Raw genomic sequence first — 116,088 nt, 5'->3', positions numbered from 1 at the left:
CTGGATGCAGGGATCGGAGTGCACGGGGAGGACTTCTGAGTTGCAGAGAATTCGCTTGCAAATTGCCTCTCGGGATAGGTCCGATGTGTCCTCCGCTGGCGCCCGGGCCTGGGATGTGGGGATCCCGCGTCCAGGGGTCCCGGGAGGCAGGACGAGGGGTCCGGGCGCCCACGCCCTGCTGCCTGCCCCGCGCCCGGCCCGGGCAGCTGCCGCTAGAGGGTCCGGCCCCGCGCCCGCGCCCGCGCCACGCCCTGCGCCTGGGCCCGGGCTCCGCCCGCGCTGGCGGCGAGCGGTCCGGGCGGCGGCGGCGGGAGGAGGAGCAGGAAAAGCGGCCGGGGGAGGAGGCGGAGGCGGCGGAGGCGGAGGCGGCGGCGGCGGGCGGGGCCGGGCCAGTTTAAAGCCCATCGAGGGGGTGGGGAGGCCGTGAGGAGGCTGGCAGGACCGAGCGGCGCGCCGGCAGCAGGCGCAGCGCTCGGAGGCCGCGGACACCCGCGCGGAGCAAAGTTTGCGCGCAGCCCCTCGGGGCCCCGGGACGCCCCGCGCGCTTCGCCCGCTTGAGCCGGGACGAGGGTCGCCGGCAGCCACGCGGAGACAGCCGGGAGCGGAGCCGCGCAGGTACGAAGTTGGGCGGGGAGCGCGGCCGCAAGTTACTTTGTGGTCGGCGCGGCGGGGCCGGGCGGGCGGGCGGTCCCCGCGCCGTCATTGTCTGCGCGCTGCCGCCGGGCTGGGGACGCCGGGCGCCGCGGGGGCGCGGCGGGCGGAAGGGCGTCGCCTGCGGGCCGGGGGCTGCGGCGCCTGGGGCTCGGCCGGCGGCGCGCGGAGGCGGGGAGCGGGCTGCGGGCGCGGGCGCGGCGAACGGGCCGGGCTGTGCGCGCGGGTGTCGGACCCCGGGGGTCGGTGGAGTCGGCGGCGCCTCCGGGAACCATCCCGTCGGACGCCGGCCACTCGGGGTGGAAGCCAGGGCCGGGCTGGGTGGGGGCCGCGCCGTCAGGGCTCAGGCCAAGCTCCCGGGCCGCCCCGAGGATGGGCGCCCGCGCTCTTGCAACCCCTGGTGCGCCCGCGCCCGCGCGGCCATGCACTCCTCAACCCAGAGCAGCCCGGCCTCGCTATATAGATACACACATATATTTTTTGGGTTCCGTTAGTGACCCCGTTACCCGCCGCTGGGGCCTAACCAGACTGGAGGGCTCGCGGATTAGCCGCCCGCCAGCCGTGGAAACGTGATAAGAGCCGTGCGGTTTGCAGAAGGAAATTTCTGATGCAACTCTCCGCCTTCCCCGATTGCCTCTCCAAACGCCCGCCTGGAGAAGGCCCTGCAGCGTGTGCCTTATGGAAATTAGGGTATTCTCTACTTTTTATTATGTTCCCCTCCTCTCGGGGTTGGAAGAAAAGCCAACTTTTGGTCGTTTGCCTTGACGGGAAGGTTGGGGACTGTTGGGAGCCACAGGTGACCGGGACGCGGTCCTGGATCCCTGCGGCCCGTGCACTGGAAAGAGTGCTTTCTTGCAAACACTGTGCCCAGTTTCATTCAAGAGATGCAAAGAAAAGACCCAAACAAGTAGCGCCCGTGAGTAAATACGCGTCGTTGCACAACTTTTCTGGGTGCCGCTGTTTACAAGGCCAGGCCCGGAACACTTTGTTTCTGAAAACGCTGAATCAGCCGTTTGGAGCCCCCGGCCTCAGACGCGGCGCCCCACTCCACACCGCGCTGGGCCCCGCTCAGAACACATGTGAGCGCGGCCCCAGCGCTGACCGCGGCTCCCTGCACAAAGCTGGCGACTCCTCCCGGGAGCTCCCTTGCAGCCCCCTCCCTCCCTTTCTCTTGGGAAGGAAAAATAAGTAGAGCCTAGGTTTCTGTGGCAGGAAAAAAAAAATTCTGATTTATGGGCACAGGGGAAGTGTCTTTTCGGGGAGGATTTTATCTGGTCAAAGCCCTGAAACCCAACGTATTTCCAGGAATGATCTGGATGGTTGGGTTTTTGTTGATTTTTTTTTTTCTTTTCGGTTCCAGATCAGAACTCTAGGATGGCTACACATAAGATTTGAGTTTTATTGGGAATACTTGAAAGAGGAGGGCCGCACAGGCCAAGCTCCAGATTACAGGGAGTCTGAGGGCAGCCTGGGTCACCCGCCTGGCCAGCGCGCCCATGTAACCGAGAAGCGCGGCCACCGGTGCTCCCGGGGCACGGCCGCGCGCCAGGCACGTCCGGAGCCCCGTCGAGTTGCACCCCCCGCAGCCCCCAGACCCCCATTTTACAGGCGCGGACACCGAGGCTCAGGAGGTTACATCGGCACGCCCCGGGTCCCATGGCCCGCGTGCAGTGGGGCCGTCACCAAAACCTCAACTCCGGATGAGTTTTCTTTTTAGTTCTGTGCCTTTTCTGCTTCTGCCCAAGTCCCTGGGCCTCAGAGAGAGCGGAGGCTCGAGGGCGGCCCCTGCCAGACCCGCACCCGGAGAACCAGGGGGCTCTAGGGCCCTCCCGGGGGGCTCCCGGCCTGCCCGCGCTCTGCCGTGACAGCCCGAGCCATCATCAATATTTTCCTTTGTCCACCCGCTGTTTACACTTAAACACACGTTTATTTTGGAAGGAGACGTCGACGTCCACAGAGTCGTGACTCTGATACGCTCGCCGTGTTTATTGTCACCACAGCCGTGTTTTAATAAAAGCCGTGCGCACCCCCGAAGTCTCCTGTTGCCTGTGGTCCGTGGTCTGTGTTGTCTGGGGGGCAGCGCCGGGGCTGGGCCAAATGCCTTCTGTGTGCAGACCGGGACCCTGGGGCTGGAGAGGCTCCCGCCCGGTGCTCGGCCAGGGCCGTGCATGGCGGTGGGCGCCAGGATCGGAACCCAGGGCAGCCCTGGCTCGGGGACAGGGACCGTGTGTGTGTGTGGACGGTCGGCCTCCCCAGGGAGAGGGAACAAAGTCAGAGCCCGAGAGCCAGTCCAGAGGTATTGAGACGGACGGTCCAGCTGCTTCGAGACCTCACGGCGTCTAGAGACCAGATTCCTGCTTGAACAGACGTCCAGTTGTCCTGGAGCTGGAGAGGTGTGGGGGTGGCGTACCCCATGAGACCCCGTGCTTTAAAGGCCGTGTCATGAGAAGACCACAAGTCCTCGGGATTCTGCGCGACCCCTCACTGCAGCAGAAGAGACACCGGCGTGAGACGGGGGTGTGCGAGCGAGCCCCCAGAACTCAGCGCTGGCGCAGGGACTTCTGTCCTGTGTCCTGGGGAGGTGGCCTGCCTGTCTGCAGCTTGTGGGAGACAAACCCTGTGTCCGTCTCACCACCCTGAAATTGCATGGGCTCGCGAGGAGAAGATATTTGCTTTGCTTTTCATCTGAGGCACCCATCTTATGTCCAAAATGTAAATAAAACTCTTCCTGCTGGCGGAGATTTTTTTCTTTAAACTTGTCCCTTTTTTTTTTCCCACTTACCCTTTTTTTCCGCTAACCCTAACCCTCAGAAGTACGGGCGAGCATGGGAGAGACGAAGACAAGTCAAGCCACGTGGTAGGTGCGGCTCGACAAACAGGGGCTCTGGGGGGCCCGGGGGCCTTCCCCAGGGTCGGGGCCGATGGGCGTGTGACCGAGCTCATCCATTCCGGCCCTGGCTGGTGTGTGATTTGTGTTCGTGTTTCAGCTGCACATTTCTGGGGCGCCGTCTCTGTCCCCTGCCTTCTCCTGAGGGGCTGCCGCCCCCCTGCCCGCCCGCCCGCCCGCCCGGGCTCAGAGCTGCTTCTGAGCTGCTCTCTGAGCCTCGGGCTTTTCTGTCCGCGCTCCCAGTGACCCTGGGGCCTGTTAACCCGGAGGAGAGGCAAGCGGGCGAAGCTTAAAGCCACCAGCTGCTGGCAAGGCTGACGTCCCTCCTTGAGTAATGGAAGGGAAGACGCCATGGCTGTCCTTGGAGACGGCGACAAGAGCAGCCATGTGCCGGGGGCAACAGAAGTCATCTCAGAGGTGGGACCGAGTGTGTGACTCCCTGCTCTGGGCTGGAAAGGACCGGCCGGGTGTCAGAGGAGCCCCGCTGTCCTCTGCGCTGCCCTGCCCACACGTGCAGATGGGGTGTCGGGTGGAGACGCCTTCCTTGCCCCCGAAGTCGGGGTCTGGCTGTGGGGTTCCCGCCTGGGACCCGTGGGGTGGGTGACGGCGGCTCGTCCCGACTGGATGCCACCGGGAAGAGAGAATGTCCTTCCTATATGTTCAGCCGCCAAGTTTCTTGTGGGTTTGGGGGAGGGGTCCCTGGAGAGTCAAGATCCTGAATCTGAGGCTCTTCTTTGGGTCGGGGATTGGGTGATTCAGCACCCACAGCGGGAGTGGGGTCCAGGGGGAATGTACTCCCCCTCTTGGCCCAGGACAGTGGCCAGCGCTGACCAGTGCACACGCACACTGCCTTGGAGGGACTCTGCTCTCTGCCATGTGCTAGCTCCAGGGGCCCGAGCGAGCCAGCTCAGCTCGTCAGGAAAGGGGGAGTCACGGGTTAAAGTGGGTCGGGAAGGTGAGATGCTCTTGGAGTTGTGTGCACCACACCCCCCGGGGCTCCCCCCCAACCCCCCCGCACCGTGCGTGGCTCCTCGAGAGAGCGGGGAGACGCCGCTCCTGGCACGTTCAGCCCTGGCTTTGAGCTGCTCGAGTGCCCTGCTTTCTATTAATCTGCCAGGTCCGCCAGAAAGAGAACTCCGCTTTCAGTATTTTTGTCTCCTGGTGCTCTGCTCGGGTCAGCCACACAAAGCCTCTCGGGCTGAGGGTCTGAGCAGCCCCCCTGCCCCCCCCCCGCCCCGCCATGCCTGTGAGTTCTTTCCCTGCCTGCAGGCAGCAGACAGCCGGAGCGCCCTGCAGGCGGGGGCTGCAGGAGCAGAGGTGGGTGGTGGGATGTCCGCCTCCCCTGGCTGTGCACCCATCCGGGCCAGCCGGCGGTGAAGAACAAGTGTCAAAAGTTGGTCCCTTGAGACCAGGAGCCAGCAATGCTCAGGCTCAGGCTCAGCCAGGCTGCAGCACGGGCTGCGCAGAGGCTGGGGCCTCCCTGTCGGTGGTGGGGCTGGGGGTTTTGTCTCTAGGACCCCGAGGTCGGCTGGTGTCTGAGTGTCCGGAGACCTTGTTCTAGCTGGGCCTGAGGTGCGTGGGCACTGCTGGTCCCAGCCGGTGGGCCGTGCCCCTGGTGGGGGAGGGGGACTGTGGGAAGTGCTTCTGCACACAGGTGGGCAGCCCGGCAGCCCTCTGAAGTCCTGACCGGGTTCTTGTGCCAGGTCAACAGGCCTGGGCACCAGCAGGTACAACCTCACCTGGGGACGCGGCTCACGACGCAGTCGGCACAGAAAGAGCCTGGCGCGTGCCCGGCTCCTCCCGCGGAATTTCTCTGTAAGTAGAACGCATGGTGGACCGCGGCCATCGGGCCCCCTCTGTGAGCTGTCCTGCGTGTCACTTCCGGAATCCCATGGGGGCCGCCGAAGGCCGAGACCCCCAAGGGTTGCCTGAGACCCCTTCTCCCTCATCCGGTCAGGTGGCTATCCACAGCAAGGGCCTCCGGGGCCACTGGCCGCCAGCTGCCGGGTTCCTCTCGCGGTGCCCTTGGAGCGCAGGGACCCTGCGCACCCTGGCTTCTCCGACGAGCCGGGCCTCTGGTTTATGATTTGTTTTTTTAACTTTCATCCCCGAGAGTGTCTGGGCAGTGGTTTCTTCCAGCCCTTTGTGAGTGGAGCACGAGCACTCTCTTCAGTATAAACATTTTATAACACCGCGTATCTAATAGGAGCAATAATTTCAGGGTTCCCTGCCCCAGGAAACCCGCAGTGACCAACAGCCACTAGGAACCAAGGAGCTTTGAAATTCAAAAGCTCCAGCAGTTGCCTCAGGCGTGGAGGGCGTGTCCCCTGGCCCAGGGACCACGCCCCTCCCCGAACCTGGGCGCCTGCTGGGAAGGGCTGCTCCCACCCGGGGGAGGGGGTGCTGGCCGGCCTCCAGGGTCTTCTAGGTGTTCTGTGTGGCCAGCACAGGGGGCGGATGTGTGGCCTGAGAGTCTCCTCCTTGCTCTTTCTAGAATGCCCTTCTCTCTTCCAAAGAACTGGGTGGATCTCATGGAACACCCTCCCGCTGTTTCTAGAGAAATGGGACTGAGGCCTGGGCCAGCATCTCCTGGAGGTGATGGCACCTTGGCGGGGGGGACAGGCAGGCAGAGCCCCTGGCCCTGTAGCCGGCTGTCCCTTCAGGGGGGCCCCATCTCCTGCTGGCCCCGGGGGAGCCTCGCCAGACACGTCCTGTCCATGGGAAGGGTCCCCCAGTGGTGTAACTCTCCACTCCCAGCACAGGCTGTTTTTACATTTGGTTTGATTTTTTTTCCCTGAGTGACATCTGTGCGTGAAGAGTCCAATCGTTCCCCAGAAGTGAGCAGGCTTATCAGTTGGGTTTTCCTGCCTTTGCCTTCATATTTCTAAGCAGATGTCTGCGTATTGAATTGCAGCTCCTCCCCACCTGTTCCCTCCCCCACCCCCACCCTCCCAGCCCCCAGCTCCCTGCTGGGGAGGTCCTGTGTGCACTCTACACTTGAACTTCCCTCTCCGCCTCATCTCTTCTGGTGGCTCAGGCTCGGGCGGCACAGACCGCGGCCCCCGGAACGCCGCTCCTGGCCGGGCCCTGGACTTGCCTGGGGTATCTCTGTCCGTCTCGCAGGACATTTTGTTTTCTCCGGGAGTTGCTCTGGCATCTGCTTTGTGGTTTACGTACTTATCGCTCCCCGCCCCCACTCCAAACTGACACGGTTGTGCAAATGTCCTTTCACACACACCCTCGGTGTGGGGCCAGTTTTATCTCCGGGGAGCGATCTCTCGCCGGGGCCTGGTTGCCCCCAGACTCCATCCTGGCCACCCGGCACCCTCCCTGCCCATCATCCCGGGGAGCTGCCCTGTGCTCTGCTCTCGGACCCCTCCCTCCTGGTTTCTTTCCAGCATGTGAGGGTGTGCATTCCATCGTGACTTCCAAAAAAGAGGTGCGTGCAGATTTTTTGGAGACCTCGCATGTCTGCAAATGTCCCTGGTCTCCGTTCACAGCTCAGAGTTTGTCCAAGAGCGCACGTCTCACTGGCCACAGGTTTCCCTCGGAAACTCGAAGGCTGTGGTTCCCTTGGGGCAGCCCACGGTGGGGAGGGCAGCACATCGGATTCTTGGTTTGTCGTATGAACATTTCCCCCCGTCGCTGTTGGCTTGTTTTCCCCCCTTTTCCACGTCCGGAAGCTGGTAGGCTCTTCTCTTTGTGTCTTTGTCTGGGAATCTCTCGAAGATGAGGAGGCTTGCTGAGGCCCTCGTCCACCCTGCCGGCACGCCCAGGGCCCCTTCAGACTGGGAGCACAGAGACCCTGGGGGTGGGACCGATTTTTGAGTTAATTCCTTCATTTCCTTTCTTCCACGTACTTGTTCTCTCTCAGGAGAACGGCTGTTCTTCGCCGATCCTCGGCCTGGACGGCGTCTCCAGCTCCCGTCGTGTCTCTGTGGTGGCGTTCGGGGTTGGGGAGCAAAGCAACTTGACCCTCTGACTTTTCCAGCAGATCTTTCTATCTTCATTTTTCATTCCTAAGGACCTCTTTGTTTCTTTTGGTCTCTTTAAACTGACTTTATTTCTTCAGAACGGCTTTACATTCCCTACAAAACACTGAGTGGAAAAGAGAGAGATTTCCTATCTGCCCGCCCACCCCCCCCACCCCCCCACCCCCCCCCCAGGGGCTCCACCGCCCCCTCCCCCGCACCACCCCCACCCGACTGGGACTCGGGTCGTAGGCAGTGCACCTACCATGACGAAACATCACCCACAATGATTATCCCTATTTTAATGGTGTAATATTCCCGTTTCATAGATGCACTGTTTATTTTTTTTTAATCTCTTTTTGGAGATACTGGTTTCTGTTTTAGTGTTTTTTCTGCAGTTTCCTCTCTCCAGTTTTTCCAGCATTTATTCATTTTTAACATTTTTTCTGTGCGCCTGTGTCCGGCTGACCCAGAAAGCAGAACCTCGGGCAGGCAGGAACTCCTGCGAGTGTTTATTTGAGTGTGCAGGCCTGGGGGAGCGGGGGGAGGGGAGGCAGGGCAGGCCCTCGGCCCGGGGCCGGGCCTTCTGGATCCCTTCCTGGCCTCTTCCTGTGTCTTCCCTCTCGCTCTCCCACATCCTGAACCGGCCGCTGGGAGCCCGGAGCCCTGGGATTCCTCCAGCGCCCCGTGGCAGAGGGGGCCCTCCCGGCCGGCAAGCCCCTCTTCTTACCCTGGAGGCTGCGGGAGGCCGAGAGGGAGGCTGGGTTCTCCCCCACCGACAGCGGGCTCTGGGACCTGAGGCACGTCCCTCTGTCTGCACTTGGACTTCTCCTCGGCTCCCAGGGGTGGACGCCGTGCCTTGGGTCCCTCTTGCAGCCTCTCTGTGGCCAGGAGCAGGCCAGGCTCGTGGTGACCCGCCCCACAAACCGAGGGAGGCTTGCTGCCCTTCGTTTTGGGGTGGACACTTGGCTCATGGCTGCTCTCAGAGCCTGCCTCCAGTCTGCTTGCATCTGATGGAAACTAAGTATTAAAAGAACATGGGCCTGGTCTCCCAGAGCCCCTCCTCCTCAGGGTGAGTACCTGCTATTGCTTCGCCCTCCTGGTGTGGCCGGTTAGGGGGCCTGCCCCAGGGGGCCTGGCTGCTGGTCCTCGGGGCGCCCGCAGGCAGCTTCCGTGTGCCTTTGAACACGGCCCCCCACTCCCTTCGCGCCTCTCAACGTGAGGCGGGGTCTGAGTTTCCGCATTCACCGCCCCCCTGGGCGCTTACTGTCCTTGCTGCCATCGACAACTTCCAGCCCTTCCTGCCGTGCCCCCCATGGGGAGGGGTGTCGCCTCTGTGCACCCATCCTGTCACCTGTGCAAGTCACCCAACACCTCCAGCCTTCTGTTTTCCTTCATGCGCTGCAGGGTTGTGCATCTGTGCACGCACGCACTCGCGCGTGTGTGTATGTATATGTATAGGTTGTGACTAGCAGGTAGCAGAGATCCCATATGCCGCGTCTACTTTTCTTGCTGACTGTCATTTTAAATGGCTCTTTTTTGCCCGTGATGTCCAATGGCTTTCTGCCTGTGGCTCTGAGACCCAGTCTCTACCTTGCTGTTCTCGCTCTCACATTTTTGGGGAGGGATGTCGGACAAAGACGACCCTGGACAACCAGAACTGGCTGGCTTTGGGGTCCCACGGTCCTCTGAGGCAGGTAGGGAGAGGGATGGAGCCCTGAACCGTGTCTGACTGGTCTGGTGGGCCTGAGATTTCCCCCTGGTGCAGCGTTCTGTATGGCTTCACAGGTGGGTGGGGGGAACTCTGGGGTTCTGTGAGTGGCCGGTGTGTGTGTCCTTGCCCATCAGGGTGGAGGGGGCTTTTAGCGGAAGACAGGACAATGGAGGGTGCAGGAGGTTCTTTGGATTTCCACGAGAACCAGGGATCTGGGGTCAGAACAATGGAGGGGCCCTCTGGGGCCTTGGAACACGACCCATCACACCAGGCTTGGCCCTGGGATTCCAAAAGTGCCTCCCCCTTGAATTGGAGAAGTGTGGCCCCAGGGCAGGGAAGCTGGGGCCCTGCTGTAGCGGGGTGTTGGGGGTGTGTCCCATTGGGCGTATTTGGGAGGCAGGGCGGTATCCCAGCCTTGCTAGATGGAGTCCCCGCTTCTCCATGTTGGAATATACTAGGCTGTGTCACGGGGGCCACGGACTCGAGGACCAAGTGTCACGAGCCAGGCTCCGGGGTCCATCCAGGCGGAGCTGTGCGTCAGCGTATCAGCTGAGCGGTCTCCCACGCTACAGGCGCTGCACTGTACTCTGGGCCGCCTGCGCCAGTGCCCAGCTGCGTGCGCGCAGCGACCCCGTGCGGCAAGTCCCTCGCAGATCCACCAGCCAATCCGTTCGCGGTGTGTGGCTCCGCTGTCCAATCCTGCACGCCAGTCTGCGGACCAGCGCGCAGTCTCCCACGCTGTGCGCTATGCACTGCGCAGCCTGTGCCGCTTGAGCCGCGCGCGCGCGGCTGCGTGCGCGCAGCGACCCCGTGCGAGCGGCAAGTCCCGGAAGCGCAGCAAGGGCCGGCACTGAAGCTGGCGCAGCTGCCGCCATGTCCGCGATGTCCCCGCTTCTGCGCAACGGCCAGCGGACCAGCTGAGCGGTCGCCCATGCCGTGCACTGTGCACTGCGCCGCCTGTGCCCGCACCCAGCTGCGGGCGGCAAGTCCATGCAGCAAGGGCTGGGCACCCTTGTAGATGCATCCGCCTACCTGTCCGCGGCGTGGGTCTGTTGTCCGCTTTTGCCTACTGGCCGGTGGACCAGCTGAGCTGACTTCCACACTGCGCACCGTGCGCTGCGCTGTCGGTGCCTGTGCTCTGCTGTGTGCGCATGCGCCTAGCGATCGTGTGCGCGCGGCAAGTCCTGGGAACGCGGCAGGTGCCGGCACCGACATGGGTGCAGTAGCCGACGCATCCGCTGTGTGGCTCTGTTGACCGCTTCTACGCGCCGGCGGCGGACCAGCTGAGCTGTCTACCACAATGCGCACTGCGCCGCCTGTGAACGCGCCGGGCCCGGTGCGCGCAGCGGCGCCATGCGCGCGGCAAGTCTTGTGCGGCAGAACTTGCGGGGCACCCTCGCAAGTTCATCCACTGACCTGTCCGCGGCATTCTTTTATTGTCCATTTCTGCGCGCTAGTCCGCAGACCGGCTAAGAGGTCTCGTATGCTGCGCGCTGTGCACTGTGCCGCCGGTGCTCGCGCCCGGCCGCGTGCGCGCAGCGGCCGCGTGCGCGCAGCAGCCGCATGCGCGCAGCGACTCCCTGCGTGCAGCAAGCCCTGCGCAGCAGGTGCCAGGCACCGACGGGAGTGCAGCGGCGGAGCCATCCGCGGTGTGGCTCTGTTGTCCAATACTACACGCCGGTTGGCGGACCGGCTGAGCGGTTTCCCACGCTGCGCACTGTGCACTGCGCCGCCTGTGCCCGCGCCCGGCTGCGTGCGCGCAGCGACCCCGTGCGGCAAGTCCCGCGCAGCGGGTGCATTGGCCGACCCGTCCTCGGTGTGGCTCTGTTGTCTGCTTCTGCACCTCGGCCTGAGGACCAGCCCCAGCAGTCAGCCGCGCTGTCCCCGCCGCCTGCCGCCTGTGTGGTCCAACGGCTCCGAACGCTACGCGTTCTGGGAAGCACCGCTCCCAGCCCGGCCTTGGCCGCCCGCGGAGTCCAGGGTCCCGTAGCCTCTGTGGATGGTAGCTGTCGCACGTGTTGTGTAACCCTTTCTAATCTTAATTGTTTAATATGGAACAAGTAACGACTGCACCCAGATAAACCCGCCGCTATCTCTTAGCCAAGTGGCAGGCAGTGGTGTGGGAGTAGCTGGAGAAATGGACCCTTCTGTCTGCCAAAGACAAATACCAAGGCCTGCCTGGACTTCTTTTAAACCTTGATTACGTACATGGTCTGGTAGAAAAGCCTGGGGTACACCCATCTGGTCACATTGCCTCTTGCTCCACAAATCCGCCTCCGCCATCGCCATCAAGGGACCGCGCCAGAGGGCCGAGGTGAAGAGAGAAGATGTGGGGAGAACTCCCATTTCTGACGGCGTTGGACTCCCTGCTCCCCACAGGGGCGGGGCTGTCTCACCCCGGCTCTGCAGAAAAAACAGTCAGATCACCTGTGTCACACGTTGATTGTCCCTTTGATCAACTGCCATCTGTGCGTTGATGGCGGGAGCCCCTGCCAGGGAGTGAATGGAGGTCCGCGAGGCGCTTGCCTGCGCACGGGTAGGGGCCGAGCGCGGAAGCTGCCGTCTGCACTGCCCAATGGCGTCACTCCTCTCCCGGTGAGGGCCCGGGGGCCTGGGCCCCTCGTTCTCTGTAAGTATGAGGGCCGCGATGACCGCGGGGATTTTGGCGGGCGACGCCCCACAGTGCTGGGCCTCAGAGGATGGTCACGAGTGGCGGCGGGACCAGGCACTGCCTTTGTCTCGTGCCTGTCCATGCCCTTTGCCTTCTGTGGGGTGTGCTGGGGTGTCCCCGTGTGCGGTGGGAGCCGGCGGCCCACGGGCTCTGGGTTGGGTGACAGTGAGGGGGGAGGGGGGCAGGGGAGGGGACTTCGGGGTTTGCCTCTGCTCTGGGGCTCCCGTGCACAAAGGTGGGGGCAGCCCACCCGCTGCAGAAGCAGGTTGCGTTGAATGGGGTGCGCTGAGGGTGGGTGCCGGTTGCTTTCCTCGTCCCTGTGCCAGGGAGGCAAGGACAGTGGGCACCCTCTCGTAGGCAGAGGATGCTGCGCCCCAGCTCCCGAAGAGCACAGCGGGGGGGACTAACGGGAACCTCACTGCTGACTCACAGGCGTTCGAGGAGTGTCAGGGCGGGCGGGTGCGTGACTCGTCGCGTGTCCTCGGGCTCTCCGTCCCTCGTCCCCACCCAGAGCTGGGGCTCTGAATGCCCGGAGAACACTGGATCTTTTGAGTCTCGGAACTTGGCGACATTTCACAACCCGTCGACGCTCAGCCCTCGAGGTCCGGCAGAAGCCAGGCCGCCTCTCGGGGCGTGGGCTGCGATTTTGTGCGACCGTCTCAGGCCCTGCTCGAGGGCTCGCCCAGGGGCACGCTGCTTCCCGGACAGGCGGGTTGCACCCCGGTGACGCCCAGGTGGAGGAATGTTGGGGGGAGCGGGCAGCCAGGCGCAGTCAAGGTGTGAACCCTGACTCACCTGTGGCGATCGCCTGCCTCCCGTCACGTCCCGGGCCCCGTCGCCGCCTGGGGAGCTCACGGTCCGGGGTCGGCCCTGGAGCCCCACGTCTTCGTGAAGCACCCAGAGACTCCTGCGGGCTCAGAGCTCGGGGAGTGTCGCTTTGCTGTGTTGTCACCCGAGCTCAGGGGCTCTGTCCTGGGCCTGGCCACCACTGGGCCCCTGGCGCTAGGGCCAGAACGTTGGCATCTCCCACCTGCCCGCGCTGTTGCCCAACTGGGAGGCTGAGGACAGCTCAAGGTGCGGCCTGCGGGGGGCCAGAGCCCCAGGGCCCGGAGGGTACGGCCTGTCTTCTTCATCAGACTTCAGAGGGAAGGTGGCTCGGTCCCGGGGCTCACCCAGCGCCTCCCGGGGCGGGACGCCGACAAGCTCGCCCGGCACTTGGCACGGCCACACATCACATCCAAAACTGGTGCGAGAGGCCGGGTTCGGCCGTACTTCGTGGGTGAGCTCTAGATGCCCGCCCCAGCTCGAGGCCTCCGTGTGTCCACGGTGCCTTGGAGTCCCTGACCGTGACCTCCCTCCGTTCTGGGACGGTCAGGGGAGTTCTGGGGGCTCACTTGGCCCTTTGCCTTGGCCGCCCGGCCTAAGGGTTTTGAGAAGGCCCCCGGGTGGCTTGTAACCAGGACCTGTTCAGTCATCCACTCAACGGGTGTGTGAGGACGCACCTTGTCTGCAGTGCCCCCCCCCCCCGCCCCGCTCGGTCTGAGAACAGTGACACCTGTGGAGGAAGGGGCAGCGAGCAGGCGGATGGCGTGGGCAGACAATTAAGAAGCGATATAAAGGTATCTTTCACTTGCTTCCCTGGAGGGTGCTGGCAAGTCTCAGCGCTGACACCAGTGAACTGTTAACAGGACTGAAAACAGGACTTAAACCTCCATACCAGCGTGTCACCTCCCGGAGGGCTTGGGAAAATGCAGGCTCCGCTCCCGGGGGCGCAGGGCGGGGCCGGAGCCTCTCCGCATTTCTGGTTCTCCCCTCCCGGGGCTGTTCCCACTGCGGGGTGGGGGGGGGGGAGGGCCACACGTCCCGTCCGGAGCTCTTCATGCATTTCCTCCCCTTCCAGCCTCAGTTGCTTTGTCTTTACAAGTCCCTGGAAAGGACACTTTTCTGTCAGGCTCTCTTGTTACCAATGCTGTTACTTAATCTAGGAACTCTTCCAGGCATTTTTCAGCGACTGGCCCTGCATTGTTACAAGTGGCATTCTTAAGTGTGTCCAGACTTTACTGCAGTTATAAACATGGGCATGTCCCGCCTGGACGTTGTCTTGGGTTCCCGTGGTCTTGATTCAGTGGTTTCTCTTTTGTTTACGATACGAGAACACTTAGGAAGGCCTGACCGCTTCTGACTCTTGAAAGATCTGGGATGGATCCCACCCTCATTTTAGGGGGGTGGGGGGTGTGTCTCCATTGAACCCCACTTCTCTGGAGGCCCTGCTGAGCACCTGCACCTCCCAGCATCCCCGGCGAGAACCCCACTCGGTGCACTCGAGGGCCCCAAGCCGTGGAGACGTGAGTCCACTGTCCCCAGGAGTCCGCCAGCTGGGACCCTGCATGTGTTGTCAGTGTGAGCTGTGATTTAGGTGGGGCTGGGCTGTCCCTCCCTCCCTGTGCTGGACGGGGCACCCCAGCAGCTTGAGTCTCCACAGTGCCTCTCCCTTGTTAGACCTTTGAGGGCACCCTGCTGCCAGAGTCCTTCCTGGGGTCACAGGTAATGGGCTGTTGGGGAGTTGGTGGCCTTGCCCCCCCTAGTTACTCAGCACCTGTGCGGATGGACCCCTCGGGGCTTGGACCCTTTCCCTGGCCCTCCTCTCTGCAGCGTCTCCCGGGCATGGGGTGATACAAGACAACTGAGGGCTTCCCTTTGGATAGTAGGTGCCGCAGGGCTCCTGTCTATGGCCTGGCGTGCTTGGAAACGTCAGGGCAGGTAACGTTCGTTTCTTACCTTACATTTTTTCTTATCAATTAATTTTTAGAGAGAGAGAGAGAAGCAGGGGGAGGGAGTGAAAAAGAGACATCGATCTGTTGTTCCACTGACTGATGCGCTCATTGGGTGACTCGCATGGGCGCTGACATGGGGTTGAACCCACAGCCGTGGTGTATCGGGACGACGCTGTCACCAGCTGCTCTGCCCGGCCGGGGCTGATGAGGTTCGTTTCTTACGGCAGAACTTTCAGAAAATTTAGGGGGACACTCCCCGCGGAAGACACATGACGGCAGTTCCAGATTTGGGGGCACAGCGCCCCTCTCTGTGCTGATTATGGGTGTCATAAGGCTCATCTTCCATGGAGTCCTCTCCTTTTTCCCAAAGCAGCTTTATTGAGCTGTCATCCACAAATCACACGGTTTCCCCGGCTGCAGGGCGCCGCTCGGTTGCAGTGACTGCATTACGGATGTGCAGTTAGTGTGTGCGTGTAGGTAGGCGGGCAAACACAGCACCCACCGTGTCCAGTCAGCAGAGTCACAGAGAGACAGGGCCGCCCCCTCTTGTAGAAGGACTCGTGAGGTCAGAAAGGAGACCCTCCCCATCGTTAGCGCTCTCTCTCCATCACCCCCACCCCCAGCCCTAACGACCCCTCCCCCACTTGCCGTCTCTCCACCGAGGCCCCTGTCCGGGGCGTTTCTGTGACGAGGGCTGTGTGACCTGTGGCTCAGTGCCTGGCTTCTTCCACTCGGCGTGAGGGTTGCGAGTTTCTCCACGGGTGGCCCGTGTCGGCACGCCCTTCACGTTCATGGCCGAACCACGTCACGCTTCTTCCCCTAGAGGCACACGCCACCTTTCGTCTGTCCGTGCAGCTGTCTGACCGTCTGGGTTGTGTGCACTGTTCCACTAGCGGGAAGAGTGCTTCCACGCGCGTTGGTCTGAGTGCCCACTGTCCGTGTGTGGGGGTGTACCCCGACCGGGGAGGGGAATCGGGGGTCGTGGGGCGAGTCCCTGCGAGCATTCGGAGGGACCTCCTCGCTGCGCTCCACGGAGGCTGCAACGCTGTGCGTTCTGCTCAGCAACGCACAGGGATCCCAGTTTCTCCACATCCTGGGGACCTCGTGATTTTGTAAAGTCATAGCCGCCCTAGTAGGTGTGAAGCAGTATCTCATCGTGGTTTTGATTTGCCTTTTGTTGATGAGTTGTGGGAGTTTTTTCCCACGTTGTGGATGTTAATCCCCTATCAGATATATGGGATCCGCAACTCCTTTGTCCCTTCCTGTGGGTTATCTTGTCACTCTCTCGTCCTGTGATAAACGTTTTTCTAAATTTCGGTGCAGTTTAATTTATCTATTTTGTTCTTCTGTTTCCCTTCCCTTGGTGCCATACCCGAGACGTCACTGCCACATGCAGTGCCATGAAGATTTCCATTTTCTTCTAGGAGTTCTGTGGCTTCCGCTCTTGCATGGAGATCTTTGATCCATTTCGAGGTCATTTTTATGGGGTAAATGAAGGGTTTGTGTCATTCTTCTGGGTGTGGATGTGGGGTTTTCCCGGAATCACTTGTTGAAAGACAGCCTACCGTTGGCTGGTCTGGGCGCCCTTGTGGAAGGTGACCCCCCCGCCCACCGGCGTGTGAGGGTTTCATTCACGGGGCTCCCCTTTCTGTCCAGTCGGTCTGTGTGTCCGTCCTCACACCAGAATCACGCTCTTGGTTTCTGGAGCTCTGTGGTGAGTTTCGAAATCAGGAAGTGTGAGCCCTCCAACTTTGGGTTTCTTTCTCAGTGTTGTTTTGGCAGTTCAGGGTCCCTTGGGAATCCATATGAATTTTAGATAGCTTTTCAGATTTCTGCCAAAACACATTGGTGGGATTTTGTGAGGGACTGCATTCAACTGTCGATGGTTTGGACTTAACCATGTGAAGCCTTCCAGTCCGTGCACATGGGATGCCTTTTCTCAGCTCGGTCTTCTCTCTGGTCCGGCGGGTGTGTCCACAGCCCTCGCCGAACTCGTCTTTCACGGCTCGCTCACATCTTCTTCTATTTCATTATTCCCGATGCTCCTGCAGATGGAACTGCTGTGTAATTGTATTTTCAGACTGTGCACCGTGAGGGTGGAGAAACGCAGCCGATCTTCACACGCTGGCTTTGTCCTCTGTAACTCGGAGGGATTTATCTGTTACCGCTAATAGTTGTGTGTGTGCATGTGTGTGTGTGTGTGTGTGTGTGTGTGTGTTCAGAGCCTTTAGAGTTCTCTGTGTGTCAACACTGTGTTCTCTGGGAGCAGAGATAATTTTCGTTTTAGCTTTCCAATGTAGGTACCTTTTCTCCCCCACCATGCCTGAGTGTTATGCCTGAAGACCCCTGACGGTGTTGCCTAGACGTGGAGAGAGCGGGCGACCTTGGCTTGTTTGCGGCCCGAGGGGGAGAGCTGTCACTGCTCAGCCTTTAAGTGCACTGTCGTCTGAGGGGTTTCCGTGTGCGGGACAGTCTACCCTGGTTGGGAGTGTTCTCCCGTTGCGGTCTGAACGTCTCGCCCCAGGCTGCCCGTGTCAGAATGCTGGAGGAGGGGGCCTCTGGGGGTGTCTAGGTTGTGAGGGTTCGGCCGCCCCCACTGGGATTCGTGTCCTCGTAAAGGACGCCTCGAGGAGCTCTCGGGCTCCTCCTGCCAGGGGAGGACATGGGGCAGAGTCTGTGGCCCGGACGAGACCTGTCACCGGCGCCGGCGGCGGCCCCGCTCTGGGACTCCCACCTCCAGACCCGTGAGTGGTGATGGTCCGTTGCGTGCCAGCCCCTCGGTCTGCGTGTTGCTAGGGCAGCGAGAGTGGGCCAGGGCGCCGTGCGGGCTGTGCGTGAGTGGCCGTGTCGTGAAAGGGCGTTGAATTTTGCCCAGTGCCCTTCCTCGACCGAGCGAGTTTTCCTCCTCGCTCTACCGACGCGTGGACCACCCTGGCCGATGTGCGCGTGTCGAGCCGTCCTTGCATTCCACCAACACATCCCACTCGGTCAGGCTGGACTCTCACACACACTCGCCGCTCGGCCTGGCCCGCTCGCGTGCCCGCGAGAGGCCTTCACAGCAGGGTCCATCAAGGAGGTCGGTCTACGGCTGTCTTTCCTCGCGGTGACTTCGGCTTTCGTGTCCGGGTGACGCACGCGTCCTAGAGTGCTTTAGGGAGGGCTCCTCCTTCCAGAAGAGCTTGGGGGGAGGTGGTTGGGTGGAGTCCTTCAGCGAGGCCCCCTCGCTCAGGGCTTTTCTGTGTCCGGAGGCTCTCGGTGACTAAAGGAATGTCCTACCGGGTGCAGACCAGTCCGGACCTCCGGTTTCCCCGTGATGTCACGCTGCTACAGGGTGCGCTGTAGGCGCTTCTCGACTCCGCTCAGGTGGCCCATGTGTTGACGCACGGTTGCTCACAAGTCCCCCTTGTGATTCCTTTTATTTCTGGGAGTTCCGTGGTGGCATCCTTCCTTTCATTTCTAATCTGAATAATTTAACTGGCTCAGTCATTTCAGTTTGTTCTTTTTGTGGCCCTGTGTGGTGTAAATTTAGGAGGTTACTCGCATCGTTTTTAAGGGAAACATTTGTAGCCATAAAATTTCTTTTCTGACTCCACTTTTTGAGGCATCCCATAAGTTTTGGTATTTTTTTGTGTGTTTATTTGTCTCAAGATATTTTAAAATTACTCTTGTGAATTTTTTTTCTTGGACCCATTTGGGGTTTTTGTTTCTGGTTTTTTTTTTTTTTTGACCCATTGGTTTTTAAAGAGTCTATTAATTTCTACACAGTTTTGAACCTTCCTGTTTTACTTTTGTTGTGGATTTTTAGTTTTAGTCTATTGTGGTTGGAAAGATGCTTTTTATGACTTCAATACTGTTAAATTTGTTAAGACTTTTTTTGTGGCCTAGTGTATGGTTTATCCTTGAGGATCTTCCATATGCATTTGGAAAAAGTGTGTATTTCGCTGTGACTGAGTGGAGTGTTCTGGATATGTCTGTGGCCGGGGCAACCCCAGCCCTCGGTGGCCCTGCCGATGGCCAGGCTGCCTGTTGTCCCCATCTCTGGAAGTGGGATGTTAAAGCCTCCCACTGTTCCTGGAGAACGGCCCGTTCCTCCCTTCAGTCCTGCCAGTATTTGCCTCATATCTTTCGGGGCTCTGGCTTTTGGTGCATGTATGTTTGTAACTGTTACATATTTTGCACGAGTTAACCCTTTCTCGATACACGATGTCCTCCTTTGTCATTGCGACAGCGCGCACAGAACGTGTAAGGCGGCTGATGCTGGTACAGCCACCTCGCTGTTTGTGTTACTGGCAGCACGAAGTGTCTTTTCACTTGTGATCCAGTTGTGTCTTTCAGACTGAAGGGAGTCAAGGCTTGGAGGCAGCGTTTGTTGGACTGTGTGGTTTTATTCTCCATGCCTCCAATCTCTGCCTCTCGATGGGAGGGTTTAATCATTAGTATTTAGTTACTGCTCAGTCGGTGCCTCTGCCATTTTGCTGGTGTGTGTGTGTGTGTGTGAGAGAGAGAGAGATATGTATCTTAGAGCTTCTTTGGCCCTTCCTCACCCTAGAATTCTCATCTTACAATGACCCTTCTGCTTTAAGGAGGGCTGCTTGTACTCGGACGTGAGCGTGAACGCAGGATCAATTATGTTCAGCAGAACCTGTTACAAAACCCAGACCCTTGAACCGGTTGCTCGGGGGACCCCCGCCCCCGCAGCCCGGCCAGCGCTCCGGTGGGACGCTGGGGAGGGGTCTCCATCTCCCACACGGCTCCCGAGCCTGCCGGGACATGACGGCGTGCTGCCATTTGAGAAGGAGGAGAGCAGGAATGTGACCGGGGGGCGGCACATTCCTCACTGTCCCCGGGGCCGGGTTTCCCGGGCTGCACTGGGTCCTCAGGACAACCCTGCAAGGGAGGGAGACGAGGAAAGGGGGTCCCCTGAGGGTCAGATTCCGTGTCCGGGGCCGAGTGGGCGTTGGTGGAAGAGTCGGAACTACACCCTCAGGACCCCGGTCACGGGGGCTTTGAGCCCTGGAGGGCCAGAGGAGGTGGGAGGAGGTGGGAGGGCGAGTCCCGTGTTTGCACCAAGAGCCCCCCAGCTGGGATGCGTGGGGGGTGGGGACATGTGTGCTAAGAAAAGGCCTCGCTCAAGGATGTTGCTTCTTTGTTCTCAGGGCTTGTAAATATTAAACACAATTGCGCGTGAACTCGTGCCCCAGCCGTGCCCCAGCCGTGCCCCAGCCGCCCCTCCTGCCCCGGGAGGTACTCAGTGCCCTCTCCCTGGGGAGGTTTTTCAGGAACGACTGCGCGTCCACACAGCCCCGGGGCTCGCGGCTGCGGCCCGGCCTGGAGGCTGTGAAGTCTGGACACGTGGGTGGCGGCACGTTGTCCCGTGTTGCACGGAAACGCCGTCCACCTTGCTTCCAGGCGCGGCGGCCCCCTCCTCGCGTGGAGAGTTGCGGCAAAGGTCTTGGGTTTTGAGTGGGTTTTGGAGGCAGGGGACAGGGATGTGGCATCGTGGCCTGCACCATGTCACCCCGCCTGCATTACTCAAGACGTCTGAGACCGCCGGGGTTGCTCCTGGCGTGAAGGGGCCACCCTCTCAGCGAGGCCGTTGCTGCCCTGGCAGGTCCTCGGGCACCCAGGGGCCCTCGGAGTGTATGTGACTCTTCCAGCAGTCTCTCGGGGTGGGCCTGGGCTTTCTGAAGGCGAGAACCACAGTGCAGTACGCTGCCCTCCCCCCCGCCGGGCTGAGTCTGGGGGGGACGCAGTAGGTATTACCAAGGTCCTTGCCCCAGTTAGGAGAGTAAATCTCACGTTCTCAGGTCAGAAATAGATCCTCTTTCCCCGTTAAGCGTGTGCTGGGGCCTGGGCGTGGTAATCCCGTGGCCGCCGCGGGCTGGGGAGACACAGCCGCCCTCTGTCCCCCACAGCCCGCTCCGCGCGGGCTGTGGGTTCCGGCCGGCCACGGCACCAAACGGTTAACACCGAGGCCGGCACACAGCCGGATCTGCGTCCAGGGAGGAGGCGGCCTGCGTTTTCTCCAGGGTGGGGGCGGGGCGCCGGGCCCGGACGCTGACGTGTGTGCGCTGAGTTCAGGCCCCTGGCTCCGCGCGGGGGGGAGGGCGGCCAAGCGGCCACGCCCTGGTGTCTGTGGGGGTCAGGAGCCCCCGGGGGCCCGCAGGCCGGAGCTGGGCTCTGCTGCAGAACTGGAAAGACTGGCCCTGTGACATTTCCTTCTGACTCTCCCTCGGGGTGGCTCATTCTGGAGGCAGGAAAGAATGTTCTACGCGACAGAGACGTGCCTCCTGCCAGGAGCAGGCGGGACGCGCCTCCGGGCAGCGCGGCCGAGCCGCCCTCTGAGGTCACGGCCCCCGGCCGGTCCCCTGCCCAGAGCCACCCTCGGACGGAACGCCCACCCCAGGGGTCCTGGCCGGGGACATCTGTTTACACGGCCACATCTCCGGTGAAAAGTTCTGAAACAGGATTAGGAAAATATTTTCTGGCCGGAGAAGTCTCCTCACTTTCTCTGCAGAGCTGCGTGGGCGGCCACGTCAGGGGCCCGGGCGAGGGGGCTGGGGGCTGGGTCCCACGGGAGGGGCTGCGAGCCGTCTCCCACCGTGTGCCCCCCCCGGCACCCCCCAGAAAGTCAGAGTGACTGGAGGTCCTCGCGCCACTTGAGTCCCTGTGGCCACGCGTGTCTCCCTCGCGCCTTCAGCGTGAAGACAGGCGTTTCAGGGGGACTCACGTCTCCATAGGGAGAACGTTAATAAACGCGTTCTGTATACGCACAAGTGGCATCTTCTAAGGGGAAAAGCACCAACTGCTTTTCACGTCTACAGCAGCGGATGAGAGGGGGGAAAGGCCGCGGCGTATGGGTGCCGGGGCGGTGGCTTTGACCTCCGCCCCGTCGCCGCCTGCGGGACCCCCCACCCCGGGGGAGGGCTCCGGACGGGCGCAGGCCCCGGGCCACCTGTACTTCTGACCCCGTGGCTGTGAGTCGGCGGGGGGGTCCCCGCAGCCCCCTCTCTGGTTCGATCACCTGATGGAGTTTACAGGATCAGGAAGACGCCCTACTTACGTTTACTGGTTTATAACAAAGGACACCACTCGGGAGCAGCCGCAGCAGGGCAGAGCAGCGTAGGATAGGGGTGGGGGGGACACGGGGCACCCCCTCTCAGCGTCCCCCACAGGGTCCCCCAGCTGGGAAGCTCCGCACACACTCTCCTGTGGGGAGTTTATGGAGGTGTTGTGGCCTGGCACGGCCGACCCAGCTGTGGGTGACAAACTGGGCCGCCAGGCCCCTCCCCTCTCTGGGCAGGCTGAGGGTTCCAGCTCCATCACCTCGCCCTCGCCCTTCCGGGGGCCGACCCCCAGCCACCTGCACAAGAGACAGGCCCCCCCCCCGGAAACTCTCAGAGGTTTAGGGGCTGTGCCCCCAAACAGGGGTAGAGACCAGGCCCATGTTGTCGCGTGTCATAGGGGAAAGCACGGGAAGCCACAGGGCATGCTTGTCCAGGGGAATGTCCAGGGGACTGCAGAGGGAAGGGCAGAGTAAGGGACACGGGGGACCCGTCATCTGCATTTGCAAAGAGAAGCCCTCTCCCTAGCTGATGCCGCAGGCTGCTTCTGTCAAAATGAGAGGTTCCGGAGGTTTCTCCTCGGGCCCCCACTCGAACCTCCCTGCCCCTGGAGCCCCGACCCCGTCGGTGGGAGGATGGCTCCGGCCTTTGGAGACAGCGGAGCAGAGGAAACCTGCGTCGGAGAGGGTGCGGGCTGGCGTCAGCCGTCTTTGCAGGAGGCCCCTGGCGGTCAGTCCGCTGCGACCGTACTGGTGGCTCCTGGCCGGGGGAGGGGCACTGCGTGACGCGGCGCCGAGCGTGCGTCTCCGTGTCCGGGGGCAGCTGCCGTGGGAGCCGGCGTCGCAGGGGAGGCCCCGGGCCGCCGGCCGAGGCTCCCGCCGAGCGGGGGACAGTTGGGCCGGCAGGTCCTTTGCTCAGGATGCTGCTGCCTGAGGCAGGGGAAGCAAGGATGAGATTCTCTTTCAAGTACAAAGTCCCGAAACTGTATGTGTGTGCGGGGGGCTGGTATTGGACCTCCAGGCACACCCCGGGGGTGAGGGCAGGCCGGCTTTGAGGACGGGCGGTTCGCAGAGTGGCCGCGGCCCTCAGCGCGAGCGAGCCCGCGTCCCCCAGACTCAGCGCCGGGGGCGGGGCGGGGGGGAGCGGTGCCCGCCGCTGGCCATGCCTGCCCGAACACTGAGAGTGTGTGTTTTCTCCACAGCACCAATGTCTTCACTGACTTGGCTCTTTATCCTTTTTTTTTTTTTTTTTTTTAGCTTAGGGAAGGACGAAAAAGCCAAAGACGTGAAAATGGAGGGGCGAAGTCCTTCCCGAGTTTCTAGAAACAGTCTGCCCAGAACAGCGGCCGTCCTGCGGCTGGGCTCATGTGACCTGCTGGAGCGCTTAATGGCCCCATTGTGTGAGGGACACGGCAGCGATTCCTCTGGAATTCCTAGAAAGGGCGGGAGAGGCAGGATTTGGGCAGCGAGGGGACTTGGAGCCCGGGTTCTGGGGTGGGGGCGGGAAGGCAGGGGACGCGCCCAGGCCCACTGGTCTGTCACGGGGGCGGGGGGTGGGGGGAGGGCCTCTTCCTGGGAGACAGACTCCAGAGTCACGTCGTTGGGTCGTTGGTGGCTGGTGTCCCTTGTTGTCCCCCTTCTGACCCCAAGACTGCAGAGAGCGAGCCCCCTCTCTCGGTCTGCGCTCCCTCCCGGGGACACTCCCTGCCAGCCCGCGTCCGGCCGGGTCTTCTGGGCCTCTCTGTGCGTGGAGCTGGTGACGGGCACACGCATGTGTCACCTTCCCCCTTTTAACACCGGCGTGTGTGCGCCCTCCCCTTCTCAGCGCCTCTCCTCCGGCGACATCTTTCCTGGGCCCCCCCCCGCCCCCCGCCAGTCCGTGAGCAGCACTTTGGGACCCGAGTCCCTCAGCCCTGGCCCCCGGCGGGCAGCCCCACGCCCGGCTTCCCGCTGGGGGAACTGAGGCCCCGGGAGGCGGGCTGCCCCGGCCGCGCCGTCTGGCCCCGCCGGCCGAGCATCCTGGTCCTGAAAGTGGGGATTTGTTGAATGTCTAAATAGTCACTGTTATTACTCTAAATATTTAGTGTGAGAAAGCTAAACAGAAGGAAAACTTTATGTTAACTCAGGAATTTTGGGAAGATATCAAAGATACTAAACAGAAATCAAGAGGCCCTTTCTGAAATATTTTGGAAGTATGTTAAGACATTTATTTTTCTTTGCCCGAGTTCATATATTCTTTCACATTTCCAGTCGGTGTCGCGTCTGGTGGGAGGCTGCGGGCAGGGCCGAGAGGGGCTCCCTGCTCTGTAGGTGCGGCAGGCAGACCCCGCCGGGCAGGGAGCCGGGGGCCTGGGGGCGGGGGGCGTGCGCCGGGGGTCCCGGGGGTCCCGGGGGCGCTCGGGGGCCTGGCTGCGGGTGCTGGGCAGGCTGCCGTCAGCGAGGCCGCGAGGCGTGCGTGCCAGCGGCCTCTGCCACGTCGGCGCTGGGCCCTGCGGATGCCGGGGAGGCCCCCGTCCCTGTCACTCCTCACCGCCCCCGGGCCGGCGGTCATATGGTCTTCATTTTGTTCACTGCAGAGCCGGCGCTCGCCCGCCTGCAGCTGGACAGAAATGGTGGACGTGGCGACCAGCCCCCCAGGCGGCTGCGGGCCCTCTTCCTGTAACTCGAGATGCGTGTTCTTGCCCGTATCACAGGAAGCAAACCTCCCCAGCGTGCGCCGTAAATTTTCTGGGTGGAGGAGGCCGCCCGGGGGCTGTGGTGCGCGAGTGCAGGGAGAGACCCTCTTCCCCGGGGGGTGCGGGGGCTGGGGGGGGCAGAGACCTCGGGCTGTGCGGGTCGGGCCGTGGGTGCCACAGGCATACACACCGACCCTGTGACCACGGCTCCCATCCCAGCGTCCAGCCCCTTGTCATTCCAGAGACCCCCGGACTTGTGTGACCACCCGCCCCCCACCCTTAAAGAAAAAAACCAGCTCGGGGTCAAAGCAGCCACCAGAACTCAGAGGTGCGCCTCTCACCCCCGTCGTGGTTGTGACACAGTTCAGACTCGCACCCCTGTGCGAGGCAGACGGCCGGCACCGTGGGTAGGACGCCTCCGCGGCGGCGGAGGGGGGGGCCAGGCTGTCGCGGCATCCCGCGTCCCCCGTGACCTCTCTGCATACTGAAGACCGGCGTGCCCTCTGAGCAGCCGAGGCGTGACCGCCCGCGGGCAGCCGGCGTGCTGAGCACCTGACCGTGGGAGAGCCCGGACGGCCCAGTTAATGGCGACGGGCGTTCGTTGAACATTGACTCGGGGTGAGACCCCAGTGGTGAGCGCTTCGGCGCCTGTGCCCCTCGTTCAAGGCCCTGGAGGGAGATCCGGCTTTGGGGAGGGGGGACTTGGGGGCTGGGGGCGCCGAGGCGGGGAGCTTGGCGGTCACCCGGTCATTGCGCCCTGAGATGGGGCGGTGGCAGGAGGTCGCCCAGGCCCCCCGCTCCCACGTCCGGTCTCAGCCAGGGTGCCGGGCGGGTGTCTAAGGTCCTCCACGCCGGGCAGAAGCGCGGTGGTCTCACTTCCACCGTGTGCGACCGGGGCGGGTTGGTGTGTGAGGGCTTGGTGGGGGGGTCAGCTTCCCACCCGAGGGCCCCACCCACTCGCCGTCCCCACGGTCACTGCCCGAGGAGCCCTTGCTCCGTGCCGGTTGCCCGCCGGCGGCGCTGGGAGTGTGTTTCTTCAGACACATGGCGCTGAGGGGTGGTCTCACTGCGCTGCAGTCAAATCCTGGGGGGAGGGGGCTTCCTCCGCACGGCCGTGCAGAGACATCAGGGTCGGGGGACAGAAGGGAGGTCACACGGCCCCGGCAGGGCACGTGTGAGTGGCTCTGCCCCTCCCACCCCCACCGGGTGGGTGCGAAGTGCAGAAGGGTCCCTGCAGGGTGGGGTCGGGGGTGGGGTGGGGGGGTTGCCTCCCTGAGCTGGGCTGGAAGCGTGGACTGGAGCGGCGCTCGGCCTTCCCCGCAAGAGGTCTGGACGGCCCCTCCCCACCCGCCCGCCCGCCCGCCCGGGGCTCGTGGGGGGAGGGCCGCAGACGGCGGCCCGGGGGCCCATGGGTCCTCCCCCCGCACGGTAGCCTCAGGCCCTGCTGTCGCTGACGTGGCAACCAGAAACCTCCTTCTGGGACACGCCTTCCCTGTGCTGTTCTTCGAAGTCTCTTCAATTATCTGCCTGAAGGAAGAAAAAAAAAAAAGAAAGAAAACATTCCACGTGTCTGGTGGAAGAATGTTAGTCCTGGGCGTGGAGCATGGCGTGCACAGCCTCACAAGTCCGGGGCCTGCGGTGACCACCTCTGGCTCTCAGTGGGGGGGGCGGGTGAGCATGGTGCCGACCCCCGGAGGGAGCTGCGGGGGGGCCCTGTCCCTGGGACCGGCAAGGGGTCCTCCCGGGGGTCCCCTCGGCCGAGCCAGGCGGTCACCGGACAGCCAGCCCGCAAGCCCCTGGCGGGCGAGGCCTGCGCGGCGCTCACCCGAAGGAAGCGCCTCTCTCGGCAGGGGACCGGCTGTTAAACCGCGATTGCGCCGGGATCAATAAGTGCATGTCACTGCCGGGGAGCGCGACAGGAGACCCTTCATTTCCGTGCGTCTGCGGGGTCTCCCCACCTGTGCCCCGGGTCCTCTCCCTCCCTGCCTCCGCTCCGTGCCCGTTCTCGGGGCCCTCGAAGCCCGGCGACCTCGGAACCAGGCTGAACTCGGGACGGCGCCTGTCTTCCCTCTCCCCGGGGTGGAGAGTCGCCGCGGAGCCCCCGGCCGTGGGCTCCCGGGAGTCAGAGACACTGGTGTCCCGTCTCCCTCTCCGGGCGCCCTCTGCCCTGCGGGCTTCTGGGACAGCGTGCCTCCCTCTTTGTTCTGCGGCGGCTGCTTCCCCGTCCCCTCTCTCGCCGTCCCCCCTCGCGGACTTCTGCCGTCCACTCCACAGCGAGCGCCCTCCCCTTCTTGGCAGGAGTCTTACATTCTCTGGGGCGAGTGCATGTGATTTCTGCCTCACGGGGGGCCCCCGACGGGGTCAGCCGGCCCCGAGAGCCCACGTCGCCTGCGCGCCGCCCTCCCCGGACGGGACCGGAAGGCGAGGAGCGGGCGGCAGAGCTGGGGTCCCCAGTCAGCCTGCGGCACAGCCTCACCCGGGGTGGGGCGGCGATGCCCACGCCACCAGGCCGTCTGCTGTGTTGGGTTCAGAAACGCTGGAGTTTTAGCACCTTGTTCCTCTCTCTTTTTTAGGCATTTTATTTCTTTCTTTGTAGAGAGAGAGGGGAAGGGAGGGAGGAAGAGGGGGAGAGAAACGTCAGTGTGTGGTTGCCTCTGATGCGCCCCCTACTGGGGACCTGGCCCGCGACCCAGGCATGTGCCCTGACTGGGAATCGAACCGGCGACCCTTTGGTTCGCAGGCCGGTGCTCAGTCCACTGAGCCGCACCAGCCGGGGCTAGCGCCTCGTTCCTTGAAGGAAAGAATCTAAAAGTCACTCCTCTGAGACGGGAGAAAGGAGAACAATCCGCACCCCCCTGCTGCCAGGCGCTTCAGGAGGCGGCTCCTCGGCCTCCTCTGGGCCCAGAGAGTGTGCGATTTGGGGGAAGCGCGGTGATGGCAGCTGCTCTGCGCTCCCTGCCGGACACGGACCCGCCCCCCCAAGTCACCGGGGCGCCTGTGCACGGCCTTTCCTCGTCTGAGCCCCCGTGGCCCTGGGTCTTGGAACGGCAGGGCGTCTTCAGCCCCGTGCCGGACACTGGGGCCTGTGTGGCTTCGTCTTCTCAGCAGGCAGTTTCCCTGCAGAGGTGCAGCCGCAGGCTGGGGGGCTGTGGGGCTGTGGGGGCTGTGGGGCTGTGGGGCAGGGGTGCCTGCCTCCTGTCGGCCCCCCTGGCGCCCCCGGGAAAGGGGGAGCGCTGGTGCGGGCTCACATAGCCCGTGTGGGCGGCAGCACAGCTCCTCCTTGGCCCCATTCGGACCTTCCCAGGGCTCTGCTTCCTCGGGGGCCAAGTCGGGGGGGCGAGGGGGGGATGCAGCTGTCCTCTGAGCTCCCTGAGAGCAGGGCGGGGGGAGGGGTGAGGGGCCCCCAGGCACAGCTCCATCCCTTGTGGGGGGGCTCAGCCCCCACTGGACCCCACGGGCCTCCCCCCTAAAGGGGAGTCGGGTGTCTGTGCCCACCAGGTAGGAGACATGGAGTCAGCCCCTGCTGGGTCAGCAGACGCCGGGGCCCCCCCCCCCGCCGGGGGGTCTGAGTGTGGCCGCCTCCCTCTGCCAAGTCGGGGCGGGAGGTGGGGGGACGTCAGCTGCGCCTGCCTGCTGCAGCCAGGATGGCGGGGGTGGGGGGCGGTTTTTCCTATGGTATTTGGCTGAAATCGAGGGGGGAATTGCAGAGATGGATTTTGGTTTAGTTAGACCACCCTTTCCCGGGCCTTTGTTGCTGGGGGAGGGGGAGGGGGCCGGCTTTCTTGCAGCTTTTCTTGTCTGAGCCTGCTGGCGGCTCCTGATTGGAGATCCCTGCAGGGTCCTGGCCAGGACTTATGGGCTGTGATAAGGAATGTCAGAGGCCGGACGGCACTCAGCTCTTTTTTTTTTTTTTTCCTTCCCTTTTCTTTTTTTTCTCTCAAATTTTTGGCTCCATTTATTTCTACATATTTATATAGTTTATGGTTCTGCTGATGTTGTAGGAGACATATTTTTGCATTAGAGTTTCTGAGTTTATTGCTGACGCACAGAAATTTAATTTCTTTTTGACTTTTTTTTTTTATTTTTTTTTCCCCCTACATACCTCTCAGTAATGGCTCTGCCTCCTTCCCTCGGCTCTCGGCTGTAAACAAGCGACCTTTTCTGCCGCCTGTTTGGTGGGGCGCTTTTCACACTCGTGTGTTTTTCTTGCTGATTTTGCCGTGGAAACAGCCCCAGAGCCTAGTGCTGGGTGTTCCTAAGTCCGGGTGTCTGCTCAGCCTCGGGGGGCGGGGCGGGGGGAGACTCCGTGCTAATGAGGCGACCACGTTTACAAGGTCATCTTGAAACCTAAGCGCGTGAAGTAGTGATGGGAGAGCCAGCTGCGAGGAGAGGGACCCTCGGAACCCCGACTTCGTGCTCCCCGGGCCTGCGGTTGGGAAGTCACCGCCTCGCGGTCCGGGGCGCCGTGCTAGGGCGTAACCCAGCTCCCGCGGGCGCGGGGGTCCAGGGTTCTCGCTCTCAGCCCCACCACATCCCTCGCGAGCCTCTTCTCCCCACATGTTGTCTTTTTTTTTTTCTTTTAACAGTTGGAGGTGTAGCCGAGGCACAGTGACATGCACACGTTTAACATGTACAGCTTGATGAGTTCTGAGACAGGCCACTCCCGTGAAACCGTCACCTCAGGTTCACGGCCGTGAGTGCGTCCCCCCCTCTCCCCCCCACCCCCCACCCCCCCGCCGTGGGCGAGTTTGCATCTCCCGTAGCGCCACAGGCGGGAGTCACGCCGCCTGCCCCTTTGACCCGGAGTCCTCGCTCCGACAAGACCCGTGGGGAGGCGCGCGGCGACGGCGTGCCCCTGCGTGGCGCCGAGTCGGCCCCCTGCACGGGCCCATCCCCGTCGGGCCCCCCGCCGATGGCTGGCCGGGTGGTCTCCAGGTTTTCCCTGTTGCAGTGCAGCTGCCGTGGACCGCTTTCTCCACGACATCTTTCCAGTCGGGCAGGAATGCCCTGTCCTGCCTTCTGCCGCGTCCCTCCTTCCTGGGTCCTCCTGCTGCCGCGGAGGTCCGGGTGTCCGGTCCGAGGCCTGCCTGCGGGTCCGCCGGCCGGCTGGGCTCCGGTCTGGGGGGCCCCATCTTCGGGTCAGCAGTGACTTATCTGGGGGCCCTGGGGGTCGGTGCTGGCGGAGGCTGCGGCCCGGGGCAGTTCCTCGCCGCAGACGGTGATTTTCACCCAGCATGCCACAGGAGTGCGTGAAGCCTGCCACACCTGACTACTCACTCACTCAGTCAGGGCCACGGACCTCTGGTCCCTTATGCTGTCAAGCAACAACAACAACAACAAAAATATGCCACCAGACAGCGCAAGAGCCTTCTGGTATGACCGAGTCAGAAGTGTGCCTGTTTTTTTGGTCAGATCGGCCAAAAATACATTTTTGGGGGGTGCTGCGGACTTTTAGTAACAAGTTCATGCACCGGGAGATGACAGAGGTCAAAAGTCGCCTCCCCGAGGGTGGCCGTCTTTGTTCTCCGGCGAACTCGGGCCCAGCACACAGCAGTTCCGCCGCGGCGGGGGCACCCACGTGGGGCGGGGGTGCGGGGACGTCGGGCGCGCTCGTCTGGGCATCTCCCACTGACTGCCGTGGGCCATTCGGAGCTGGGGGTACCCCGCACGCCGGGGCCCTTCTGGTTCCCCGCAATCGGCATCCTGGGCGCCTCCGCTGCACAGGGGACCCCGGAAACAGAGGGTGGATCAGGGTGACAGGGAGGGCTGTAGCTGTGCTCCTGCCTGGGGGGGGGGGACGAGAGGAGAGGCAGCGAGGAGTCCGCCTGCTTGTGTGTGTGTACGCGTGTGCGTGTGTGTGTACGCATGTGCGTGTGTGTGTGTGTTGTGTGTCTTTGGTCCTTTCCCAGCGTCACGGCTCATTTGTCTTTCCCGTTGGGTTTTGCGTGTGAGTGGAAAGAGCAGCACCCACCAAGACGCTGGTGCAGAAGACTTGCCGCCCCTGCACCTCCCTGCCCCCCGGCCCCCCGGCCCCCCCCCCCCGAGGTGGCAGGGGAGCTCCCCCCGCGGAGAGCAGCCCCGGGGCGCCTGTGCTTCTCCACGTGACCCGTAGGCCAGACATTCCAGCCGTCGTCAAGAAATAGATTTTCCTTTTTTTCTCCCCCCGAGCCGGGGCAGTCTGGCGACAGTGTTCCGAAGGAGGAGCAGGCTCCCCAGGCGGTTACAGTTCAGGCTACGCGGAGAGGAGGATTAATTCTTTTTTAGTTACAGTCGCAATTAGGGAAGATGGAGGAATGCAGTCGCAGGCGAGGAGATTTATGGCGAGGGCAGGCTCCGAGCAGTGCCACGTAAGGAATTTCGAGCTCTCGGAGCGGACAGCTGAGGCCCGGGGACAGGGTGGAGGACAGCGGGGGCACGTTCCGCAGGCCTCCTCTCTTTGTCCTGTCCGGGTTATTTTGACCGATTGCGTCATGGAGGAAGGAGCCGCGGTCCGAGGCCCGGAGGGCGCTGCAGGGGTGTGGCGGCTCCTCCGGGCGGGCGAGGATTGCAGTCTGGGTTATCACAGTTCTGAGAACTGCTGGGGGGGGGGGGAGGGGGGAGGTGTGGCCGAGGAGGGCTGCTGTGGCCGGAGTGGGAGCACGTCTAGCTTTTCAGGGAACAAAGCCGTGTGAAATTCCACGTTCCTCTCACACAGTAAAGCACTTTGTGTTAAACATTCACATTTTATGCACAGTTTATTTGCAAACACCTAGAACTTCAGAGTTGGAATGGTTTCTGGCAGCGCCCGTCTGGCCCAGCGTAAAGCCGAGGTGGCTGAGAAAGCGTGTTCTCCGTGAGCACTGCTCCCCACGGCCGCGGTGCCGGCCTTCCCCGAGGTGCCCTGCAGCTTCGTGCCTTTGAGGGGGGACCCCCCCATCCATGGAGCCAGGCTTGCTCTTCCCGAGTCTGTGTGTCCAGAGCAGATGTGGTGACGTTTGTCCCGGCCAGCCTCTGTTCCCAGAGCGCTGGGCCCTACAGTCCCCTTCTCAGCCACGACAGGACATGCTGGTGTCCCTTAAAGCCCAGACCTGCTGTCCTTGCCTCCTGGACCGCAGGGAAGGAGGGGGCGATGCGTGGTGACCCTGGGCTCAGACGAAGAGCCCGTCCCACCTCTGGGGCCTTGGTTTTGTTGTTGTTGAAGTTGTCCTTTTAACATCCTCACCCGAGGATCTGTTCATGGAATTCGGAGAGAGAGGAAAGGGGGAGCCAGACATCCATGGGAGAGAGAAACATCGATGGGTCGCCTCCTGTAACACACCAGGACGGGGGCTCGAACCCACAACCTAATCGGTGCACAGACAATGCTTCCACCAACTGAGCCGCCCACCGCCAGGGCCACTGGGTGCTTCCTCCTGGTTCCCAGCCTCCGGCTCTGCCCGATCGCTGCCTCTGTCCCCAGCTCGGCCCCCACACCTGCCGCCACGCGGCCCTCTCCGCCCGCAGAGCCCTGCTCCTGCCTATGTGTCCCCACTTCACGCGTCGCTGGAGGCAGTTTGCAGTCGGGCGTGCCCCGTCCAGCATCGCCGCCCCATCCTCCCCCAAGGGGCTGCCCCACAGTGCCCACTGGCCAGGGCTCCGGTGCTGGGAGGCCCGTGCTGTCCACACCGCCCATGCCGTCTGGGTTCCTCCTGCCTGGCCCAGACACAGGTGGGCCCCCGTCCCCCCAGAGGCCCTCTGTATCTGGGTGACCCCACGTGGCGGCGGAGCCCTGCAGAAGAGACGGGATCCTATGATCCTGTAACGTTCAGGTGTAGACCATACCCAGACGGGAAAGATCTGAGCTGGAGTAAATGCGGGCTTTGTTGTACAGCAGCTAGCAATTGCCCCGGAAGGCACCAAGCGAGCTGAGAGCTTTCAAATGGATTTCGGGGTATTTCGGGGGAAATGCCGAGGGTGAGCACCCACCGCTGGGTGGGCGTCACGGGCCCCACCCTGCACCGGAGGTGCGCGTCCTGCGCTCACGAGGTCGCCCGCACCCTCGTGGCCGCCCGGGGCTGGCTCTGACATGCGGTGGGACCGGGGCGGGGCCCGGCCCTGGCCTCGGCTGTGGGTCTGAAAGAGGGAGCCCGGGCGCAGAGCAGGAGCCAGTGCCCGGAGCGCTGGCTCCACACGAGGCGTCGGGAGCAGAAGGGACTTCGTAGAACCACAGGTCAGTTTTACGCGAAGCCAAGTGGCTTCATTTTTTTCCCGTCCTCCTTGGAGCCGTCGTCGCAGCGGAGCAGTGGGCGCGGGCCGAGGCGCTTTGCAGCAGGGCTGTGCCCCTTCAGAGTCTCGCGGCCTCCCCTCGTCCTCCTCTCTCTCCCCCGCTGCCCTGTGTCCTCTGCTTCCTTTGTCCCGACCGCCCTGTCTCCCCCTCCCCGCCACCAGAGGCTGGGGGTGGGGGTGGGGGTGAGAACCACTTTCCAGGACGTCGCCGTAATGTCAAGAGGGATGGGGTCCCAGGGAGCCTGTGAGCGGGTGGGGCGGCGCGTCGGGGCCTCGTTCAGGGTGTGGGACCCTCTGGGGGTGCGGGGAGCTGCACCGTGTGCTGGGACAAGACACGGTGGCCGAAGAGGTGGTTGGAGGCCGGACCGATCCGTCCGGGCCAGTGGACGCAGGCGTTCCGCGAGTTGGGATGGAGAAGCCATGGCTGGGGTGGGGGTTGGGAGCGGCTAGGACTTGGGACAGTTTTGGACGCTCGGGTTGAGAGGCCCCGGGGACAGCTGAGCGGCGATGGGCAGGGGGAGCCGGGCAGGTGCTGCAGGAATCCAGGGGGCGGCCGCCATGTGGGCGGGGCCAAAGAGCCCGGGGTTTTCCGCGCCTTGTCCAGTGATGGTGGCACATGAGCTGCCGGGAGGGGGGGGAGGGAGGGAGGGAGGGGGGAGGTGCGAACAGTGGGGGCTGAGGCCCCCAGCACTCAGAGGTCTGGTGTTGCAGAGTCACTGGGCAAGACACCAAGAGGGCTGCCCTGTGAGGGAGGGGAGGAGCAGGGGAGATGGCCTCCTGACGGTCCCTTTAGAACCTTCTGGAGGCCCCTCGCTGCTACATGACAGGCGTGCAGAGACAAAAACACAATGTCCAAGTGAAAGAACAGATCAGAGCTCCAGAAACAATACAACTAAGCGGTGAAGAGACAGCCAACCTGTCAGACACACAGTTCAAAACACTGGTAACCAGGGTGCTCACAGGATGGGTTGAGTGTGGTTGAAAAATAGGAGAAAATGGGAAGGCTATGAAAAGTGAACTAAAGGAAAATGCACAGGGAACCAACAGCGATGGGAGGGAAACAGGGACTCAAACCAACAGTTTGGACCAGAAGGAAGAAATAAACATTCATCTAGAACAGGATGAAGAAACAAGAATTCAAAAAAATGAGAAGAGACTTTGAAACCTCCAGGACAACTTGAAACGTTCCAACATCCGAATCACAGGGGTGCCAGAAGGAGAAGAGGAAGAGCAAGAAATTGAACACTTATTTGAACACATAATGAAGGAGAGCTTCTCCAATCTGGCAAAGGAAGTAGACTTCCAGGAAGTCCAGGAAGCTCAGAGAGTCCCAGAGAAGCTGGACGCAAGGAGGAACACTCCAAGGCACATGGTAGCCCCATTAGCCAAGATGGAAGAGAAGGGAAAAGCCAACCTCCCCTGTGGCGAGGGCAGTGTGCCCTGGGCCCGGGTTCTGGGCCCCTCGCCGAGGCTCACGCCCGTGCTGACCCCTGCCTCTCGCCGCTTCGTGGCCCCCCAGACCCTGGGCTTCTCTCCCGCCCGGCCTCCGTGGGGCCACGAGCTCCGAGAACCGCCACCGCAGCCCCTGTGCCCGACCCACCGAGGCGGCGCCGGTTCTTTGAAGAACTAAGACACAGCGACTGCGCTCACGCACCTTTCTGCACGGGTCATTCCCGCACTTGGCACAGCCGTTAACAGGTCCAGAGGGTCTTCGGCGACGAGTGTGCCGCTGACCCCCCGCCCCCGAGTGCCCCCCGCAGACGCAGGCCTGCTGCTCCGGGTGGTCAGGTCCCCGCCTCCCCTCCCAGCTGCCCACAGCACTTCCCGCCCTCGCCCACGCGCCTCGGAATCCACGCGCCTGCACGGAGGGCCACCCGTGTGCGTGGCCACAGGACGCCTTGTGATCCAGGCAGCCCGAGTCCGGGGCCGTCGGGCTGTCCGCGGGAGTTTGCCCTCGTCAGCAGCCCGGTGGCCTGTGCGCGGGTTCCCCTGGTCACTAGGCCGTGTCACTGCGGAGGACGGTGCAGGGCTTTGGGGACCCGTGTCCCCTCCTCAGAAGCCCCGAAGACTCCAGGTCCCAGCAGCTCCCACACCAGACTTGGGCCCAGTTGGGGGGGGGGGGAGTTGGGGAGGAGCTGCAGACTTCCTGAAGCTTCCATGGAAAAATGAGATGACGCCGCCATCTCCAGTGCTTTAGTATCTGGCCGGAGACCTCGGTCCTGAATCTGGGGCAGGGCGCTCAAATGCAACTTCCTGGGGCTTTTTTCCCAGTTTCTTTTTTTTTTTTTCAGGGGAGAAGGCGCCGCCCGTCGTCCATCGGCTGGGTCTCACGCCTTCAGGTGTGAGGGGAAGGACTCCGGGGTGGGTCTGTTCCGTAAAGCACCCAATCCCAGGCCTGGGTCAGGGGGCGCCCTCCGCTTCACCGGTCACACGGGGGCCATTCCCGAGGATGTCGGCTCAGGCTTGAGGGCGGCGCAGGCACGCCCAGGTGCTCCGGGTCATGTGGGGGGGGCCTCACGGACCCCCCGCGCCAGGGCTCTGAGCGGTGGGGGCGCTGGGCCCTGTGGGTGGCATCCTGGTAACTTTTCCTTTTTTTGACTTTTAATTGACTTAGTCTCTTAATTTTTATGTCTCTCTCCGTCGTGCGGATACACAAAGCTCCACGCCTTGGAAGGCAGCCAGAGGCATTCAGTCATTTGTAATTATTCATAAAACTCGAGAATCCAGGATTATCCTAAGTCATGATACCCGTAGCGGAAACAAAACTTCGGTGAATTAAAAAAATGCAGGTCGGGGACAACGAGTTCCTTTGAAAGGCCTGGAGGTTTAGACGTTCGCGTTAAGTGGCCCCCACTTTCAGTGTAGAGTGAGTTACGCTGGTTTTCCCCCTCCCCCCTCCCTCCCTCACCCCCCGTGTCCCCGGGTCCCCTGCTGGCAGCATGTCCTCACCTGGAAGCCACCCGAGGCCCCCTCCCCTCTGACTCGGGCCGCCTCTGCCGGCTCCACGTGGTTCCCGGTCCCTGAGGTGCTGTGTTGGCCGGGGGACCCTGGATAGGGAGTGCGGCATCTCAGCCCGCGTGCTCACCTGGGGAGTCGGGGCAGGTACCCGCACGGGTCACGGAGCCGCCTGAGGTCCCGTGCACGCACGTGGGCTTCATCTTGTCCCCTGCCCAGAGTCACTCACCCACCATGGAGGGGTCTCCTCACGCCGACTCCAAGCTTGCACCTGGCGAGGGCTGAGCATGGCGCCCACCCCGACCCCTGCGCCTGCTGTCGGGACCGCAGGCCAGTGTCGTTTCCCTGGGGACACGTTGGTTTGTGATGGGATGCTAGGCAGCTCTGCCCGGGGGGCCCCTGGACATTTGTGTTCACTGACCTTGTCCAGGGATGCTTACCTCTGTCACCCCCGCCAGAGCCTTCAGGGACTGGACCAGCAGTCCCTACACCATGTCCCACACGCCCTCCTCCACGTCTGTGCCTTGACCCTGCAGAAGGGGACACCCCGCTCGGACCCGGAGTCCGCATGGTGAGGGCAGCTGGGAGTCAGAGACGCCCGACTGCCGTTGGCCGGACCCAGGGCCCACGGACCGAATCCCGTTCCCGGGGGTCTGCCCCGGTGCTCGGCCCGGGCTCCCCATCGGGCACAGCAGACCGCTGGCCCGCGTGGGGGGCCACGGGCAGGTCCCGCCCACCCGTAGGCTCCTGGCTGTTGGGCAGGGCGGTCACGGTGTGTCCACCTGGATGGTGGAGAGGACCTGGCGCTTCACACCAAGAAGGGAACAGAGTGGACAAGGGGCGGGCCTCCTCGGGCCTTGGCTGGTCACGCTTGAGAAGAATATCGCAGGCAGGGCTCATACTGCGAAGGTCAAGTCAAGGTCACTGTCATGGCCCTCTCACAGGTTCCTAGGCGCTGCCCGTGGGGTCCGGCCAGGGACCACCACTTGGAACCAGGGACTGCGGGGTTCTGCGGGGCGTCCCCTCCTCAGGCCCTCCCCGCCCGGCCTCCAGGACCTGGAGCACCCAAGTCATTCTGCTGCTGTGAATGACAGTGAGGACGCTGGTGTACGCTCTGCGTGTGTGCTCGCACACACTCGGCCGCGCACACGCGCCGGCCCGTGCCTGGCCTCACGGGGACTCGGAAACCCGAGTTTTCCTTCCTGACACAGTCGATGGTGAGAACCTCGGGGTCCGTGGCTCTCTCTGTACCGGAGGAGCACCAGGGGATGAGTGTTACTCCGTTTCGTCTCCAGAATGTTCTGTCTTACGGTTTTATGTTTGTTTGTTTCTTTATTCTGCTTTGAGACTATGATTTTCATAAAAGCTACCATTTTATCGAGCTTACCAAATGGATTCCTTTACCCACGTCCGTAAAATAACTACGTACTTAAAAAGCCATGATCCCGCCCGTCCTTCCCTTTTGGGACAACTTTACGTGTCGGTGCCGTTTTGTGCTGTGTTCGCGACGGTCCGCTCTTCACCGTCCTCCTGGGGTTTCCCTGCGTGTCGTCCCGTGTCTGCTCTCTGACGTGCCTCCGGCCGGATCTCCCGCCTCCGGTCCCGGGAGGGGTGCGTGCCGTTCACGTCGCGTCCCTATTCTTCTGCAGACGGCGCCGAGGCCGCGGCACGGGCTCTCCCGCCGCGGTCTCCCCGGTTCCCTGTTCTCCGCCCTCACGTGCGGGGCGCGCGCCGTCCCAGTGGTCCCGAGACCGTTCTCGCGTTAATTTCCCCTCTGGACCCGCTACTGACACCAGCGCTTGTTTTTAACTTCCGAGCGGCCGGGTGGTTGTGGCCGCCTCTCCCACTTGCATTCCTCATGGCGCGGTGCGCCACGGTCAGCTCTGCGCGGCGCCCGGCGGCACGGCGGCCACCTTCGCCTGCCCGCCCGCCCTGGGGCGCATGGGGTCTGGTGCGTGTCTCCGGGCCCCGGCAGGTGGGGCCCGGGCCCAGGTGCGTGTCTTCAGCTCCTGAGCTCCTTCCGTGAGGTTCTCGGCGGCTCCGTCTTTTCCACCACGCTCACCCCGGAGGTGTCGGCGAACACGCGCCAACGCGCCTCCTCGTGGGCGTCCCCGCCCGCTGCCACACAGAACACGTGCTCTCGCTCTCGGCTGGCCTCCCTCCTCGGTGCTGGGGGCCGAGCGGAGACCCCCGGCCGGCGGCCGGCGGCCGGCAGCGTGCGCAGCTTCTCCGCGGGGGTCTCCGCGTTCCCGTCTCCTTGTTGTCTCTGAGCGTCAGTGTCCCATCGGAGCTGGGCGTCCAGTCCGCTCCGCGAAGGTGCGTTTGTGTGGCTGCTTGGTTACCTGGAGGAGGAAGACCTATGGTGCGTATTTCAGTGCCCCCCACCCCGGATGGCCCTTGTGTCAGTGGGCGGTGCTGCTGAACCACGGCTTTGTATCATCTCTCCGCTTTCGGGGGACGCCGCCGCGCCACCGCTGCCTTCCCACGGTCCTCGGGTTCGCGCCCCCGCTCCGTCCTCAGGCCTGCGCCCGCGCTGTGTCCCTCCCTCCCTTCCTCTTCCTCGCCGTCTCTTTAAAGCGCGGCGACTTGGGTTTGCCCTGGGTGGTGTTGTTTTTAATTGGGGTGTTTTTCAGCATTGTTTTGAAAGGAGGGGAGCCGGACAGCTGACACTTATTGCCGCGTGTCATCGGCCTCGGAGTCCATTGTTCCTGTCTGGAAGCCTCCTTCCTCTGCCCGCGTCCCAGTCCCCTTTGATGGTTAGAGTATTAATTTCTTTTTATCCCCTCATTACGGCTGAGAATGCAAATGCTCTGTTTTCAATTCTACCAGCGGTTGTGTTAATATATCATGAAATTTACTCAATTATGTATTTCCTAATAAAGAACAGGATCTTCTGTCTGTTACGGAAGGTACAGCTTTCTTCGTTTTAAAACCCCGCCGAGATTTATGGTAAGACTTGAAATTTCTCTTTTTGCACTTCAGTGTTTTGATTTTTCATTAAACAGTTTTTTTTTTTTCAGTTCCATTAAAGCCTATGGGTGGGGGCGAAAGCAGGTTTACGGGTCATCTGGGAAGAGACACGCAGGTTGTGATTGTCACAGCAGCTTTGTCTGCGCTAAAGGCCGCCGCGGCGCCACCGTGAACCTGCATGCTCCCGCTGCCCCGTGAGCGACACACCGCACGGTGGGTGTCAGGTGCCCGGCGTACAGACCCCAACAACACGCCACGGAATGGTTACCAGACAGTGAACTTTCACACTGGATTTTGTCCTTCATCCTCATCAGCAGTTGAGACCAGTGAGTCTTCTCAGGTGGCGGGTCCCTCTGGAGTCCCGGCCGGGTGCCCTGGTGGCGGAAGCAGAGGCAGAGGAGCTCCTGGACACGAGGGGGCGGGGGCTGTGTCACGTGGGAGAGGAGGTGGTGCCGTGGTGCTCCGCTGGCGCTGCGCACGCTGCAGGGCTCTCGACGGCAGGCGTGCTGACTGTCGCCTGAGCGCCCCTCGCGTGGCTGGTGGGGGCCGTGTTTGGGGGACACGGCAGGAAGGACGACACAGACGCTCTGGAGAGCGCGAAGCAGGTCTCCTCAGGAAACGTCCTTGTGTTTCCCAGCAGCCGTGAAGGCCCACGTTGGAGCTGTGGCTGAACAAAAACGGAAAGGGTGCACGTAGCACAGCGGGTGCCTTCGAGAACCCTGCAAGGGCCGGTCACCGTCGGCAGACCAGTTGTGTGTTTGCAGGGGTGGGTCAGAGGAGGGGGTGGGCACGGACGCTCGGCTGCGCCCGGGGTGGGTTGGGGGGGACCACTGACCCCCCGCCGAGGAGGGGGTGAGGCGAGGAGAGCAGGGCCCGGAGCGGCCGGAGGGGCGGGTGTGCAGGGCCCAGCCGGTGAGCGGGGAGGCCGGGCGCTAACCACAGACCCACACCTGACCTTATTTGCAGATGTGGGTGGCGACCCGTTGTCACTCCTTGAAACCAAGTTAGTAGGTCACAGAAGCGTGCCTTGATAAGGAGCTGCTAGCACAGCAGAGGGACCGGCAGAGTGGGCCGGCGGGGTCCTCGGGGTGCCCTGAGCCCGTGCCAGCGGTCGGGAGCCAGGAACACCAGGAGGTGAACACCGGGACCCCTGGGTGCCCCGGCTGGCACCGCGGCTCATGTTTCTCAGACCCGAAGCCCTTCGGGGGCGGAGGGGGGGCAGCGTGGGACGGTTTAATCCACCGTGAGCGTAACTCGAGTCGGCTGCAATGTGACAGGTGTAAGAACGGCATCTGCTGCCTGCCCGGGGCCTCCAGAATCTCAGTCAGGAATGCCCCATGTGCTCTGCAGAGAAAGCGCTGGGCGCAACGCCTGTCCCAGGCCGCAGTTGTATCATTTTAGCCTCGCCAGTACAGATTGCCCTGAAAATGGAAACAAATCAATAAACATGAAATGGAAAGAACAAAGGCACGTTCAAGTTCAGCCACTGGATCCAGAAGTATAAATATTGACATTGTGAAGAAAAATGTTGACTCTAGAATCGGCAAACTTTTGACTTTGCTTGAACTAATTTTCTGCCCTCTACTCTAATAAGGGAAAAAGCGCCAACTTTGATGAAAGTTATTAAAATGTTCATCATACATTCAAAACTCAGTTAAAACGGGCAGACTCCAGTCCATTATTTATGACGGCTCCTTGCAAAGGTGGGCTTAGCATTCACCGTGCAAAGCCCACGGGGGACCAAGGCAGCAGGCAGGGCGAACCTGGCCGTGAGCCTGGAGTCGGAGGAAGAGAAGGGACGGCCCTCGTCCGCAGCCCCGCGGTCATCCCGCGGTGCCCGTCCTGACAGCCGTGAAGAAGTGTCCGCCTCCCTCGCTGCTCAGGGAGCTCTTCCTCGGTGTCTGTCCTCGGTCACTGCTGGGCAAACCAGCCGAGAACGTGGCAATGAAACTCTCGGTCGCACGGGCCGTCCCCTCTGCCGTGGCGGGACCCTGGGCAGCGGGGTGTGGTGTTCAGGCGGGGAGGGGCTTTCCGGGGCGTGGGGACGGACCGTGGGTGCACCTTCGTGGGGTGGGGGTGGCCCGACAGCTGGGCCCTGTGGAGTCCCTGAGCCGGGACAAGGCCTGGCTGGTCCCAGACACAAACACGGAAAGGCTGGAAGCTGCTCCCCGTGACGGAAGGAGGGTGACCAGAAAGCCTGACGGCATCGTTTTTAAAGAACGTGAGACTGTGCAAAAGCGATGGCTGGAATGGCCGCTGTACATATCACTGAGCACCCACATCCCTAGACATTCTGCTGGGTCTCGTGGCTGCAGTTCAACAACAGCGGAAGTTGTTACTCCTGCTAAAGGGAGCTCACCGAACAGCCAGCAACTTGACCGTTTCTGTTAGGAGAAAAAGACACAAAATGGGAGATTCGCCACTCTGAAAAGCTCACCGTGGGTGAGTGTGCACGCACACAGCGCCGCGTGACCACCGCCGCTGCCCCGAGTTCCCTGCACCCCACACGGCCCCCTCGCCCCCCGGCTCCCGGCAGCTCCTCCCCCGAGTTCCGTCCCCGGGACTCTGCCCGCGGCGCGGACCTCACGTTAGCGAGAGCACGTCTGTCCTTTGGTGACGGGCTCACACCGCCCCGCACCGTGTCCTTCAGGTCCAGCCGCGTCGCGGCCTGTGTTGGAGTGCCGTGACTTGCGAGGTTTGATAATAATCTCACTGTCTGCCCCTACTCCGTCCTGCTCACCCATGCATCCGCCTGTGGACGCGTGGACCCCTCCACCTCTGGCCGTGGTAAATGGGGCCGTTGCGAGCGGGGAAGTGTGAGTGTCTGCTCGCGCCCCTGCTGTCACGCCCTCGGGGCGCGCACGGACACACGGAGCTGCCGGAACAGATGCCGGCCCACATTGCGTTTTCGGAGGGGCCTCCCGCCGTCCCCCGCCACGGCCGCCCCCTGTGGTGCATTCTCTGCCGCGGTGCGGTGCGGTGCGGTGCGGCGGGCCTCCGGTCTCCCCGGTTCTCGCCGGCACGTGCTTGCGGGGCTGCGTCCTGGGGCCATGGCCGCGTTTCCCCACGACTGGTGGCGTCGAGCACCCGTGTGTGTGTGTGTGTGTGTGTGTGTGTGTGTGTGTGTGTGTGTGTGCGCGCGCGCCCATGCGTGCTCGTGATCTCTGGAGCAATGTCTGGTCGGGTGCTTTGCCCAAGAGTGTGGACTTGGTTGGTGTTCCTGTTGTTGTCGCGTCGCAGGAGTTCTTTACGTATTCCGCGTGTCCGTCCCCTGTCAGACTCGCAGCTCTCCTGCCCCTTCCTGCGGGTAATCTTTTCACACCCTTGATATTTAATTTTGATGACTCCCAGTTTCTCAGCCTGTGTGTGTGTGTGTTTTTTTCTTCTTGCGTGGCTTGTGCGTGTGCTGTAATGTCCTGGAGATCGCTGTGATACCCAGTGTCACGAACTTTTTCCCTCTGTTTTCTTCCAAGGGTTTTAGGGAAACAGGTATGTACAGATATCCAGGGTAATCTTACCAACCCCCCCCGACTGCTGGGTGGCACAGAGGTGGGTAAACCTTTCTAAAACTCACACGGATCCTCCTGGGCCCCCAGGTGGACTTTCGTGGGTAGCACGAGGTAAGAGTCCCGCTGCACCCCCCTGCAGGTGGCTGTCCAGTTCTCCCAGGGCCACGCGTTGAAAGACAGTCCTTTTTCCATTGGCTGGTGCTGGCACCCTGGTTGAAAATCAATACACGTGAGGGTTTATTTCTGGGCCCTCTGTTCTATTCCGGTCGGTATGTCTTCATTACTGTAGCTTTGGAGGACCTTAGGAAATCTTCTGAAGGACCCACACTTCCAGAGGTAGTTCTTTTTTCAAGATTCTCCCTGGCCACGTGGGGACCCATGAGAGGTTCCCTGAATTTCAGAAAGGCTTTGTTTCCGCACCCAGCACCGGTGGGGTTTGGGTCTGTAGGTCAGTCTGAGTAGCAGCATTTTCATCCCAGTACTGAGTACCCCAGCCCACGAACACGGGATTCTTTCCCCATTTCTATCCTCTGGATAGTCTTGTCGTTTTGCACGCTCCAGTTTTCTGCCTCCTTGGTTAATTTTTTTTTCTAATTATTTTATTCACGATGCTATCTTAAATGGAGCTTTAAAAAAATTTCCTTTCCAGATTTTCCGTTAGCGTCTGGAAGCACAGCTGATTTTGGCCCGTTGATTTGTGCCACATAACTCCGCTGAGTGTATTTATTAGCTCTAATTGTGTGTGTTGTAACTTTTAGCGGTTTTTGCAGATAAGATTTTGTCATCTGTGAACAAAGATACATTTAGTTCTTCCTTTCCGATTTGGAGACTTTTTACTACTTTATCTTGCCTCCTTTCTGAGGCTAGAACTTCTGATACTATGTTGCACAGAAGAGGCCAGAGCAGGCTTCCTTGCCTTGTTCCGGATCTTAAGGGAAAAGCTTTCACCTTTCATCTGGGTGTGAGGCTGGCTTTGGGTTTGACACATTTTATTAGAGACCAGAGTTAATCCAGCGCTGTTACCGTATCTGACTTGTCCCCAAGGAAACGACTCAACACGGCTTAGGAGACGTACATTTTCCTGGCCGAGAAGCAATCTCATCTGGCAAACGCTTTCAAAGGTGCTGTTTTGGTAATAAAATTGGCATACTTAAATGATGTTTTTGGGATTCCTAACGCCCGCTCCATTTGAAACTTCAGGGGGAAATAACAGCATGTTTCCATACGTTGAACACGCCCAGGGTTCCGGAGGGCAGGCAGGGCCCCGGAGCGGGGAGAGAGTGGGACGTGGCAGGCGGCGGAGGCCGGGGGGCGGGACAGCGGGCGGTGGGGGCGTGGAGAGGGTCCTTAAGGGACCAGGAGGAGCCGCTCTCCGTGGCAGGAAAAGGGGGGCCAGGAGGACGCTGACCCCTCCCCCAGCCCTCCGAGATGTGGGCGAAGGCACAGCCAGCAGCCCCGGGAAAGCAGGGCTGTGTTCGGAGTGGAAGGTGGAAGGCGTGTTGGGAGACAAGGGGCCGGAAGGTGGTCCGAGCACAGCCCGCAGACCCGCCGTGCTGGGGGGGGAGCGGGGGAGCGGGGGCGGGAGGCCCCGGGGCGGCGTCACGGCGTGGCCCCGGGGCCTCGCGGCCGTCGGTTGGGCGGATCGGCCCGGGCTCTCCAGTGAAGCAGAACCTGGATGTGTTTATATAAAGAGACTTATTGTAAGGAACTGGCTCCTGCGCCCGGGGGCTGGCAAGCCTGAAACCCATCGGCCTGGCCAGCAGCCGGGGCGCTCGGGCAGCGGTGCGCCGCATTCCTCCTTCCCCCAAAACCTCAGTCTCGCTCGGCAGGCCCCGCGCCGGGGCGGCGGAGGAGGCCCCGGGCTGCCGCGGAGGGTAGCGGCCTCCGTTTAAAGGCAGGCGATTGCAGATCTTAACCGCTTCCACGAAATTCCTTCCGAGCAACCCCCAGCTCGGTGTTGGATTACACGGCCGGCTCCAGAGCCTGGACAAGTTGACACATGACACTCACTATCACAGGGGCAAGGTTGACGCGCAGGCCAGAGAAGTTTCAAGGCCCCGGGACTCGCGGGAGGCTGGGGGCGAGTTCCCAGCCAGAGCCCCGTGTGTCCCCCCCCCGCCCCGCCCCCGTGAGGGAGGGCAAGTCAAAGAATCCGGCACTCCCCGCCCTCACTCCACTGCTCACTGGTCTTTCTCAGCCCGGGGGCCCTGCTAGGGTCTTCCTCCTGCAAGCCTGGTGGTGCTTTGCAGGACCGTGCACAGACACAGGCAGAAACCGTCGCTGGTTGCGGGGGGGTGTTTCAGATTCAGGGTGCTGCTGGTCCTTGTAGCTGCGGGGTGTTCGTACTTCGGGTCTGTGTTGGGTTTCTGGAGCCGCCGTAGCAGTGCGGCGGAGTGGTGGGGGGCTCTAAAGCCCTCATGTCCCCACAGTTCCGGGGGCCAGAAATCGGACGTCGAGGTGTGTCCGCAGCCTCTCCAGACTGAGGCCTCTCTCCCGGGCGCGCAGGGGCCACTTTCTCCCCACGTCTCCTCGTGGTCTGCCCCCTGGGTGTGTCTGAGCCCTCATCGCCTGTGCTCTAGGGACCTCATTTTAACCAACACCCTTTGGAGACCCCACCTCCTGACAGAGCCACATTCTGGGTCCTGGGCATGGGGGCTCCCCCGTGTGAGTGTCGGGGTCCGGGGTGGGGGGGGACGGAGCACATGGTCCGGCCCGCAGCCGGGCCTCATCTCGAATTTTCTGCCCTCTGGACGGGTGCAGCCTGTGTCCCCAATTTGATGCCCCACCGGGGTCTTTCACGGCCCCTCCGGGAGGCTTTCATTCCCGAGTCCCACACAGATCCGACCGCAGCGAGTTGGAGGACCTCGGCTTGGCCGCGGCGTCTGCCGGGCGTGGGGCCCCGCTCAGCCCAGCTTCCGGTCCCTCTGGGTCGGGCGCCCGGGCTCCCTCTGCCACTGACCTTTGCTCTCCGTGCCCCGAGCTCTACCGTGACCTCGCCTCGCCACCCGCCGCCGCGTTTCGGCCCACCGCTCCCCGGGCTATTTTCAGGCCCCTGGAACCGCTCCCCGGGATTTAGTGTTCTGCAGCGCGGACGCCGGCTGGCCTGTGCCCAGCGGTCAGCCCGCCGAGTCTCGGCTGTCTCTTCCCCTCCTGCAGTTCTCTCCGGCGCTCCCCCTTTCTTCCCGGGGCCGCCCCTCTGCCTCCGCGGGCCACGACCCACTTCCTAAGTTTCTCCTGGTTTCTTTCTTCCTCGTGACACACGTCTCTGGGAACAACTCTGTCCATGCCCCCCTCCCAGGGGGAGGGCGGGGGGCGGTTTCTGCGCCGCGTGTCCCTGTCCGTTCACCCAGGCAGCTCCTGCTGCCTGTCACTGACCCTGCTCTTCTGAGACACAGCCGCGGAGGTGGGCCGGTGCCCCCGCGCCTGGGCACCAGCCTGTCCCTGGGCACCACAGGGGAGGGGGTGGCCAGGGACAGGCGGCCCGTGGATGTGGTGGCCCCGAACCTGGTGGGGGGCCCTTTGGGAGCTGCTTAGCGATCTCCCTGCTTGAGCAGGGTGGGGCCGGAACCCCCGGCACCGCCCCCGTGAGGCCGCCCCCCTGTGGGCTGGATGCGGAGAGCCCAGCGGTGCTGGGCCGTGCCCTGGCCCTCCTGGAAGGCAGGCCTGGGGCCCGCGCAGCGCGTGTATTCGGCAGGAGCGACACCGAGAAGGAGATGTCACAGCTCAGGGTGGCGGGCGGGCGGGAGCCCACCGGGTGGCACCTCCTTGGGGCCGTCTGCGGGGGCTTCCTGAAGGAGGCACCCCAGGTTCTGTCCCCACGGGTAGCCAGTGACAGCAGCTCTCGGAGCTGGAGCAGCCCCTGCAGGAGCTGAGGCCGAGGCAGGCCGGGGGGTCAGGAATGGAGGCTCGTTCTGGGGCCCTGGGCCGGAGACACACTCTGTCGTTCTCCCCGAACACGGCTGTGGTCCCGGCGGAGAGGAGAATCTGCTCTCTGCGCATCCCTGACGGGGAGGAACGGTGTTCGGGGAGGGGGGAGGAGAGTGGGGTGTTAGCGCAGCCCTCTCCTCGCCCCCCAGACCCCCTCCCGTGCCCCGAAGGGTGGCCAGCAGCAGCGTCCCCGGCCTTCACGGGGAGGGCACGCTGATTTATTTCTGCTGCGGTCCGGGAGGAAGGCCGCGTCTCCGAGACGCTCACCCCGTGGGTCGTCTCTGCGCACCGGTCCCGGGGCCTGGCGCTATGTTGCTGTGTTTCGAGGCAAACGTGCTCCCCTGGAGTCCAGGCCACGCTGCTGGGCCCCACCCCCCAGCCCTCTCCGCCAGCGGCGGGGGGGCCCTGGCTGGAGTCAAGTTCGACGTGTCCACCGACCATTTTGTTTGCATCAGGCGTGTGGCTGGTGTGCCACAGTGAATTAAACAGCATTAAGACGACGGGACTTCTGCTTCCTGCGGCTCGGGGCTCCTGGCGGGAGCGGGGCGGTGGGGTGGCATTTCGTGGACGGGAGGCGACGTGGCTGCAGGGAGCACGTGGGGTCCACGTTGTGGCCGGCTGCTCACCAGGAGCAGCGCTCCGTCCCGGGCCGTGGCCGGCGCAGCCCGCCTGCACGCGGACAGCCCCCGGGGGACTCCCACCCACGGCGCACACTTCTCCGCCCGGCGCGTCTTTGGAAGGAGGCTGAGGCCTTACTTCCCAAGCCTGACACAGTCTTGAGGGTGCCAATGAGCGTCCTGAGACGTGGTCCCGTGGCAGCGGGGTGGGGGGGGGGGTGCCGAGGGCGTGTGAGCTCCTCTCAGGGGGCCGCCGTCATGCTCCCCGACCCCCCGCCCCCCGCGGGCCCTGTGACGAGCACACCGGGTGTCCGGCGGGGTTGCGGTCGGCCACGAGGAAAGCCGGCCCCTCGGCCCACAGCAGGGGAGCAGGGGAGCAGGGCCGGCCCGGCCCGCGGCGGGCGTCTCAGGGCCGAGCGTCGGGCGCGTCCTGTGTGGCGCGGCTTCTCACGGTCCTTCTCTGTTCCAGGTGCGGCCGCGCCGTCGTAGGTGTAAGCGAAGAAGGCAAGGAGGAGCCCATGGCTTTGGCCGGCCGCCCAGGCCCCCGCCCGCACCATCCGTACTCCCAGGTATGGGTGAGCGCGGACCTCCGACCCCGGCCGCACGCGGCGCAGGCGCGTTCGCCACCTTGGCCCCGGTCCCTGGCGAGCCCGCCCGGGGGGGCGGGAGACCCGGCGCGTGGCCTGCGGCCCTCGCTCCGCTCCGGGGCATCTCGTCCTCACGTTCCTCAGACCCCGACCTCCACGCCTGTCCGGTTCTCGCGGCGGCACACGCAGCCTGCCGTGTTCATCACCTGCCGGGCCCTAAAACTCCTCCCGACCCGTTGGGGTGACAGCGGGTATCAGGGTGCTCGAGGGGACACGTGAATGCACCCAAGGGCAAGGTCGTGGGCGAGGAAAGGGCTTCCGAGCCGGTGGTTTATGGCCCAGGTGCCACCTGCTTTTTGTGGGTGGGGTCCTCCTTCCAGAGCGGTGCCCTCCTCCAGCCCGAGAGTACCAGGGTGGGGTTTGGGGGGGCAAGTTCATCTCTGCCCCTTTGCCCTTCCTCGTGGACTGCTGGGCGGGACTGGCCTCTGCATTTCCTTCCCCGCCCCCCGAAGCCCCTGTAGCTTGACTTTTGCAGCGTGGTGCAGCGGGCTGCACGTCACGGGACGGTTGGTGCCTGGGGCTTCCGGCTCGGACTCCTCGGTGTTCGACCGCCGAGAGGTCGCGCCCCCGCCCCCTCGGCCCCCCCCCGGTCCAGAGGGAGCCCCCGTGGAGCCCTGCCCTCTGCCCTGCCCATGCCCCCGCTGCCCCGGGCCCCGGAACCGGAGCTGCCCGTCCCCCCCCCCCGCCCCCGGGCTGGGAGGCGTCCGCGGCGGCCGTGACGAGTGCTCCCTGGATCATCACGGCGGCAGGCAGACGTCTTTGTAATTTATTTGGTCTCAAAGTGAAACAAACCTTCGAAGAAAGGCTGAAGATTAGGAACACTGTTCATTGTAATCACTGCCTTTGACACGCAGCCAGAGCGGGTCTCACGCCAGCAAAGAGGACTAGAACCTTAGCGGACCCGTGACGTGTGCGGGTGACTCACGGGCCAGCGTGGTGGGTGAGCCCTGCCCCGGCTCGGCCCTCTGCCTCCCGCGGGACCGGGCCCCGGTCCTTAAAGGGGCCGGGGTCGTCTCGCCCCGCTGCCTGAGTCCAGCTCCACGCTGCACCCACGGGCCCTGGGTCCAGTCCTCGTGCGGCTACGTGGCTTCTGCCCACGTGCAGGCCCACGTGAGATCCCCCCGCTCCACCCCCCCCCGCCCCCCGCTGGAAAACCTCCCCCGAGGGAGCCGGTCTGAAAGTTGGTAGTGTCTTCTTCAGCGGGTACAGAGCTGGCCTTCAGGGAAGGGTGACGACAGGGGCCGTCTGAGCCCCCTCCCTCCCTCTGGCGTCCGGTTTCCTGCCGGTCCGCACCGAGACAGCAGCAGCACCCGCTCACGCCAGCGGCCTCTTGACGGACGTGTCAGCTGCCCGTCCCTGCCGCCCCAGTTGCTCACGGCTGCTCTTCAGGAGGCGGGCAGCCACGGACACATGGTGGCCGTTCCCAGAGGCCCCCCGCCACCGGGGGAAGTGCTCGGTCATGCCGGTCCATGGCTCCTGAAGACACTGTCTCGCTCTTGTAAAAACCCCGCAGCCGGCCTTGGCAGCGCCTCCCCCTGTTCCTGGAAACTTAGATGACAGCTCCAGAGTTTCTCAGAAAATGGGATGATTTACAGCGAGGTCCAGTCTTGAGCAATCGGCACTTAGAGCAGCGAGATTTGTCTCCAAGTTTTTAGAGAGAAGAATTTCTTCTCCAGATTTCCCCCCCGTACAAACGGTTTTCTGATCCTGGCCGATCTCTAGCAGCTGCGGCTTGGATTGGACATGGGGCCCGGCCTGGGGGCCGCTGCCCTGCGGGGTTTCTCATGGACACAGGAGCACCCGGGTGGGTGTTTGCAGAGACCTCCCACTCTCTGCTTCGGCGACACGGCAGAGACGGCCTTGGGGCGGGGGTGGGCGCTGGGGAGTAGGGGACCAGCCACGTCGTCTTTTACACTGAGAACGGGCCCGTGTGATGGGGTCATTGTCCTGTGGCCTCGGGGGGCCGTGGCCCTCGGTTTCCCCGGGGAGGCACGGGGTCCACAGCGTCCTGTCACATGCGGATTGGGGGACGTGCCCAGCCCGGGGCCCGCCGCTCTGCAGACGCCCAGCCCGAGCTGTCCCCCCCTCCTGTCCCTCAGCCACTGAGTGAACACCACCAGGTGCCAGACGTGGTCTCGGGGCCGGAGGGGCCGCTCTGCGGAGCAGAGAGATTCCTGAGGCTCATGTGTCTCGGGGAGGGAGGCCAGCCTGGGACAACTGGCGGGTGCCGTCACGAGAAGAACGCTCACGGATCCGAAGCCAGGGAAACGGGGCTTCTGCGGGCGAGAGGGGCTGAGTCGGGCCAGGAGGTCCGGAGGCCTCCCCGCGGGAGTGCCCGGGGCCGGGTGGGGCCCGGGCAGGACCGGGCAGGGCTCCGTGCAGGGCCCGGGAGGAGAGGCCCGGCCTGCCCGGCCTGGGAGGAGTTTGGGTTTCAGTCAAGTAGAAATGAGAGATCTTGGGGAGCGGGGGGAGGGGAGTTATAAATAGAGGCCTACAGCCGTTGTCTGCAATTTTAAAATCCGAAAGGCTCAGGACTGAGCGGTTTTTTCCATTGCTCATGTCGGGGCAGAGTCCAACTCCACTGCCCAGAGCTGGCCCTGGTGGGGCGGGAGGCCGGGGCCGCCGGGACCCTGCCTCATCTCCCTGCAGCCCGAGACATTCTGAACCCCCAGCCACAGGGAGCCGCCGGGGTTTTGAAGAAGGGATTAGGCGTGCCTATTACCAGGGCTGTGGTGAAGAAAAGCCACATTCATTATCCCTCAGAAAAATGCAAAAACTGGAAGCCGAGATGAGTTCAGGTCCGAGCGACCCGAACAGAATGCGGAGCTGCCCTTGGGAGAGGAGGCTCTCGCGTGCGCGGTCTCATCCCGGTCCGGGAGACGCCGGCGGGGTTTCCAAACCCTCATTTCAACACTTTATCTTTTCTCATCCCCCCCCCCACCCCGCCGATTTCTGAATTGGAAACACACGTGCTTCTTTCGGACGTGAGGCGTCGTAGAAGCTGCCCTGGGGACCCGGCCCTCCGGGGACGCGGGGTCCAGATGGGGGCGAGGACAGAGCATTCCCACGGAGCGGAGCCTTGTGTCCCCTGTCCCGTCCTGTCGTGGGGTGGGGGGAGGCTCATAAGCTCGGTCCCGGCCCTGGGGCTCCATTTCGGGTCCGGATCCCGGGCCTTCAGGCCAGGGGTCAGCTTCTGCAGGGCAGGAGCTGGCACGGCATCGCCCGTGTGCCCCGTCGGGCCCCCGCCCGCTTTTGTAAATAAAGTTTTATTGGAACGCATCCACGCTCATGCCTCCAGCCTGTGGTTGCTTCGGGGGCCCCCTCAGCACCGTGGAGCAGAGCCGAACCCTCCCCAGCAGAAGTTTCCCCGCTGCTGTTCGCCAGCACCGATGGCTTGAACGCATCCCCTGGGTGGACAGGGGCCGGGGCGACCTCCCCCTGTCCGCTCGTCCCCCCCATGGAGGAGGGGACAGGGCTCCCGGCCCTCGGAGGAGACTGGGCCTGCTGATTGCATGCAGCTGCGGGTTTTGTGTTGGGAGCCCCGACATCTGGATTCCTCCCACTTTTTGGCAGTGTCCGCGGGAGCTGGACGGTGACATCATCCCTCCGAGGCGATTTGGGATCAGTCTGTGGAAATGAATACCATTCCCCAAGTCTCTCCCTGGGACTTCTGTGTGTGTGTGTGTGTGTGTGTGTGTGTGTGTGTGTGTTTTGTTTTCTGTTTTCTGGGGTTTTTCTTTCTTTTTCCAGAGTAGTTCTTTCACTTTTTTAATCCTCACTCGAGGATATGTTTATTAATTTTAGAGAGGGAGGAAGGGGGGAGCGAAAGAGAGAGAGAAAGGTGGGGGGAGAGACATTGATGGATCACCTTCTGCATGCACCCCAACCAGGGCTCGAACCCACACCCTTCTGCTGTGCAGGGAGACGCTCCGAGCAGCTGAGCCACTGGGCCAGGAGTGCCGTCCTCTCGTGTTTGATCTCACACACCCGTCACCTGGCACAGGGACATGCATTGTCACGGGACACGTTTTCTTCAAGAAATCTGTAGGCAGTCGCTCCGCTTGTCCCCCCACGTCAGTGTCCTCCTGCCCTGGTGTCGGGAGGACACCGGCATCGTTGGAGATGGCCCTCGTTTCTATGCGGCTGTTCCCGCCGATGAGACGCCAGCCCCCCGAAACGGTTTTGCGAACGGTTTAGGTCGATGCTTCTGAACGTGGCCACCACTGTTTCACAGAGATAGTTTGCGCGGTGAAGCAGGTGACCTACCCAGTCGGGTAAGGGCTGCTGACGGGCTGCCGGTTCCAGGGAGTTCACATCGTTTCCGCACACAAGGGGGGCGTTCCGGTCTCTGTTCCCCCCCCTGCAGGCCAGGGGGCGGGCTCCCGGACGGACGGACGGAGCGGGCAGCGGCAGCTGTGGACCTCAGGCCCGGGGGCTGCTGCCCGCCTTGCCCTCCGTCTGCGGCGTCCCAGCTCATGGGGCCACCAGGCCTCCCTTGTCCTTTTGTCCGTGGGACCTCCTAGCACTGTCCCCTGTGCCTGGGGTGGGGGGGGGAGGTCACTGGCGAAGGAGGAGGAAAGGCCACGCCGTGGGCCCGGGGCGGACGAGCTTCGGCAGCAGGACGGACGGACTGACTCCCGGGTGTCACGAAACGGCACGTGCTCCTCTGGTTAGTGTGTGTCTGGGCCAATCCGCGGGGCTGAGTGAGGGGGCCCCGAGGGCGGCACTCCCTGAGTCAGACTCGCCGCGGGGAGGGGGCGCCCGGGACACCTGGCACCGGGCCTGCCCCCCCACCCCGCTCTGGGGGAACAGCTGCCGGGGGCTGAGAACCGGGGGCTCCAGCTGGAGGCCTCGCTGTGGGAAAGCATGAAAAATCCTAAGGGGCCTCTGTCCCCTGCACCGTGACCATCCTGTAGACACGCGTGGCTCCCGTACGTGGCTCCCATGCGTGGCTCCCACAAGACAGACTGAAGAGCCACGACAGAGTTTACGGTGTTGTCGGCAGGGGCCCCGGGCTGTGACCCAAACCCGCCTCGGTGGCTCGGGAGGACCCTCTGCCGGCTCTGGCCGCAGGAACGGCGCAGGGAATGAACGCGGTGCCTGGGGTCCCTTCCGGCTGCATCGTGGACCGCCAGGGTGCCCGCGCGAACGACCAGGGCAGAACCGGTTCTGATGTGGGGGACACCGTCCGCCACGACCGCGGGCTCTGCGCGCGAGGCTTCTCTGTCGGGCGACGGAAATGTCCCAAATGCGACCGTGGCGACGGGCGTGCGCACCTGTGACTGCACTGACTGTCTTGGGACCGCACGCTCACAGCAGACGGCATTTGCCGTGCAACTCACATGTCGAGAAAACTCCTTAAAAACCGTGCACGGCCAGCGGCCTTCCCTCACCCCGTGCATGGCCAGCGTGGGTCTCCCTGTGCCCCCCCGCTGTGCGGGGCAGCCGAGCTGTGCAGCGGGGCAGCCGAGCTGTGCGGCACGGCGGCCGAGTGGAGAGGGAGGTGGCCCTGAGCCGCTGTGACTCACCGCCACGCCGTCGGGGCGGAGGGGCTCGGAGCTGGCCGCCTAGAAAGCAGTGCCCGGAGGCCCGTACCTGGGGCCGTCTGAGTCTCGTGGTGCGTCGGGTGCGTGGGCACAGCGAGAGCTCGGCGGCGGCAACAGGCACTTCCCCCTGCCAACGCGACACCATGCCATTTTGGAGGAAAGCGTCTTGACCTCGGCCGGGAGGCGGTGCGGGCACGTCCCCGTCGGAGGCAGCATCCTGTGCCGACGCGGCAGGCACGGAAAGCGCATCGCCGGCTGCTGGGCGGGCGGACCGGCCCGGGGAGCCCGCCCTCTCCCTGCGCGGGTTCTGGGGAGCAGGCGGAGCCCCGGGCGTGACCTGGTTTGGGGTCCGTTGGGTGTGAATCCGTGTTCCCTGCGCTCTTGGGGAGATAGCAGGCGCTGTGACTAACAGGCCGTGTGTCCGGGGCCAAGAAAAGGCTCTCTAGGTCACTGTGGTAACGGTCACGTCCAAGGAGGGCTGACTCTCCAGACCTCGCAACTGGCAGAGTGTGGTGTGCTGACGTCGCAGCCCCCGCCAGCTCGCCTGATGTTTTAGGGGTTCGCGTCGTTGGTTAGTTATCGTGGGGGGGGCGGCGGGTGCCCCGCTGTATGGAGCTGGTCAGGGCTGTCTCCTGCCCCAGGGCCTTGGGGTCCCCATGCCGTAACTAGCTGTGGGGCCCTGGGCCCATCCCCTTCCCCCCTTTTCCTTGTCTGCGAGAGTGGGGGTGACACCAGCGCCCGTGACGAAAGGACGTGAGTGAGAACGCAGCCGTTGCCTTCCCGGCCTGGCCCCTAGGAACCGCGGCGTCTGCCTCCATTGCAGCGCAAACCGTCGCCGCCTGCGTGGTGGGGAGGGGGTCCGCATGGGACTTTCGCCCGGCCAGCTGGCCGTGTCTGTCTGAGGCCCCCGGGGCGAGGCCTGCACACAGCTGGCAGGAGCAGGCGCTGGGCGAACAAGAGCATTTATGGCCGGTGGTCGACGAGCCCCCCCCCTTAGAGAACCTTGGGCAGGCAGAGCCCCTGGCTGAGGTGTGGTCACTGTACTGGGGCTGAGGGGCCGCCGTTTGAGGGCCCCCGGCTGGACCCAAGTAGCGTCGTTCATGGGGCTCGTGTGAGACGACGAACTCGGGCTGTGACTGCATTCCCCACGGGGCCTTCGGGGGCGTCTGCCTGCTCCATGTGGGGTGGGGTGGGGGTCTGGTGGCGTTCCCCCGCATCAGGCTCTGCAGGCCGGGGATTGGGGGGTGCTACGGGTGGGGAGCGGCGGGGTCCTGCAGGGCGGGGTCCCGGGTCATGAGTCTTCCCCCGGCCTTGCGGTGGGGTTGGCCGGGGCAGCTGGAGGGAGGCCGTGGGGTGGGGCCTGGGGGAGCTGCATGATCTGTGTTGGGAAGGCCCCTCCTCGGGCGAGGGCCCCTGGCTGGCCCCCTCCTCCCCACACCACCCTCCTCATGGCTGGCTGGCTGGCCGGTCAGTGGGTGGGTTTTGTATGCCTGGAGCAGTTAAAGCTCACCCACATGACGCCTGCAGCCGGTGGCTTTAGGTGGAGGGTTCACGCAGACAAAGACATTCTGGTCTCTGTGGCTGTGAGTTTTGCGTCTCTTAGCAGAGTTATCGAGGGCGGCAAAGGCTGTCCGTGCCTTCATCCGGGTCCCCGAGAAGCTTGTGCCCAGGGCAGGGCGGAAGGCACAGCCCGACACCCCCCGGAGAGAGGTCCCTCTCAGAGGCGCCCCATCCCGGCCGCCAGTGCTGCCGGCACCTTCTGCTCCCCAAACACCCGGGGGTTTCTGCCCCAGGCAAGCCCTTCCTTCCCTGCCACCGTTTCAGTCCCCCCTCAAGCCCGTTTTCGAAGACGCTGCTCCACTCCAGGGAGGCACGGCGGCGCAGGAAGCTGCCTGAGGCCCCAGGACACGGTGACAGGTGGGGAGCCGGCCCCCAGGGTCTGGCCGGCCCCCGGGTCTGGCCGAGAGCCCTGCGTGCCCATTTGTCACCCAGCAGCTGCCGCACTGACCGCCGCACTCCCCAGCTGCTCTCGGAGTGAGTGTGGCTTCCTTTTTTGGACCGAGAGAAGCTGCCGCCCGGCTCAGCGGGCCTTCTCTGGTCCCCAGCGGGTCCGCCCTGGGCCTCTGGTGCCGCTCAGCTGCCGGTGTGGGCGAGGCGGGGCGGGGCAGGTGCCCTGCCTCCCCCGCATGCAGGGGCCGGCGGGCGGCTGGCCGGGGCCGCGCTGCCCCGCGTCTCGTGGTGGGCTCTGGCAGAGTGGGGGGTGCCGGTGACAGCGGGCCACGGCGTTCCTTCCACTCCGGGCCTTGTCCCCCCTGCACCAGGTCGGGGGTGGAGGAGCACACTGGTCCGCTCGCCCTCCTGCGGCTCCCCGCCCCGAGCTAAAACAGGGCAGCGGGAGGAGGGGGTGCAAGAGCATTTCCCCCCGACAGTCAGAGGGCGCTCCCAAAGGCGGTGGCGTTGGGGCGAGGCCTTGAGGAATGGATGGTGTGCGTGGAGGGTGGGACGGAGAACATTCCAGATGGTGAGGATTCCACAGGCAGAGCACAAGGGACGGGGAAGCACAGGGGCCGTGAGGCGTGGGCTTGGCGTCGGGGACATGGGGCCAGGCAGGCGGCCCCCGGAACATACCTCGTGAGAGGATCACCTGAGGCGAGGGCCCCAGGCCCCACCCTCCCCGTGGCGGGGACCGAGCAGGGCGACAGGCCTGGGGGCCAGCATTTCTAACACACTCTCCCGGGGGAGGCTGGCGCGCCCCTCGCCCCGTGCTGACCACACCCGGACGCCTGCTGTCCTGCAGGCGGGCGCGTGGACCCTGTCACCAGGCTGGGGACGGGGATCTTTCGCCTTCTTCCCTGCTAAGTTCTTCCGGCTGGACTAAAAACCAGACCCACACGAGACAGATCCGCAGGAGCAAGAGGCCGAATCCGTGACGTGTGCGCACGTGGGGGTGCCGTGTTCACACGGGACCCGAGGACACGTGTTCCCAAGGACATGTGTTGGGCTGTCGAGGGTCGTGTTCCCGAACGGGGGACAGCTGTCTGCGGGGGCGCCTTCCACTCGGGGGCACGGGGAGGGCTCCCCCCCGCCGTCTGCCGCACCTGGCCCCCGTCCCACCTGAGTCACCTGTGAGGACGGCTCCCCCCCGCCCCCCGGAGCGGGCCCTCTGTCTGCGTTCTCCCTGGCGGTGGTGGGAACGGTGAAGGTTCGTCTTTGTTCTGTGCTGAGTCTTTTGTTTCTTAGAAGTAACCGGCTCAAAGCAGTCAATATCCCAACAGGCACATCCTGGGGCAGGGAACTCGGTTCCCTGCAAGAGCCCAGAGTCCACACCCCGACCCGCGTCTCAGGTGTAATTTCTAAAACCTCGGGTCCTCACCCCAGCCAGGTGGGTCAGTGGGTTGGGGCGTTGCCCCCTATGCCAGGAGGTTGTGGGTTCGATCCCCAGTCCGGGCGCCCCAGTGGAAGGCAACCAGTGTTTCTCTCCCACGTCGATGTTTCTCTTTCTCTCCCTCTCAAATCCGTGGAAAATATGCTCAGGTGGGGGTCACAACGAAGCACACAAACCACGGGTCCTCTGTCAGTGGAGCGGGGGACTCGGACCCCCCGGCCACCCCGCCGTGGTCGGAGGTCCCGGTGCTGGGCACTGGCCGTGTTCCTGGGACTGCAGGAGGTTTCGGGGAGGGGCGGGAGGGTCAAGAGGGGCCGGGGGCGGGGGGTGCCATGCCTGGGGCCAGAAAGAGGCCCAGAGGATCCAGGCCAGGGACATTCCTGCGAGTCCTGGGGCGTGGCGCACGTAGGAACTTTCTAGAAGCACAGCACTGCTGAGCTGGAGAGGCAGCCCCGGGTCCCGCCCTCTCTGCTGGCGCCCCTTCGCCGAGCCCGCGGAGCCAGAGGACCGGAGTTCTGGCCGAGGCCACCCCCGCGGGCCCCCCGCCCGCCCCCCTCCCGCCCGCAGGGCTTAGAGCCGCTCGCATGAGATCACCGGGCCAGGCCGCCCCTGCCAGAGGCCCCACGTCTTCAGCTGTGCGGAGGGAGGCCCCACCTCGGCCCCGCTGTACTGGGCCCGAGTCCGACCTCGGAAAGCAGGTCTCGAGTCACGTAGGTCCGGGGGCCGGTGCTGAGCCGTGAAGGGACGGTCACGGGGCTTCGGGGCTGTCCCTTCTCCTGAGGCAGGCAGCACCCTGGCAGCCACCTTCGTCCCCTCCCTCCCGTCCCCACCGCCTGCCGAGACCACCGCCCTCCCGGCCCCAAGACCCCAACCCTGAGCCCCGAGCAGGAACCCCCGGCACCACACACCGGCCCTGAGAGCAGGCCTGGCCAGCACGGTCACCGGTCACCAGCTTCCCTCTGGTCCCCGCTGCCGCACCCTGCGCCCGGCCCGGGGCCGGCGGCCCCTAGAGGGTGGGCACGCGCTCGCCCCAGCCTCCCAGGGCCGCCGGGAGTGGTTGTCCTGGTCCAGACTCAGTTTCCCCCAGCTGCCTTGGCGTGAGGCCACTGTGTGATAAATGCCCCCGTTTTTCGAATCGCTGCACTTTTTCTTGGCTTCTCAAGAATTCTTTTTGGAAGCTTCTAGAAAGTGTGTTTCTTTGTTGACCCAGGAATTTCACGGATGAGGGGGTGAGCCGGTTGCCAAGGCGCCGTTGTCAGTGCCGGGGCTTGTCCTGTGACCCCTCAGGTTCCGGGCAGTCCTCCGGGTACAGTGTGGGGGGCCCGGCGGACTTCGGGTACACCACAGAAACGTGTAGGGGGGTCCTGAGCCATACGTGGGGTACACTTACACCCCAAACGTTAGCAGTTGTCTGTCTGAAACTCAGGTTTTACTGGGCCTCCCGTGCTCCTGTCGGGTGAGCGGGGCGGTGCTGCCCAGACAGGGTGGCGGCCTCTAGAGAGTTGCCTGTCTTCTAGAGACGAGTCTCCAGGGGGCCCGGGGTCCTCGTTCCTGGCGAGGAGGGGACTTCTGGGACTCGACAGCTCACCGGGGACCGTCCCCTTTGAAACACGGGGTGGGAAGTTGTGCCCTCTCCGTCGGGACGACCTGACCCCGGCGGAGGACCAAGTGCCGACGCTCGTGTTAGTGGTGGGCGGGGATGGCCCGCTCGCTCCCGAGTGAGCATTCCCAGTGGAAGTCGTGGCAGTCTAGGCAAACTCTGAAACTCCCCTGACGTGTCCGTGGGGGCAGCGAGTGGGGAAGGCGCGTCTGCCGACCACGGACGTGCCGGCCGGCTCTGGGAGGGGCGGGGCGTCGGCCCGGGAGCGGGCGCGCACCTGTGGGGCCGAGGCACCGGGCGAGCAGAAGCGGACGGACACCTGTGCAGGATGTCACGAGCGACAAGCGTGACCTTCCTGGCTGGGCGGAAGGGAAGACGGCGCAGCAAAGGGGCCTGGGTGAGCTGGTCCGCCCCGGGGGGCCGGGGGACCCTCTCTTCCCCACTCTCCGCCAGAGGGACGGCCAGACGGAGGAGAGCGTCCCACCGGAGGCGGTCCCACCGGAGGCGGACCAGAAGTTAGGAGACACTCCGGTGGGTGTCCCGAGTCCCCCCGACGGCGGGGAAGGCAGGGAGCAGGCTGGACGCCACGGCCCCCGAGGAGAAGCCCGGTCAGTTGTCGCTGCACCGGCTTCGACGTCGGGGAGCCAGACGTCACCTTGGATCCAAAGGCAGACGTGGCGGGGGCCGTGTGCTTCGTGCGGAAGAGGCTGGACGTGGCCCCACCCGGCGGGAGCTCGTCCCGGGGGTCCGGGGCGCCGGGGGCGAGGCCCTGCTCTGCGCGCTCCACGTGGCAGACGGACCCTCGCAGGGGTCCCCGCTGCCCTCGGCCGGTCACCCAGGGACCCAGCCCCTGAGCGGGGGTGGGCGGTGGGGGTGGCAGCAGCCCCTCTCAGGGTGGGTGCGCAGGAGCCCCCGTGCCCTCGGGTGCAGGTGCAGCCGGCCTGCCGCGGCCCAGGAGAGCAAAGGCGCAGAGCTAGCCAGCCGGCAAGAAAACGTCCAGCCTCGGCGTGCGAGACCCTCTCGTGAAAACCGCGGGGCGAGGCGAGGAGGAAGTTCTAGAACCGTCCGGCGTCGACCTGCCCCTCGGCTATCAGGACGCGGGCCGTTCTGGGTTGGGGGCCGCGGGGTGAGCGGTGCCGGTTCGGCGGCGTGAGTGCGGACCCTTGGAAACACGCAGGCGACCTTTGGCCTGCTCGTGCAACCTCCGGGGACCCCAAGGCGGTCACCTGAAGGGGGCACAGGGTGGCGGGCACGAAGGTCCCCGGGTGATGGGTGCCCGTGCTCCCCGATGCCTGCACGCGACCAAAGGCGTGCCCTGGGGCAGTTTGGAATCCGAGGAACAGCGACCGAGGGTTTAAGTTAACCTCTTGCAGTGCTTTTCTGGGGGGCTGAGGGGGGACCCGGAACACAAAATCACGCCCGCTCCCATCTCAGCCGCGTGTGGCCTGCGGCGGGGCCCGGTGGTTCCTGTCCTGTCGCCGGGGCGAGGCTCCTGTTTGTTTCCTAACTGCCCCACGTTTCCAGAAACTTAAATAGGTCATTCTCGACTTCGGGAGGGAGAGAGCTGCTCCTCTCCGCTGGGTGGAGGGATGTTGGCCGAGGAATCGTGGAAACCGGAGGAGGAACGCCCAGACGAGGGGTCCCTGCTGGATTCGGGGAGCTGGGAAGAGTGCTGCCTCCCACCCTGTCCCCGCCTCAGCGGGGCCCTCGGGGTCGGCCCCCTCCTCTCTGACTGCACGTCCTCACCGCACCCGGGCGTGCTGCACAGCCGCCCCCCCGCACCCCTCCCCCCCGGCCGGGCCCCGGTGAGAGGGGCCGTGGTGCAGATGTGCTTGGGGGGATGCCGAGTGGGGGGTGCGTGCTGACGTGGAGCATTTCAGAAAGCTGGGTTCGAATCCAGCGCCGCTTGCCATGTGGCCAAGATTCCACTTTTTAATCAGGGTCATTTGTAACAGCCCCCATGTGATTCGGTTGCCTCTCGGACGCCGTCCATAAATATTTCAGGCGTGGCGTGCATGCACACGCACTCACACACACGTGTGCATTCCTCTTTTTCCCTCTCTCTCCGAAGGAACACCCAGCTGACGGGACAAGGGTCAAGACACTCCTTTCGACTTTCCTCTTGGTGCGTTGTTCACCCTCTAACTGTTCACGACCGGCAGGGACTACACACACGATGATGACAAACACAAAGAAATCCACTTCCGAAGGCAGAGAAAAGAGAGAGGGGTGGAAATATCTCCAGGACCTTAGGGGCCGTGTTGTTTCCCCAGATTTCCTGGGAACCGTTTCAGCAACAAGGCACCTTGTCCAAATGAATGTGCTTTTTTCTTCTAGTTTCCCAGGCAGTGTGGGTGGGAAGGAGTGTGGGCTCTGAAGCCAGCTGCCTGGGCTCCAGCCCCACCCAGGGCTACCCCTCACCCTCGGGTGAGAGTGGGGTGGGCGGAGCCCTCTGTGCCTCGGTGCCCTCGTCTGCACCGTGGGGGCCCACCCAGGCCCCACGCGGAGCTTCCCACCTGGGGCAGGCTGCTTTGCACAGGCGTGGGACGGGGTGACTGCCGGCTCAGCTTGTGACATTGTCGATGTAAGGGACACCCGGACCTGTGGAGAGTTGTTACGAGTTTATTTGGGCCAAACTGGCGAAAGCTGCCAGGAGGTGCAACCCCCGTGGGTTGAGAGAACGCTCCAGGGTAGGGCCGTTTCACAGATACTTATCCTACGCCCTGGGTGCCCCGTGGGCGAGGATGGTGGGGGTGTCACGTGCATCTCACTGCTGTGGGTTAAGGGAGAGAGCGAAGCGGGGTGAGGGTTCTCTGGGGTTGGGCGGTGGGGCCGGACAGAGAGGCGCACGCACACCTGGGCTGCACTGGTGTGTGCCGACGGCGGCGTCCGCGCCCCCAGAGCGGGCACTCGGGAGACGCGGCGGCAGTGAGGGGCCCCGGGCACTCCTGTTCCGGTGCCAGAGACCGCCCCAAGGGGGCTGCAGGAGGAGCGGGAGGCGCAGCAGGAGGCTGCCTGTTAAAAGCACGTTGTCTCCGAGGCGTACAGACTCCAGATGGCCTCGCCGGCGGCGGAGACGGACCTTTGTCCGGGGAGCCGCAGCCTCGGACGTGACTGCCGGCCACCTCCCGCTGTCGGGCAGGGGTCTTCATGACCAGCCCGTCCCGGGTGGTTCCTCCCGGCCTCTGAGCGCGCACGGCCCCCATGCAGGCCTCCTGGGGGCTGGCGGCTGTGCAGGTGGCCCTTTGTGTCGTGTTGGCATTCACGGGAGATTGTCTGTGCACACCTTACGCTTTCAGCACAGGCCTAAACCCCGACTACGAGGCGTCAGTGCGCGTTATAAAAACGCCACGGGTTTCTTAAATCTGTAAGACAAAACCAGTCTCTCCCCAGCCCTCGGCAATGACGGCTGATGTGTTACCACCGTCTTACCACTGTCAAAAGGCCCGTGTTGTTTTCATACGTGTCCGTGTGTATGTCGCCTGCTTGATCATAATCCCACGTTCTCCCTGAGCGGTGGGCTGGGTCATCCTGTTGCTGTGATAGCTTTTGCCTGAAATGTTTGTGCTCACCCTGATGAGGCCGAACCAATGCCGACGAGCGCCCTGTGCTTTCACGGGGGCGGGGCCGGGGGGGAGGGCGGGAAGGGGGGACCGTGAGAGAACGGCCTGCACGGCGGGTCCCAGACCCCCTGCGTGCGGCTGCGACCCGGCCATTGTCTCGGAAGGTGCGCCTGCTCCGCGACGCTGGGTGTGCACAGTGCTTGCTCAGATCCAGCAGCAGACGACGACTCTTCTCGAATTGCTACTCGGAGAAAAAGCGATTTCAGTGCAGAAAACACGGGGGAGCGACTTCCTCGAACCCCCTCGCCACGCGGCCTGCACTTCTCAGGACCAACGTCCCCCTATGCGGCCCCTTTGAAGCCCCCGTCACTGGTCACTGGGGGGTTCCGCGGGCAGAGCGGCGACGAGGCAGCGAGGGGCCGGGAGGGAAGGACGTGCGGGGTGGTCGGGGTGGACGTGGCCGGTGCCGTGCGCCTTCTGACCAGAACCCTCTGCCCCCGTCTCCCCCCCAGGACCCGGCGGAGCCGCCGTCCCCTCGTGGCCCAGGAGAGCCCGCGGCACCCAGCTCCGCGGTCCGGCCTCGCCAACCCGCGCATCCCCCAGGTAAGGGCGCACGCACCCGCACCAGGGTGGCGCTGCTGGGACTCGGTGTTGCCCGCTGCTGTTCTTCTTGCTCGCGCGAGGAGGTTCTCACCTTTCTCCCCCGGAAGACACCAGACCCCTCCGGAGAACGGACACACACTCGGTCGCTGCGTCTTCCTGGGCGACCTTCCAATGCACTGTCCTCAGTGAGCGAACTTCAGAGTCCGTTTCCTGGGAGGGGTCCCGGGGCTTCACAGGAATACACTTCCCTGGGCTGGGGGGGCGGGGGGGCCCTCCTCTGGGTGACCTCCTCGTGACCCTGGCCCGGCGCGTCTGCCCCCGGCCCCCGTTTGCACGGGGCCCTTGGTGACTCGCTGCTTTTCTGTGGCCCTGCTCCTTCTCCCTGTGACTTCCTGGGGCGTCCCCGTGGGCAGGAAGGGAAGGGGCCTGAGTGGGTCCGGGGTTGGGAAGTGAGGTGTCAGCCGTGGGTGGGGGGCCGGGAAGCTGGTCGGATGGGTCACGGGATGGAGCGGGACCCGTGAGCGAGGCCGGGGGGTCAGTGGAGAGTTTCAGGACCAGAGGCGGGAGGGTTGGGACTCACGGGGACGGGGATCACTCGGTTTTTTAAAGGTCGCTTGATGAGAGAGAGGGTGACCTTCGGGGAAAACAGAAGCCGAGAGCTGAGCCTGAGGCGGAGAGGGGTCCCGGGTGCCGGGAGGGCGCCCGGGGCGAGCACGGGGTTGGGGGCGCCCTCGGGCAGACTCCCGGCGGGGATGGTGCGAGGGGAGCCGGCCTGCGTGTCAGCGTCGGCTCTGACACCTCAGAATCCGTGACGTGTTGGCTGCTTACAGACGGCCTCGTGGAAGGAAAACCATCTAAGTGCTGGTGTTAACATCCGTGTGAGACCCGTGTCAGTGCTTGCACCGGAAGGGCTTCGTGCAGCCGCCGTCCCTCCCGCGCCTCTGAGCGGGGCGTTCAGGTGCCGCCGGGGCGCTGCTTGCCCCGCGGGTCACGCCATTTGGGGCGTGTGTGGTGCGGGGGGGGGGGGGGAGCAGGGCTGCTGTTCCCTGGGGAGGGGCCCCCAGTGGGTGGTAGATGCCAGGCGTCTGGCATGCCCTGGCACCCCGGAATGGGCAGGGAGACAGAGCCTGTGGAGGGAACCCGTCTCCAGGCGGAACCCGGCTTCTGTGGGGGTGCGTCCCGTGCGACACGCCGCGACACTGGCCTCCTCCCCGCGAGTCCGCGCTCCTGTCTGCGCACGGTGCATCTGGCGGGAGAGCCGAGGGCGGCCTGGCTCCGACGCGGGCCAACGTGTGCCCGGAGCAGGTCCGCGAGCGACCCCGACGCTGGGCGTCAAGGCCCTGGGGGACGGTGAGGGCCCGGGTCGTTACATGCAGGTGGGGGCTGGGGTGCAGCGCCCCTGCTCCTGAGGGACCCTGGGAACGGCGTGTGTGAGCCGGGCCGGCCCACCAGCCTCGGCCCCCCGGGCCCTACCCCCCCCCTGCCCCCCGCAAACAGCCCAGCACCCTGGAGCCGGCCGCAGACCCGCACCCCGGCACGCGGAGCTGCTGCCCGCTGCCGAGACGGACAGCCAGCAGGGTCCTGGGGCCCAGCCGACACGCACTCGCAGGGAAGGCCCGGGGGCACGACGGGCTCACGCCTGGACGGGAGGACGGGAGGCGAGACGTGCAGGGGAAAGAGGCGAGGACGGAACAGGGCGGGCGTGAGAAAGAGCTCCTCAGACGTCTCAGGAATGAAATATCTAGTTACGGGCATTTTAAAAATTCGGTCTAAAGAAGATTAATGAGCCGGAGCCTCCTCCCTGCGCCACAGAGCGGCCCCCGGGCCCAGACGCCGACGGGATGGCATCCGGCGGGGGAGGCCCCGGGGCGCGGCGGCGGGGGCGGGGGAGGGGGCGGGGGGCGTCTGAAGAGACGCTCCGGCGGGGAGCCGGCAGGCGTGCAAGGGGCCCCACCCCCACTCTGCACTCAAAGGGTTAAAAGGAGAAAGGAAGGCCGGCTCCCATCTGAAGGCACGTTGCGTTGTGCCAGAAAGCGGGAGGCGCAGAGGCAACCCGGAGGGAAAAACCAGATTTTCCAACGCGGGCTCAGCCTTTGGACCGAGAGTGGACTCGGGCGGGGGCGGGGGGGAGGGGGGGTGCAGGGTTTCCAAAGTGCAGGGAGGAAAAGAGCTCTATGGAAAATTGTATCCCAACAGCTAGGGAAAGCCATAAAGGGTTTTTCTTTCTCTTCTTTTTTTTTCTTTTTTCCTTTCTGGACCGAGACTGAGAAAATCTGTTGCTGGCAAGGCTGACGGCAGGATTATTAGAAGTTGTGTCCGGGGCCGGACACAATGGTGTCCAGGGCAGGGGTGTGGTGCCGAGGTCCAGTGCCACACGCATCATTGCAACGGGGTCACACTGGAACTTGGGGTAATTAGGTGCTGGGAGTCTGTGTGTGTGTGTCTTTGGAGAGGGGCTCTGTCCAGCGAGTCGTTAAGGCGCAGCAGGGCCCCAGCGGGAAGGGGAGTGTGGGGTAACTTGAGACTCGGCTGGGGAAAGTATGCTGAGTTATGTACTTTAAAATATAATGTGTAACTGAAATATTGACCGTGGTTACCAAAAGAGTATGTCTAACATGTATCGTTTCAAACCTAGCAGGGGGAAAAAAAAACACAGAAGGGCATTTATATTTAATAAAAACAACCAACGTCGAGCAGAGAAGGACCAAAAAATGTGGGGGGGGGAGGAAAAAGGCTGTCAGGCAGAAAGTAGAAAATAAAGAGGCCATTCCGAGGGTATCCAGAGCAGCGCGGACCGGCTTCAGGCGCCAGCGACGCGCACGGAGCCTGCAGACGGCGCACAGACCCCCGGTTCTTCTCTGGGGTCTGGGGAACTCGGGGGGAAGGGGGCCGTGCAGCGAGAGCCGGGCGGCGTTTTAGGCAATCTGTTCCACGCAAGCCGCGGCCTTTCGCCCAGTGCGGCGGAATCAGAAGTCAAGAAGGAGTGCAAAGGAGGCGACACACACACACTGTAGCGCACACACACCCCCTCCCCCGCTTCCCCCGTGGGCTCTGGAGGCAACCGCGACGCAAATGCCCACCGCTCAGCGTGGACGGGGTAGGGGCGGGCTGCGGGTGGGGGGCTGCGAAAGGCCTCCTGGGAGAGGCATTCCAGACTCCGTCTCTGAGCCTCCAAAGAAAGACAAGTGGAGACTGGAGGCATAAAAATCGAGTCACTCGAAGGAGCGGGTGAGGGGGGGAGGAAGGATGTACACGAGGACCGGGTATTCGTGAAGGCGAGAAGACGGTCTCCGCGGACAGGAGCAAGTCCGAAAGCCGGTCTTGTGCGCCACCTCCCCCGACGACGACGGCAGGCCTCCAGCCCGGCCCCCGGGGGTGGGGGGGGGGGACGCGGCCCTCCACCAGCAGAACCCTCGGGGGGGACCGAAGCGAGGGGACTATGGTGGCCGCAGGCCAGTGAGTGTGCAAATGCGAGGGACACGGACCGCGTGCTGCAGACGCAGAAAGACGAAGCGGCAGCACCAGCGCCGGCGAGGACGCGCGGCCACGGGGACCCCCGCCCGTCACTGCAGGGACGCGGCCCCCATGGGGGACGGCGGGGCAGCTGCTCGCAGAACTGACGCAGCCTCCCCGTGCGACCCGGGAGTCCCCCCTCCCAGTGCTCGCTGCCCAGAGCAGCTGAACACACGCTTTCTCACAGAGGCCCCACACGGCGTGCACCGCAGCTTTCTCCATAAAAACCTCCTGAACCTTGGGAGCCACCAGGACGCCCCTCGGTAGGTGACGGACGAGGGAACTGCGGCCTGTTGGGACCACGGAACGTTCTTCGGCCCTCAGAAGAGAGGAGCAGTGACCCCCTGAAGAGACGCGGGGGAACGTTAGGTGCGCGTGACTGAGTGCGAGGAGCCGGTCCGAGAGGGCTGCGCACGGCGGGACGCCCGCTCCCTGACCTTCCGGAAGAGTCAGGGCTGCGGAGGTGGTGGAAGGACCCCCGGCGGCCCGAGGGTGGTGGGCGGGAGGGAGGGAGGGGGCTGCAGAGCCGAGGGGACTCCCAGAGCAGTGAGAACGCCGGGCCGGAAGGCGCCGGCCCGTCCTCCCAGCGTGTCCGAGTGCCACCCGCCTGTCCCTCGGGTGTCCTTGCAGCCCCGGGTGCGCGCCGGGAGCGGGCGTGGGTGCCCTCGTGCGGAGTCACCGCACCTCCCCTGACCGTGCGGTGCCTGACTCGGAGTCTGGTGCTCAGGGGCCTCTTAACTGGACCCTTGGGGCAGCGGGCAGGCTGAACAGAGACCCGAGGGGGCTGCCGTCCCCCCCTCCTCCTCCACGTCCCGGTGCCGTCGGGCGCTCCGGCGACGGACCCGAGGTGTCGGTCGGGGTGGCTTGGGTGGAGAGGCGGCGGGTGCTTTGCGAGGGTCCTGGTGTCCGGAGGAAGGGATCCCCTGTGACTTTCCTTGACCCGTCCCTTCCCCCCAGCCGAGAGGATTTACTCCCCCGTCGTCCTGAGCTCAGCCCGCCGCCTGTAAGCGGCTTAGCTTTGAGTGGCAGCTGCACAGACGCCCCACGCGGGTCCTGGCAGCCCCGTGTGGGGTGCCCTTTTCTCTGGAAGACGGTCGTCTTTGGAACGGTCGCGCCGGCCCTGCAGGGGTCTTTGAGAGCGTTTTCAGGACGGTGACAACAGACGTCACGGTAAAACCACGTGAAGCATGCCGTTCCGTGGCATGCGTGACATCTGCGGCGATTGTCACCACTCCCCACTTTAAAGACGCCTCTGCCACCCCTGTGCCCATCCGGCAGCAACTGCCCCGGCTGCTGGTGGCCACCGTCCTGCCCGCTCTCTCGGAGCCCGCCCGCCCCTTCTGCTCACTGGCCACTTGTCGGGGGATCACACGTGATCATGCGTGTGCCCGGCTTATCTCACGCGGCCTCCCGTTTTCAGGGTCCGTCCCGTCCCACAGCGGCCTGCGTCCGATGGCGCTCCTTCTACGGCCGAGTGCTCCCCCGTCGCCCGTACAGGCCTCAGGTGGTTTATCGGCCCGCCCATCAGTGTCGCCCGGCCCCCGCGGCGGCACCCGTGAGTGGCGCCCCCCGCACGTCCTCGGCTTCCTCCCTCAGAGCTACACGGGGCGGGGGGGGGGACCGAGGCCGGGGCCGGGGTTGCAGCGTGCCCAGGAGTCCCAGGGAGGTCGCGCAGTGGTGAAATGGAACCGGAGGCCCGTCCAGCCCGGCACTTGGAGGTGGGTTCGAGGCCGCCCCCAGCGTGCACCCGTGTGTCACACTCGCCCTGCGGGGGCTACTCGTGGGGCGCCGCGTCCCCCTTTCTCGGGAGGTCATGCGTTTCTCGAGGGTGGGAGCCGCGGCCCGCTCGCCGCCGGTTCTGCTCTGCCGCCTCGTGCGGAGCCGGTTTAATAGGTGAGCCTTTACCGAATTCCTGAGCTCACGCGCCAGGAACACACACACACTCAGACGGGCCCCAGACGGGCCGCCCCCGCCCCGAGGGAGGGTCTGACAGTTCCCGGGGAGCAAAGACGAAGACCAGCTGACACAGGCCTTCCCTCCCCTCGGCGCCGTGTGTGGGGTGCCAGGGGCACCGGGGGGACCGAGGGGCCCTTCCTCATCCGTGCTGCGACCCAGGGCCCACGGTGGCCCATCCGAGGCCTTCGTGACTTGTTCTTCCACTTCCCCACTCACGAGAACCCCATCCGCGTTTCATCCCCTCCCCCCCCCCCGTCTCACGCACACACACCCCCCGTGTGCTCCCTTTGCGTCCTCTCCTTCGAGTGGCACGACGCGGACACCGTGTCCTTTCCCTGCAGTGCTCACCCAAGACAAGCCCCAGGCGGTCATGGACGCCGGCCCCTGGCTGGATGGCCATGCGGAGCCCTTTACAATTTTGGTTGATTTCACCCCGACCCCACGCCTACACTCAGTGTCTCAGGTTGAGGGACAAAAAAGCGAGGAGGCAAACAGTGAGTGTCCTGCTGTCCCCCCACAGATGAACTCCACCTGCACGCACTTCCTCCCGCCCCCAGGGGCACGGGCCGCCGCCGATCACCGCCCTCAGCGGTTCCCCTGCAGCCCCCTGTTTGGGTCGGACGGTCAGAGTCCGCCGGTAAGACACGCCACGGTTTCCCGCCCCCTTTCTCCCGCGCGCCAGCAACTTCTTCCTGCGGACACGGCGGGTTCGTAGCCCGTCGAGAACTGGAGCTCCACCATTGACCCACTGAAGTGCCCGGGCTGTCCGTTGAGGTGGGCTGTCTTTCGGGGGGGAAACTGAGGCACAGGGGTCAGAACACCTGCGCAGATCACACCTGAGGGAAGGTGTGCATCTCGCCTCGGTGCGGTCCTGCCCCGGGACCGGCCCGCTGTCCGCTCACGTCCGTGGGTATATCTTCCTTCCTTGCCTCTGCACCCGAGTCCGCGGCAGACGGGGCCGAGATGGCGGCCGTCGGGGCCGGGTTCCCCTGGTCCTGGAGAGCACCGGAGTCGATCGGATCTCCAAGGTGTCCTCCCCGGTCCTGGACCACCAGTAACGTCCTCTCCTCTGAGCTGTCCCGTGCTCTCCGCAGGGGAGGTCCTGTGTCCCCAGGGGGGAGATGGGGACAGGATGGGCCTGGAGGCGCCTGGTTTTCTGGTGCGTTGGCGTTCGTCCTCTTGCTCTGCAGGTTTTTTTCCTCCCTGTGTTCCTCCCTCCCTCCCTTCCTCCCACAAACACCTGTCGCTCGCCCAGGCCACACGAAGCGCAGGGACACAGCTGCGAGCAGCGCATCATTTTCACTTCGGTGGCCGTGTCTCATCTGGACCTGTGTGTCCGAGGAGGCCTAAATGCCTTTTCGCACTGCTGGGGAGCCGTTTAGCCGTCAGTCCTCACGAGGAGCAGTGATGAAGGAAGATCCTCTCTCCCTTCGGTGGAAAACCAGAATGTGCTGTCTCCTAAAATCGAATACTGCATTTCCGCCCAAGTTCACTTTTTTTTTTAAGGCCACCACTCACCAGCCATTCCCGGTAAACACGTTTTGGGCATGAGCTGTCATCCCTGTGTAATGTGAAGCCCTGCCCCCAGAGGAAGACCCCAAGCTGGAGATTTTGAGGAAGGAGACGCATGCCCGCGTCCATCAGGACGGGACATGCTGCTGCCCTCGGACGGAGCACGCGAACTCGCGTGTGTTGCACTCGCGGACCCGGCCAGCGCCACATGCCCCAGCGTGAGTTCATCTCATCGCCACGCGGGCTCCGGGAACCCGCGGCCCCCCGCCTGCGGGCAGGCACGGCGGATGTGTGTCCGGTTAGCCCTTGCAGCCTCCTTCCCGGGGGCCGGCGTGCCTCTGCGGTTCGGTCACCCGGCGCCGGGGCCAAGAGCCTGCCCGGTGGCCTCGCTGTCCTCGGCCGCTTCCCTCAGAACGTGCCAGCGGCCGGAAACCGACACCCGCTGCCGTGTCCGGATTTAGTTCTGACCAAGAAAGGCTTTACGAATAGTGCTGACCTTCTCGGGGGGGCGGGGGGTGGAGGACAGGGCCCAGAGGAAGTGGGGACACAGCATGTCCCTCCTTCCGCCTCAGCGCCTCTGTGCTGAATGGGTTGAAAAACCGCGCCAGCCCCGGCCGGCGGCCCGCGGGTCGGAGTGTGACCCTCCCGTAAACGGAAAGGTTGCAGGTCGCGTGCAAGAGGCAGCAGGTCCGTGTCTCTCTCTCATGGACAGCCCCCCTCCCTCCCGCCCTTCCCGCCTCTCGAGTCAGTGGGCGTGCGCTAGGTGAGGATGAAAGCAATCACCCCAGCGGGCTCAGCACCAGCTGGGGCGTCAGCAGCTGGAGGCACCTTGCATCACACATGCTTCCTCCTTGGGGACGTGACACACTGACCCCTGGCCACCGACACACGGCCACGGGACTTCCGTGTCGGAGCGCAAGGGGGTGTCTCCTGACCTCGGGGCAAGTGGGGCACCTCTCGGGGACGCTGATGCCCCTACCCTTTCCCTCCAAGGGCACTCTCCGGCTGTTCTGGTTGGCCACTAGTGTTCTTCCTGTTACAACCCAGCCTGGGGACACCGCTCACTTTCCCAGACACTGAGCGTGCTCCCGCTCCGCTGGCCAGGTCCCACTGCCCGTCACCTGGGCAGCGGGTGCGCAGGCTGCTTGGTCTTCTGGAATGTGCTGTCAAAGTCCGTCCTCCCTGCCGAGGTCTCTGAGCACCCCAGCGGCAATGCACCCTACATGGGCGTCCTCCGGGGTTCCCGCCCACCCGGAGGCCCCCTGCTCCTCTGTTGCGCTGGGTGAGCCGCTGCCTCCCGGGTGCCCTCCTCTTCCCCAGGACTTGTCGCTCTGCGCTTGTGCCAGGGGCCGGCCTGTCTTTCCGCTTTAGCGCCACGTTCCTTGAGGTCATGTTTGTGTTTCTAATTTCGGGGGGAAACTGACAGGGTGCTGGCCTGGCTGGCCACACCAGGCCAGGACTCGAGGCTCCGCCAGGAGCCGCCTGCGGCCGAGTGTGCGTTGTAACCTCTCCGAGCCCCGGTTCTCCACTCTGTGAGCTGGCACGCAGCTCTTGGCTCCTGGGCGCGGTGCAGGGCGAACGGAGACGCCGGCGAAGGCTGCGGCCCCGCCCCCGCCCCCCCACATGTCCTCTGCCTGCATCGCCCGCGTGGACAAGCTCCAGGGCGCTGGACACGGCAGGGGGAGTGCTCGTCCGAGGAGACAGCGCCGCTGAGGACGGAGGATGTCCGCGCTTCTTGGGGACGCGCGAGCTGCGCGTCTGCGACCTGCTGCACGCCTGCCCTTCCTTCCTCCCGCACGTCCCACCTGGAGAGGAAGCCGTTCCGGGGTGGAGCCCGCGTCCCACGAAGGGCCAGGTCCTCCTGGCCTCAGGCGAGCTGGGCAAGCGAGGCCTGGGTGTGAGGACAGGCTGGCCCCGGCGGTGGGAAGCGGCTGTCCCCTGCAGGGACGCCCCGTGCGTGGGGCAGGAGGAGCGGGCAGTGCTGTGTGTGGCGGGGTCTGCCCTGCGGGGCCCCGGCTGTGTCAGGGGAGCCTGGGCTGGCTGGGCGGAGGGGCCTGCGGGGGCGCGGAGGGGCGAGGGGTGCACGTGCGGCGGGGAAGCCCCTGGGAGGCACCCCCGCCGCCGGCTGTACTTCTGGGAGGGAGGCCGAGCGGGGCCCTTCTCCGGACCCTGCGGCCTCGGCGCGGCCGGAAGGCCCGCGTGGCTGGGCGGGCGGGCGGGCCCCCGGGCACAGGTCTGGCCTGCGAGGCGGCGCTTCCTGCACGGAGCCGCGGTGCCCGGGGACAGCCCCTCCTGGCCCGTGGCCATCCCTTGTTGGAAGCAGACAGTCTGGCGTTGATTCACCCCGTGGCCCGCGGGTAACCTGCCTGGCGGGGCTTTTTCCAAGGAGCTGCAGCTCCGGCGGCTCGGCGGCCCGGCCGTCTGACTTTTCGGAAAATTCTGCAGCTCGGTTTACGCAGGCCGGCGGCTCCATTTTCCACGCAGCCCACCGGCATTCGCTGAGCACCTACTGTGCGCCGGGTGCGAGGTTGGGTCGGGAGGCCGAGGCGCAGTCCCAGCCCTCTGGCCACTCAGGTTTAGCGGGGAAGGAAGCGGGAAAAGTCGCCCTGGAGAAAGGTGAGGGGGAGGCAGCCCGCCCAGCCGGGGGGCGGGGCCGTCCCGCTCGGACTCTCTGCTCCATTGGCTGAGTGACTCCCAGCCTCAGTTTCTCCATCGGGACCCTGTGAAATGCCCGCTTGGCTGCTTTGCTGAGAAGGCTAGAGACCGGGGCAGCTGTGCGGTGGGCCTGGCTCAGGGCCTGGCCCTGCTGGTGCTCCCGCAGTGGAGGCTACTGCCCCAGCCGGGTGGCTCCCTGGCTCGCAGCATCGTCCCGTGGACCAAGAGTTCACGAGTTCGATTCCCAGGCAGGGCACATGCCTGGGTTGTGGGTTCAGTCCCTGGTGGGAGCACATACGAGGAGGCAACCATTCGAGGTTTCTCTCTCTCCCCCTGCAACTCTCCCTCCCTCTCCCTTCCTCCCTTCCTTCCTCTCTCTCTCTAAAAGCAATGAAAAAAAAAATGTCCTTGGGTGAGGATTAAAATAAAAAAAAAGAAATGGCGGCTGTTGTTCATCCTCGTTGCTAAATGCAGTGTTGTATGTAGACAGAACGAAAACCAGGCACACACCGCCCCGCCCCCCGCCCCCCAGCCTGTGGAACCCCTCCCTCCGTGTTTGCTCGGCCAGAATTCAAGCCCATCGGAGCCGGATTCGGGGAGAGGGTCCCGCGAGCGCCCCTTCCCCGGACCACCATTCAGAAGGTACCATCTGCACACGCGTGTGCTGCCATTTCTCTAACGGAAAAAGAGTTAGGAGAATAACAGGCCCTCAGTCACGAGCTTTGTTCGTTTCCCGACCGGACCGCAAAGATGCGGGTTCCACACGGGTCCAGGTGAGTCCCGGACACTTGGCTTCGCAAAGGAGCCCCCCGCCCGTCAGCTGGGCTCCGGAGGCACAGGACACCACCGCGGGACCCCTGGCCACCCAGCCCCATCCCGAACGCCCCCCCCCCCACCCTCCTGTGAAACCCTGTTTCCATCCACATCCTGGAAAGCCGGCCCCTCTCTCCTGGGCCTTTCAGTTCTGGGAGCCATGCCATTTCTTGGAGCCGCCTGGAACGCTCTCCTGGACCGACTCCCCCGTGCCGAGCCTTGCGCCTCGGGCCCTTCTGAGGGCCGAGTGTTCCCCCCCTCGCCTGTGAACAGAGGGCTGGTTTGAGAGTTCCTCCGCCTGCCGAGGGGCGAGCCCGCTCCGGGCGGGGCCCCGCACGTGCCTCGCCCGGGTCCTCCGGGTGCGCGGGCCTCTCCCAGGACTCTCCGTCTCGGGGTCCCTCCCTCTGGCCGAGGCTCAGCCCCTTTCCGGGGGGGCCCCCTCACGTCCCCACAGGACGCGCCCCCACCCGCTCGGTCCCCCGTGAGCCGTCGCTGACCCGGAGCAGGGAACTATTTTTCCAGCCGGGGGGAGACACTGCAGACCCTGCCGTGTGACCTCGTGCCCAGCGCTGCCGCCCCGTCCCGAGCTCCTTGGGACGTGCGGGCGGCAGGACGCGGTCTGTGCCGGGAACACCCGCGCTCCCAGAGCCCGGGAGGGGTCACCCACGTCCTGGGGGCTCAGTGGACATGTGCTGAGGGGCGGGAACGCGGGCTCCTCGCACGGACTTCACGCTTTCGAGTTAAAGCCGCGGGCGTCGGACGTCGGGTGGGACCGTGACCGTGTCCGGGTGTCGGGCTCCCTTCTGGGAAATGGCCTTTGGAGAGCGCGGTGCAAGCCGGTGGCACTTGTGGACCGCGACCCGGGCTCTCCCCGGCCAGTCCCGGGGCTCTTGGGCTCACCCGCGTCATGGGGGTGGAGAGTGAGAACCTTCCAGAAAGACAAGCTGTGTGCGCAGTTCCCTGCGCCCGGGCTTCTGCCTGGCGGACGATGTTAGGAGAAGATCCAGGAGCTGAAATCAGAAGGGCGAGGAAAACACGGATGAAATCTCCGTGAAAAGGGCTGCCTCTTTTGCCCCCGCGGAGGGGGGACGTTTTGTGAGCGCGTCTCTGCCCTTCCTTCCCGCTGTAGCCGTCTTCCAACGCAACAGACACGCTGCCCCTCGGGGTCTGGGCCTCCGTCCGTCGTGTGTGGCAGCTCACGTCCCGTGTCACGTGGGCGCTGTGCAGACTTCAAGCCTCGGGGGCCTGGACGAAGCTTTGGGAGTGTCCAGGGCTCTCCTGCGCCCCCGCGGCCGGATGGAACTCGAGAAAGAGGGAACACGGAGGCTCCTTCCTAGGCGATGCGCCGCGCCCGCTGGGAGCTCCTTCCTGGACCTCGGGGACGAGGCCCCCGAGGGAGACGGGGTGGCCCCCTGGTTCGTGCAGGTCTCTGTGTCCGGTAGGATCGCTCCGCCGCTCGCTGACACGTGGGCCGAAGCAGCACATCCCGGGGAATCGAAGTCCAGAGCGATTAATGATTATCTCACACCCGCGCTGTTTGCTCTGCGGTCGAGGGAGACTTGCGCGGCTGCCGGGGCGTCTGCGCTCGACTCTGAGACCTGCCCTGGACTTCGTGGCAGCCCCTTCCCTGCGAGAGCTGCCGTCTCCGGGGCTGACACCTAGTCTGGAGGGACACAGTCCCGCCTCCTTCCCCGAGGGCCACTGCAGCCAGGGGCCTGGCCCCTTCCCGCCCGGGCCGCCGGCTGCTCTGGGGAAGGACCGAGCGCCGCAGGCGCCGCTGTGCGACGGGGCACATGCCTGCCGTGTCCCTGCAGGTGCCGCTCACCCGGAACCTACCTAACCCCTGGGGTCCAGCTCGGCCCGCGCCAGCAGGAGACACATGCCTGTCGTAAGGCTTGAGTGCCTGCCTGCCATGGCCCGGAGAATGGGGGAGAAGACTACGCAGTCGTCCTGAAAAGTAACATCTGTTTGAGCAGGAGTGCACGTTTCATGAAACTCGGGAGGCCTGGGCCCTCCCCAGCCTGTCTGTCCGGGCGTCCCCGGAGGGGCCGACCCAGGGGTGCCCCGCAGCCCTCAGCCACCTCCCTGCCACCCACCAGGCCTGGGGTGTCCCCGGATCCTGCTTTGCCTCCTGACGGGGTCCTGACGCCCTCAGACGAACCGTTGCTCCTCTTGAAGTGACTCTTGACTCTTCTCCCCAACTGCATCCCTGTCCCCTCTGGTCACCTGGGGCCACATTCCTGTCACACCTGCACCCCCCCCCCGCCCCCAGAGCCCACCTCTGTGTGGGCCAGCAGGGGCCACATCCCACCATTTCCTGGGCTCCGTGCTGGAGGAAGGCAGGGAGGCGGGCTGGGGAGACTGTGGGGGGGGGGAGCTTTCAGCCGAGGGCAGGGGTGCGAGTGGGCGCCCCAAGAGGGACGGCCTGGGAGGCCCCCCGCACACGACCTCGCTTCTGACTGGGCTGGCGTCGGGTGGCGGTCCTGACAGGTGCCCGGGCAGAGTAGCCAGACCAACTTCTCAAGTGGTCATATTTGAGAATCTTAAACATTCCCACTTCAAGAATGTTTTCACTATTATTCTTTTGTGAACCGTGGCAAAGCACGCCGAACACAAAATGGACCGTCTCGGCCGGTTTTCCGGGCACTGTTCAGTGAACCCTTACAGTAAATCCACTTGGTTGTCACCACCCTCCAGCCGCAACACGCCTGTTGCCGTGCAGAACTGCCACTCTGTCCCCGTAAAACAATCCCTCTCGCTGCCCCTGCCCCGGCCAGGGAGACCTCTGTTCTGCTCTCCGTGTCTGTGAGTTGGACCCCACCGAGCCCCGCACGGACGAGGAATCCCACAGGATTCACCCTCTCGTGGCTCGTGTATGTCACTCAGCGTGATGTCCCCGGGGCCCATCCACGCTGCAGCCTGCGTCTGAATCCCTTGCCGCTTAAGAACGAATGATGTCCCACTGTCCAGGTGGACACGGGTTTGCTGCTCTCCGTGACGGGCAGCGGGCCGCTTCCGCCGCTCGGCCGCCATGGCGAGCACACGAGGCTGCTAGGGACCGGGGTGTGCGGACGCCTCTTCGGATCTTGGCTTTTAATTTGGGGGGTGGGGGGCGAGAGGGCATATCCCTGCTTTTACTTTTTAAAAACGGCTTGAAGAAAGAAGAAACAGATTCAGTCCTAGTTTTTTGGTGTGCTTATTAAAGGCAAATAATTACTGAACATTAGCAAACTCACATTTTGGTGGCTTCCTTACGTCCAAACGACTCTATATATGAAAAATGGAGTATGTGTGCCTGGGGTGCGTGAGAAGGGAAGATTAACTGGTGTGCCAAAAAGGTATTTCGGTGGACTGTTGAGTTATGTTTGCACAAGGTTTTACTTGCTTAGAGGTCAACAAAAATAGCTTGCCAGCCGAACATGATCTGGGTTTAAAATACTTTTGCAGGCTGGACGTTTAGTTCGTGCCCAGAGAGAAATGTGTAAGGGCTTTGGCATGTGCACGTGTGTTCAGGAATTTCCAGGTATAATACTGTACAGAAAAGTCCCCTTTTCTTCTGTGCGTGTGGTGGAGGTGGGGCTCCCGCACTGAGAGGCTCCCCGGCACCCGCCGGGTCTCCCCCAGTTAGTTCAGCTCGGTTCTGGAAGGACCTGGGCCTGGCGTGATCCTCGGCTAGACCGGCCCTACTGAGGCGGTCTAAAGATCGGCCTGGGGGGACATGGGCTCCCCGAGTTAGCAGTTTCTCATGACAGGGTGTGAGGCAAGGACAGCCAGATGGGAGAGACACGCAGGGTGCGGTATGGGGAGAGGGTGCGGTACGGGGGGAGGGCGTGGAGCTCCCGTGCTCCCTGGGGGTGGCGCCCTCCCAGCATCTGACCCTGCTCGCCCACCCAGAAGCTCTGCGAACTCATTCTGCAGGGTTTTAGAGAGACTTCATTACCAGGCAGGCACGACTCAGTCGTTGGCCGCCGGCGATGGGCTCAGCCCCCAGCCCATCTCTTCCAGGCGCTCAGGAGGGTGGGGCTGCAAGTTCCTCTGAATCACTAGGTCAGATCTCCTGGCCCCTGGCCCCCGGCCCCCATCCTGCGGTGTTCTGGGGGGCCTCATTAGCATAAACCCAGGTGGGGTGGGAAGGAGCTGGTTCTGAATAGCAGAAGAAGCTCCTTTCACTTTCACAAAACGTCTGGAGTTGTTTCAGAACAACGGAAGACCGAATGGTATCCCCCAGATGCTCCTGGTACTCTCACCGCTTAAGACACCCCCGGGGTCATGGGGGCCAGAAGACCCCTCTCCTTCCTCTGTCAGAGCTTCCCGAGGGCCACCTACTCTCAGGGACCGGCCGGCCGGGGGCGCATCTGCTCCCAGCCCCTCATCACCCCGGGGTGTCGAGCTCTGTCGGCAAGTCCGCCCCACCTGCCGCCCGGCACGGACTGCTCCTGGGACACGTTGGGAGGAAGGTGGGAGGAAATGGGTTTGTCGGGAAGGGCGGCGCAGATGTGTCCTGAACACACCGTGCACCTCCCAGGTCTCCGAGGCGCCCAGGCCCTTTGGTAAGGCGGACCACCCCGGAGTCCTCATTACTGAGCCCGCACACAGACCCCGCAGGTGTGGTCGAGGAGGCCGGGTGGGGCCCCCCGAGTTCCGGGGCGTCTTCTGGAGCTGACCCTCCCGTGCCTGCGGCGGGTTGCTCGGGGCAGCGGGGGCGGGGGGCTCTCCTTCCGGCTCTTCCCAGCCTGGTGTGAGGAAGAGCTCCGCCCGGAGTGGCCCACGGGCGCGGCGTGAATGTGTCCCCCCGCACTTCCGTCCCTTGGAGAGCTAACCTGGCCTCGGCCTGCTGGCCACGGTGGGGCGAGGAGCGCGTGTGAGTCTGAGGTCAGATGAGCTGCTCAGATATTTGGGACAAAAGTCGATGCCCGTTTTAGATGGGGTTATTCTAGGAAGGAAAGTAGCTATTAATATCTTCACTTACCACCGCGTTGTTTGACCTACATTTGTTGCAGTGACTGCGTCCTTCCAAATGAGTGCGGAGCGAGGCGGGGGTTATAAAACCGTTTTCCTTCCCCTTCCTTCCAGCATTCCTGCTGGAGGGAGGTGCGTTCTCACGGAAAGTATTTTGGCATCGAGTTAGCAGCGCACAGACACATGATGTCTGCTTTCCTTTCCAGAACCCTCTCTCTTGTCCGTGCCCTGGTCATTCGATCCTGCAGGTCAAATGTGGCTGTGCAGAAAGGCTTTGACCGGTGGCTGGTTATCGATCGTCACGGGCTTCGCGCGGGGGCCCCCCACGGGGGCAGGCGCACGAGCTGCCCGCATGGACCGTCTGCAGGGAGTGAATGCCCCTCGGTAACGTCTTCGAGGAGGGGCATTTTGGAGTCAAGTCCTTAAGATCCCACTCTGGAAGACTCCATTCCGAGTCCTCGTGAGCATTTAACGAAGTTTAAATAAAATCAGGCAACCGTGAGGGCTTGGATTATCTAAAAAGATAAAGTGCTAATTGGCCCTACCAAAAAATTTAAAGTTTGTTCTACAGTAGGAGGTTTTTAGATTCTTTACCTGAAGCTTTATTTTTATTCTGAGGACTGTGGAAAACAGGCCAGTTTGAAACAGGCCGATACAGTGGTTGTGCTTGATGCGTGAAAATTGTAACCTACTGAGGGCAGGGCATCAGGCTGACCCGGCCGAGTTTCACGGAGCCGTAATGAAATGTACGCACGCAGGAAGTAGTTCCGTAAGGGACCCACCTCCGAGGAGAGGTGGGGCATTTTGCGAGGGCGGCATTGTGTCCGTACCTTGGCAGCCAGTTCAGCTTTAACGTCTACTTGCAGTACTGCCAGCACTGCTCTGTGTTCTGGAAAGCAGGGGGCAGAGAGGGGTGGCCTGCGAGCGACCCGGGTGGCCGAGAGGAGCAGAGAGAGGGGGAGGACAGAGGACGGGGCCGCCCGGTGCAGCGAGCACAGCCCAGGGCTCTCGGGGACGCCAAGGAAATACTCGCTCCAGTGGAAGTCCGCCTGAGGGGGGCGAGACCTCTTCTTCCTGGAAGAAGTCTGTCGACCCGAGCTGCCCTCTGCCCCGTCCCGGGGGCAGGACGACCGCGGCAGACCCCGGCCTTTGCCGTCTGCGGAGTGTCCTCCTGCGGCCGAGCAAGTCCAGAACGCAGCTGCCTGAGCCCGGGGGCAGCCGGCCTGGCCTTGGCCTCCAGGCCACCGGGGTGCATCCTGGGGGTCACTCCCTCACGGCAGGGAGCTTCGTGTCCACCCGTATTGACTCTGAAGTGGCCCCTTAGGACGGGAACCTGGAGTCGTCACCAGGGTGAGCTGCGGCTCCGGGCACTGATGGTGCCGCACAGCTTCCAGTGAGCTGCTATCACGTGTCGACCGAGTATCGGCACAGGACGTGCCCAGCGTCGACGATGGACAGGACCCTCCTCGAACGTGGCCGAGGCCCCCCAGATCTGCGAGCGGCCGCGTGGCGCGCAGCCCCTCCCATCGGGTGAACGCCCCGAGGTCTCAGCGAGTGCACTGGCCCCTGGGGCCTGACCGGGCAGCCGGCTGGCTGAGGGCGGGAGGTGTCTGTGACTTTTGCCCTTGTAGGTGCTGCTTCCTGTGTTTGCGGCTGAGGGCCCCTCTCAGCCACGCGGCCCACGGGGACAGGGGACAGGGGGCCCTGGGTTTCTGTACGCCCCCTCCCTGCCCCGCCCCCCACCCCCGGGACTCGGCTGACTTCGGCGTCCTGCCGTGTGACACATTAAATCTTAATGCCACGGTCATTATTAATGATTAATTCGGCACTTTCGTCCTCTTCCTATCTGGCCTCAGGATTAATATTTGACTGCTCGTGACCCGAGCTGCCGCACAGCCCCCAGAACTGCAGCGCCGAGGCGGGACTCTGGGGCCCAGGTGGGGCCTCCCGCTCCCCTTCCAGCCCGGCCCTCCAGCCCCGGCACCGCCCCCCCGCCGTCACTCATGTCCTTGGCGTCAGCAGCCACCGCAGCAGCCGGGCCTCCGTGTCTCTGAGCAGCCATGCCCGCAGCCTCCCACTGCCCCCTTCCCGTCCCTCTGTCCGTCCGTCCTCCGGGAGGCCCTGTGTGATCTGTCGACAGCCCCCCTCGCCTGGGTGCCCCCTACAGACGCCCGTTCGTCTCTTTGCGTCACGTTCTGTCTTTTTGTGCCCTGGCGCCGTAGCAGACATTTGTGTTGGGAGCGGGAGAGGCAGGGAAGGGAGTGTGTTCCGGGAAGTTCTGTGAGCTCATTCATTGAGTGCACACCTGGTGAGCTCAAAGAGGAGCTGCCAGACTTGTTTTCCAATTCAAGGTTCGCTACTCGGTGCTCGTGAGATCTTGGCAAGTGGCTGAATTCCTCCAGGCCCAGTCCTCCGCCGGCAGGCCAGGTTCATGGCCACCCTTTATACTGTTCCGCAGGAGTAGGTGGAATGGAGCTAATAAGTAACGTTTCCCAAGTGTTTGCCATGTGCCAGGCTCCGCTCCAGAGCAGATAATAACTAACCCGCTGCTGACACCCTCCCCCCGGCGGGTGCAGTTGCTCACCCCCAGCCAGAAAAAACAAAACCAGGGCCCCTGAGCCGGGGCCAGCGTCCGCCGTTCCCAGTGAGTGACCTCTCTCGCGCGGCTCTCCGTCCTGCCGGTCGGGACCGTGGCCTCTGGCGGGCCGAGGGTCTTGCCGCCGTGCGCCCCGGGCCCCTCGCTCGCTGAGTGGGCGTCACATGGGGCTGCTGGGGGAACAGGCGGGACTGGATACGTGACCTGCTGCGAGCTGCCTCGGAGTCACCCTCAGCCGTTATTTACCACGTTGTTAAAAAGTGACCGATCTGGAAAACGCGGAAAAAAGGAGTCAGTGTTATTGTAACGTATTGGGTTACAGGCGAGAGAAACCAACTCACGCTGGCTGCACGCAGCACACTGGCTATACGGACGCAGGAATGTTTTCCAGAGCTCCCAGCAGGAAGCGGCCAGGCCTGAGACAGGATGGGCGCCACGCCAGGCACAGCTGCCCGGAGCCCGGCCCACGTCCCAGCCTCCAGCGCTGTCCCTTCCCCGGCCCTCCCTGCGTCTCCGAGAGTCCTGGCTCCCGTCCCTCACCAGGGGATCAGCCAGCTTCTCCAGAGAGATGGGACCAGCAGGATGTGCGTGTACACACACGTCCGCACACACACGTGCAGAGGCGGGCAGTTGAGGAACTGGCTTGCGTGGTTCTGGAAGTGCACGGTCGAAGGCTGCAGGGTGGGCGGACGGGCTGGAGACCCGGGGAACGGCTGCAGGGAGGAAGCTGGAGCAGGGCCCCCTCTTGCCGAGGGGACCTCAGGCTTCTCTCTTAAGGCTTCACCTGATGAGAGGGGGCCCCCACACACTGCACATGGCCCTCTGCCACGCTCAGTCCCCGAGTTTACAGTCAGTCACGTTGAGACAATACCTCGTCAGCATTATCTAGAGCCATGCTGGGCCACATCTCAGGGCAGTACCGTGTTTTAGCGAAGTCGCTGCATAAAATCGTCCACCCGCGTCCCCGAGTGCACCCCTCCGGCGTCTTCTGTGCTCCCTGGCGCTCTCTGCCCCAGCCATCTCTGCGTCTCTCTCTGCGTCTCTGCGCAGGCCCTCCCCCCATGAAGACAGGCCTGCCCTGGCTCTCAGGCCAGGCGAGAGCAGAGGCTGGGCGCCTGGCGGTCCACAGCCACTCAGGGAGCCTCTCCACCACGGCTTTGACCGCCGGCAGCCCTCCTGGCGGGTCTCACGGGCCAGGGCTGGTGTCCTCATGGGTGCTGCTCTGTTTCCACGCTTCTTCTAGATTTTCAGGGAAGGGGGGATCCTGAGGGGCCTAAGGAGGGCTCCACGTCCCCCTGTGACCCAGCCAGCCGAGGCCAGGAGGGTGGGGTCACGTTGCCCGACCCTGGCTGAGTGCGGCCCCCACCCCGACGACACAGACGTGCACTGAGAAGGCGCCCTGAAAGGCGCCTCCTGCACGGGCGGGTGGGGGTGCGGGCGGGCTCCAATCACCGAGCCGCCTCTGGAATATTGATAAATGTTACCAAGCGTAGCAGGCGTTCGTGCTTACCAAAATTCATACTCCTCAGGTAGGCTCCGGTGCCCTCCAGCAGCGTTTCTGAAAGAGAGTTTGGGAACCCGGTTGCGGAGATGCGCCCTTGGCTGTGACCCCTCGCTGTCGCTCAAGTTTCTTTCTCGCCTCGCCTTTTGCTGCCCAGAGGATGACGTGGACCTGGAGGCGCTGGTGAGCGACATGAGTGCGTCCCTGGAGAGCCTGTACGCAGCGTGCAGCATGCAGTCCGATACAACGCCCCTGCGCCAGAACGGCCAGCACACCCGTGACCAGCCGCCGCCCTCGGGGGCCAAGCCTGCCCCGCCGCAGGCGTCGCCGCAGCAGAAGGTGCAGCGTTCCCAGCCCGTGCACATCCTGGCCGCCAGGTAGGGCCCTGGGCCTTGGAGGGCGGGTGGGAGGGGCCGGTGCGGCTGCGGAGGCGGCGTGCCGCTCTCCGCGCGCGTGACGTGCAAGGGCGTGGTGCTCTGGCCTCCTGAGCTCCGCAGGCGGGTGCGTACCTCTGCCCTGGGCTGCGTGGCAGCGCTCGGTTGGGACAGGTACCTACTCAGGAGTTAGCAGAGGGCTCTAAGGCCACACTGCCCAGACCAGGGCCCAGGACCCGGGCAGTGGCCTCCCTGGCCCTTGTCAGAAAGGTGTGACTGCAGACATTTGGTGACATCACCCAGGGCAGTGAGCAGAGGCGCCTCCGGAAATACTGGGCTGGGGGGAGGGGCCCAGAGAGTGGTGGAGAGCCCCTTGCAGGTGGCGGGTCTCCGAACTGGGTGTTAAAGGGTAGGTAGGCATCCACGCACGGGGGAAAGATTTTGTGAGCACAAGAGAGAGTCCCTGGTGTTGCAAATGGCAGGATCCCTTCCTTTTACAGGTGGACGATATTCCATAAACGCACGCACACACCAGGTTTCCTTTATCCGTTCATCCGTAGACGACCACACGGACAGGACGCTAACAAACGAGCCTGTCGTGGAGGACAGCCCTACACGGGCCCACTCACGCGCGGAATCTAGAACAGTCCGCCGCACAGACGCAGAGAGCGGCACGGGGGTGGCCGGGGCGGGGAAAGGGCAGCCGTCTGCGGAAGGCACTCTCACCCGTGCGAGGGGCGGGGGTCCCAGGGGCGCCAGGTGCACGCAGAGCCCTTGCTGGCAGTGCTGCGTTGTACGCTGAAAGTTCGGGGTAACACGTATAGGATCCCAGGGGAGTTCGTGGGGGCGTCCACGGAACCCTTCATCTCAGTGCCCGGGGCTCCCCGTACATGCCCTTGCTCCGGGCGCGTGCTTCCGGCACAGTGCCGAGCACTTCCTGTGCGTGCCCCGCCCACCCCCGTCGTCGCTGCCTGTGCGTGCCCTGCGCTTCCGGCGCATGCGGGACGCTTCCTGTGCGTAGGTCTGTCGAGTCCCCGTTTCTTAGCCTGTGTCCCGGTGTCCACAGCCCTACGAGGCGAGTGGCGTGGGGACCCTGAGTGCCCAGGCGAGGCGGCCTGGGCCCGGGGACAGACACGGCTCGCGGCTGGCTCGTGGGGGGCCCTCGGGGGCCGGAAACGCCGTGAGCCTCGAGCTGGGTGCCGCCGCCGCCCGCCGGCGGGCTCCCGGGGAACAGGGCCGCCACTCGCCGGATGTTGTCCCTCTTTGGGGATTCTAGAGAAGGCGCAGGGCCTTCCCCACCGGGCCCTGGTAAGCCCCTGGCCCCTGCGCCTGAGCTCGGTCCCCGGGGCTGCTTCCCGCTGGGACCCCGGAGGGTCTGCCCTCCCGAACCGCCGTGTTGCCAGCCCGCGTGACGTCCCGTAGCTTTGCTTTCGGCCGTCTTTGGGAACTGCTGCAAAGTCAGCTTGGAAACATGGTTTATCGAAGCAGACTTCCACACAGCAGAAAAATGACCGCTTTAAAGTGACAGTTCTGCGTTCAAGACAGCCCCAGCGCTGCGCAGTGACCCGTCTCCAGTGGCAGGACACCTCCGTCCTCACAGGGAGTCCTCACCCATCCAGCAGGGCCCTACACTCCCTCCTCCGTCATCACCACCTGCACCAGGGACGTTACTGGTATTCGCTGTAACCGATGACCCCATGGCAACGCGGCGCCGTCACCGGAAGTCCCTAGGACACGTGACGGTTCACACCTGGTGTCGGACATCTGATGGGTTTGTGCGGGCGGACAACAGCAGCAGCACGAGCCCGTCATCACACCGTCGTGTGGGGTGATCCTGCTGCTGCCTGGAAACACACGGGACCTTGTACATGCTCAGAGGGGCCTGCGAAGGGGACCCTCGGGGGACTGCTGGGATGTCCGGACGCCAGGGCCTCGTCCCGTGAACCTAACTCCTGTTCTTCAGGCTCCTGGGCCAGGTCTGGGCAGGACCACCCTGGAGGTGACGGCGATCTCTCCGGCCTGTTGTTGGGGACCACAGAAGGGATTGTCTTCCCAGCGTGGAGTCAGTCTCCCGGGGCTGTGGGCAGTCGCTCGGGCGGTCAGGGCCTCCCTCTCAGCCGGGGGGACCTGCGTCGCGCAGCAGTCACGGTGTCCGCTGCTGCGCCAGCAAGCCTCCCGAGAGACCGGGCGGGCCGTGGGTGCCGTCAGGTTCTAAAACTGGCGACCAAGTGCTGTGAAGGGGTCGCCCCGTGAGGGGAGGATGGGGCGGGAGCAGATGAGGAGCAGGAATTCCCAGCGGAGGCAGGGCCAGACAGCACCAGGCATCGGCACGCTGGGCGGTGACACCCGTGGGTGGGCGGGGGGTCCCCCACCAGTGGAGCCCGGGGCCTGCCAGCAGAACCGCTGAAGAGAGGAGACATGGGGCGCCTTGCTTGTTTTTTCTGTCGTTCTCCTGATTGCCTCTGATCTGTCCTTGGTGGGTGCTGTGCTTGGGGGCGTGGCAGGTGAGGTGTGAGCCCCTGGGAGGGGGGGCTCCAGAGAAACGCAGGAGGGAGGGAGGGAGGGAGGGAGGGAGGGGCGTGTCCTTTGGAAGCGGCTCCCTCAGCGCCGCGGGTGGGTGCAGCCAGGCCGGCCTGGGGCCCCGAGAGCGCGGGCGGCTGTGCCTTGGGGCGGCAGCTCCGGGAAGCATTCACTCGCGCTCCCTGTCGACCGCCTCTTTGCGTGCGGGGGCGTTCGCGTCACAGTCCAGATGAGGACAACACGGGCGTCTCTCCTGACGTTTTTGTTCGGTCGGAGATGGGCTCCGTTCAGGGCCGTCAGAAAACACGCCCTTGTTCACGAAACCCCTCCGCACATCGGGGGTTCCCAGGCCGGGACTGCGGCGGGGCGGGGTGAGGTGCGAGCCTGGTCTGCGATGTGAGCCTGCGGCACTTCCCGCCGAGGCAGGGAAGCCGCGCCGCCCCGCCCCTTGGAGTCCAGACGCGGGCGGTGTGACTGCGTGTGCCTCTGCGTGTGCCACTGCAGCGAGAGGCACGCCTACGAAGCTCGCCGTCTTGGCCCTGTGCACGGGGCAGTCCCAGGGCTGCGGGCATCGCAGCACCGCGCGCCCTCTCCAGACTCTGGCCCCAGGGAACACAGCCCCACACCCCACGGGCCCCGCCCGCCTCTCCGGCCCACTGCCAGGAGCGGGCTCGCCCAGGGCCCGTCCCTCTGTGGCGGCCTTCCCTCCCGTGGCCTGCGCCCTCGGGTCCGTCCGGGAGGAGCGTGTGGCAGAACATCGCACCTTTTCAAGGCGGAAGAGCATCCCTCTGTGTGGGGGGGCCACACTGTGCCCGCTGCCCACGCGTAGGTGGGTGCACGGGTCGCTTCCCCCTTCGGCGGCCGTGACCAGCCCTGGCGTGATCACCGAGCACCGACCCGTTCACCTGCCTCTCTCCCTTGGGTGTGTCCCCAGGAGTGGGGCTGCCGGGTCAGGCCGGGTGGTGGCTTTCAACCGGCGGTTGTCTCTCCCCCAGACGCCTGCAGGAGGAAGACCAGCAGTTCAGAACCTCGTCTCTGCCGGCCATCCCCAACCCCTTCCCGGAGCTGTGCGGCGCAGAGAGCCCTCCCGCGCTCACGTCCGGCTCCCTACCTCCGAGCCAGGCCACGGCGAAGCAGGTGAGCGTGCCCCCGGCGTGCGCGCCAGGCTGCGCAGCGGCGAGTGCGGGACGGGCGTGCGGCTCCTTGCTCTGGGACGAAGGGAGGGGAATCGTGCGGTCTCGGCTCTTGGTTCTTCTCTTCTTGCAATTGTATTCGCCGCCTTGCAAGACTTTTTCAATTTAGCGGCCAAAATTTCGTTCATGCAGTCAGGGATGGGCCTATACGTGTTAGGAGGAGTCTCATAAAAATGGCTAAAAATTAGTAGCAGTTTGCTGCTTAAAAGACGAGTTTTGGTTTTCTGAAACGGTTTCACCGCCACGTTGTCTTCGGCGCCAGTGACTGTGCGTACCGAACGCCGGCTTTCCCAGGCGCCTGGCCTTCGGCGCAGCGGAACGGCGTCCCCGAGGTGGGGCTGCGCGGCGGGCTGTGCGGGCCCGACCCCGGGGCACACTGAGGCAGGGAAGGGTTCCCAAAAAAAGGCCGCGTCGCCGGGAACCGACCTGCCAGGGCTGGGCTGGCAGCACCGCCCCTCCCGGTTGGCGGGGCCGGGACCTGAGCGGTCTGGCTCCGAGGGAAACGGGGGGGGATGTCCACCCCAGCGTGAGGGCGGCGGGATGAGCGTGCCGCGCCCGCCGTGACGACAGGGGCGTCTCCTGTCCGCTGGGGGCCGGACCCTGCTCCACGGGCTCTACGGCCTGTCTCCGTGTGGTCTGTCTCCGTGCGTGGGGTCTGCTCCTCAGGCCCGCCCCGAGGGGCAGGCGTCGGCGTCCCCTGCCCCCTGTGGTGGGGAGACTGAGGGCCGGTCACAGCGTGCTGGGCCTTGCTGGCAGCAGCGTGCACAGCGGGCTGGGTGTGACCGGGCGCGAGTGGGCGCAGCCCTGGGGCCTTACCCTGGGCGAGCCTTCGGCTTGGGGCGTGGCCTGGCCGCGGTCCGGAGCGCCCGTGCTGGCCGCCGGAAGGGCTCCCCGGGCCTTGGGTGTCCCTCTTCAGCAACAGCGTTTCCGGAGTTCCCCTGCCTCTCCTGCTGGAGTCACTCCCTCCCGCGCCCTCGGTACTTTTCCACGCCTGCCGTCCCGCAGGGCCACGAGCCTCTGGGCCCGTGCCTGCCGCCCTCCTGCCCCTTGTGGGAGACGTTTCTCGTCACGCCCGCCCGCCACAGCGCGCTGCCCCGGTGCCGACCTCACGCCTCCGGACGGGCCACGCCGCCGCCCTGTCCTCAGCCGGAGCTGGCCAGGCTGCAGCACCCGGTCACGTGCCTGACGTGCCTGTGGGACGCCTGCCTCCCCGGTGACCCTCTGCCTCAGGGAAGGGTCTAGATGGATCGTCTGTGGATTGGTCACGAAGGTTGTGTACAGAGTCACTCGCCCTGAAATAAGACCGAGAAAACATTATCTGGCTCTCGCGGTGGCTGGCAGGCAGGCGGGCCCCGCCCCCGTGGGCCGTCCAGCTCTGTGAGCAGAGTCAGGAAACCCAGGAATCCCGCCCGCTGCTTTTCTCAGGGTTGGCGCCGGTCCCCCATGAGAACATCGTGTCGGTGCCTGCGTCTCTGTCGCACAGATTCCTTCGGCCCCTGGGGCCCAGCAGGCGCGGGCACTCGCGGAACGTGGGTATTCCCACTGGTGTGCGGACACCTCAAGGAACGGACAGTCCTTGGTCCGCACTCAGCTCTGACCTTGGATCTTGTGAAGGGCTCATGTCGTGGTGTCGTCGGCCCTGCAGTCGAGAGGGCCGGCGGCGCGGCAGGCCGTGGTGGGCAGAGCTGCTGCTGATGGGCGTGGGCCGGGTGGCCTCCTGGTCTTCCCCACAGGCCTGGGGGGAAGGGAGAGCTGGCGAGCTCTGTCCTTCCTCGGGGGTCGGAGGGAGCCGCCCAGCCACGCTCTCCCAGACGGCCTGCACGCTGCAGGGGCGCCCAGGGGACTATGTCTCGGGCGGAGGAGCGTGTGCTGTGTCGCGGGAGGGGCTGCCAGTGCAGGGAAGCAGTGGGGGTGGGAGGCCAGACCCTGCGGCTCTGCCCGGACCCCAGCCCCCGGGGTCTGGGGTCCCCAAGCAGCTCAGAGACCCGTGCGTCACACACTCCCTCTCGGGCTGCGTGGGGCTGGCGGAGACAAAGGCCCTGGCTGGCCGCAGTGGCGCGGACGTGCACTTGCACGCGTCAGGGGTCTGGGGGCCGAGGCTCTGGGCGGCCTGGCCCCCTGTCCTGAAAGCGGCCCCCTCCCCCTGCCCCCCGCCGCTCCATAGGCTGGGCACGGGCTGCTCACTCTCCCATCACCGCGGGGCAGAGAGAGACACTGAGGCTGTGTGTGCCGTGGGCTGGCCCCTCGGGCGTGAGGTCGGGGAAGGTCCCGATGGGAGGCAGCGGGGGCAGGACTGGGCGATGGGGGAGGGCTGGTGAGGAAGAACTGGGTTTCCCAAGGCAGTGCCTCTCTCACCCAGTTCGAGGTGAGTTCTGAAGACTCACCGGCACTTCCCGGTGGCGTGGTGGGCGGGCCTTTCAGCCAGGAAAGGTTTCCACGCAGCTCCAGGCAGCAGCCACACACACACACACACACACACACACACACACACACACACACACACACACACACACACACACACAGTGACTGGCCACAGCAAGTTTTCCCGTTTGTTGTGTAAACACTAGTCCATACTTTAACCTCATTTTCAATAGGGCACAAATATGTCTTCGTGCCAAATCAGCTCTTCTTTCTTTATTTCATTTTAAAAATTAATTTTCTGGAAGTAAATTAATTGCCTTGCACGGGCTTCTGACATGCATTTACTAGCGAGCAAAGTCGGGTCTCCCGAGGCTGTAAGGACGGCTTCGTGAACGGCCCAGGCTGGTCACTTCCCAGCCAGTGCTAGTCCAGTGGGAGGAGGGTGCAGCCGCCTCCCCCCGCCCCCACACCCCATGCAGGCGGCCTCCGGCCGTCCTGGAGCCAGGCCTCCGTCTGGTCCCGCCCCTGCAGCCGCCTCCCACCTCGCCCAGCCCTCCGCTCTCAGCCCCTGCGGAGCAGGCCCACCCCGCCTCTGCTGCTGCCTTGGGGCGGGGGGGGGGCCGGGGGCACGGGGCGGGGACACTCGGGGGAGCCCTAGAGTTGGGTCTGGACAGGAGCCAGAGGGCAGTGCTCGGACCCACGGTAGGACAGAGGACAGCCGCTGTCCATAGTGGTCACTCGTGGCCTTCCCAGGGCCAGGGCCAGGTCCAGCCCAGGGTACACGTCAGCACATCCCCCCCCCCCTCCCCGCTTCAGAAGACAGAGGCCTCTCTGCTCGGCCCCCCTCGCGGGCACCTTTCCCCGCCCCTCTCCTGCCTGCTCTCTGTGACGGATGGGTGGACAGCTGCGGCTTCCTCACCGCCCCGAGGCCCCACCCCTGGGGGGACCCGGAGTCCACGGGCCATGGGGGTGACTCAGGCAGCTGCGCTGTGTCCTCTCCCAGGGGCCCCTCTGTCCCCGTCACCACTGTCTTTACTCCACCCGGCCTTTGGCGAGCTGGTTCCCCCCGAACCCTGTGCCCCCCCGCACACCCCGAGGGCACTCGCCCACCCCAGGGCTTCTGTCCCCATCCCCCACCCTCCCGGCAGACCCACCATCTTCCCCCTGGAAGCCAGCCCCTCCTCTGCTGCTGCTGCTCTTCTGGAATTTGGAGGGAGGGGTCACTCCTAATTCCTGCCTCTTTTTTTTGGCCACCACAGCCAATCAGTCATGTGGCTCCGCTGGACAGTTTTCTAGAGAAGGGATGTAAAGCATTTTTGTTGGTTTTTAAGATTACAATATGCAAATGGAACGTTGAGTTACCGACTCTCCGAGGAAGTTGGTTTAACAAAGACTTTTTTATTTTCCTTGGCCACCTCTGGGCAGCCCGGCGGGGTCCCTGCCTCCCCAGCTCTCTGAGGGGCCTCCGGCTCAGGAAGTCAGGGTGCTGCACACAGAGCCCCAGCCCCAACCCCCAGCCCGGGGGCTCTGCGAGCCCGTCCCCTCTGCCAGAGGGCTGGCCCCTGAGGGAGCTCTGCAGGGGCAGCTGGGGTCCCAGGTTGCAAGGGCACTACCTCCCTGATAGGCGGCGCAGCCCTCGGGACCGGCACACGGCTCTGGGAGCCGCAGTGGGTGCTTACGGGGTGTTTCCTCGTGGGGGGCGAGGGGCAGTCTGGAGCACCCCCCCGGCCCGTCAGGCAGGACCCACGGCCACACCGTGCCCCTCGCCGCCGTCCTCCTGTCGCCGTGTGTCACCAGGGGGTCTGTGGGTGGCAGAGGCGTCCTGGGCGAGGCGCGTGGGCAGCGCTGGGGGTCACCCTCAGGGGCCACGGTGTGGCAGGAACGGCCAGGGCGGCCCGCTGTGGTGCAGCAGAGGGCTGTTGCCGCAGCGGAGACCTCGGGGGCCCGAGCCCCGTGGGCGCGGGCCATGGCCACGTGGCTGTGCATGGTGCCTCCCCACGGAGGCTCTGGGCCGCCCGCTGTGTCCTCCTGGGTCCTGGTCGTCAGTGACGAGCCGGAGCGGGCCCCTCTGCCTTCCCACGCTGCCCAGCGCGCCGAGAGCCCGGCACCTGCCGTGCTCAGCCCGCACCTCCCGGAGGAGCCCACTGTCCCGGGAAGCCAAGGGAGCTGCACGTCCCTGCACCCGGGAAGCCCCCATCGGGTCTGGCCGTGTCACGGGGAGGGGAGCCTGTAGGGGGGGCCCCCAGAGCTCCGCTGCCGCTTCTGCCCAGAACCGCGCTCTGCCTGGCGCCTGTGGGCCCCCAGGAACCACACCGGCAGAGGTGCTGAGTTGTCTGCTGTCGTTTCTAAGGTGGCAGCCGCTGTGCCTTGCCTAGATTTCCTGGGTGTTCTGCAAACACCAAGGTGTCTCCACTTGAACAAGGCCCTGTTCCGTGTGTGTTCTAACTTCATGGCTCTCGGGAGTGTGTCCTTGTCACGCTGGGGACAGGTGGACAGGACCTCTGGTAGCACTACTGGGGACCTCTCCCCTGAGACTCGTGCTCTCTCGGCTCACCCCTGCGGTCTGCAGGCCGGCTCTTCCTGCCCCGGGAGGAAACCACGTGCCGCGGAGCCCGCGGGCGGCCCCTGCCAGGCCGGGCTCCCTGCTGAGCTGGTGGGTGGGCACAGGGCAGCCGGCGGAGCCCGGAGTGGGCGGCAGGTGTGAGCCTGCCTCCCGGGCCTGTGGGCTGGCAGAGAAGCCCAGTGACAACAGGACGGCCCCCCGGAGTGGCAGGGGCCCGGGCGGGAGCCCGCAGGAGGGCCTCGCACCAGCAGTGGGGGCCAAGGCCCGGAGGACGGCTGTGCTGGAGTTCAGCCTGTCGGGCGCGGCTCTGCCCGTCTGTCCACACAGGGAGGCCTTCTTACGGTGCTTTTGTTCTTACTCTCTGCAGAATGTGGCCATAAAACCCACGTTTGTCCCCGTAGCAGGCCGCGCACACCACTCCAGAGCAGTTCAGAAAACACGGTCGAGCAGACCAGGGTCGGTTCTCGCGAAGGAGCCGACTTGCTCGGGGTGCGGGGGCCCCCCTCGGGGCCCGTCGCCGCCCCTCCCTCGGGGCAGTGCGCCCAGGGACTCTGAGGTGGTGGCAGGGTTCCAGCAACTGTTTTGTAAGGTATTTTTAGAACTTCGACTTTTTAAGAAAGGATTTGCAGCGACTTAATGTATTTTTAATTCTCGCTGAAACCCTGAGACGGAGGAGTGCATCAGACGGGTTTCTGCTTTTCCGAGTGTGTCTCGTCAGTGTGACCAGAGCCACGTGGCGGCTCGCCCCCACCCCCGCCAGTCCTCGGGGCCCCACGGCGCTCCTGCGGTGTGGGGCAGAGCCGGGGGAAACCGCAGCTCTGCTCTCTCCAGCGAGGCGCGCCGAGCCCAGCCCCGCTGCTGCCTTGGGCGGGTGTGCACTTCCTTTCCTCCCGCCGGCCAGCCGACTGGCCTGCTCAGACCGGGGCTTCGGGGCCCCGGACGCACAGCCCCTGGGGAGGGTCCGGTGCAGCAGCATCTCGTTGACGGGCAGGCGGGCCTGCAGCCGGCACCCTGGGTTCAGACCCCGACCCCTGCAGATCCATCTCCTGGGCCTGGATAAGCCATCCATGCTGCCTTCCCCAGACTTCCTTTCCTCCTCGGTCGGCGGGGGGGCGGGGGGGGGGACAGTGACAGCTGCAGTCTCAGGGGCCCCTCCCCTCCACCTGCCCCAGCAGCTGCCTTTCCTCCTCCCGCTCCCACTGGCTGGGTCCCACCCCTCCAGGCTGGCAGGCTGGCTCCCCTCTCCCGACTGACCCTCCCCAGTGCCCCCTCCTGGCAGGTGGGTCACGGGCTGGCACTCGTCCCTGGCAGTTACTGGCATGTCCAGCTCATGCCATCACTCTGAAAAGTGCACTTCAGTGGGACCTCAGAGAGCTTTGGACCAGGGTGAAGAGTGGAGAGAAAGCTGGCCAGAGAGGTGCCCGCCGAGACCCTGCCGGCTGACTTGGTTTCTCGTCAGCGGGCCCCGGGGCCCTCTGCTCAGCTCTGCCCCTGCACCGGCGGTGGCGGCTGTCCACCCGGGGCTGTCCCACATGGGGCAGTGTGCGGAGGGGCAGGGAGATGGCTGTGCCCCGTCTCTGTGTCTGCAGGCGACCTGGGCCGAGGCCAGGCCGTCCCCTGCATCCACCCAGCACGAGGCTCAGAGCCTGCGGGCCCACCGGCGCCGTGCGTCGGTGCCTGGAGCCGGCGTCTGCCTGCCGGGGGCCCCGGGACACAGAGCCAGGCTCCCCGGAGCACAGTGGGGGCCGTGCAGACGGTGGCCCTCCCACCCCGGCGGTCACTGAGCTCCTGCCTCTCAGTCCGCTCAGATGTGAGCTCCGCTCCCCCTCCGCGCGAGCACTGTCTGAGCGGTGGCAGCGCAGCTCCGGGAAGACGGACGCCCTGTCGCCTGAGGGCTGTGGGTTTGGCGGCAGACGCGGCGCCAAGCCCGCCGGGGGCGGGGGCTGGGGCCTGGCGAGGCATCGGTCCCCCGACTAACTCCGAGAACAGCCGTGCACTGTTGACGCAGTTCACGCTCTTTAGTGTCACTCAGTTCAAGAGGCAGTCACCTGCCTGGTTTCCTCTGCGTGGGGGGGAAGGACGGGACAGTTCCGGGCGGCCGCTGCCAGCGGCCTTGCTCGTGCGCCGTCGTACGGGCCGGGATCTGCCTCTCAGCTGGGGGGTTGGAGTCTCAGACCCGCGCACCGGTTTGGGGTGGGGCGGCTGTGGGGTCCCGGAGGCCTCCCCCTGGGTGCCCTGCCTCGCCCCCAGAGCTGCACCCCCAGGTTGCGGCAAGCACATGCCAGGGGCAGGCACAGGTGACTGTCCTGAGCCTGTGCCCGGCTGACCCCAGGAGGCCAGTGTTCCTTTCGGGTTCCCACCATACTGATGAGGAAACTGAGGCACAGAGAGGTCGGGTCACGCAGCCAGTTAGCGGCGAACATGGCCCAGGTGGGCCCTCGAGTGATAGCCGCAGTGGGCTCCCGCCCTGCGTGGGGCAGGTCGGGAAGGCGGCCGTAGCTTCTGTGCATGGAGCTTTGGGCTCCTGTTCCTACCCTGGGCGCCTGTGCCCAGGCAGAGACCGGCCCTGTGGGGCCGGCCCCCCCGCCCGAGGAGCCACTGTGTCCCGCCCCTCACAGGACACCAGGGCTCCCACCAGGGCGCTACGGCCCGCTCCCTGCTCCCTGCGGCCCGCTCCCTGTGGCCCCTGGCCCAGGCCCGGCGCACCAGAGCCCGGGACACACAGCCCTTGCTGGCTGGTGCGTGTGCTCCTTCTGGAAGCGCTGGCTTTGAGAGGTGTGGCGGCCAGCTGTTCCGGTCACACTGTCCTTCTCGTCCGCACTGGAAACACTGCCACCAGCAGCCTCAGACGTGTGCCCGTGCCAGCCCGCGCAGGGGTCGTCCGGCATTCTGTCGGGCCTCTCCGTCCCTGGGCGGCAGGCCCGCGCGGGGGCCCCCAGCCCGCTGTGTCCGGGAGGTGGAGGAGGGGCCGTCGACAAAGCACAGCTCAGCCTCTGAGGCCAGGGCTGAGTGTGGACCTGGGGGCGGGGGCGGGCGCACGGGGAGGGCCGGGAAGGAGGAGGCAGTGTGGCCGGAAAGACTGAGGAACGGGCGCCGCCCTCGATCTGGGGCAGGCGAGGGACGCTGGCCCTGGGGAGCTGGGAAGCGCCCTTCCAGCTCCAGCTCTTCCAGGGAAGGTCACGTCCGTCGTGGCCCCAGACGCTCTCAGAAACTGAGGAAGGAGGACACTGGGGGCCGGCTGACTCTGCAGCCGGCAGCACGCCCGGTGCAGAGGGCGCGGTGGGCGGTCCAGTCAGCGTGTTGCCGTCGCAAGGAGCGGTGCGAGTCCACCCTGGCCTCTGAGTTTGTGTCTCACATCCATACGGTTGTAGGGAAAGCTTCTGCCTGCGTTCCAAAGACACACTTGCTTTAAGTTACATTTTATTTTTACAGACTGCCACGTCAGCTATATTTGAAAATTCAAGTTGTGTTGTAAAAGTATCACTGTCATTGAGTCATCATGGATTCTGGAGAAAGATGGGTGGATTTCTTGAAAACGCATGTGAGCTGAAAGCAGGTTTCGGGGCTGCCGTAGCACGGGGTGTCTTTGGGGCTGCGGGTGCCCGAGAGGCTGCAGGCAGCCTTGGGGACTCGCCCCCCCCCCCGGAGGGTGGTCTCTGGAAGGGCTGGGGATGGAGGGGGCTCCCTGCAGACCGTCCCCACTGCCACCCCAGCAGAAATAAATGTCAGAGCCGCAGCCATCTGGGGGGACCATGGGTGCTGCCAGGCCTGGGACCCCCAGCCCCAGGTTGCCGCCAGAGGCGGGGCCCGCAGGGGAGGCGGGGGCCCCAGGGGATGCAGGTGTCCAGGGATGTGGCAGAGGGCAGTGCTCAGAGGGCACGCTCGCTCGGAGCCCCCTGCTCGTCACCTCAGGGCCGGGGCGGTGACAGGGACGTGTCCGGCGTTTGGGTCTGAGCCCGGCATGGGTGTCCCGCTGTGGGCACCTCCACCTCGGCTGGTGCTGCGGGGAGCCGGGGGGCGGTGGCGTCGGGCCCGGGGAGGGATCTGACTGGTCTGCTCAGGTGGTTTGACTCCCTGCCCGAGGACTGAGTGGGGCGCCCGGAGCAGCTGCTCTGCCGCCCGGAGACAGCCTGCCCACCGAGTCCCCGAGGCCGGGATTGGCGGGCTGGCCAGGGCAGGGGCCGGCCCCCCGGGGACGGCGGGAGAGGCCAGAGACAGACTCCCTTTCAGGAGGCCGCAGGGCCGTGAAATGCCGTCTTGTTCCTCCGACGCTTTTCCAGGCTGTGGAGGTCGGGCCTTTCGGCACCTCGTGCTCCCTGCGGGCTGCACCCGAGGGTGTGTTCCTGGGGCAGGGTGTGCTCCTTCGGGCCTCTCCCTGGCCCCCCTTTGCCTGGGAGCCATGTGCTCGAAGGGCCCTGGACAGAACCCAGGAAACGAAGCATGCTTGTCGTTTCGTAGGGCGCAGGAGCCAGAGTTTTGTGACCATGTTCCTTCCCTGCCCTTCTTTTTGGTATTTGACACTTCAGCATGTCCATGTGAATCTTCCTCAGCTCCTTCCTAAGCCTTAGTGGACCGGAGACAGCAGGGGCACGGCAGGAAAAGGGAACGGGGCCCTGGCCAGGGAGGGTGGGCGAGCCCGCGGAGGTCAGGTCAGGGATCCTGGGGGGCCCTCCCGCTCCGCGGGGTTCTGCAGTGAGCAGTGCCCGCTGCGCCGTGCCGGACCCCAGCCACCAGCCGCACCCCCAGACAGGGCGTGGAGAAGCCCCGCCCACCCTCGGGCCTGGCCCTGGTCGCAGCCTGCACCGTGGGCACCGTGAGCATGACGAGTCGTGCTCCGGCCCCCGCGGGGTGGGGGAGTGGACAGTGACCGTCCGCGTGCCCGCCGCTGCAGGGGCGGCGGTGTGCGTGTTGGAGCACGGCGGGCGTTTCCTCTTCCGGGGCCCCGTGGTCCGGGGTTCACCCCTGAAGCCCCGCGCCTCTCATCGGCGGGCGCCCCTGTGTGTTGCAGGACGTGAGAGTCTTCAGTGAGGATGGGACGTGCAAAGTGGTGGAGACCCCCGTGGACATGACCGCCAGGGACCTGTGCCAGCTGCTGGCGCACCGGAGCCACTGCGTGGACGACAACAGCTGGGCCCTGGTGGAGCACCACCTGCACCTGGGGCTAGGTAGGGGGCGGCGGCGCCCGGCGGGGGCTGCCGTGGCCCTGCCTGCACGGCGGGCCGCCTGCTGCTGTCCCCGCACGCTCTCCTTTCCTCCCGAAACGCACCTGCAGCACGCCCCCCCCGTGATCTCGGGGACCGGCCCTGGTTGGGGGAGCAGTGGCTCCCCAGGGCCTGCACCCGGTGAGGAGTTGCCCCCGTGCGGGGCCGTGGAGGAGGGCGGGGCGGGCCGCACACTGTGCTCTGGGGCGGCCTGGCACCGGCAGGGTTCTGACGGTGGGCGGGCTGTGCAGGCGGGCCCCCGGGGGCCCCGCAGTGACCTCGGAGCTGGTTTGGGAGCTTTCACAGGGCAGGGGCTGTGCGCGTGCGTGTGTGCGTGTGTGAGGATGTGCACAGGCGTGTGTCAGCGTGTGTGCGTGCGTGTGAGGATGTGCACAGGCGCGTGTCAGCGTGTGTGAGTGCGTGTGTGAGGATGTGCACAGGCGCGTGTCAGCGTGTGTGAGTGCGTGTGTGAGGATGTGCACAGGCGCGTGTCAGCGTGTGTGAGTGCGTGTGTGTGTGAGAGAGTGCGTGCACGTGTGCTCTCAAGGGCAGAGCGTGTCGAGGGCCAGCGTCCCGGTGTCCGCCCTCCTCCGGCTGGGTCTCGGGTAGAGACGCTCTGCGGGTTTCCGGGTCGGGCCTCTCCGGGTGAGGCGCGGGGCGAGCGCACAGAGCCGCCGGCGTGCGTGTGCAGCGAGGGTCCTCCTGGGAGCACGGCGCCCCCCCCCCCCCCGGGCTCGGAGTGGGCAGGAACCGCACCGTTCAACAGTCCCCGGGCGCGCTCCCGCGGCTCCGAACTGGACGCCCGGGGAAAGCGGCAGTGGCGGCGTCCAGTGGGACCGACCGATGCCACTGGGGAAGAGGGCGCTAGCGCCCCGGGGGGACTGGGCCCAGAGGAGGGCTCTGGGGGGGCTGGGCCGGGCGGCACACGTGCCCGAGTCTCAGTGCAGGGGCCCAGCGTCTGCGGGGAGCGCCGCCTGCCCCCGCCCCTCACTGCCCGTCTCGCCCCCGCGCCCCCAGGCCCGTGGCGTGGGGGGCCAGGCCGCCTGGGGCTCTGCGTGTGAAGCTGCGTGGAGGCGGTGCCCTGCCTCACACGTGCCCTGCTCTCCCACGTGCTCTCCCCCCAGAGAGGTGCCTGGAAGACCACGAGCTGGTGGTGCAGGTGCAGACCACCATGGCCAGCGAGAGCAAGTTCCTGTTCAGGAAGAACTACGGCAAATACGAGTTCTTCAAAAACCCCACCGTGAGTCTCAGCTCCGGGGGGCTGGGCGGGAGGAAGCCCATGCACTTCTCCAGCGGCTGCTCGGGGTTCCTGGGGGCGGGTCCCAAAGTAAGGCTGGGGGGGGGAGCAGCAGGTGGGCGGAGACTAGTATCCGCTGTTGAACGAGGCTCCTCCCTCAGTTCCGTCCCCAAGGGAGCGCAGGCCCGCGCAAGGGCAGGGGCGGGTGTCTCTGCCAGCAGCCGCAGGGGGTCAGTGGCGGGGGGGAGCAGGGCCCTTGGCCAGGCAGCGGCCCAGCAAGCGGGCGAGAGCGCGTCCCCCCGCGCAGCCAGCGGACACTGCGGTGTCGGTGCAGGGAGGGCAGAGAACCGAGCGTCCCGGCGCGTCAGCGAGCCTCCTGGCGGCTCTCGGCTTTTCCCTTTTGCACGTGGGGGCGGGGGCGCTGCCTGTCCTGTGAGTTACCAGCACGCAGGCCCCAGCCCTGTGTGACCTTCGCCCCCGCCGCCTGGGGGCCAGACCGGAGCCGCCTCTGACTCAGAGAGTCTCACTGCTTTCTGCGAAGTAGGAAGTGTGCTGAGCGGTTTGGGGGGTGCACCAGCGCAGCCTCTGCACACGACTGTGCTCCTCCCTGAGTTTCGGGAGTCCTTCGTCCCCTGCTGTGACGTGCCCGGAGCCACGATGCAGAAGGCCCGCCGCCTGGGGGAGGCGCGAGCGCACGTCCAGGCCAGGGGCGCTCCGGGTGCGCTCCCAGGGGCATTCAGAAGGCAGCAGGGCCGTCCGAGGCCGGGGTCGCCACCATGACTGTCGCTGGGCCGTGTTCGTGGACTGGCTCACCTGCCAGTGTGTGTTTCCCCACGTAGACGCTGCCTCCTAACCCGTCCGTTCTCCCTTTCCTGTAGAACTTCTTCCCGGAACAGATGGTTACCTGGTGCCAGCAGTCCAATGGCGGTCAGACCCAGCTCCTGCAGGTACGGGCCCACGGGCCTCTGTGCCCGGACAGCAGTCCTCCCTCGAGCTGCCGTGCAGCCTCGCAGAAGCTTGGAGAGATTTCGTTCTTACGCACAGACTAGCCTGGGCAGCCGCAGGTTCAGGGAAATCAAAAATGTGCGCAGTGCTCACTCGGGAAGTCGTGGGGAAAGTCGTGAGGAGCCAGGTCCTCCCAGAGCGCACGGCCCTGTAAACAGGAAGAACTCCCTCTGACCCGGAGCCTCCGGGCAGCGAGCAGGACGGAGAAGCTGTGGTCCCCGAGCCCATCTCAGAGCCCCAGTGAGAACCCTCGTCTCCACCGCCCCTCTGCCTCGCGAGGCCCCGGTGCACTTGCCGCTGATGTTCCAGGGGCCGGGAACGGACGAGGGAAGGTGCCGCAGCCCCCGGCACGAGGGGACCCAAAAAGCAGAACGCGTGTGTTAGTCTCGTGTGTCGACCCCTCGTGCTCAGGCTTCAGCCCCCTCCCAGGTGCTCGCCACTGGATGCCACGCGCCCACTGAGACGGTTTTCAGCTGCTCGGGACACTGTTGGACCTCGTCGATTTTGATGTGTTTTAGTGCGTCTGTTTTTTGTTCGCCTCTTCCACGTTGGCAAAATGTTTCCCTGCCTGTGAGGACTTTTTTCATGGAGGAAACAAGAAATTGTCGTTTGGTGCAAGATTGGGTGAATAGGGAGGGTAGGGCACAGGGGTCGTGCCATTTTTGGTCAAAAACTGCTGAACACTCAGTGCGGAGTGGGCAGGCGCGCTCCTAAATCACCCATCGTGCAGTGGGCAAACGCACCGAAAGAGGCTTTAAAACAATGCGCTGGAGCCGAACGCGGCCTCTCGCAACAATGCCCGCTGGCGCCCTGGCACAGATGGGTTCCGAGAGCACTCGCCTGGTGGGGGAGGCCCATCCGGCAGGAGGCCCGCCCTCCGGAAGACGATTCCGAATCTGCGGTCTCCTCTCGCAAATGTGTGTTCAGAGCGCGTTGGGGACGGAACAGATGGTTCCCTGGGGCAGCCACGCACCACAGCCGCCCAGGGTGGGGGAGCCACCAAAGCCGGGGCCCCACAGAGTTCCGCCCGTAGACCCCCGCCTCTGCCGGTTGGCCCCCACGTGTGTCTCTGGCCCCAACAGGCCAGGGCGTCCACGCTCAGTCCTGTGGTCTCTCCCAGAGGCCCCCCCCCCCCCGCGTGCAACAGGAGCTGGGGACGCGAGGCTGTCGTGGCCCAGTCGTGACGATGGCGCAGGGCCAGCGGTCTGGGCTCCCTGTCCGGCCCGAGGTCCTTTGTGGTCCTGAGGGTGTGCCACCATCGCCGAGGCTCCGGAAGGTCCGGCCCGGGTGGTCCGTCTCGCCTGTGGGAGGGCCATGTCCCCTCTCAGGCAGGTCAGCTCCCAGCCTCTCTACCCTGGAGGGAGAGGGCTGCCCACGGGGGGAGCTCACGGGGACTCTGGGCCGTCACGAGGGGAGGCCTCGTGCGGGCAAGCAAGCCTGGGTTCGCGGGAGTAGCCGCAGGCACCTCCAGGCGGCTGCTCCTGGCCCATCCTCTCCGCCGGGCCCCGCTGACGGAGCAGGGGGTCCGGGGCAGACTGGAAGGGGAGACGGGGCGCCCCCCGAGGGGCGGTGTGCTCTGCGCCCTTCCCAGAGGTGCGCGGGTCCGCCAGGCGCCGGCTGCGTCTTGTCTGTTCAAGGCCAGGTGGACTCGTGGGCCTTCTGAAGAGAAGCACGTCGTTTGAAAGTGCTCGGCTCGGCCGAAGGAAGGAACGTCTCGCAGACTCAGGAAACTGGATGCCGTCGGCGATGCCGAGGACCCGTCTGCTTCGACCCCCGTGTGTCCGCGTGTCTGACTGTCCACGTCTGCTCCCCACAGAACTTCCTCAACTCCAGCAGCTGCCCGGAGATCCAGGGCTTTCTGCACGTGAAGGAGATGGGCAGGAAGTCCTGGAAGAAGCTGTACCTCTGTCTGCGGCGGTCGGGCCTCTACTGCTCCACCAAGGGGTCCTCGAAGGTGAGCTCCGCACCACCCGTCTGCTGGCCTCTCCCCGACCCCAGGCGCCCACACGGACCTAGGACCCTCCGGGCTGCGGCCCACCTCTCCGTGGGCCTGCAGCAGCCAGCCCTAAGGGTCGTAGATTGTCTCTGTCCCGAGGCCGCCTGCTCCGTGCCGAGGGAGAGGTTTTGAGGAGTAAAACGCCGTTCACACGCACCCCCGGCGGGAAGCGGGGGAGAGCTGGGCTCGCTGGCACTCCCCGCTGGGGTCCCCTCGGTGTCTCCGGTCCGTGGCCACCAATGGTGGCAGCCACGCCTGGGTGGCCTGGGCCACGTGTTCCCCCCAAGAGCTGAAGCGTCTGCTCTGGCCCACAGAAAGAGGGAGGCCGGGGAGCCCCGGGCACAGGAGTCAGCGGGGGCGGGGGCAGGGGCAGGCTCCTTCCTCTGCAGAGGGGGCCTCTCCCGTCTGACACAGGGTGCCGCGGGCCACTCCCCACCTCCCAGCTCTGGTCTGGGGTTTGCTCGCCGGCCTCTCGGGCACCGGAGCCAGGGACCTGTGAGGCCGGGAGCAGGGGACAGAGCAGGGCAGGAGAGTGAGCCGGGGTGGGGGGTGGGGGTGCTGTCAGGGACACAGCAGGCACAGCGGGAGTCTGACACGCCACGCAGGGAAGTGGGATGGCACCTGCTTCTGAGCCTGTGCTGTTAACCTTGACCCCCGGGTTCGGGTTCCGTCCCCTCTGCCCTCTGACTGGCTGGCTGGCTGTGGGGCTCCGACTTGGCGGGGTGGCGAGCCCTCCCCGGTGAGCCTGCGGCTGTCCGCAGGAGCCCAGGCACCTGCAGCTGCTGGCCGACCTGGAGGACGGCAGCGTCTTCTCCCTGATCTCGGGCCGGAAGCAGTACAGCGCCCCCACGGACTTCGGCTTCTGTATAAAGGTACTGCGGCCCCCTGCCCTGTGCTCCGTCCCGAGGAGCATGCCCCTGGGACTGGGACTCGGGGCTCCCACAGGAGACCCTCCCTCGGTCGCGGCTTTAAAGGGAAACCAGACCCAGTGATGTGGTTCCACACTGGACTCGTTCCCTCGAGAAAACGTTTCCCGTGTGCTGCGCTGTGCTGTCTGTGAGGAGCCCCGAGGCCCAGAGGCCAGTGCGGCGGTGCGAACGGGCCGTCGGAGGCCCGGCCGGCTGGCGCCCCCCCGGGCCAGGCGCTCACTCCCGCCCCCCCCCCAGCCAAACAAAGTGCTGCACGAGCCCAAGGAGCTGCGGCTGCTGTGTGCGGAGGACGAGCAGAGCCGCACCTGCTGGATGACCGCCTTCCGGCTGCTCAAGGTAGCGGGGCCTGCCGCCTGGGGGCCGGGGGGGCTGGGCGTCCCCGCCTCCGCCGGGGCTCGCACGCTGCTCGCGGGGGCTTCGTGGGGAGGCCGGAGCCTGTTGCCGGCCTGGCCTCTGTGGACACCGGGGGTCAGCGTGGGCCCCGTGCCCGGTGGGTCCCCGGCTGCGCCCCTGGTCTCCGCCCTGTGGTGCCGTGGCGCCCCCACCAGGTGAGCCGGCCACAGGTGCCTCTGGATGGGGCCGAGTGCGCCCCGGGGCGTGGGGCGGGGAGATGCCCCGAGGACAAGGTCCGCTTAGAGGGCTAGGAGCAGGGACAGCGGCCGGGGGACCGGCCGCAGAGCGTGCGCAGGAGGGCTCATCGTTGCCGTGACTGCCCATCAGCCCCGGCTTTCCTGGGGGCACACAAGGAGCCAGCCGCGCAGCCCGCGCAGTGACCTGGCAGGCGGGCGTCTCCGGGCAGCAGGAGCTCCCAGAGGTCGATGGCAGGGGTCCCTGGGGGCCGCGCCCTGGACAGCCGTCTCCAGTCCTCGAGCAGCGAGTCCTCACACCTCCCAGTGGGGGCGGAGCCCAGGCCGCTCGCACGCTGCCCCCTGCTCTGCGCGCCCCGCGTGTCTGCCGTCACCCGCACGTGTGACGGCCCCCCAAGCTGCACGGTAGTCGACCGAGAGGAACTGGCCACGGTGTGCTCCATCGCCCAGGGCCCACCCAGAGCCTGGGAGTGCCGTCGCTAGAACCGCAGCCCTCCCGACGCCCAGCCGGCCCGAGACTGCAGGTGGACGCCCCGAGAGGCCCGGGCGGGCGGGCGCTGAGCTCGGACGCCCTGCGGGGACGCACTCCCCACGGCCTCGGGCACGGGTGCCCGGAGCCTCTCCGCCCGGAACCTGGAACCTCTGTGCTGCTTCTGCCGCCGATAGAACAGAGAGGGACTGACAGTGCGGCCGCACTCCCTGGGGACGGGCGAGGACGGTCAGTGCCGGGCGAGCCGGGCCGCATCCTCGTCACGGCTGCGCCCCGACCAGCCAGCCCTGAGTCTGAGTGCCCATCCCTGGGGCCGCCCCCGGGAAGACGGGACGTCCAGGCCCAGGAAGGAGGCAGCCCCAGGGCCCCCTGCGGGGACTCGTGGGGGCCCAGCGTCGGAGGGCCGAGTGCGGAGAGCGCGCTGCCCGAGTCTTGCTGCCCTGTGCGTGCGAGCGAGCGTGCGTGCGAGGGCGGGTGGTGCGGGGCGAGTGTGCGTGGGAGCCCGCCAAGGGGCAGACGTGGCGGGGACCCCTCGGGCTCCGCACACGCGTGCGGCTCTCCGGTCTGCGAGCGCACGGCCCGCGCCGGAGAGAGGAGGAGACGACCGGCAGCAGGGACGGGTGGCTGGCTCCGCGGGGCTCGGGCTCCCCGGCGCCAGCCACTGACTCTGGCTCCCCCTCAGTACGGGATGCTCCTCTACCAGAGCTACCGCGTCCCCCAGCAGAGGAAGGCCTCGCTGTCCCCCTTCTCCACGCCCGTGGTAAGTGAGCCCGCCGCCCCCCCCAGCCAGGGGCCCAGCCAGCCGCTGCGTCAGCACTGGCGCCCGCCCACCCGCCCGCCCGCCCGCCCAGTGGGGAGCTCAGAGCGAGTGTGTGCATTCCAGAGACGCCATTCCGACCCACAGCGCCCCAGGCCAGGAGGCCAGCTCAGTCCTCGCAGCAGAGGGACAGCTGGGCACAGCTCTTCGGCCGTCCTGTGCCGGTCCCCGCAGCCCCAGGCCGTGTAGGTAGACGCTCTGCTCAGGGTCCGGACGGGTGGCAGCGGCAGGGCTCCACGGAGGAGCCGCTCCCTGCCTCCGCCTTCCCTCCGGCCCGAGCCCCCGGGCGCCATGACAGGCGGGCGCCCCGGTGAGAGCGAGCGCACCGCACCGCGAGCCCCCAGAGGCCCGGCCACGCTGCACCCCCGAGGCTGCGCGCCCCGAGGCTGCGCGCCCCGAGGCTGCGAGCCTAAAGACCCGCGGTGCCCGTCTCCGGGACCTCCGTCGCCCCGCGCCCGCGTGCCCGCGGGAGGGACGGCCGCTGTGCGGACGGGGCTCCGGGACGCTGCCGCTGCTCTGAGGCTGTGAGTGCCAGTCGGGCCGGTCCCCGGCACCGGCGGCCTCGCCCTCCCCCTCGGGGTGCGCCCCCGCTCCCCTCAAAGGGAGCCGGAGCTGTTTTCAGCTCCAGGGCCCTTTTGTTAGCCTCGCCTCCCGAACCTCGGAGAGTCGGGGCAGGCGGCGCCCGGCGCCCTCTCCGCCCGGGGCCCCCGCCCCCTGACTCTCCGACCTGTGGCTCCCCTTGCAGCGCAGCGTCTCCGAGAACTCCCTCGTGGCCATGGACTTCTCTGGGCAAACGGGAAGAGTGATCGACAACCCGGCCGAGGCCCAGAGCGCAGCCCTGGAGGAGGGGCACGCCTGGAGGGTGAGGTCACGCGGGGTGGGTGCCGCTGCTGCGCTCCCGGACGGCGACTGTGTGGGTGCAGGCAAGGGGCTTGGGGCCGGGAGGGGGAGGCGGGCCCGGCTCTCCACGGTGGGAAGCGGGGGCTCCCAGTTTGGGGCCACCCCACTGCCCCTGTCCCCTGGGCTCCCCGACGGAGCGGCGCGGGGACGGGGCGTCCTGGCCCAGGCACGGGACTGTCCCTGCTGCGGACCACGGGGCCTCGTGGCTGCGCCACTGGCCAGCTCCGTGACCTGGAACGGTCCTCCCCGTGAGGCTCGAGGTCCTCATCTCCAGGTGGAACGACGTCACCCGCGCCCAAGTGGTTCTCACACTTACAGACAGCGCCCGGGGCACGGGCCCGCGGCTCTGGCTCCGCGGTGCTCCCCGCATGTCTGCCCGGGGGGTGCGGGGAAGGAGGCGTCCCCCCAGCTCCGTGTCCTGGATGCCAGCCCTCAGGCCGGCGGGTGGGCGGTGGGCGGTGGGGAGCCCTGCGTGGCTGCCCTTGGGTGGGATGGGAGCTGAAAGCCCCACCCCAGGGTGCCCTGTGGTCGGGAGCCCCGCAGGCACCCCGCAGGGCACTTGGGGTTTTGTTTGGAGCAGCCACGCCCCGAGAGCTCTTTGTTCTCCGTGGGCAGAGGGGGCTGGGCGGGACCTGAATAGGCTGGAGTCGCGGCCGCCCAGGCTCGCGGGTGTCCCCCAGGGGTGTGTGCGGGTGCCTGGGGGTGGTGTCTCTCTGCTGGCGTCCCACTGACACGGGTGCTGGTTTTGCAGAAGCGGAGCACCCGGATGAACGCTCTGGGTAGCCAGAGTCCCCTCCACCCTTCCAACCTCAGTGCAGGTACACTGAGCTCTGTGTGTGTGTGTGAGGGAGATGGAGCGGCCCTCCCGCCCCCAGCAGCGTGCCCTGGGAGTGTGGCGTGGGAGGGGGTCGGCTTGCCGTGGGGCGGCCCCGTCGAGGGGCCGGGACCGACTGCCCTCCCCCCCGCCCCCCCGCAGTGATCCACCGCACCCAGCACTGGTTCCACGGCAGGATCACCCGCGAGGAGTCCCACCGGATCATCAAGCAGCAGGGGCTGGTGGACGGGTAAGCGGTGCCCACACTCGGCCCTCCTCGCGCAGGGGAGCGGGTGCGCTCGGAGGTGCGCGTGCCGTGTGCGGCTCGCCGGCCGGCGGGGGTCAGGAGCGGGCTCGGGCCCCGTTTCTGTGCGTGCTCTGCTGCCTTTTGCCGAGACACAGCACGAGCTGCTTAGTGGCGATCAGTTAGGCCACGGGCAAATGCGAGAAAGGATTCTGTCCGCGAGTTTTGGGGAAGGCGGCAGGTCAGGCAGCCTTTGCAGAGAGCAGACAGGCAGCCCCAAACACAACAGGACCGGCTCGTCGCCCACCCTCGGAGTCAGGTGAGCCGCTTCTCCGGCCGGAGCCCGCTCGCAGGCGCCGGGTGGCCTCCCTCACGCGCCCGGTGGCCGTGAAGAGTGACCACTGCGCCACCGCTTCGCGGGGCGGCGGCCCCCCCCCCCGCCCGCCCCCTCCATCAAAGCCCGGCTGCACTCGGCACCCCCGTGGTGGGGAGGGGTGCGGGCCAAGGATGTGGGTGCAGCCCTGGGGCCTCGAGGGCCCCGTCCACTGTCCCCGGCCCCGACCACCAGCTGGTCCCACCGCGCCTGCTCCCCTCCCCATGGTGCTGTTTCCTCCTCTTCCTCCTCTTCCCATGCTTCCTTCCTGCCTGCCTGCCTGCCTCCTGGAGCATTGTTCAGGAAGCCCGAGACACGGGTTGTGTAGCGGCGAAGTGTCTCAGTGCTCAGCTCTGGGACCCCCAGGCCGTCGTCTGCCAGCACGGCCGAGGGTCACCCTCACATGGGACGATGCCGGCACACACACCTCCCTCTTGCCCAGCACCGGGGTCTCGCTCCCCTCCTCCCCGACGCTCAGAAAAAGGGTCTTCAAGTGGAGCCGGTGTGAGCCAGGGCCCGCAGACCGCCCCGGTCCCGGCGTGGCCCAGTCTCCGTGCAGGCGGCCGTCTCCCACCCACCCCGTTGTCCGCTCCCCGCCCCCCACTGTCCTCTCTCCCTTTTCCCCAGCCTCCGCCTGCCGGAGCAGCTGCGCGGTCACCAGGGACCCATGGCGCTCGGCTCCCCCGCTCCCTGCGAGGGCCAGACTCGGCCTTGGCCCCGGCCCTGGGGTGGGGGGGAGGCCGTGGGGGGTGCGGGGCGGCGCGCCCCTGCCCGCAGAGGCAGCCTGGTGGCCCTCCTCCTGGGCGACGTGGGCCTGGCCCCCCTGACGGGCCCTCCCCCCACTCAGCGCGCCATTTTGGCAGCCAGCGGTCCCCGCCTGTCTGCACCTGTCTCCGCGGGCACAGAGCCCCCCAGTTCTGACTCTGCGCCCCGTCGTTGCTCAGCCGAAACCACCACCCTCGTGTGTGCGCTCTCCCGTGACGCCGGGCCAGCGCGTCACTGTGGGTGTGCGGGGCCCTGGCTTGGGGCCCGCTGTCCTGGGGCCCCGCTGTCCTGGGGAGTGGCGGGCGGGGGCTGTACTGTGTTTCACGAGCTGCGAGCTCAGGCCCTCCCGTGTCTGGCTGACCGCAGACAAAGTGCGTCCTCCCTGGTGCTGAGAGTGCCGTCCTTCTGGCGAGGGACGCCCTTCTGGCCGGCCCGAGTCCGCCCGAGACCCAGTGCTGCTGTTCAGCGTCAGCAGTGACCGGCCCCCCGGGCCCACGCGCCACGCTTCCCCCGCTCCTTCTCGCGTGGGAGGGGGCCGGGGCCGTGGGTCTGTCCAGGGGCGGAGCCGGAGCCCGTGCTCTTCTGGGCTGCGGGAGGGGCGTCTCCCTCCTCTCACTTTGTCCGGGAGTCTCGCTGAGGCCCTTAGCTCTCGCCTGGTGCTCCCCCCCGCCCCGTGCTGACGGGCTGCCTCCTGGCGGACCTGCGACCTCGACCTCGGGTGGGGGGACCCCTGACGTCCCCTTCCTCGGTGCCCTCCCCCTCCTCCCGGAGGGGCCTGCGACCGCCTGGCTGCCAGTGGCCCCCAGCGGGGCCCCGGCCTGCAGCACGGTCAGGCTCCTTTGTTCCGGCTGCTTGCTCGTCTTCTTCCTGCGCCCGAGGTTTTCCCCTTCGGTTCGAGGCTGCTGCTCTCTGGGGTTTCTGGAAGCTCTCCCCCAGTCCCCCGGTCCCCCGGTCCCCTGGTCAGAGCCAGGAAGCAGGCGTGTGCTCCGTCGGCCGCTCCCGGACCGCAGCCCGCGGAAGGGGCGCTTTTGCAGCGGCCGCCTGTCCCGCCCCGCCGCTCTGCTCGCCCACTTCCCGGGCGGGGCGCGCTCACGTTCCCGTCCTGCCCCTGCTCCCTGGGGCCCGGGCTCCGCTCCCCGGCCTGCGCCCCTCGCTAGGAGCAGGGGGCTCGGTGCCGCCAGCAGGCCCTGCCAGGCCCCGGGTGCACTGGCGTCTCGACGTGGGGGCGTGGGGGGGGCATGGGGGGGAGGGCGCGGGTCACACTGTGCAGCGTGGCCGGGCTCCCCCCGCGGGGCGGGCACCTCGAGGGACGCCCAGGAAGCCTGAGAGCCGCACTTGACCCTCGGCCTCCACCGGCCCCCAGGGAAGCAGCAGTCCTCTCGGCTCGGCTTACGTGTGGGGGCGCAGGGGGGGCTGTTCCTGGTGCCTCCAGGTACGCAGATGTCCGCACGCAGTCCCATGGTCCTCGTTTCTGCCCGCGTCCCTCCGGACTTGCGACTGCCTCGCTGTGTGGCTGGGTCCCCCCCACTTCCGAGTCACACAGGGACTCCTTCGGGCTGTCTCCTAGGGCTCCTTGTCGTCGTGTGTCTTTTTTCCTCCCCCCTTCCCTCCCTTCCCCTCCCTTCCTTCCTCCCTCCCTCCCTTCCCCCTCCCTTCCTCTCTCTCTTTCTCCCTCCGTTGCCCCCTCCCCCTCCCTCTCCCTCCCTCCTCCCTCTCTCTGCTTCTCTCTGTTTTTCTCTTTCTTTCCCTCTCTCTCTCTCTCTCCTTTTTTTCTGTTCATCTCTGTTTGTTCAGGTCCCAGATGCATTGAGAATTGATTTACTCTGCGGGACCATGTAGAGAACAGATCTATTTCATTTTCTGTTTCCGGGGGCCACACGGCTAGCCCAGAGCCGCTCGTTTGCAGCGTCACCTTTGTCGCAGAGCAGTCCCTGCCCGAGCACTGGGGACGGCCCCCCTGACCAGGAGCCGGGGTGTCTCCCTGTGGCTGCTGGCCCGCAGGGACAGAGCCGCCCCTCGAGTGGACACGGCGTGCGTCCCCGGGGAACCCAGCACACACCCACACCCCTCGGCAGCCCCGCCGTGTGTCAGGACGGAGCCCAGAGTCCTGGTTCCCAAGGCGACACTGCTTGTCCAGTCGTCCCTGAGGAGTGAGGGGTCTGCTTGCCCTGCCAGGTCGAAGGGCAGAGAGGCGCGAGTCCCGGGGGCCGTGACCCCGGGCTGTGGCCGTAGAGGCCCGAGGCTGTGGGAGGGGTTCCCGCGTCCCCGAGCAGCGAGCAGCGGTGGCCTCTCAGCTGGTGGGGGGGGGGGGGTGTTTGGAAGGCACTTCCTCAGGGATCCTGGGCTGGGGCCCGGCAGCCCCTGCACTGGCTCTCCAGGGCGGTGGGCAGCCCCCCCAGCCCCCCCAGCCCCCGAAGCGTGTGCCAGCTCCACTCCTTGCTGTGCGAGCCCCATTTGCGCGCGAACAGCCCCCAGCTTGAGTGTCACGGGGGCAGGCGTCCCATCGTCTAGGCGTGGGGGGAGCGTGGGGGCCCCGGCTCTGTGTCCTCCCCAGGCCTCCTTGTCACCAGGGTCACAGCCCTCCGTCCTGCCGTCCCACCACTGGCGCCCTGGCCGAACCAGAGACGCAGAGAAGGGCTCCTTGGGTCCCGGCGCCTGGCCTGTGCTGGCCCCCGCAGCGTGAAGGAGGGGAAGGGCTCAGGGACGCCCTCTGTGGCCGCAGAGCGGGGGCGGGGCCTGGGACAGCGGCGGCTGGGGCGATGTGGGCACTGCGGGCCGGCACACGGGCCGCCCCCACGGCGGGACGGAGGGGGGGGGCTGTGCACACTCACGCCCCACCGGCCCTGCAGGGGCGCGAGCTCCCCGCCCTGAGCCCTCCCCCGGGCGGCGCGTCTCCTCGGGCGTCCTCCTCTGACTCCTGGGACGCGGCCAGGCGCTGGAGCCAGTTGTCCAGAACGGGCCTCGGCCTGGGCGGGCCTGGGGGCTCAGGGTTGGCTCAGGTGCTGCGTGGTGGGGGGGGGGGAGGGCGGGCAGGGAGCCGCCGCACCGCGCCCTCCTGGTGGAGGTGCCCTGGGTGCAGGGGGAGGGCGTGTGCGCCGGGCGCTCTCCCCTCGGAACCACACGTGTGAGGGGTGGATGCTCCGCCGGTCCCGCCGGTGTTCGCCGCCATGGAAGGCCACCGCCTCGGTCGGCCACTCCTGCGTGGTCGCTGAGGCCAGCCTCCAGCCTGGCCGTCCGCTCGGAGGAGGAGGAGGGCACCCCCCCCAAGCCAGCCCGCGACACCAGCGAGCACGCAGCAGTCCCCGCTCGGCTCTGCGGCCCGTGCCCCGCCCTCTGCTGCCGGCTCTGGGGCTGGCAGCCTCCAGCGCCTCCCTGCTCCCGCCGCCTCCTGAGTGTGCAGCCCGGGGTCCCCGGGAGCCCCGTTCCTCTGTGGGGGAGGGGCGGCAGGAGCCGCACTCCGCAGCCACCGTCCGGCTGCAGGGGGGGTGCCGCCCCCGCCAGAGGCCCCTCGGCTGCTGAGGCCTCCAGAGCATCACGGCTGGACGCCCGTCGGGCCCGCCGGAGCCGGTGTGTGCGTGCGGGTCTGTGAGCAAGCGGCGCTCTGGGCTCGGAAGGTAACAGCCAGCTGTCGCCCGCTCCCCAGGCTGTTCCTGCTCCGCGACAGCCAGAGCAACCCGAAGGCCTTCGTCCTCACCTTGTGCCACCACCAGAAGATCAAGAACTTCCAGATCCTGCCCGTGAGTGCCGGCGCTGCCTCCCGCACCCCCCCGGGTCTCCCTCCCTGGCTTGGTTGTGTTTTTATTGAACGTACCGGGGTGGTGGCTGGTGTGATCCTTAGTTAACTAAGTTTCAGGTTGCGAACAAAGCATACGGCAGACCACCGGCAGTCAGGCAGGGCCAGGCTCGCAGACGAGACCCTCGCAGCGGTCGCTCTGAGCGGGCGGGGCGGCAGAGCGAGGGGGGGCGGGAGCTGGGGAGGAAGCACAGGCGGGCGGCCCCCGGCGTGTCCTGCTGCAGCCACGCGAGCCCAAGGCTGCCTGCTCTGTGCGGGCGTGTTCCCGGGTGACGCAGGACATGGGGGACACTCAGGGTCTGGGACCCGCACAGGAGTGGCCTTGCTCTGTCCGCTTGGCCCTGGGGTCCGTGCCCAGGGCCGAGCTTCGAGCAATCTCAGAAACACCGTCAGTGTCAGTGACCGCCAGCTCACGTGGCGTCGGCAGCCGTGTCCAGTGCGACATGGCCCTGTCTGTGCCGCGCCGCAGCTCGGACTCTTGGCCATGCCTCCCGGAGCCCCGGCCCGGCCGGGGGTGAGGCATGCATGAGAACGGCACAGGTCCCTGCCCCCTGTCCGCCGGCCAGGCGGGCTCCGAGGAGGCTGACCAGCCCTGAGTGCACGGTTTCGCACTTGAACCTGCTGGTGTTCAAGCTGGTTTGCTGCCAGGACCTCAGACCAGTGGTCCCAAGAGTCCTGCAGGGGCCGGAGGCGGGGGAGGGAGCGGCCGTGGTGCCGTGGCGAGCTGGCGGCGCTGCTCCCTGCCGCTGGTGCCCCCCGCTCCTCCCGGGAGGACGGGACGGAGCTGGGTCTGAGCCCAGGCCCTCCCAGACCCCACGAGGCGCGTGCGGAGCCCAGGCATCCTTGTGTGAGAGGAAGCGCTCTGGTCACGGTCCTCTCCGCCTCCCTGCCCCGGCCCCCGGTGCCAGGCGAGGGGGGCGAGGCACTGCAGGGTGGGCGGAGCCCGCAGTGCCCCTCCCCCAAGCAGCCCCACGTCCTAGAAGCGCGGGGGGTGGGGGGGCAGGGAGCGGGGACACGGAGTCGTGGCTCCAGCCTCAGAGACAGGCTGCTGGGCCGCCTCTGGACGCCGGGCCGAGCTCACAGCCTCCCCGGGGCCCGGCAGCCTGCGTCCTGGTGCGGCCCTTGAAGTTCAAACGGGTTGCGTTAAAACCAGTGTAGTGACAGAACTGACCCTTGACCAACACGGGTTTGAACTTACGGGTCCACTTACGGGCGGATTCTTTGTAACAGCCCTGGCTGGCGGGGCGCAGCGGGTTGAGCGCGGGCCTGCGCACCGAACCGTCCCCAGCTCAACGCCCAGCCGGGGCGCACGCCTGGCTGTGGGCCAGGTCCCCAGCAGGGGGCACTAGAGAGGCAGCCCCACGTTGATGTTCTTCTCTTTCCCTCTCTTCCCCCTCTAAAAAAAATAAGTAAAATCTTTAAAAAAAGTCAAAATTCTAGAAAACAACAAAAAAGATTTTCTTAATGACATTCTTTCTCTAAATTAATGTAAGAAAACTGCATATTTTATATATATATATATCAATGGTGTATGCCAGGGGCTTCGGGGGCGGCCTGCGAACACCCCAGGCTACCTGGCCAGCGCCCCCCTGCTCCGGGGCAAGCTCAGATCAGAGTCAGGGCTCCTGGCCTCAGGGTGAGGGTGCCCCGGGGCCCAGGCAGCGCCCAGTCCCCACCCCCGCCGCCCACCGGGCATCTCCCGGCCTGCCCGGCCGGCAGAGCCGCGGCCCCAACCGCGGGCGCCTTGTGTCTCCACAGTGCGAGGACGACGGGCAGGTCTTCTTCAGCCTGGACGACGGGAACACCAAGTTCTCCGACCTGATCCAGCTGGTCGACTTCTACCAGCTCAACAAGGGCGTGCTGCCCTGCAAGCTGAAGCACCACTGCATCCGCGTGGCCTTGTGAACCCCCGGCCGGCGCCACGCCCGCGGGGCAGGGGGCCCCGGAGCGGGCGGGGGGCGGGGGTGGGCGCCCTGGAGAGGGCGGGGGAGTTGTGCGTGGTGGAGAGTACCCTTGGATGCTGCGCCGTGGGGGCGCCCCTGTCCCCTGCGGTGCCGACCGCCACGGTCGGTCGATTGGTTTTTTGGCTTTGTGGCGCTGCGTGGCCGCGGCTCTGGCGGCCGGACCGGGGCACGACAAAGCGAGCGCACCCTCGAGGGCAGCCGGGACGACTGTCCCGCCCGGCTCCGTGCGCCTCGCACAGAAGTGATTGGAAGCGAACTCTTGCCCTGGAGTAACCTTGACGTTAAAACTGAGATGTTTACTTGTTTTGTATTGATCGCGTTTGCACTCCCCTGTCCTCCACGTCCGACTGGGCCCGTGGCGGCAGGGGCGTGGCTCCGCAGTGCACGCAGTGGGCAGGTGGCGTCCAGTGGGCCCACGGCTGGGCCGGAGCGCGGCCCCCTCGGGGGCCTGAGGCGTCCCCCCTTCCCCACATCACCGTGGGTGGATTCGGCTTCCAGACGCGCAACGCCTTCGCCCTGCTCAGACTCCCGCAGTGCATCCTCACGGAGACGGCGTCGCCCGGGGTCGGCCAGCCTCGGGCCTGTTCTGTGGACCAGCCAGGTCGCCGCAGCCCCGGTCACCTCTGGGGACCTGGCGTCCACGCCCCGTGTGTGGGGGTCCCGTCTTCCACAGTTCAGAAGCCTTGACTCCCCGGGACACCCACAGTGTCCCGCACCCTGCAGGGTGGAGTGGCCACGCCGCTGGCTGGAGACGGGCAGTCTTCCTGAGACACGCCTGGTGACCTCGCCCGCCCACCCTGGGTGCTCGCGGCCTGCTCTGGAACGGCCGCTGCCCGACCCTGATAGCGACGCAGGTCCCGCCGGGCCTGCCCGCCCTCGGGGGTTCGAGGCTCTGGCGAGAGAACGCCGCCTGCGTGGTGTCCCCCTGGGGCCACTGGCTTCAGCGGCGGTGACAATGGGAGCATTGAAAGGGAGCCCAGAACTGGAGGTCTGGGTGTCACCACCCCTTCTTGCTGACACCCTGAGGCCGCGTGCGAGGTGGCAGGAGGCTCCCCCTGCCGGCTGGAACCTCACAGCGGCCACGGGCCCGGAGGAGTGGGTCAGCAGGGTGTGCTCCCCCCAGGGAGCGCCCCCCCCCACGAGCCCCCTGGCCCGGGCGGCGCCCCCAGGCCCGCGAGCAGCTGCGCCTTCGCTCCTGGTCCCCGACGAGCACACAGACCGCTGTGGCAAAAAGTGATTTTCTTGTCCGGAGCGATCGTCCCAGCGCGCCCCTCTGCTCGTCCCACCACCGGCCTGCCCCCGCCCACCCGCCCGCTGCAGGGCTCCCCAGAGACACAGCCCAGGCCTGATGGGCCGTGGGGGCCGCCCCAAGGCGGGCCCCCGCCGGGAACAGCCCCCGCATTTACTCTCCGGGCTGCGTCCCGGCTGTTTCCCCGGACTGCTCCGTGTACCCAGGGGGCAGCCGCGGCGAAACGTGTGTAGCCGACGCCCAGTTATGCGTTCTTCCCTGTAATCCCGCCCCCTTTCAAGCCATTGACCTTTAGGCGAGTCTCGAGTCACCCTCCCTGGCGGCCAGCTGCCCCGAATTCATGGAAGGGCCTGACCCTTCAGGACACACATTCGTCCCTCCACCGGGCGGAAGTGAAAGCCTCCCCACCGCCACCGACAGACGCCTGCGCCCCCCCGCCCCGGTGAGAGGAGCGCTCGCGCCCTGCCCAGCAGACACCTGGCACTGGCCGCGTGTCGTGCTCCTCAGCACGCGTCCCTCTTCAAGGGTGGCATGTCCGTCTCCGGTGCGCACACAGCTAGTGCGACCCGGCCTCCCGCACCTCCCGGGGCCGGCGAGTCCTCGGCCGGTGCCCGCGTGCCGGGCCCCGCCCGGGGCCCCCGGGGAGGCAGGCGCCCACCGCCGGCCAGGGCCCAGGGGCGTGCGACCTTTATTTTTGTATTTCAATGACGTGAATGTAAACGGGACAGCTCAGGGTCGCCGTGGGGCCTGTTGACTCCTCGTCTCCGCCTGTGACTCCGTCTGAACGACAACGCCGCCAGCAGCCTGGACCGAGTGGAGGAGGAGGAGGAGGGCGCCGGGCTCCGGGGCCGCCGGGCTCCGGGGCCGCCGCGCTCCGGAGGGTCGGGCTTCCAGGACGCTCTTCCGTTCGCTGCACCTCGAAGAAACATGTGCCTCAGTCTAGAAGTTTTGTCCGCTTGCCTCTGCGCACCCGACGGCCTGACCGGCCGGCTCACCTGTGGGGGGCGGGACTTGTTCCCGGTAGAGTGTGACGCCACCGCAAGTGCGGTGGCCCGCGGAGCGGCCGGTGTGTACGTGTGTGTTTGCGGGGTGTGCAGAGATTGTTCGCTTGCGAGACAAAGCTTTATCCCATGTGCTTTGCTCCTCTTTGTACATAGCTCCTTGGCTCATGAACCTAATCGTGAACTTTCAGGTATTTTTGTACCAATAAGGGACTGATAATCTGTTTCTTGTAATTTGAAATAAACATTAATACAGTGTTCTTCATTTTCTATTGGCTGTAGCGTCTGTTTCTGTGCCGTAGGACTCTCCCGGGGTTGGCAGCTAACACCTCTGCGGCGGCCCTGGCCGGTGGCTCCGCTGGCCAGAGCGTCAGCGTCCCACTCGCCCAGAAGGCGGGCGGTTCGACGCCCGGTCTGGACACGCACCTCGGTCGTGGGTGTGTGCGGGGGCCAGGCAGCCCAGGCCGCTGGCTCCCAAATCAGTGCCCGTGTTTCTCCGAGGACGCCTTTGCAGCGATGTAGCACGTTAACGACACGCTGCTTTGCGCTGGTGGGAACGCGTCCGGGAGGGGCCGCAGGGGACACGCCCAGATGCCGGCAGCCCCCCTCCACCCCGTCACTGACCAGGCCAGGCGGGCTCCGCGCTGCAGCCCCAGTGCGGGGACGTGGGCCCCAGGAGGCCTCGGGGGCAGGTCCCCACCCGGGGGGGCAGGTCCCCACCCGGGACGAGCGAAGGCCCCGAGAAACCCGCAGACACACATCAGACGGGCCCGGCGGCACCGTGCCCGCTGCCGAGGCAGGGGCGGCACCAGGAACGCGGGTTTTCCGGCTGGACAGGAGAACAGCGGAAAGGGTAGGGGACTGGCCGCCCCGTGTCCCTGCTTCCGGAGGACCTCGCCCCGGGGCCTGCGTCCATGCCCCAGGCCGGCAGACCACGAGGGGCCCGTGAGCCAGCCTCGCCCCTCAGCAGGAGCTCCCTGGCGGCACCCTGGCCACCCACCCCTGCCACTGGTTTCCGAGAGGGTCCTCTGTGTCCGGGAGCCCTCCCTCCATCACCCTCCCCAGGGCTAGCCCCTCTGCCCTGGTCCTCCCCCCCCGCGCCCCCCCCCGCCGGTGGCTGAGCTGGTCCCCCGCCCCGGGCCGTGCCCCCCACCCCGGACAGCGGTTTGCACGCTCACAGACCCCGCTGTCCCGCATCCCCTTGTCCCGGCCATCTCCCCAACAAGCCTGGATGGGGGGGGCCTTCATTTCGACGGAGCCCCACTCCCGCCAACATTTCAACCTCACTTGTTCGAGGAGAAGCCCGGGGTCGTTGAGCAAAGCCTGTGGGACACAGAGGAATAGACTCAATAGTTGAGAAAGTATGTCCCTGTGGCCTGGAGGCCTGGGCCACAAAACCAGCCTCAGTTTTCAGTGGCCAAAACGGGGCAGCCTGATTGGTGGAAAGAGTCACGGTGACACTGAGGTGACAGGAAGCCAACCACCCACGGGGGGGACGGGGGGGGAGCGGGACACACACACACACACACACACACACACACGCACTTCCCCGCCCGGAGGCGCCTCTGAGACGAGCCCTGGGGGACTTTGCCCGGGGGCCGCTGCAGGCCCTGCCCGACAGCAGCCTGCCTGCTCGCCCTGCCGGCTGGCAGCCCTAGCCCCCTGTTCTCCAGTCACGGCCCAGGGCAAGCTCAGCCCCTGGCAGGCACCAGCCGACCTGAACTTGACCTCGGAGGTCAGTCAGCGTCAGACCTGGAGAGAGGTGAATCCCGCATGCTTGAGGGAAACCCCCATACACCTGAGCTCTTGTCACTTTGCACCAAGCAGGGGGCACCGGCGGGAAGGGCTGGAGGCCAGGAACTGGAAGGAGTCGCAGGTGGCGCCCCGCAAGGTCAGGCGGCGTTGGTCCCGACCTGACTGTGGGGTCTCTCCCCGTAGGGGCCACCGGGGACCCCGGCAGGGACGGCCCCGAGTCCCCAGGCCCCACGCTGGGCACGAGCGATAGTTTGGGGGTGGGGGGCCGGAGCGACCCGGCCGCCCTGTCTCTGCAGGAGGCAGCCGCCCGCGGCCCGGTTGCTCGGGCCCTCGGGGGCGTGGCGTCCAAGGGTCGCCTGCGGGCTCGAAGGGCGGTGAACCGCCGCCGCCTGGAGGGCGGGGAGCTGCGCCGGGCCCCCCGGAAGTGGGGGGCCAGCAGGCGCTGGGCGTGGATTCCCACCCCGAGGAGCAGGCTCTCGC

General features: G+C 65.3%; 1 protein-coding gene and 1 long non-coding RNA gene across 8 annotated transcripts; one reads left to right on the top strand and one right to left on the bottom strand.

Annotated features, from left to right (window-relative positions):
• The first annotated feature begins 421 nt into the window (after positions 1-421).
• On the top strand, positions 422-114,123 carry GRB10 (growth factor receptor bound protein 10). Of its 7 annotated transcripts, none has more exons than XM_045828931.1 (17): positions 422-615; positions 47,098-47,197; positions 61,882-61,972; positions 81,506-81,854; positions 85,367-85,508; positions 95,497-95,653; positions 96,814-96,929; positions 97,805-97,873; positions 99,748-99,885; positions 100,689-100,799; positions 101,094-101,192; positions 102,616-102,693; positions 103,496-103,663; positions 104,402-104,468; positions 104,627-104,714; positions 109,490-109,583; positions 111,398-114,123. In XM_045828931.1, exons 2-17 carry the CDS (start codon positions 47,147-47,149, stop codon positions 111,542-111,544), a joined length of 1,965 nt encoding a protein of 654 aa, XP_045684887.1. In that variant the 5' UTR covers positions 422-615; positions 47,098-47,146; the 3' UTR covers positions 111,545-114,123. The 7 variants fall into 7 exon arrangements, with proteins under 7 accessions (XP_045684887.1, XP_045684889.1, XP_045684890.1 ...); XM_045828927.1 differs by lacking the exon at positions 422-615 and adding an exon at positions 7,959-8,581; XM_045828932.1 differs by lacking the exon at positions 422-615 and adding an exon at positions 7,960-8,581 and having other exon boundaries at positions 81,635-81,854.
• LOC123812199 lies at positions 78,737-85,706 on the bottom strand. Its single transcript, XR_006784494.1, has 3 exons — positions 85,483-85,706; positions 81,487-81,534; positions 78,737-80,245 (listed from the first exon to the last, which is right to left on the bottom strand). It is a non-coding gene; the product is annotated as an uncharacterized LOC123812199 (long non-coding RNA).
• Positions 114,124-116,088: the final 1,965 nt, after the last annotated feature.

This window comes from Phyllostomus hastatus, unplaced genomic scaffold, assembly GCF_019186645.2.
Source record: "Phyllostomus hastatus isolate PE091 unplaced genomic scaffold, TTU_PhHast_1.1 phas_scaffold_78, whole genome shotgun sequence".
NCBI classification, from domain to species: Eukaryota; Metazoa; Chordata; class Mammalia; order Chiroptera; family Phyllostomidae; genus Phyllostomus; species Phyllostomus hastatus.
The sequence above is the reverse complement of the archived record's forward strand: the minus strand, read 5'-3'. Positions and strand labels throughout refer to the sequence as shown.

Excerpts from the sequence above, each read along its gene's own strand:
- GRB10 (XM_045828927.1), top strand. The coding sequence starts at position 8,547 with ATGGGCCTGGTCTCCCAGAGCCCCTCCTCCTCAGG. Across the intron at positions 8,582-47,097 it reads CAGAGCCCCTCCTCCTCAGG|GTGCGGCCGCGCCGTCGTAG; the intron begins GTGAGTACCTGC and ends TCTCTGTTCCAG. Across the intron at positions 100,800-101,093 it reads ACTTCGGCTTCTGTATAAAG|CCAAACAAAGTGCTGCACGA; the intron begins GTACTGCGGCCC and ends CCCCCCCCCCAG.